At 38.3% G+C, this 140,722-nt stretch overlaps 14 protein-coding genes, 1 long non-coding RNA gene and 1 other non-coding gene across 21 annotated transcripts; 9 read left to right on the top strand and 7 right to left on the bottom strand.

The window, feature by feature from the left end:
* Positions 1 to 781: 781 nt before the first annotated feature.
* Positions 782 to 6,214, top strand: LOC103456194 (DEAD-box ATP-dependent RNA helicase 15). 6 transcript variants are annotated; one of them, XM_008395849.4, is made up of 13 exons: positions 782 to 863; positions 958 to 1,002; positions 1,108 to 1,223; positions 1,452 to 1,552; positions 1,955 to 2,127; positions 2,225 to 2,456; positions 2,557 to 2,675; positions 3,355 to 3,411; positions 3,532 to 3,716; positions 4,308 to 4,452; positions 4,993 to 5,076; positions 5,162 to 5,225; positions 5,825 to 6,214. In XM_008395849.4, exons 3-13 carry the CDS (start codon positions 1,114 to 1,116, stop codon positions 5,833 to 5,835), a joined length of 1,281 nt encoding a protein of 426 aa, XP_008394071.1. In that variant the 5' UTR covers positions 782 to 863; positions 958 to 1,002; positions 1,108 to 1,113; the 3' UTR covers positions 5,836 to 6,214. The 6 variants fall into 6 exon arrangements, with proteins under 6 accessions (XP_008394071.1, XP_070670975.1, XP_070670976.1 ...); XM_070814874.1 differs by having other exon boundaries at positions 833 to 863; positions 1,111 to 1,223; XM_070814875.1 differs by having other exon boundaries at positions 833 to 863; positions 1,820 to 2,127.
* A 32,484-nt stretch (positions 6,215 to 38,698) lies between these two features.
* Positions 38,699 to 42,539, top strand: LOC103400248 (probable polygalacturonase At3g15720). The gene is made up of 8 exons (XM_029093337.2): positions 38,699 to 38,833; positions 39,557 to 39,700; positions 40,139 to 40,281; positions 40,802 to 41,013; positions 41,109 to 41,190; positions 41,491 to 41,599; positions 41,872 to 41,997; positions 42,247 to 42,539. Exons 1-8 carry the CDS (start codon positions 38,699 to 38,701, stop codon positions 42,475 to 42,477), a joined length of 1,182 nt encoding a protein of 393 aa, XP_028949170.1. The 3' UTR covers positions 42,478 to 42,539.
* Positions 42,540 to 55,674: 13,135 nt separating this feature from the next.
* Positions 55,675 to 56,553, top strand: LOC103400251 (uncharacterized). The gene has a single exon (XM_008338905.2). The coding sequence runs from the start codon at positions 55,675 to 55,677 to the stop codon at positions 56,551 to 56,553; it is 879 nt and encodes a 292-aa protein (XP_008337127.2).
* Positions 56,554 to 59,642: 3,089 nt separating this feature from the next.
* On the top strand, positions 59,643 to 62,077 carry LOC103400252 (probable L-type lectin-domain containing receptor kinase S.5). Its single transcript, XM_017322803.2, has 3 exons — positions 59,643 to 59,937; positions 60,296 to 61,033; positions 61,266 to 62,077. The coding sequence occupies exons 1-3, from the start codon at positions 59,643 to 59,645 to the stop codon at positions 62,075 to 62,077; spliced, it is 1,845 nt and encodes a 614-aa protein (XP_017178292.2).
* A 1,789-nt stretch (positions 62,078 to 63,866) lies between these two features.
* Positions 63,867 to 63,938, bottom strand: TRNAG-UCC (transfer RNA glycine (anticodon UCC)). The gene has a single exon. It is a non-coding gene; the product is annotated as a tRNA-Gly (tRNA).
* Positions 63,939 to 66,718: 2,780 nt separating this feature from the next.
* LOC103425739 (uncharacterized) lies at positions 66,719 to 68,074 on the top strand. Its single transcript, XM_008363834.2, has 2 exons — positions 66,719 to 66,805; positions 67,220 to 68,074. Exons 1-2 carry the CDS (start codon positions 66,719 to 66,721, stop codon positions 68,072 to 68,074), a joined length of 942 nt encoding a protein of 313 aa, XP_008362056.2.
* A 9,127-nt stretch (positions 68,075 to 77,201) lies between these two features.
* Positions 77,202 to 78,990, top strand: LOC103456187 (probable sugar phosphate/phosphate translocator At4g32390). The gene has a single exon (XM_008395842.4). The coding sequence runs from the start codon at positions 77,553 to 77,555 to the stop codon at positions 78,600 to 78,602; it is 1,050 nt and encodes a 349-aa protein (XP_008394064.2). The 5' UTR covers positions 77,202 to 77,552; the 3' UTR covers positions 78,603 to 78,990.
* Positions 78,991 to 93,009: 14,019 nt separating this feature from the next.
* Positions 93,010 to 94,156, bottom strand: LOC139191663 (uncharacterized). The gene is made up of 3 exons (XM_070812653.1): positions 93,857 to 94,156; positions 93,277 to 93,769; positions 93,010 to 93,191 (listed from the first exon to the last, which is right to left on the bottom strand). Exons 1-3 carry the CDS (start codon positions 94,154 to 94,156, stop codon positions 93,010 to 93,012), a joined length of 975 nt encoding a protein of 324 aa, XP_070668754.1.
* A 2,165-nt stretch (positions 94,157 to 96,321) lies between these two features.
* On the top strand, positions 96,322 to 97,498 carry LOC103400247 (uncharacterized). The gene is made up of 2 exons (XM_008338902.2): positions 96,322 to 96,816; positions 97,433 to 97,498. The coding sequence occupies exons 1-2, from the start codon at positions 96,322 to 96,324 to the stop codon at positions 97,496 to 97,498; spliced, it is 561 nt and encodes a 186-aa protein (XP_008337124.2).
* A 701-nt stretch (positions 97,499 to 98,199) lies between these two features.
* LOC103456188 (uncharacterized) lies at positions 98,200 to 99,426 on the bottom strand. Its single transcript, XR_011575945.1, has 3 exons — positions 99,040 to 99,426; positions 98,513 to 98,795; positions 98,200 to 98,391 (listed from the first exon to the last, which is right to left on the bottom strand). It is a non-coding gene; the product is annotated as an uncharacterized lncRNA (long non-coding RNA).
* Positions 99,427 to 105,401: 5,975 nt separating this feature from the next.
* On the top strand, positions 105,402 to 108,616 carry LOC103456189 (adenine nucleotide transporter BT1, chloroplastic/mitochondrial-like). Its single transcript, XM_008395845.4, has 3 exons — positions 105,402 to 106,489; positions 107,348 to 107,509; positions 107,590 to 108,616. The coding sequence occupies exons 1-3, from the start codon at positions 105,941 to 105,943 to the stop codon at positions 108,058 to 108,060; spliced, it is 1,182 nt and encodes a 393-aa protein (XP_008394067.2). The 5' UTR covers positions 105,402 to 105,940; the 3' UTR covers positions 108,061 to 108,616.
* Positions 108,617 to 109,065: 449 nt separating this feature from the next.
* LOC103456190 (uncharacterized protein At2g34160-like) lies at positions 109,066 to 111,179 on the bottom strand. The gene is made up of 5 exons (XM_008395846.4): positions 110,743 to 111,179; positions 110,524 to 110,572; positions 110,186 to 110,248; positions 110,029 to 110,093; positions 109,066 to 109,401 (listed from the first exon to the last, which is right to left on the bottom strand). Exons 1-5 carry the CDS (start codon positions 110,869 to 110,871, stop codon positions 109,291 to 109,293), a joined length of 417 nt encoding a protein of 138 aa, XP_008394068.1. The 5' UTR covers positions 110,872 to 111,179; the 3' UTR covers positions 109,066 to 109,290.
* Positions 111,180 to 111,490: 311 nt separating this feature from the next.
* Positions 111,491 to 118,544, bottom strand: LOC103456192 (cellulose synthase A catalytic subunit 1 [UDP-forming]). Its single transcript, XM_008395847.4, has 14 exons — positions 118,149 to 118,544; positions 117,071 to 117,266; positions 116,793 to 116,974; positions 116,415 to 116,496; positions 116,142 to 116,328; positions 115,748 to 116,014; positions 115,298 to 115,643; positions 114,715 to 114,852; positions 114,503 to 114,628; positions 113,910 to 114,122; positions 113,543 to 113,807; positions 113,091 to 113,287; positions 112,635 to 112,985; positions 111,491 to 112,476 (listed from the first exon to the last, which is right to left on the bottom strand). Exons 1-14 carry the CDS (start codon positions 118,227 to 118,229, stop codon positions 111,889 to 111,891), a joined length of 3,219 nt encoding a protein of 1,072 aa, XP_008394069.3. The 5' UTR covers positions 118,230 to 118,544; the 3' UTR covers positions 111,491 to 111,888.
* Positions 118,545 to 121,275: 2,731 nt separating this feature from the next.
* On the bottom strand, positions 121,276 to 124,426 carry LOC139192118 (transcription factor HY5-like). The gene is made up of 4 exons (XM_070813484.1): positions 124,147 to 124,426; positions 123,495 to 123,675; positions 123,224 to 123,380; positions 121,276 to 121,628 (listed from the first exon to the last, which is right to left on the bottom strand). The coding sequence occupies exons 1-4, from the start codon at positions 124,241 to 124,243 to the stop codon at positions 121,569 to 121,571; spliced, it is 495 nt and encodes a 164-aa protein (XP_070669585.1). The 5' UTR covers positions 124,244 to 124,426; the 3' UTR covers positions 121,276 to 121,568.
* A 3,093-nt stretch (positions 124,427 to 127,519) lies between these two features.
* LOC139192116 (protein OVEREXPRESSOR OF CATIONIC PEROXIDASE 3-like) lies at positions 127,520 to 129,827 on the bottom strand. Its single transcript, XM_070813483.1, has 4 exons — positions 129,309 to 129,827; positions 128,790 to 129,218; positions 128,017 to 128,346; positions 127,520 to 127,896 (listed from the first exon to the last, which is right to left on the bottom strand). Exons 1-4 carry the CDS (start codon positions 129,501 to 129,503, stop codon positions 127,756 to 127,758), a joined length of 1,095 nt encoding a protein of 364 aa, XP_070669584.1. The 5' UTR covers positions 129,504 to 129,827; the 3' UTR covers positions 127,520 to 127,755.
* Positions 129,828 to 130,414: 587 nt separating this feature from the next.
* On the top strand, positions 130,415 to 133,182 carry LOC103415508 (uncharacterized). Its single transcript, XM_070813482.1, has 3 exons — positions 130,415 to 130,790; positions 131,916 to 132,147; positions 132,670 to 133,182. The coding sequence occupies exons 1-3, from the start codon at positions 130,663 to 130,665 to the stop codon at positions 132,970 to 132,972; spliced, it is 663 nt and encodes a 220-aa protein (XP_070669583.1). The 5' UTR covers positions 130,415 to 130,662; the 3' UTR covers positions 132,973 to 133,182.
* The last annotated feature ends 7,540 nt before the right edge of the window (positions 133,183 to 140,722 follow it).

Here is a 140,722-nt window from a genome sequence, read left to right as displayed (position 1 = left end):
TGGAAGTCCAAGAACAAACCCGTGAAGGCGTGGCCTAAAATGAATAATATCTTACTATGCATATAAGGTTGTGACAAGGGTTGTAATGCTCGAGAGACTGGATGTCATAAATAGATGCATTTTTGGAGGTTAGTTACAAGTCAAGCTCAATGGGGGTGAGAAAGTGGGTGGTACATGGTTAGGAGGATCAACTTCTTGCACAATGACATGGTTAGCCTTTATCCAAACTCCAAACTCCAAACTTTGGAGTTGTTTACTTGTTCGGATCGAAACAATCATAAATTACTAATAAGAAAAATAATAAGTATGAGAACAATTTATTTCGAATGAATCTATATCTTAAAATTTTCAATTATGTATTACGAATTGTAACACGAGCCTTGCATACTTTTTATTTTGCTATGTGCATTAAGATAGAAATCAAAATAATTTTAAGAAAGTAATATCTGTTTCATGTCAATGTTGTAGAGATTTATTTATTTTTTTTTGGTTTTTTGACAAATACTTTTTTCTCCTATGAATAGGACCAAAAATCAACTACAGGCAGGCAGCCAACCATTTTTTTCTTTTTTGGATCAAATGATAGATTTTGTTAAAGTAGATGTTAGCCACCGATGAGGTTTGAATTCACGCCGTCATGCAATGATTTAAAATATTTCTACTACTGTAGTAAATAGCCACTTGTTACCATGAAAATAATAAAATAAAAAAATGTTTTAAAAAAGAAAAAATCCTGAAAAATCTTGTTGCAATTGCGGTCAACCCCAAGGGCAATTCTGGGACGTGGCTACTTCTATATATATGCGGCTGCCAATTCCTGTAACCCTATCTCTCACTCTCTCTTACTCTCCTCTTTCGTCGAGGTCTCGTCCCTCTCTCTCTCTCTCTCTCTCTCTCTCTCTCTCTAACAACAAAAAATTTCAAATTCGCGTTTTCATCTAACTTTTTCAATTGCAGAATCCCCAAAACTCAATACCTTCACTCTTAATTCTTCCAACTCAGGTATAATTTTCTATCTCCAAAACCCTAATTTCTCCGATTCAAAGCTCAAAACCCTAATTGCGTCTCGAGCTTCGAAAAACCCTAATTGGAGTGTCCATTTCTCAGCAGAACATGGGCGAAACAAGGGACGACGTCTACGACGAGGAGCTTGTTGATTACGAAGAAGAGGAGGAGAAGGCCCCTGACTCTGCAGCTAAAGTCAACGGCGAAGCCCCCAAAAAGTGAGTTTTTGTTCTACATATTTGCTTACTTATTTTTTTTTTTCAGTTCGTTGTTTGGTCGCTCGGGGAATTAAAAATTCAACCTTTTCGTTATTCTAATTGCTTATTATCTGTTGCTTGCATATGATTGTTGTAATTCAAAATCCGATCGTAATGCAGAAGTATTCTGATTGCAATTGAATATTATTTAGGTCTAATTTGGTTATGTTTGTCATTGCTTTTTTGCAGGGGATATGTTGGAATTCACAGTTCAGGGTTCAGAGATTTCCTTTTGAAGCCTGAGCTTCTTCGGTCTATTGTCGACTCTGGATTTGAGCATCCTTCTGAAGGTAAACTCTTGAACTTAGACCTTTCGATTGCTATTTTGTAGCTGAAGTCAAACCATGTTGTCTTGATTTTTTTTCCTGTTTCATCGGTGAAGTTTATGATTATGTTTTTGGTCATATAAGCATATTTGAATCCCCATTATGTTATTTTTATCAATCTATTTCTTTGTCGGTTAAATATTTAACTTCTCGGGCCTCCTCTCATTTGTTTTCTTTTATGTGCTTAGAACATGTGCTTAGTTCTAATTCAGTTTAGTTTATGTTTTTCAGGTAATTTGTCCTACTATCATAATCTTGAATTCAGAGAACTATTAGAGTTTCGGTAAAGACTTTCATAAAAAGATTGGAGACGTAATGTTTTACTTACCAATGGTTCCTTCGATGCGGTTTTCTTTGGTTCATCAGTGCAACATGAATGTATCCCTCAAGCTATCCTCGGAATGGATGTTATTTGTCAAGCTAAATCTGGGATGGGAAAAACTGCTGTTTTTGTTCTATCATCTTTACAGCAGATCGACCCTGTCGCAGGCCAAGTCTCTGCCCTTGTCCTTTGCCATACTAGAGAATTAGCATACCAGGTACATTTGGGATCTGATTTAATAGTAATGTGCTACTGAATTTTTTCCATCTGTTCATGTTAATACAATACTAATTTGCCTTCGAACTCTTGTGTAGATTTGTCATGAATTTGAGAGGTTCAGTACATACTTGCCTGATCTCAAGGTTGCTGTCTTCTATGGTGGTGTTAATATCAAACTTCACAAAGATTTACTGAAAAATGAATGCCCGCACATTGTTGTTGGAACTCCTGGAAGAATACTAGCACTGGCAAGAGATAAAGACCTCTCCTTGAAGAATGTGAGGCATTTTATCCTTGATGAATGTGACAAGATGCTTGAATCACTCGGTATGGATTTTACCTATTTTGAATTACGGTTGTGCTCTGATTTTTATGTATGTCTCAGTTAGTGTCCCCACATCTTAATATTTGCTTCTTCTCAATGCAGACATGAGGAGAGATGTGCAGGAGATCTTCAAGATGACGCCTCACGATAAGCAAGTGATGATGTTTTCCGCAACACTCAGCAAAGACATCCGCCCAGTTTGCAAGAAATTTATGCAAGATGTAATGTCCCATGGCCGAATCTACTTCAATTTTGAAGTCTCTTTTTTCATAATCCCACATTCTCCGAGAGGTTTTGTAATTAAGTCGAATCTGGTGGTTACATAATGTGCTTACCGTTGGCATCATGTTAATTTGGAGACCACCATAGTCAGCCGTTTATTTGGAATTTGTGGCTTGACAAGGGTGTTCATTCGGAGTAAAAAGCGAGAGTAATACACAAAGGAGGCCATCTACTAGGAGTTCTCTCAGTTGTGGGATAAGTGCCTTGCAATCTGCATTAGTATTTCCTTAGGTTTATCTTCCTCGTTGGGTTTGGCTTTTTTGTTTTTAGTAAGTCATCTTGTGGGTTTAAATTTGTAGTCCAGTGTATTGGCATTATTTTCCAGTCAAGGGTGAGAGCGGTGGGTGGGTGGGTCGGCGGTGTTGGGGAGCGGGGGTACTCATGTTGGTGTCCCCACTGGGATCAGCCTTGGTCAGCAGTCAAATTTCTTAATAGATTGTATTGAGCGTCAATGGTGGTGGCTTAAAGTGATTTAGAAAAAGTTAACTTCAAGGAGACAAAACAGAGGGAGCAGAATCTTGATTCAGGAGATGTGCATCCGTCATTCATTTCGTTCTGGATTCTATTAGCTTGAGGAAGGCCCCTAATATGATTTACTGTGACATTTGTTCCTTTCAGCCTATGGAAATATATGTTGATGATGAAGCCAAGTTGACCTTGCATGGTCTAGTGCAGGTATTTAGTTTGCAAGTGGTCTTTTAGTTTATTACACTTATTTATTCATATAATTATTACCTTTCACTGTTCGTTCATAAAAATAAACAAGAATCTTACCTCAATAACCTAAAATTTCAGCACTACATCAAGTTAACTGAGGCAGAGAAGAACCGCAAGTTGAATGACCTCCTTGATGCATTGGACTTCAATCAAGTTGTTATATTCGTCAAAAGCGTTAGCAGAGCTGCTGAGCTGAACAAACTACTTTCAGAGTGTAACTTTCCCTCTATATGCATCCATTCTGGAATGAGCCAAGAAGAAAGGTTTGTTTCTAATTCCTATATATTATTATTCCATATTGTATTCCTCGTCAAGTTTTTAATTCTTGTTACTCTGACACCTTTTTGTCACAAATTTTGTTTTTATTGGATTTGGGATATTTCATTACCCCAACTTCTACTTTAGTTGATCTTAGTAGTTTATGTCATTTTCCATCTTTAAATCATAGTTTTCTTAACCGTTTTATAAAATTTGATCCAAACTATTAGCTAACCAGCTTTGTGTAGGTGTTTATTATACTGTGTGTTTATTTATAAAGTTAATGTTTAGGTGTCAAATTTTTTTTCTTCTCTCGGTATAGTTGTCTAGTGTTATATAAATGTTTTTTTTTTCTCTAGTTGCATGCCTGGTGATTCTTGTGCTTTAGAGTTTTTTCATACTTTTAAATTGATGTTATAGGCGATGAGTACTCTCTCTGGTTATCTTCTGCTGTTTGTGTCCCACTGCCCCTACTTCTCTCCCCTGATTGCCCTTATGTCGTTTAAAATGTCTTGTTGAACTGTCGTCATTTTTTGGCCTAGTTATTTCAATTTGGGAGGTTGACCATTTAATTTTAAATTGTCTCTCTTTTGTAGGTTGAAGCGGTACAAAGGATTCAAGGAGGGTCAGAACAGGATTCTCGTGGCAACTGATTTAGTCGGTAGAGGAATTGACATTGAGCGTGTTAACATTGTTATCAACTACGACATGCCAGATTCTGCTGACACTTATTTACACAGGGTAAGTTGATATTATGGTTTGGAATAAGTCTTGTCTAGCTGAATTTTAGCTTATGTATTGTCTTTTGATTAGCGTCTGTTTTTCTTTTCTTTTTGGGTATTGTGGTGCATAATTATATGCCTTTGGTACCTTTCCATAAAGGGAAGACTAAGAAAGAATTCTAGTTTTTCTTTTGGGGTTACTTGTAGCTGGAAGAGAAGCCTGATATTGAAAATGTATTTTGATGATCATAATGCATGATCATTTATGCAGTGTGGTTTACTGTTCAAATAAATATAGATGAAGATGCAATTCTATTACATCTTTTGCCTCTTATGCGAATGGCTGGCTACTAATTTATATTCATATGTAGTAGATCTGCTACGTTAAAGAGTATTATAGTTTTTGGGTATAGAATAAGATCATTTACATTGTGCCTGGTACAAAGATGGATGGTTGTAGGTAGTAGTATTCTGACGATTAACATGACGATGAACAGCTAACACATTCACGAATATATCTTGGATCTAACTTCTTGCTTTCACATCAAAATTCTGATAGGTTGGCAGAGCTGGTAGGTTTGGCACCAAAGGTCTTGCAATTACGTTTGTTTCATCCGCAGCAGACTCTGATGTTCTAAATGATGTACGAAATTAGTTTTCCACGTGTGTTCTCTTATGTTTATTGTAATTTTTCCGTTGTTTTAAACTTATTGGGTATGCAAATGCAGGTTCAGGAGAGGTTTGAGGTTGATATAAAGGAGCTTCCTGAACAGATCGATACTGCCACATACAGTATGTTTTCTTTGCTGGATATTTTTTTGTGGTGTTTTGCTTTATAGTCAACTTTTTATTTTTGGTCTAAAGGTCGGAAAATAACTGATTGGAATTAGGAAACAGAACCTGTATCACGTTTAACAATCTTCTCAGATTTGTTTTTATTTTAACCGTACAACACCGATAATTGCCTTTCTTCAGTAAAAATTACTTTTAACAATTAACATCCCCGGTTTTTTATTCTTGAACAGAAAAATGAGATAATAAAAAACAAAAGACCAGTCTTTTGGGGTTTCCCTAACTAACCAACCTCGCCACTTTAATGTTTTATGAATTTTTTTTTCTGTTTTATTTAGGAAAAGAATTAGGGTTTATTTTTGTAATGAAAACAGTTAGCAACTTAACCACATGGCAGTAGATGGTTGATATTTTCCTTCTCTTTCCATTAATGTCCTGCTATTTCTTCCTCGTTTAGCATACCAGATTGGATATGTCAATCGTTACTGCAAGTCAGACCATAATTCTAATTTACTACTCGCATCTAGCCCTTCCTGTGCTTCTTACAGGTGAATAACTGAATTTACGCGTTCCTAATGTACTATCTTCTTTGTATGCAGTGCCATCTTAATTGAAGTTTACATCTCAGTACGAAGGCGTCATTTGCACTGGTGGTGGAGGGTGTTGCAAACCGTTCTGTTTTTTTATCAGACTGATTTTGAACGATTTGTTTTATGCGGTAGAAGCTCGACGCAGATGTATAAGTGTTTTTAAATGTGGGTGTGTAGACATTTGCGGTCCTCCACAACCTGTTACCCGGCAGGGCTTGTTTTGAGATGTTAGCAGAGTTGGAAATTTCAGAATTCATTTGCAGTATTATGTATTAAGTACCAGCTATCTAGCAGTGTGGGTTAAAACAGAAAGGATGAGACACTAAGGAGGAGGGAGAACAAAGAAAATGTTATTCGCTTTAATATTATTTCGTGCCAGTATCGAGATTTTACCATGAAGATTTTGTTCCACGTTATTTCTGTTTTTATTTTTATATCGGTATCTGATGATGCAAGATTTCTGAATTCCGAATGCATTTCTATTTGGGAAATGATGTCGAAAAAACTTTTTGTAACGGTTCTGTTCGAGAAAGGATGAAAAGCATTTTTTACGTTCTTGTTTAATCATGTTTGTTGTTTTGTTTAATTTATTTAATTCAACGGTTAAAAATAAGAATGATCGTGTGATGAGAAGCTTAAAATGACCGAAGTGTCCCCGTTACTATTTTGGTAAATTACAAAGTCCAACACGCTAGTGAACTGGTTCTAGTGACTCTTTGTCATAATCACGTTCTCACCCATTTGCAATATTTGGGACATCTCCAATGTACCCGAAAGTTTTTTCAGACTCAAATCGGAAACTTAAAACCTATAAATGGTGGCTATTAAGTCGAACCAGAACTTATGTTTGGGGAATTGATTGACAAGCTACTCTCTTCTTCAATGCACTAGCACTAAAGATGCATTGACGAATACGATGTAACTCACAAGACGTGAGGGGTTTTTTGGTAGTACAGTTTCATACTGTTATAGTGTGTTTAAGTCACTTATGCTAAATACACAATATCTGTTTATCAATAGATTATAACTGTTATCCGCTTGTATTTAATACGTGAATTAATAAGAATACATAAAGGTGTAACCGTTGCAACCAAAAATGTTTTTCACAAATCATAATGTTCCCCTAATTGAGATCTTAATTTTGAGTCTGTATAGAGTATTTTCTCATAAATTAGAAACCATCGAACCGAGTCAAACGCCATGAGCTATGGCAATAAACACTTTCCTCATGCAATTCTTTGCTCCAATACTGTTCCTATTTATTGAAGTCGGGCAAAGTTGATGTAAACCACGCCTAAAACTTTTGACAATGCCATTTCTTCAGTGGATGTTATATTCAAAATGGTATCCATATACAAGAATTTCTACCTCCTTTTTCATCTTGCAATCCTATTATCCGTAAATTAGTTTTTACTAGCTAGTACTACGACTATATTTGGGAATATGTATTTATATACTTACATACATTCATAGAATAGAGAAATTTTTATTGGTATATGGCACACATGATACGTGGTATAAGATTTCAGGTGTCTGATGTCTCATTTCTAGTGTATATTAATAGAAAACAAATACACATGTTATAATTTGAGTAAAATAATAACGCCATATAACCGTATTTGGAGTACTCCGAAAATTTGCTCACACATATATTATTATTCTCTAAGTTAGTATAACTACTACATATATTATACTACATGCAGGAACTACTGCGCACCAGTTTGATGCTTTATATTGCTTTAACGAGTTTTGTGTTTGGCGCTGTGGATGAAACCCGAAGTAATATTTTTAACGTGCTTGACTATGGCGCCTTTGCAGATGGCCAGCACGATGATTCCGAAGTAATAAATATCTTCATGGCTTCAACTTTGTGTCTGCAGTTTTTTTTCTGTAATTAGTTAATTACGTTTTAATTCTTAAATCCTCAAAGTTGCCTTCTAAGATTGTTATATATATATATATATCTTGTGCAATGAAAGGCCTTTTTAAAAGCATGGAAGGAGTTGTGTGAAGCTGAAGGAAGTTATTATGGTCTGCCAATGCTTGAAATACCTTGCGGAAAGACATTTAAACTGAAACCCGTGCATTTCCAGGGCCCCTGCAAGTCGAGATCAGTTCAAATTAAGGTACTAATTAATTTATTGGAGCATTTTGAAAATGTCAAAGTAGTATTCAGATAGCAGAAAACGTTTTTGGTAGTTAGTTATGGTTGAAATAAATAAAAAATGCTTTTTTGGGAGCTTCTAACCAGTATACGTTGTTTCATATGAGTATACGTTGTTTCATATGTATTCCATATGGACTCAAATTCGAATCCTTCTTCTTGTAGTGTAGAATATCACTGGTATTAAAAAAAGTAACTGAAAAGTTGGATTATATTTTTGTAAAATAATCAATAATGCAAAGTCATGAGAGTTTTCAACTAAGGCTCTAATACCGCATATAAGAATAATCTGTTCTTTAAAATTCGAAGAAGATAAGTCATAGCTTGACTTCAAATGTAAGTTTCTCCTCTCTTGCACAACAATATGCTCGACTTACAATAGGTCTAAATCCATTAATGAGCTACCTATTTTGTGAGAGCGTTGACCACTATTTATATTGAAATAATCCTAGTGATTTTCTATTAAAATTGTGTAGGAAACTGACACATAATTCTAATTGAACTATGAGTGCTAAGTATCAAGATTCATTTAAAGCATTATGACCGGTTCTAACTCCCACTATCATGCTCACATTCTAACAACTTTTGGATCGATTATTTACAGTTTTATTCAGTATTCAAATTGATGAATTGAAACTTAATTTTGCTGGATGCAGTTTTTTGGAACTATCATTGCTCCTGCGTATATAAGTGGATGGACTGGTTGTGTTGGAAATAGCTGGCTACTATTTTCAAACGTGGACAACCTCATGATCAATGGATCGGGAAAGATCGACGGCCAGGGTGAAAATTGGTGGCATAAACCAAAGGAACACCAAAAACACAAAGTACACATTTCTCATTCTATATGCATATTAACCTTATCCAAATTACATCATGACACAGGTAACCAAACTTTAATTTATGTCCAGGAAATAATCAGATACCAATCTCTCGATTTTCAGGGTGAAGGAAACTGCTATAGTCCTGCAGTAAGACCACTCTTCTTAATATTGTCGAAACATATTAAGAAAATGATTTTTGAACACTCATTTTCATACTCTGCACTTTTGTTATATTTAACATTTGAATTGAATAAATTAAAAGAGAATCAAGAAACAGGGTTAAAAAAAAAAAAAGATATGTATAGAGGGATAAAAAAAACCACTTCTCACTTTTAATTCATAATAGAAATTTAGGTAAGAAGTGGCTAATTAGTTATAAGAGAAATCCTAAAAGAAATTTTAGCCCCTTCTTTTTAACTAAAAACAATCCTAATAAAAGAAGGGTCTAATTAGTTGCGTGTGATTGTTTTGCAGGCTTTACGCCTCAGCAACTGCTCTAATCTTCATCTTAGGGGACTTACTCATGTTAATAGCCCAAGAAGCCATATTTATATCAGTAACAGTGAAAATGTAACTCTTACTAATCTCAATATAACTGCACCTGAATCAAGCCCTAACACAGATGGAATTCATCTCTCAAGCTCAAAAAATGTGAGCATCCATGAAAGCACCATTGCAACTGGTAATCCCAATATCTGTTACTTAATTACGTGGTTCTGTTCGTATTAATAAAAATAATGATTTTACTTTTTATTGATTTTAGGGGATGACTGCATTGCTATCAAGCGAAATTGTTCCAAGATCAATATTAAAGGGATTATGTGTGGCCCAGGGCATGGTATAAGGTTTGTCAATGACCTAATTTCTCTTTTGTTGATATAGAACCTACATAAAAGAGACTTACATGAAACAGATACAATGTGTGCCTCTCACAAAAAAAAAAAAAAAAAGGGGGGCCTTGGAGCAAGTGTTTTCACACGAGTTTCTTTAGATTACCAAATTCAAATTCGATTTTGCTCTCTCTATCCACAAGACAAGAGATGGAGCAAAAAAATATATTATAAAATGAATTAGAACTCTGTATGATCTTGTAGCGTGGGAAGCCTTGGAGCACAAGGAGCGTATGAAACAGTTGAAGAAGTGTTCGTGGGAAATTGTACCTTCACAGAGTCCATGTATGGAGCAAGGATCAAGACCTGGCAGGTAGCGTTTAGGGACAACAACAATATTTTCAATTATATTTTGGGCCAAACTTTATAATTAACAAGTAGCGTTCGTTAGCTACAATAAATCTGGACCACACATTTAGACAGGAACTATCACTTACTTGATCAATAACCTTAATTTAAGCATCTCATAAACATTGTTGTTTATCAGGGAGGTTCAGGGTACGCCAGGAACATCCATTTCCAACACATCCATCTTAGGGAAGCTAAAAATCCGATCATCATTGACCAATTTTACTGCAATGGTCGACACGATTGCAAAAATTCGGTAAAGATATACATGATAACATATATTGACTGTTATAAAAAAAAGTATTAGTTAATTACACATGAAAAGTTTCTAATTATTTTGTGCAATTAATTAATTAATTAATTAATGTTGCAGACGGAGGCAGTGTCAGTGAGCAATGTTACATATTTTGGTGTGAGGGGAACTAGTGCTAGGAAGGATGCAATCACATTGAAGTGTGCAAGTACAAATTGCACCAACATTTCAATGAACAAGATTAACATTTCATCATGGGACTATGGAAGTGAGGTTTCTGCTTATTGTCTGAATGCAAAAGGAACATCAAGCTGCACCACACCTACTGTGCCTTGCCTGAACGGTGTTTGCGAGGGTGGAGGTGACTGTGGAAGTGAAGATTTTGTCTTTTATTAAAAATTCTAATGAAGGTGATAGTTATAGATCAATTAGAAGTGATGAATTACAGAACACCACCAATTCTGGTGTGTAGATTTTTGAAAGATAATTTTAGGAACGAGTGGTAAAGAATAATGGAATTAGAGAACACATTTCATATTGGTTGCAAGTGTCCCTTGGTCTTCTATGTACCTGAATTTGATTTCTCTCTTTGTCCCCTTGCTCCATTATTTTCCTTTCCAAATCCATTTTTTATTGATGAACGTTTATTCTAAAAAACTGAAATTGTTATTGACAGAATAATTCATGTGCATGCTATATGGATGAGATGTATATATATTGTTCTTCGGATAGCAAATTTAACTTTGGAAATAAAAACAACAAATTGCATCACCAAAAAACAAAAAAAAAAAACTTAGGAAATAACAAAAGATTTGAGAGATGAAAACCCAATAATTATGTAATATATGAGGTGGTAAAAGAATTTCAGTTTTAAGAAATCCAACTCCCACCAACGATACATTCTGAACTCCAATAATGACACCGTAACAAAACATCATTTCCAGACAAAAGGATTTCGCCGAGTCGTTAAAGGTTGTATGACAGGATTTTGTCGTTAAAGGTTTTGCTCGACAAGATTTCGTCGAGCAAGGTCGTAGCTAGAATGTTTGCCCGACTATGATTGATCATGAAATCAGTTTAGTTAATCTTATAAGTGCACTACGATTGTGATGTTGTGTCTAAATTTCACTATATAAAGTCATTATTAATCTGATCAATTATGATATAAAACATTCTACGTATTATATTGAGGTATATATGGACACGTTATAACACATAATTTTAGTTCTTATGGATTAGACGAATGTTTTAAATTTTTTAGAAATACTGCATGAATCACGAATTATTTTTTTTAACAAACGATATTATCTATACTAAGTAGGAGGGGGTGGGCTTAGCCTCACAATGAGCTAGCAATAATATGGTTCAAATTCACCTTTGTCGAAAATCGAATCTAAGACCTCTTACTTACAAGTGAAGAGGAATACTATTACATGAATATTTTAAATTTTGTAATTGTACAATTTCCATTTTTGGTACATAGCTTTAGTCGCTATGGATTCGATGAATGTTTTATAAAAATTCAAAATTTTAAAAATATGAAGAAAAAAAGAAGAGGAAAAAAAAATTGTGGCAGTGCACTTTGAAAGAAATAATATTAGGTAGTGACTGTATGCATGGACTTTATTTTATGAATAATGTTAGGGAGATCAAATTTTTTAAATTCAATTTGCAAACCAAATGATGTGGTTGTTGATAATTAGATTATTAATTAAACGTTGATTAACGTGTTTATTTCTTATTAGTGACACATCATCTAGTTTGTAAATTTGGTTTAAAATTTGTTCTCTCTAGCATTACCCTAATTTTATCCCAAAATATAAAAAAAACCCTGCTAACCGTCGACTTTATTTTACATACATAAAACAATTGCATACCCAAATGTACTGATTAATAGTCATTAATCGTTAATCCTAGTATAGTGATTGCATGCATGCACGGCCAACTCCCACACCATGTATAAGAAGAGGGAGGAGCGTAGGGTGATTATCGCTAAATTAAGTTAAGAAATTGAGTTTTAATTCATCTCGCATATACTTACGTACTGATAATGGTGAGGAACACTGCAATTTCTGGACTCGATTCTTGCTTGCTTAGTACTAACGTTACTTCTTTCTCTACTAAAATTAGCTTCTCTTTTTATTTATTTAAATTCTGTGTGCAGGACCTACATTTAGTCAGCTTTCCGTTTTTATTCATTGCTACATCTAGTTTTGGCATTGGATATGGGCAAAATGGTACTTATAATGTGTTTGATTTTGGTGCATCTGGAGATGGCGTCGCAGATGATTCACAAGTAATTTGATAAATCTTTTCCTCACTTTAATTATATGATTTTTTCCTCACTTGAAGACATGGCAAAGAGCATGTGGAACTCCAGGATCTTCACAAGCCCTAAGCATCCCACAAGGGAAAACCTACTTACTCAACCCTCTCAGATTTTTGGGTCCTTGCAAGTCCAACAATGTTCAAATTCAGGTATATCTGCATATATATGGTTTTCGTTGAATTCTTTACGTTAATCCTTGTACTTGATTAATCAACTAAGGTTTAGGGTTATGCATGCATTTCCTCTTTTAATTATAATGTGTTAATGATTAATTTAACTTCTCTTTGAATTTAATCAGGTTGACGGGAATATTGTGGGTCCTTCCGATCCTAATGTATGGACAACGGCGTGCGAATCTGGATGCTGGTTATGCTTCGAAGACGTGAAGGGTCTGATCATCAAGGGAAGCGGACATGTAAATGGGAAGGGTGCAATTTGGTGGAACCAAGTATGTAAATTAACTCACAATTATAATTAAAATACCGTTTTTCATGTTTTATTTATGAAATTTAAAAACTCATCAGGCTTTTTTTGTTAATATGTATGTTCAGCAGGATAAGTTTCATTGCAAAGCACCATCGGTAATATACCTTTTCACTATATTATTTGATTATAAAGGAAAAAAGATTACCTTATTTGAGCTAGGAAATTTTGGTTTTCGTATTTGATATATATACTTTGGGATTTTGAAATCTCATTTCGAGATTTTTGTGGTTAGGCTCTACACTTTCACAAATGTGACAACCTTCAACTTAGTGGATTTACTTCTCAAGACAGCCCAAGAAATCATATCATGATCCATCAATGCACTGGTGTACATATATCAAGTGTTCATCTAAATGCACCTGCAAATAGCCCCAACACTGATGGCATTGACATCAGTTTGTCAAGTCAAATAGATATACATGACTCTTCCGTTGGAACCAGTAATTCACGTTACTGTATATATATTTGAAGCTTAAGTATTCTTTGTATTCATAACTATGAGTTCACTAGTATTTCAACTTTAAGTTTTGCTAAGTTTGTGTAATTGTAACATTGCTTAACATTATTGACGTGATGTTGCCTATTAAGTTAAATTTTAACTTAGTGATCAATGATTTTATACTTGAAGACACGTCAACATGGCATATTGCGTTGTGGACACCCATGATATTTTTCGTCATTGTTTAGTTGCTTATGTTATTTACTTGCATATATTCTTTGTAACATATGATTAATTGTTTACAATACATAGGTGATGACTGCATTGCAATTAAGGGTGGCTCTTCTTTTGTAAACATAACAAATGTGGCATGTGGACCAGGTCACGGTATTAGGTATGTGAAAAAGTTGTCTTTTACATTTTCGTCACAAAATGAAACTTTACGAACAATAAAGGTCCCTAAACCCTAATCCTATGCCTTAGTTCGTTTCAAACAAACTAATCAATCTATTTTTCTAATTGACTTTTTAACTGTATGCGTGTGTGTTCTGTTTCTATGGTGTGGGAAGCTTAGGACAAGGTGAAGCTGATGATAGAGTTGAACAAGTGCATGTTCAACATTGTACCTTCACCAATACTCAAAATGGTGCAAGAATCAAGACTTGGAAGGTAAATATAATTTACGTTTTAAGGTGGATAAAATTTGCGCATGTGTTGATGATACCCTCTAATGTAAATTGGTCTCTTACAAGTTACAATAGTACTCTCTCTCTACCATATATCATTTCTTCTGGATGAAACAGTTTGTGATATAACATGTTTTTCAAATAATTAATTTAGATATTTAATATATAACACTATTCTTGTTTTGTTTGAAGGGAGGATATGGGTATGCTAAGTCGATTTTCTTTAGTCAAATCACACTTGTTCTAGCTCAAAATCCTATTATTATTGACCAGCATTACATCGATACAACTAAAAGCAAAGATTCCGTAATTTGAAGTTTTCTTTTTACTCCTACTATACTTTAATGTAGTTTATTTGTAAAGTTAACTATATTTTATAACAGTCATGTTTAGAGTGATTTATGGGTCATGAAGTTTTAATTTTATCATAAAACTAATGATGTGTTATTGAAACTGTATCAATTTGTACTTTCAATTGGAATAATTGTATTAATTCATAAAACTAATGATATGGTGAGCTTAAGACCCTTATACGGACTAATGTGCAAGTCATATTTGTACAATAATGACAAAATAACTTACCAATGTGTTGATGCACAAAATCAGTGAGGACTTTGGTACAACAGAAAGTGTCAGGTTTTGTGACCTTCGCTTGGTTGCTTCGGTCACTAGTGAGGATAAGTATGTAAATGAATAGAGACAGAGAAGCAAACACAAGATATACGTGGTTCACCCAGATTGGCTACGTCCACAGAGTAGAGGAGTTCTCATTAATTGTGAAGGGTTTACACAAATACATAGGTTCAAGCTCTCCTTTTGTGAGTTCTAGTGAATAGTTTAGTACAAAATGACATTAGAGATTATTGCGGGAGAATGATCCCTATTTATAGAAGAGAGTTTCTAGTTTTGTTCTGACATTGACACGTGTCGTGTTGTGATTGGCTTCTGATGTTGACACGTGTCACGCTGTGATTGGCCTCTTGGTTGAAGGGAAGTTTTTTTGGGTTCTTGACGGTATAACGTTGACTGGTGCTCAGTAGTTTCGGGATTGGTTAAGTATGGTACAAACAGTGCTCCCCTAAGTTCCCGAGTGAGGGAAGCTCCTCGGTTGGGGACTTGCAAGATCCAAGCCGCTGAGTAATCACGAAACTTCTAAGTACCGAGGTGTGGTATCGTCTTCACTTGCCTTATCTTTCTCATAGGTAGATGTGACATCTTCTCTGGAAGTACACTTCCTCCATTCAGGGGTGGTGTCTTCAACCGGTGGAGATGCACAAGGTAATGTATCATTTTCACTTGAAGCTTACTTGTAGTTATAGGCTTGGTCAAACGCGATACAAACCATGTAGTAGGAGTCCCCCAAGTCGCCGAGCTAGGAGATCTGCCGAAAGAGGTGACAGACAAGGTAAGCAATCAGAGCTCCAAGCAATCAGTCCTAGATCAGATATGTGATTTCGAGTTTCGGCTGATTGTTCTCATTCTCCCTATCTTGTAGGCATCATGAAGGATAAAGGGAAGAAAAATGAGAAGAGATGATATGAGATACTTTTGCTTTTGAAGAAGTAACTTTCCACATGTTTATTCTTGAACTGGATTTGATTAAGGGTGGTGGACACTTGATCTTGAATTGGGCTTGTGATATCTTTAAGGACTGTTGGTGGCTTGATCTTTAAGGATTTGATTCAAGAGTGGTGAATCGGCACGTGCAGTTCACGACGCCTTAGTGAGTCGACTCAAGAATTTGAGGGTCAAAACAAGTCCATCAAATCTAGAGTATGATCAACCCTGATGATATGGGATACTCTTGCTGTTGACAGAATAGTGAATGTGGTATGGAAAGGTGTCGTGCTGTAGTGATCTGTTTCAGCTCATCGTTGACCCTTCTGCTTCAATTTTTTGCATGGCAGAAGTGGTGTGCAACCTTTGCATTTAAATGGTCATTTAGAACATTCCTTCATAGTGACTCATCCACGCTTGGCAGCTTCAGTGTAAAGAGCCAATATCTGATCAACTGTCATGAGGTATTTGCCGGAGGAATTCATGACCTTGACAGCAGTTGAGGATGAGTACTCGAGAGCAATGCTAAGTAAACAACCACGCAAAGGTCCCAGGCTGTCAGTTCCAGATTGGAGGTTTGATTTCAGGTTTCGACTGACTGCTCTCTTTCTCCTTGTCCTGCAGGTGTGGACAAGGACAAAGACAAGGACAGGGAGAAAGCATGATATGGGATACTCTTGCTTTCGACCCTGATGATATGAGATACTCTTGTTCTTAATGTGGCTTATTTGCTGAGGTATTATTGGGGGGAAATAAAGCTGAGTATTTCGAGAGGTTATGTTGAGGGTGCCTTCTCGAATGCGAGAAAGGGTTAAGCATTTTTGCAGGTTTGCCTGTCCGTGGAGGAGGGAGGTCAACATATATAGGGATTTCCCAATAGCAAGTAGTAATGCTATTCCTTTACCCTTCTTGGTCACAGCAATGTAGTGGGAGCTGCCAGCTTCACGTGTACAGGTGAAGCTTTTGGTGTTAAAGCTTTATAGGTGAAGCTTTGAGGTTGAAGCTTTATAGGTGAAGCTTTTGTTGGCACCATAAATTGATTTTGCTTCACACTATCTTGATGAAGATAGTGCGAAGCTTTTGAGATTGATATTTGTCCTCCATTGATGAATCTTTTGTTGGCACCATAAATTGATTGTGCTTCGCACTATCTTGATGAAGATAGTGCGAAGTTTTTGAGATTGGTAGTTGAATCCCATTGATGAAGCTGCTGTGTTCCCCCTTCCTTTTTTTTTTTTGAAGGGGGAACTGAAACATTTGAAATTTGAAACTCCCTAGTGTTAGAAGTTTGAAGATTTTCCATGTGGGGCTTTCTTATGGTTTGAATTTGAATTTTGAATGTCAATAGCCATGTTGAACTATATATAAGAAGGATAAGTTTCCATTCTTTACCTTACCTTCATTTGCTCATTTTGTAGTGATTTTTGAAGACAGAGTGCTCTTTACTTGAGAGAGATTCTGGCATTGCTTTGCTGCACCATCTTCAGGTTGGTAGTCTTCTCCACTAGATCGGATGTTTTCATTCTTGTTGAATTGTTTGAGTGTTCATGTATTTTGTTAAGAACATAATGAACTGGTTGAGCTTTTCTTCACGCCCTATGAGCTTCCTTATGTTTTGATCCTTCATGTAGTGATAGAGTTTGTTTCTGTTTGTTGTAGATGTCGGAGTATGGAAGTCTTAGTGATGAGGGCTCCCTTAGCTCTAGCTCTAGGTTTGAGCCTGCAATGTCAGGGTCTTCATGGCCTTTGTTAGAGTCTTGTACGAAAGAAATGTTGGATGATCCTCACAATTGTCAAACCTTAGCCAATATTGGTTCTTCCTCCATGCTAGTGGGTGATGGGGTTGTTTGTGACGCCATACCCATATTTCGCTCTGAATTCACAGTGGACCATTTAGAAAATAACTTGTTAGATAGCGAAAAGCAGCTTGAGGCCCTAAGGTGATCATGTAGTATCCCCCGTAGTGTAGGAATACGTTTGGTGCGTTGTGAAGAATTGCCTTCTGAGCCGCCCAAAGGTCATGTTATGTTCTATACCCATACATTAGTGACCTTAGGGGTAAATTTACCTTTGCATCCGTGGTTGCAACAGATGCTGTCTTTTATTGGTTATGCACCTGGGCAACTCAACCCTGGTTTCTGGGATACCTTGATCGGGTTTTATATTATTTGAATGGAGTGTGGATTAGGTGAGCCTTCCTTCCATCAGTGGCGCTACTGTTATAAGATGCGCTCGGTGAAAGCATGTACTGGTTATGCCGAATGTGCATGTCGGAGTGAGAGAGAGCGTGTTGTCTTTGATAAGAGAAATGCGTACTGCACATGGAAGAAACGTTGGTGCTTTCTTTATAATGATTAGGAGCATGCTAAGGGTGTCACGCCTAAGCGACGTGTTCCTACTCACTTCCAGACTGTAGGTTGTAATGTATCCATTTTCTCATTATTTGTTATTGTTGTGATTTTCTCTGGCTTCTAAGATTTTTCTTCATGCAGTGACACGAGGCACCATCAAACTCTCCGGACAGGAGCTAGCTGATGTAGAGAAAGTGTTGAGGGTGCCCAAAGAAGATAGACACTTGGGTAAGCTACGACCCTTGTTTCGAAAGTACGGTTTCCAGCCCTTAGTTTCCGAGTGCCAGAGACGAGCGAGTAAGTTGTATCCTTCACTTGATCTTTGTTCTTCCCTCTTTTTTTTTTCTTTTTTTTATATAGATATATAATGTGGTATTCCTTACTTTGATTTTCCTTGTTCAGTGGAGAAGGTGGGCAAGAAAGTGGAGACTAGCACCAAGAAAAGGAGAGTGCCCATGTTAGTTCCTTTAGAAGACATCCTGTTTCACAAGGAAGCTCGCAAGCACCGAGTGAGACCAATCATTAAAACTAAGTCTCGAGAAGAAGTCCTCAAGGTTGCTGCCTCGAAGAAAGCTGAAGCTGAGGCCATTGGATGTGCTGCTGCCATAGTTGCCGGGGAAGATAGGCGATTGCTGCCTCATCTTCCTACTATCAATCCTATCTTTCCTCTAGTTAGGGAGCACATTGGGCAGAAAGGTGATCCTAGTTCTAGCAGCGAGGGTAAAGATAAGGAAGAGGTTGACAGTGTCCCTTGGAAGGATTTGAAGGTTGTCATGCGGCCAAAGGACTTTGGGTATATCAACAATTGCCTGGCAGGGCGTCGATTCACTTTCGATGAGCTCGGAGAGCCCTTAGCTAAAGATGAATCAGATTGCGACCGGATGTTGAAGCTGTCTTCATATGTGAGTGTTACTTTGTCATTTCCTTGTTTTCTCCTCTTTATTAGCATTATTTTGGTAGTGATGATCGTCTTATCATGCAGGTCATGGCTGAGTATCATGACAGACTGCGAGAGGCTGAGCGGTGCCAGGTGAAATTGAAAGAGAATAAGCAGCTTGTGAATGATGCCAGGAAAACGAGCAAAGCTTTGGCTGAGGCCATCCAAGTCAAGGATCAACATTTTGAGAGTTTGAAGAGGCGGAATGGTGAGAGCTTGAGACTCAAGGTACAGTTGGAGGCGACTAAGAAACAGTTGGAGACAACTATGCTCGAGGTTTCCAAGGTTAAAGGGGAGTTAGATAGTGCATTGGTTGAGGTTTCTGAGCTGAAGAGTAGTATCCCGACTGAGAAGGAAGCTGCTGTGAAGGAGTTCTTGGGTTCCCAGGCCTTTCTCCATGTCCTTAGACCTCGCTGTACCCGGGAAGTTCACTTTGAAAAAAAAGAAGTGGATGGCTGTCCTTGATCGTTATGATGATGGAAGCGTTCTTCGAAAATACCGTGAAGAAATAGATGAACATCATCGAAAAGGTGAAACCTTCGACCTTGTAATTTATTCTAGCAGTGCAGATGAGTCTGGCGATGAGGCTAGTGCTGATGAGCAGAGTTATCAGGGTGATGATGAGTTTGGAGATGCAGAAAATGGCGGTAGGACTCAGAGTGATATGATCAGAGGTTCAACCTTAGATGAGGATGACCAGAAGTGCTTTCACTTTCTGCATGTACTCTACCTACACTAGTTTGTTGTTTGTATGGCATGTGCCATGTTATAAGCCTGAGAGTTTTTTTTGTTTTGCATGTTTATGAGTGTTTGCATTATCAAGCAAGTGTTTGTATTATCAAGCTTCAAGTGTTTGCATTATCAAGCTTCAAGTGTTTGCCCTATCATTGATGAATGTTTGGCTATGTTTGCATAGATCATTTGTATAGTTTTGTTGACACATGCTTAGATTTTATTTTTTATTGGAAACATTTGCGTTGAAGCTTCAACACTTGAGTGTTTCATTGCTCAGAATGTAAAAGAGTTTAGGGCCGAGTTGGCTAAATCACCTCTTTATTGAATTCATACCAAATGGTCTTTGTTACATAGGATGCCGAACGGCCGTAGCTTAACACTTGTACAATGTGAGTCTATTTGTTAGTACTTCAAGTGGTCAGCATTTCATGGATGGCCAGGGGTCTTGCCGTCGGAGCTTCTGAGCTTGTAGGAGCCAGGGCGGCGAATGCCGACGACCTCGAACGGTCCGTCCCAGTTAGGATTGAGTGTTCCTTCACTCGGGACTCTATCACAGAGTAATATTTTCTTCAGTACCCAGTCTCCCATTTTGAAAGAGTGAGGTTTGACCCTTGAGTCGTAGTAGATGGAGATGCGCTGCTTATAGGCGACATTCCTCAGGTGAGCCTGATTTCTGTGTTCCTCGACTAGATCCAGGTTGAGGGTGAGTTGTTTGTCATTCTCACTCTGCAGGTAGTTCTGGATTCGGTATGTTGCTTACTCAAGATCAACCGGGACAACTGCTTCTGCACCAAAAGCAAGTGAGAATGGAGTTTCTCCTGTGGAAGTCCGATATGAAATGCGATATGACCAAAGAACTTAGGGTACGAATTCTGGCCAACAACCTTTAGCTTTGTCCAAGCTAGTTTTCAGAGTGCGCTTGATTATTTTGTTAATGGCCTCGACTTGTCCATAAGATTGGGGATGGGCTGGAGAGGCAAAACATAAGTTGATGTTGAACTTACAGCAGAACATCCTGAACTTCTTGTTGTTGAATTGCCGCCCATTGTCCGTGACTATCGCATTGGGAATGCCGAATCTGCAGAGGATGTTCTTCCATACGAAGTCTTCTATTTTTGCCTCAGTAATGGTTGCCAAGGGTTCTACTTCAGCCCACTTTGTGAAGTAGTCAACTGCAATGATTGCATATCGGACCTTGCCCTTCCCTGTAGGCATTGGGCCGATCAAATCAAGTCCTCATTGGGCGAAGGGCCAAAGGCTGATCATAGGAGTGAGCGGCTCTGGAGGGGAGTGAGGGATAGTTGCGTAGCGTTGACACTTATCACATGAGCGAGATATTTTGATGGCATCTTGGTGGAGTGTTGACCAATAGTATCCTTGGCGAAAAGTCTTGTGTGCTAGGGATTGAGACCCAGCATGATCTCCGCAGACTCCTTCATGTATTTCTCGAAGGATAATTTTCGCCTTCGCAGGTGTAAGGCATCTTAGGTATAGCAGGGTAAAACCGCGCTTGTAGAGTTGGTCATTAATGATCAGGTAGCGGGCAGACTTGTATTGAATCTGCTTAGCTTGGACTTTGTCATTTGGGATGGTGCCATGAGCAAGGAATTTATAAATTGGGGTGATCCAACTATCTTCTTGTTGTAAATTGCACACTTCCGCGACCATGGTGCTTGGTGCTGCTAACAATTCGACATGAATTTTTCTCCCAATCTTGTCTTCCACTGCCGAGGCGAGGCAAGCCAAAGCGTCTGCATGACTGTTTGCCGCTCGAGGAACTTGGGTGATCTGGTAGTGGAAGTGCTTGAGCAAAAGTCGTGTTTGCGCAAGATATGCTGCCATGGAGCTATCCTTAGCATCAAAGTTGTTTGTGACTTGGTTGACCACTAATTGGGACTCACTGAAGATATCAATTTGTTTAACCCCAAGGTGCTTAGCCAAACGTAAGCCTGCTAGAAGGGCTTCGTATTCGGCCTCGTTGTTCGATGCCTTGAATTTGAAACGAATAGCGTATTCTATCGCCACTTTGTCAGGGGTAGTGAGGACTAATCTTGCTCCGCAGCCATGTTGGTTGGATGAGCCATCAACATACAGACTCCATGCTGGGGTTGTTGATTCTATCTTCTGAGCTTCCGATGGTAATGAAGCTACTGCTTCAGGTGTAGAAGCAATGTCAACAGGATATGTGAAGTTGGCGATGAAATCTGCTACTGCTTGACCCTTTTTGGTTGGTAGGAGATGTCAAACTTACCCAATGCTATCGCCCATTTGATCATTCACCCAGACGTGTTAGGACTCTGAAGTATCTGTCGAAGAGGGTGATTGGTAAGCACGATGATGACGTGTGCTTGGAAATAAGGGCGAAGTTTTCGAGCAGACATGACCAATGCTAGAGCTAATTTCTCAATGTTGGAGTATTGTGTTTCCGCATCTTGTAGGGCCTTGCTAGCATAGTAGATGGGCCGTTCGACACCACTGTCATTTCGAATAAGAACAGATCTGACTGCTGAAGCCGAAACTGATAGATAGATAATGAGAATGTCACCAACTTTTGGTTTGGAGAGCAGATGGGCTTTACTCATGTACTCTTTGAGGTTCCTGAATGCCTTGACACATTCATCCGTCCATGTAATGTACTTCTTATTTCCCTTGAGTGCTTTGAAGAAAGAAGCACATCTGTCTGTGGCATTAGAGATGAATCTGGTTAAGGCTGCCACCTTGCCAGTAAGGCTTTGGATGTCTTTTGAAGTTACTGGCTCTTTCATGTCGAGGATTGCTTTGATCTTTTCGGGGTTAGCTTCAATGCCTCGTTGGCTAATCATGAAGCCTAAGAATTTGCCAGAGCCCACGCCGAAGGCATATTTGTTGGGGTTCAACCTCATTCGATATCTCTTCAGAATGGTGAAGGTTTCATATAGGTTGGTGATATGCTGGTCGGCATGTTTGCTCTTGACTAACATATCGTCAACATAAACTTCCATGCTCTTCCCGATTTGTTCGGTAAACATTGAATTAACTAGCCTCTGATAAGTTGCCCCTGCATTCTTTAGACCAAAGGGCATGACTTTGTAGCAATATAGTCCCCTGTCAGTAGTGAAGGCTGTGTGTTCTTGGTCTGAGGGGTTCATGAGGATTTGGTTGTATCCTGAATAAGCGTCAATGAAGCTCAAGAGCTCACACCCTGCCGTTGAGTCTATAAGTCTATCAATGAGAGGAAGGGGGAAACAATCCTTCGAGCATCCTTTGTTTAGGTCGGTGTAGTCGACACACATTCTCCACAAGACCTTTTGAAGCAGGAGACTTTCTTTGGTCAGATTTTTCTTAACAAGGACAACATTTGTTACCCATGTTAGGTAATTGACTTCACGGACGAAGCCTATGTCCTTGAGTTTTTCAACTTCTGCTTTCATCACCTCGTATCGTTCAACATCATAAGATTTTCGCTTCTGTTTTACTGGTTTGGTCTTAGGATCAATACTCAAGTGGTGACATATGATATTGGGAGAAATGCCCGGCATATCTTTATATGACCAAGCGAAGACCTCGGCGTTCTCTTGTAAAAAGGAGATCAGCGACAACCGAATGGGTGGTGACAAAGTGGTGCCAATCTTCACCATGCGATCTGGATGGTCTTTAGAGATAGAGACATTCTCTAACTCTTCAGCAGGTTGTGCTTGCTGGGTGAATGAGTCATCTCGAGGGTCGTCGGGTTGACTATTGCCATCATGAAGATCCGAGTTGGCTTCATCTGGACTGGTCTTTACTACTTGGTTATGTATAGATAGGGTCTCCTTGGGGACAGACAGGTGTTATTGCTTAACTGAAGTGTTGTAACATGATCGAGCACTAAGTTGATCTCCCTTAATGTATCCATTGCCGAAAGGGGTTGGAAACTTCATTAACAACATATGTATGGATACCATGGCCTTGTAATCATTGATGCTTGTGCGCCCAAAGATGACATTGTATGCCGTCATGCAATTGACCACTAGGAAGTTAGTGGTAATAGTAGCTGTGTAGGGGCTTGTACCAATGGTGAGGGGTAAGTGTATACTCCCTAAAGGTTGTACGATATCGCCAGAGAAGCTTATCAGAGGAGAAATCGAGCGATCAAGTAAGTGTTCAGCTACATTAAGTGCCTTGAAAACTTCAGCAAACATGATATTGACTGAATCACCTGTGTCTTTCACGATTCGTTTCACATCAAAATTTGCTATGTGAGCCTCCACGATCAGTGGGTCGTTGTGAAGGTAGATGATACCTCTTTCTTCCTCAGGGTAGAAACATATTGGATCCCAGTTAGGCTTTTGATTCTTGCCTCCCCTGATGTCTTCCACGTGAAACACTTGATGGCCAGGTCTCAAAGTTCGTTCACTGTTTTTCATGGCCCTATTGGAAGATTCAGACATGGGTGTGCCGCCGCTTATGGAATATATCACATTCACCTGGCGTTGGTTACGGTTATCCCTTGGAGGGTGAAGGAGGAACTGATCAATTTTTCCTTCACGTGCCAAAGCTTCAATATGATCACGGAGGATGATGCACTTCTCGCCATCATGGCCATTATACTCGTGGTAGCAACAAAACATGCCCGTGTTCTTCGTGGACTTGTAATCTGGCTGTCTTGGCTTTAGCTTTGGTATCTGGTGAGCTATACTGGGGTAGATGGCCGCGCATGTAGCGTTCAAAGGTGTGTATGTCTCATACCTCGGGGTAGGGCCTGTCTTGACACGTGATTGGCCCACTGCGTTGACTGCCTGGGGACGGGCGTTATTGTGACGATATCCTAAGTTATCGCGATAGTGCCCCTTATTCTTTTTATTAAAATGAGATTGGTGAGGATGAAAATCTTTCCTTTTGCCCTGGGATTGATATGTCTGTTGACTTGGCGAAGCATTAAATAAGGCAGGGGGTGTGCTGCTACCGTTTGGAAGGTTGAGGTCTTCTCATTCGGTTGGATCTGGCCTCCACTCCTTACTTGCTGATAAGGGGTGACTGTAGGGGGTTTCCCTTGATATGTCCTTACCTCAACGGAGGCATGGTTGTAAGCTTGTGCCATCACCTCAGAGTAAGTCTTCCAAGTGTTGGCATTGATCATGTACTTGAAGAAACAGTCACGTAAGCCTGCCATGAAGGTCTTGAGGGCTGTTTTGTCATCTGCCTCAGCGCAACGAGAATACTCATGGCTGAAACGGCCAGCATACTTTCGTAATGACTCGTTCGGCTTTTGATGAATAGTGTACAAGTCATCTGCAGAATGCAAGCGATCGGTCTGGAAGATGTGTTGAGAGACAAACAACTTCCTTAACTCTTCAAATGAGTCTACTGTCTCAGGTGGAAGACGGAAATACCAGTTTAAAGCTCCGCCAGAGAGGGTGGAGGGGAAGAGAAGGCACCGTTCTTCGTCGGTGTGTCTCCGGTATACCATGGTGGACTCAAAGAGGTTAAGGTGTTCAATCGGGTCTTCCCTTCCAGTATAGAGTTGTAAGTCAAGCTTCTGCTTTGTCTTCGCTTGAAGGGGGGTGTTGATGATCCTTCTTGTGAGGGGGCCAGGCCCGGGTTGGTTTCAGTCAGGTATCTCGGCTTGACGTTCAGCCTTTAACTTGTTTACTTCCTCCACGAGCTGTAGGACAAGGGGGTCCTGAGTGGAGTCGTGCACCACTGAAGTTTTCTTCTGTAAGTCCCCATCGCCTCTTGGAAGTAGGAAAGTTTGATCAAGATAGCGTGATTTTTCCTTGGACTCGCCACACTGACTCCTAGAGTGAGTATGTTGGAATATTTCCGAGTCCCATGTACCTTCATGTTCTTCTGGGACTTGTTGCCCATTCCCTAGATTGGCTGCTGGCCTAGGTCGTGGAAGAGGACCGAGTCTTTAAAAAACTCTTGGGTCATTGATCTTCGAGCTTATGTGGATGAGATTCTCTCGATATTGCTTTAGGAAGTCTCGACAATCGCGATAAACGACTTTTGATCCTTCCACTCCCTCTGTGAGGAAGTGCTTTCCTCTACTTCTTCTGCTTCGAGTTGAAGCAGCTGGGTTGAGAGAAGTCTCATGTTGATTATCACATTGATGTGTAACTCGATCCCTATCAGGGATGTCCATGTTGGATATCGGTGACCCTCCGTGTTGGGGGGCATTCAGATGATTGTTGACCTCAATAGGGGCGACGAGCTTGTGTGTTTGAGCATGCCTAGCCTCGTGAAGCATCTCGAAAAGTTTTTCATATTGTTCCTGAAGGACCTCATTCTTCATCGCTATCTTGTTGTTCTGAACCTCTAGCTCATCGACTTTAGCTTGAAGAGTAACTCTATTTCCTTTCTGCTTTCGTTGCTTCATACTAGGTCCAAGGGGGGTGTCATTCTGTGTGCTATGGCTTCTTTCGTTCCCCATGTCAGAGAGAGATGCTTGGCCAAAAGAAAGTGTACGAGCGGTGGAAACCAGCTTGACAAAGCTGAAGAGAGTGGGAATAAGTGTCATTCCCACAGACGGCGCCAAATGTTGATGCACAAAATCAGTGAGGACTTTGGTACAACAGAAAGTGTCAGGTTTTGTGACCTTCGCTTGGTTGCTTCGGTCACTAGTGAGGATAAGTATGTAAATGAATAGAGACAGAGAAGCAAACACAAGATATACGTGGTTCACCCATATGGGCTACGTCTACGGAGTAGAAGAGTTCTCATTAATTGTGAATGGTTTATACAAATACATAGGTTTAAGCTCTCATTTTGTGAGTTCTAGTGAATAGTTTAGTACAAAATGACATTAGAGATTATTGTGGGAGAATGACCCTTATTTATAGAAGAGAGTTTCTAGTTTTATTCTGACATTGACACGTGTCGTGTTGTGATTGGCTTCTGATGTTGACACATGTCGCACTGTGATTGGCTTCTGATGTCGACACGTGTCGCATTGTGATTGGCCTCCTGGTTGAAGGGAAGCTCTTCTGGGTCCTTGACGGTATAACGTTGACCGGTGCTCAGTAGTTTTGGGATTGGTCAAGTATGGTACAAACACAATGTAATTGAGGATTAAACATTCAAAGAAGCAAAAGTTGTAAATTGATACAATTCCAATACCTCATGGTGCAATTTTAGATGAATTGAAACCTTATGGCCTATTTTGAAAAACACCTCAAACTTGAAGGTGTAAAATCTAGTTATCCTTATTTTTAAAGGGGCTTTTAGATTCACTATATAAAGGTTTCCTTGGTTTAGGCTATAAAGATGAGTGATGTGACTTATACTGGCTTCCAAGGAACTTCAGCGAGTGAACAAGCTATAACACTGGATTGCGATAGCGTGGGTTGCACCAACATTGTAATGGATCATGTCAAACTAACTTCGGCTGTGCCTTGAAAGCCAGTACTCAAAGCTTTATGCAAGAATGCCTGTGGGAAATCAAGCTCTACTACACCTGTCGTTCCTTGCCTATCAGAGTGGTCGATCCGTCGATGCATATTGCAATTCAATTTTCAATTTTGTTGTTCATTAGATTTCTTTTTTCTTAAGGTAGAAGTTGCATTTTCTTTTTCGAGTTCATTTGGCCATTGCTGCCAATCAATAAATTGTGCCCCCTTCATTTTGTCTCTCTTTTCTTCATTCCTGCAATATTAAATTTGAAAAGGAACCTTTTGAAAATTGTAATTTTTATTTTTGGAAGAAAAGTCGATAGATTCTTTACCATAAACATATGAAGTTACAAAACCCAGTTACACCAAGGGTTCCTCATAAAGTAAATCTGATATGAGGTCTGGGGGTTCCTCAAACTAGTTACAATTAGAGCCTGAAAGTAAAGCAAATCGTGCAAGATGGTGGACGAAGCCATTAGCTTGTCGGCGAACATGAGTAAAAGAAACTTCAATGATTGAGGCCAAATGCTCATTCGAATCTTGAATAACGAGCCAAATCTCAAACAAGTCATTAGAAGAATCCTGGGGAGTCGCCATAATATGGAGCGAAACACTCTCAAGAATAAAATTTTGAATAGGGTAATGCTATAAGGAGACTCAATTTGTAAACTAAATTTGCAAACTAAATGATGTGTCACCAATAGAAATGAACACATTTATCAACACTTAAACAATAAACCAATCATCAACTTCCATGTCCTTTAGTTTTCAAAATTTAGTCTAGAAATTGAGTCTTTATAGCATTACCCAGTTGAATAACCCCTTTGCGTCGCCAAAAGCAAAGCCTCACGAGCGGCCACTGCCTCCACATGTAACGGAGAAGAAATATGGTTTATTTTCCTTGTTGCGGTAGCTACAAAACTTCCCTGATCCTTACATTAATTGATGTGATATTAAACTAGCACACAAATTAAACCCTTTTTTTTATAATTGTAGTATGGATAAGTAGGGATCGTTCTAGGCCGGGGATTAAGAGTGATGCTAATCTACTCAAATTTAACTCAAAAACACTAAACTAGGCTTGAAAACACTAAACTAGACTCTTATGACTCAAAACTGACTCAAACTACATAAAATAGCACAAAACAAGCAAACTAACTCCAAACTAACATTAAGGATGACTTTGGACGAATTCTAAACTAACAAGACTCAAAACAATGAAAAGACACCAATTGGACAGATTCTAACCTAGAAAACACGAAATAGAAAGGGGGGGCTGATTTTTGGACGAATTTAAACTTAAACTAAGTAGGTTTAAAGACTCTAAATACTTTGGACGAAATTTGTGATTTTAAGGGTGAATGGCTAGTTAGAGGGTCATTCTCCACACATGACACATATGCATACAAATCAATTTCCAGTTATTCTTTCGATAAACCATGAACGACAATGCCCCAAATTAATCGTGAGAAGCACAAATTAACTTTCAGATTTTCCTAAATTCATTGAATTGGACTCAACGACAGAATCAAATTATTCTCATCAAGTTCCCTACATGAACTGCATAATAGAGATACATATCAAAGATCATTAAGTTCTATGAAAATCATAAGCATTGACAAGGAATTCGTAACTATGAATTGCATGATACTCCTGCCAAGAATTCACTTAACACGATCGTGACTAGTAACCTCCACTACTTGTGAATATAAGTTCATAACTATTAGGTGAAATTCCTTTATATTCTAGCATCAAATCCCTGCATGCAAACTAAGTATGCATCCTTAATTAACACACAAGAATAAGTTATCAATCAAACAAATAAGTGAATTGCATTCATGATTTACGAAATCATAACTGGATGTAATCAATTCATATCACATATATGTTCATGGCTTTGAATTCTCCTCTAACTATAATGAAATTAGTTCCTCATGTTCACAATTAAACAAAGACAATTAAATTTAAACATTGAAAACAAAGATAGAATACACCTAGAAACGCTCCAACAATCCAATGTCTTGAATGGTAAGCACGACTCCAGGTGGCTTCTTCTTCTCATTCCTTGCACAGCTGCGGCACAATGGGGATTTTTTGGGTTTATGGCTCTTATGTGTGTGGTTTTGTGGTGAGAGATGGATGAATTATGAGGGCTGCAGCACAATATATTTATAGGGAGAGGGGAATGCTCGGCTGAAAATGAGGGGAATTAGGACTCCAAATTAGCAAGGAAAGAGGACACTTCATATCAGATTCCAGAGAGGAAAAGGATTAGGGAGTTTGGCACAAACCTTCCAAAAGAGAAGGGATTAAATTCGTCAGATTTCTAGGGGATAAAGGAATCAGGTTATTTGCATTGTTTCAGGGCTTCTAGAATCAGATATTAGGTATTCTAATGTGATAAGGAGTCCCCCTTGTAGCTGGAATTAAGGTAGGATAAGATAAGATAAGATAAAGTTAGTTTGGATAAGATAAGATTGGATAAGGTTTTGGATAATGTTCCTTCCTTTTAGCTGATTCCTTATCTTCTTTGTCTTTAATTTATTTTCTTCATCTCTTCAGCATATTCCTAACCTCTTGAACTTCAAAAACGTCCATCCACCTTACTCCATTCATATGCTATCCATTCTTGGCCCAAAACTGCTCCAAAATGCTCCAAATTGCACTTTCTTGTCAACTTTGTCATTTGGACCTACAAACACACGAAAATAACTTAAATCACAATTGTTGGTACCATATTATATTGGGTCTCGTTACTTGGGCTTCCAGACATTGAGCCCATGATTCATGTAAAAGGGGAGGAGCCCTTAGTCTATAAAAGGGTCTCCTCACCCTCACAATCCTCAAGTCTCATCCTCACATACAAAGTCACAAGGCTCACAAACAGAGAAGCTCTCTCAAACTCTCTCTTTCTCTGGGGGACTCCCCCTCACACTTATAATTCATACATTCATACAGAGAAATACAATCAATATCAGTGTGGATGTAGCCCAAACATTGGGGTGAACCACTATACATCTTGTGTTCTTTACTTTCTTGCAGATTCACAGTCGGATTTACGTTGTTCTAAGACCCCTCCGGTTTTGTGCATCAACAACTATAATAAACAGAAACTAACTATGAAAATACAAGAAAACAAGCTAACTAAGCCGCAAAAATATGCTCCTATTATTAATCATGCCAACTCCCCCTTGCTTAGAAGATTCGTTCCAAGCCCCATCAATGTTGATTTTCAGAAAATTTGTCCGAGGCCGAGACCATTTAACGTCCTGATGGAGGTGTGCACTTGCTGTCACAGTTGGGACAGCAGTTCGAATGAAAGCCTGCCACCAAGAGATGCATCTGGACGCGAGAATATCTGGGGCCTCCATTGTATATTCCACAGCCTATTGTTACGAGCACCCCAGATAGCCCAAAGAATCATCAAACAGATAGCAAAATTCTCGGGGTTCAGAACCGCCACCCAAGAAGCAATCCAATCCATCGAAGATGAGGAGCGATGAGGACATGGTGGAAAGCCAATTGGAGAAGCCATCCACACGCACCGAGCAAACGCACAGTCACGCATAAGGTGAAGAGTGGATTCACCAAATCCGCCACGCAGGTGATGTGTTTTCTTAAGATCGCTAATTTTGATGCTTATAATTTGACCTATCTTTGATTCTACTAAAACTCTTGATATCGGTTTCCTTTTTTAAAACACACATGTTCACTACCAGAAAACTTTGGTACAGATACTGTTTTCCACTACAACAAAAATGGTCCCAGACAACATGTGCCAATTATTTATTGTTTAGGGTTCTCCGCTCCAAGTTCAACTCACTCTTTCCCCTTAGTTTTGTTTCTGAAAATGATTTCAAATTTTTCTCTAAGTTCAACCAAAACTGAAGACTCAAATGGACGTAGCTAGAAATTTAAAGAGAAGATGAAAATTGGAGAGTGTGTAAGAAATTAATTAGGCGTGACAAAGTGAATTATGACTTTTTAAAAATAATAAAAAAACCTGAATGTTTTCGTCGAGCATGTATTTTGTATTTTTTTTCTTTAAATCCTTACTTGACGATTGTTTCATGGGGCAAAAAATTTAGAAATTTATTTATTTATGAAACATACAACTTTGCCAGATCAAATAGTGGAAAATTCGTCAGGCAAAATTGTACGATTTTCATCATTTAAGATACTATTTCAACTCAACAATGGGTTTTAGAGACCAAATGCTGTCGTCAAACAAGTTATAATCATAGGGTCAATTTGGTCAACGCACTTGACTCGATGAAATTGTCGGGTAATTTTGTCGGAGAACAATAGTTGCCCAACAAAGTTTTAATATTTGGCGGGTAAGCATATATAATCGACGACTTTTGCCCGACAAATTTTTGCTGGACAAACCATTAGGCGATGAAACCTTATTTGGCATGACGAAACGAAAATGGTGTTTTTTTTGCAGTTACATTTAGTGCCTTCAAACTTCAGCTAGCGAGCAAGTAATAGCACTGAACTGTTGTACCTTGCGTTGGACCATTGTAATGGATCATGTCAACTTAACCTTCATCGTGCCTGGAACGCCACTCACATCTTCATGCAAAAATGCCAATGGAAATCAATCTCTACTGTACCTGATGCTGATTGCCCTTCCAAATGAGATGTATTATGTGTTAATGTTCAATCTTGAAGTACTAGTGCTTCTATAATAAGATTATTTGTTGAAAGATTTTGGGCTCGTTGTGTATTAATTGTGTGAATTGGGAAAATAGTGATATGTTACCTTTATAATTATTTCCCTAAATCTTCTCTCAAGATCTTTCTTTCAAAGGAATTAGTAAATAAATCAAGTGATTCTTTATGCCTCATATGCAAGTGGTGGATTGCTTTGACGGATAAGACCTTCCGTTTCTAGTAAATAATGTTGTTTGTAATAAAATATTCACGCACCATACAATAGAGATTAGTAACCGAAGTGATCAGTACATCAAAATTATCACGCAGTGCATCATATACTTGTTTAAGATAATAAAGAAAGAGAAATGGTAAAGAGACTCTCAAAGTGGAATAAGAAAAGCTTCCACATGTTGACTTAAGGCCACATGCTCAAGAGAAAATTTGAATTCAAGATTAACGAAAATAAGGATGCTGTTAATTGATAGAATAGGGATATTGGTGTATAAGATGTTGCCACTTGTAATTAGATTAGAGAAGAAGTTAGTTAAGGAAGTTAGATGTGTAAGTGTAGGACTATAAATACCTCAACACTGTATTACTTGGTTGTTAAGAAAATATATCAGAGATATTCATCTTCTCTCTAAGTTCTTTCTCTCTCTCTCTCTCTCTCTAAGTCTGTTACATTCTTATTCTTCCTTACTGTATAAGATGGATCATAGTTAACATGGTATCAATCGCCATTGTTGCCTGCGCATAATCTTCGATCCTCTGCTTCCGCTCCGATTGAAGGTGTATTCGTTCTTCTTGATTTGTGTTTTTCTGATCTCTGATTCTCTTCATCTTCCTCTAATTTGGATTTCTAGGGTTTCTTGGGTGGTCGTGATCTTTCTTCGATCATCTTTTCTGCTTCCTTCCGTCTTGCATATCAACTGTTTGCTATTATTCCTCAGAGAGTTTTTCAGACGACATTTCAATGGTGACTGCAACGCAACTTCAAATTGTGCAATCTCCGATTACTGCTTTAATCTCCACAATCTCGACTTCGGTTAATGTCAAATTGGATGACTCCAATTATCTCAATTGGAATTTTCAGATACAACTTTTGTTGGAAAGCAATGGTATTATGGGGTTTGTTGATGGCTCGCACCTTTGTCCACTTCAATTTGCAGTTTCTCCTACTGACTCTGGCTCTTGTACTTCTGCTGAATCCGATGCATTTGTGGTGTGGAAAATGCATGATCGGGCTATAATGCAATTGATCATAGCCACTTTGTCTCCTGTTGCGTTGTCTTGTGCTATTGGTAGTAAGAGTTCTCAGGATCTTTGGATTCGTCTGAAAGAACAGTTCTCTACAGTGTCTAAGACTAGCATTTTTCAAATGAAGTCAAATCTTCAGACGATAAAGAAAGGGTCTGATTCGGTGTCTCAGTATCTTCACAGAATTAAAGAGGCTATAGATTACTTATCTGCTGCTGGGGTTTATTTTGCGGATGAGGACATAGTTATTCTTGCTCTCAATGGGTTACCCTCTGAATATAACACTTTTCGCTGTGTTATTCGGGGTTGTGAGAATGTGATCTCTCTTAAGGAGTTTCGATCTCAGTTGCTTGCTGAAGAGGTCATTGTCGAAACCTCCACAACTGCACCTTTTATCACTGCCATGGTTGCTAATACTGTCCCTCATTCTGGCAAGAATCACTCACCTAATCTTGCATCTGGGCAGTCTCAATTCTTTTCTGGAGGCTACAAGCAGTTTAATGGGAATAAAAACAAAGGGAAAGGCAAGTTTCATCAAGGGGCTCGGTTCTATTCACCCAAACAGTATACTCAAACCCATGTGCTCCCTACACCAAGTCCAGGCATACTTGGTCACTCCCCAGTACCATATTTTGGTCATCCAAGTGCACCATTGCTGCCTACTTGTCAAACGTGTAATGTTGAAGGACACACTGCTCCATATTGCCAGTCTAAACTTCTTGATAAAGCTCCATGTCAAATATGTGGCAAGCACAATCACAGCACATGGTACTGTTTTTTCAATGACAAGGGTCCTAATTTTGGTGGTCCTACCCGACAGTTCTATCCTTCTTAAATGCAGCCATCCACATATGGTGCTCCAAGCTATAATGCTCCATTTCAGCATTCATCAATGCAATCTCAACCTTTTCATCCTCATCCACAATCTCCACACGCACTACATACTGTGATGACTCAATCACCATCTTCACCGTCTACTTCTTATTCTAATCCTCAAGTGTGGATCATTGACTCTGGAGCCACTAATCACATGACTGCTGATCTCAGTAACCTATCTTTGGCATCGCCATATCCTACATCTGAGACCATTCAAACTGCCAATGGTGAAGGTTTACCTGTGTCTCATATTGGTAGCACAGTTCTCAATGTTTCCAAACTAAATTATGTGCATCCGATTAAGCTCAATTCTGTGCTTTATGTTCCGAAGTTGACACAAAACTTGTTATCTGTGCATCGCATCTGTTTAGATAATAACTGCTGGCTAATTTTTTATGCTTTCTGCTTCTGGATTCAGAACAAGGCCACAAGGAGGATCATTTACAAGGGAAAATGCAGTAATGGCCTCTATCCCATCCCTTGTCTTTCTGCCACATCTCATTCTACACATTCAGCTCCATTTCAAGCTACAGCATTCCTTGGTCAGCATGTTCATTCTACAACCTGGCATAACAGACTAGGTCACCCATCTAATAACATTGGTTCTTTGATGCTAAAGCAAGCTAATATCCCTTGTTCCAAGTCTTCATTACTTGTAATGTGCTCTAGCTGTTTGGAGGGCAAGTTTTGTAAACTTCCCTTTTCCCTAAGTACCAATAAGTCTGTAAAACCTTTTGCTGTTATTCATAGTGATATTTGGGGTCCAGCTTCTTCTATTTCCATTGATGGTTACAGATATTATGTGACCTTTATCGATGAATATACAAGACATTGTTGGTTGTTTCCATTGATCAACAAATCTGATGTCTTTGCTACTTTTGTTACATTCTATTCATTTGTTCTTACTCAGTTTGCAACTGCTATTCAAACCTTACAGAGTGATGGAGGGGGTGAGTATGTTAGTAAGGCATTTCAGTCCTTTCTTCTTGATAAGGGTATTACTCATCAACTTTCTTGCCCACATACACCCGAGCAAAATGGTCTAGCCGAGCGAAAGCATAGGCATGTTATTGAAACCACGGTGACCTTATTACAAACAGCTAGGTTACCTGCTAGTTTTTGGTCGTATGCTTGTCAAACAGCTGTCTACCTCATTAATCGAATGCCCTCTTCTGTGCTAGGACATAAATCTCCTTTTGAACTTTTGTTTGGTCATCTTCCTGTTATCTCTCATCTCCGAATTTTCGGTTGTGCATGCTATCCTTTGTTAAAGCCTTATAATGCTACTAAATTACAAGCCAAGACCACCAAGTGTATTTTTCTGGGTTATGCTACCAAATATAAAGGGTATATATGTTATGAGGTTTCTAAACAACGAGTTTATATTTCGAGACATGTTGTGTTTGATGAGGATCAATTTCCTTACACAACTTTGTTGGTTCACTCTAAAAATTCATATCAATCTTCTTCAGTTCCTACTTTCACACTTCCCGCACCTGTGATTTCTAATGACAATGTTGTGTTACCTATGTCTCATTCATCCTCTAGATCACCATCATCTCATACCAATCCTGCCTCCTCATCTTCACCTTCTCCTTCTCCCATATCCATCTCTCCTATTCCTTCTTCACCCCTATCTTTTCCATCCATTACTGGTTCTTCCACTTCTCATTCTCCAGTCCCTGTCCCTATGGCACTTGTCCCTGGTTCTGATTCTTCTCCAGCAGCGTCCTTTGGTCCTGATACTTTGCAAGTGGTGTTGGAGGTTCCACCCCTCAATTTGCATCCTATGAAAACTCGGAGCAAAAGTGGTATTATCAAGACGAAATCTTTATTAGCTACTATTCAGGAGTCTGACTGCACTGATTTGTCCCTTATTGAACCAACTTCTTATAAAACAGCAATGAAGGATCCTACTTGGTTGAAAGCTATGCAAGAGGAGATCAGTGCTTTACATAAACAAGGTACTTGGAGTTTGGTGGTATTACCTTCTACAAAGAACTTGGTCGGTTGCAAATGGATATTCAAGATCAAGAAACATTCTGATGGCACTATTGCTCGCCATAAAGCTCGGCTTGTTGCTAAAGGGTTTAGTCAAGAACCAGGTCTTGATTATGGGGAAACCTTCAGTCCTGTGGTTAAACCTACCACGGTTCGCCTAGTATTGGCTTTGGCAGCTCAATTTAATTGGCCCCTTAGGCAACTAGATGTCAAGAATGCCTTTTTACATGGCATTTTGGATGAAGAGGTGTATATGACCCAGCCTCCTGGTTTTGCTGATGTCACTACTTCTCACCTTGTTTGCAAGTTGCACAAGTCCCTATATGGACTTAAGCAAGCCCCTCGAGCTTGGAATGACAGATTTACCAAGTTCTTGCCTCTTTTGGGTTTTCAGCACACTTATTCTGACTCCTCCCTGTTTGTCAAGACAGTTGACTCTGGTATTGTCATCTTACTGCTTTATGTGGACGATATTATTATCACAGGGAATGCAGCTGCAGCTATGCAACAGGTTATTAGTGCTTTAACCAAGGAATTTGATATCAAGGATCTGGGGGATTTGCATTTCTTTCTGGGCATTCAAATCTCTCGCACTGCACATGGCTTATGTTTGTCTCAATCCAAATATATTTTGGATCTTCTTACTAAAACTGAGATGCTTGAGTCCAAGTCATGTGAGACTCCTTGTTTGCCCTATAACCGGCTTCTCAAAGATGATGGTGCTCCTTATAACAATCCAACGTTGTACAGGAGTGTAGTAGGTGCATTGCAGTACCTCACATTTACAAGGCCGGATATAGCATTTTCTGTCCATCAAGTATGTCAATTCATGCAACAGCCTATGATTGCTCATTTCACTGCTGTCAAACGCATTTTGAGGTACTTAAAGGGTACCATTCATCATGGCCTCTTTTATTCACAAGGACCACTCCAATTAAAAGCCTTTAGTGATGCTGATTGGGCAGGTGATCCTAATGATAGGCGTTCTACCACTGGCATGGCTGTGTTTTTAGGAAACAATCCTATATCCTGGTCATCAAAGAAACAATTGACAGTTTCTCGCTCATCCACAGAGGCTGAATATCGAGCCTTGTCCTCTACTTCCGCTGAATTAGACTGGATTCAACAACTGTTAGTCTTTCTGCATGTTCCTCTTACATCACCTTCGGTTTTATTTTGTGATAATTTGTCCACCATTGCTTTGGCTTTTAATCCGGTTCAACATCAACGCACTAAGCACATAGAGGTTGATGTTCATTTTGTGCGTGAACGCGTTGCCAAGAAACAACTTTCTGTTCAGTTTGTGTCATCTAAAGAGCAGTTTGCTGATATTTTGACTAAAGGGTTGAGTTCTCCTCTGTTTCGTACTCACTGTACCAACCTCATGCTTCGAGCTTCGAATCATGTGTTTGCGGGGGGATGATAGAATAGGGATATTGGTGTATAAGATGTTGCCACTTGTAATTAGATTAGAGAAGAAGTTAGTTAAGGAAGTTAGCTGTGTAAGTGTAGGACTATAAATACCTCAACACTGTATTACTTGGTTGTTAAGAAAATATATCAGAGATATTCATCTTCTCTCTAAGTTCTTTCTCTCTCTCTCTCTCTCTCTAAGTCTGTTACATTCTTATTCTTCCTTACTGTATAAGATTGATCATAGTTAACATTAATGTGTATCTATGTGACTAACAAACATTAACGTGTGACAATCGTTAATATGCGTGAACGTAGAATTGTGTGAAAGAAAGAAAAAAAAGAAAGAAAAAAGAAACCCTCAAACTAAATAAAACAAGCGTTTGCATATTCTCAGTCATATATATGTTCTTCTCAACAAACTAGAAAGAAAGCTTCACGAAGAAGGTGTTCTATGACTTCTTGTTTTTCCGCACAAAAATGATTTACCACCAACCTAGTTTAAAAATCTCCAGTCAGTTGGAAAATGCTTCCAAATTGGAAATGGTGGTTGAAAATATAGGGTTAAAGAAATTGAATAAAGTTCTTTTGCTTTACCTACTAAGCATTTGGTACACTGGTACGTATTTGTTTGACTCACATTGATTGTGAGAACGATATAGATTTGTGATGAGTGCGGTATCTAATTGTGTTCCTTTGTGATGGTTTGGCTTTGAGACTGCATTGTAAAAGTCACTGTATCTGTACTGTCCTTTTTGCTAATACTAATTTACGTTAATAAGGGGCACGATTTAAATAGTAACATAATAGGCAAACAGGTTTCTGGCTAGTAAGCTAATTATATATATGGAAACTAATGTAATTAATTGAAAAACATTTTCTAAAGATATATTCAGTTAAACTATAAGATGACTAGTAATTTACTGAAATCTTAATTTTACACAAATGTTCTATATACGTGGCCTACAGAGTTTCACTTCAACCTAGTCAACTATTTTTAGGAAACAATCTATTTTCTGAGTAATATATTTGCATCTGGATTCGTATATGTTTAACTTGGAAAAGGAAAATCGCAATAAGAAAATACAAGGAAATGAAGAAAACCAAGATCTCAATTTTATGATTTACTTTGATGAATATGAAAGATAAGCATTACCCGCTCTCAATTTGTTTTGCATCCCCTGCCTGCATGCGGCTACTATATATATGTATTGGTACATAACCTAGCTCTCAAACAATTCATATTCTTATCAAATTTATTGCTGGACTCCAGCATATTACTTTTGCTGCTTCAATTCTGGTTTAATTTTTCCCCCGTTTCGTAAAAAAATGCAGGACCGACTCGTTAGCCTTTTGATATTTAGCATTGTGCTGTCTGGGTTGATTGATATTGGGTACAGTGAAAGAACATTTGATGTTCTTAATTATAGAGCTGTTGGGGATGGAGAAGCTGACGATTCTGAAGTAACTTCTCTCTTTTCTTCTTTGTTTTCACATTCATATGTTTTGTACAGGTATATGCTTTGTGTATAGGTTCTCTATTGATTATACTTGAATTCTGGACCCCTGGTCACTCATGACGTTCTATCCCAAATACATGAATCAGTAGTAATGTAACACACATATTCTTTTTTAAGTCGTCATGGGTGGTTCAAAAACAATTAATTCGTCACATTATTAAATCAAAAGCATGCTTTACACCAAACAAATTATTTTCATGAAATAGGACATAAATGTGTTTTATTGGGGGCCAAATTTTCAATATTTTTTCATTTTTCATTATCTTACAAAGGAAAATACTAGTTTTTTTTTTGTTTTTTTTTTATTCTTTTATTTTAACAAATGAAAATATTTTAATCAGTTATTTTCTTGTTGAATAATAATTTTTTGACTATAGTGTTGTTATCCATACACCCATTTTTATCTTTTATACGCACGCACCTCTCAATTTTTGGGCGTTGGACCAAATTATTGAAAAGAACTAAAGCACATAAATTAACGGATTGTGTTTAGGAGCTTGGGACGTAAAAAAAAATGAGTGGATAACATCGTTCTTTCGAATACTACTTGAACAAGTTAAAAAGAATAAACTTAAATATGAATCATTGTGTTACTTAGCCGCACTTTCCACTCCCAGCATCGTTGTATAGAAAAAATTATGAACCGTTCTTAACTTTGCATGTATAGGCTTTTGTAAATGCATGGAAAGCCTTATGTGGAGCAGATGAAGTTGGTGACGTACCTACACTAGTTATACCTAAGGGAAAAACATTCTTACTGCAGCCTATCGAATTTGAAGGCCCTTGCAGGCCTAAGAGGGTCCATATTCAGGTAAATCTAATAAGGAATATTTATGGCAAGCAAATTTAATAAGGAATTTATAATCCTCTAATTATAGCTAAGATTTCCTTTCCTTCGTTGTCTTTATATTTCGCTCTGTTGTTTTTTCCTTTATTTTGTATCCTAATGTACTCGTTCGAGTTTGGATAAGAAAGATTTATATGGCACATGTATTAGGTCACTGTGGTATAAAACGCTGCGAGTGACAATGTATTCATGTCATATGTAAGTCATGTGTTCATGTCATATGTAAGTCTCTTATGCTTAATAATCTATAGTGATGTAAGATCTGTGGCTATTCTGGTAGTAGGCTCAGGTTCATCCATGGCTATTGTCCATTTATTGCTGCAAACTAAAATTATTCAGTAATATGACTTGAAATTTTGAAAAATGGTTAAATGTTCCTTTCATATTGGGTCCGGAGAGTAGGTCCTGGGGAATGTAGTGGCACCCAAAACGGTGGATGCATGGAAAGAGTGCCCATCATCAAATACCTGGCTCCAATTTACAAATGTGGCAAATCTCATACTGGATGGTTCAGGAACAATCAATGGCCAGGGTTCACCTTGGTGGAGCAATAGCATTGCCAACCAATATATCTCCTTTATAAATGTAATACTCTGTTCGTATCTATTGAAATTATAATATAATCACCATACATCTAAGATGCTTATCTCATCCAACATATTTACAGGTCAATGAGAAGAGCTGCGAAGGACCAAGGGTTAGTATGAATTTAATTATCAAACTATGAATCCAAACCATTAGTCAAACTGATTTTTCTTTTAGTAGTGTGTGGTGCAAATTTATTATTTGATCAACAAAATTATTTAGACACGCATAAGACACAATAATTAACTCACTCTCTAATATAGGTTGATCCGTCATTTCATTTGAAAGTGAAACTCACTTGTATTAAAGCATGTATAAACAAATGTATCGGTTTTGTGTGTTGATCCCAGTTTCCTCACTATTGTTTGTATTTAAAAAATAGCATTACTTCATCTGGTAGGATGGTACCATAGGAATTTGTTTGAACCAATATCATTTTAATCCATATTACTAAATTAAAGTTGGGTTTTACCAATTACTGCAGGCTCTACACTTTAACAGATGTGACAATCTTCGTTTAAGTGGACTTACTCATGTCAATAGCCCAAAAGCTCATATTGGTATAAACCACTGCATCAACGTCGATGTCTCCCATCTTACTATAATTGCACCTGCCGAAAGTCCGAATACTGATGGAATTGATATCTCAAACTCTATCAATGTCAATATTCATGACTCTTTTATTGGAACTGGTAATTAATTTAAATTCATTTTATGTAATTAATCATGATCATTATTTTGCAGGCCATGCAACCAATTAGTTTTTTTGTGCATTTTGTTACAACAGGTGATGACTGTATCGCTATCAATTCTGGGTCTTCCAACATCAACATTACTAACATTGCGTGTGGACCAGGCCATGGAATTAGGTTTATCCAAAATAACCACGCAAAAAATATTATATCAATTTATTGACAACATTAATTAGATGTTGAGCATATAATTAAGTTTAGAGTAATCCTAGGGAGACTAAAATTTTCAATTAAATTTTGTAGACCAAATGATGTGGTTTTTAATGATTGGATCATTACTTAAGTGTTGATTAACGTATTTACTTTATATTAGTAACACATCATTTGATTTACAAATTTGGTTTAAAAATTTGGTTTTCCTCTCATTATCCTTAAGTTTAACACTCGTTGTAACTTTATGTACTTTGTTGAATTCAGTGTGGGAAGCTTAGGAAAAAATGGAGCTCATGAAACAGTAGAAAATGTTTACGTGAGAGATTGTAGTTTCAATGGTACTCAAAATGGAGCAAGAATCAAAACATGGCAGGTATATATAATTATATGTACCATAAAAAATTTATGTATATGCACACCTTATCTTATCCAAGTTGGGTAGAGCAATGTGATATCTTCTCTACACCCAAATTGAAACTTTCATCCCCGTAGTTTGGATGAACTATACTATTGTTTGTCCAAAGGAGAAATTCCATTTATATAGTTAGTATTTTTTTATACGTTCAGTCTCCAAATTAAGATACAGTTGACCCATTTCCTGTGTTTGCATCGATTCTCTAAGATATTGTCCTTGTTAATTTTCAGGGTGGATCTGGCTATGCTAAGAATATAGTTTTTGAGAAGATCACACTTGTTGCAGCTGAAAACCCTATCATCATTGACCAATTTTATTGTGATGCTAAAGCTAAAGTAAGCTGCGATAATCATCAGGTATATTTACTTTCTCTTTTTTATTTGAAGTGTTTAACGGTTTATAGAGTAATGTTATTTTGCCATACTTATAATGTCAAACTATGAATTTGTATTTCACATGCAACAAAATTAGAATAATAAATGTGAGTTTAATTCACAAACGTAAACCATTTTGCATTACTAAAGATTCTGGCAAGAGAACAATTTTTCCATAGTATCGCATTTGTTGACATGGGGCTTGACTTGTTCCAAATATTTGATGATTAGACGTCAGCTGTGACCGTGAGCGAGGTGAGATACATTGCTTTTGAAGGAACTTCTGGTAGCGAGGAGGCGATCACATTAAACTGCAACCAGATTCATGGCTGTCAAAACATTGTTATGGAAGAAATTCATATCACCTCTGCTGTTCCTAGTAAGAAGATTTATGCAAGTTGCAGCCATGCCAAAGGAACCTGCAATGACAGTACTGTGCCCGTATCTTGCCTCGACAAGTGATCGCACTGTTCATGGCTTCTACTTGATCTAACTCTATGTTGCAGTTCCTTATGGCCTTGTAAGAGCCTTATTATATTCGCTCTTTTGTTGGAGAAAATTTCAATATTATATATAAGAAGTGTTTTTCAATATTCTAAGAGTTTTATTTGATCGAAATTGATAATTCTTCAGTTTTTTTCCGAGAAGCTTGGGTTTTCAAAGAGAACTAGGTTAGAGAATAGAGAGAGGAAATACAACTTTTCATTCAACTGAAGTTGAACATCTACAATTCAGAAACAGACCTATATACTTAAACTAAACAACAGAAAAACATAATTAATTAGCCATTACATGTGTCCTAACTGTCCAGGTCAGCATAAGACTAGCTAATACCCTCGCTTAATCTCAAGCTAGGACTAGCATGAGATTCTTTCTAAGATACAAAATCTGAGGACAATGTAACCCCTTGGTCATGATATCAGCCAATTGTTCGGAGCTAGGAATATGATGGACAAGTAAATCTTTCCGTTGAAAGCGTTCGCGAACAAAATGAAAATCAATTTCCATGTGTTTGGCCGACTATGAAATATTGGGTTATGAGCAAACCCATTGTGAGAAAAAAAAGGTAGTGCTATCCATACATTTTTATTTCTCACATAGCCTCTCAATTTCGACCATCAGATCGATGAATTGAAGAAGATCAATGATCAAAATTAACATGGTTGTGAGAAATAAAAATAAGTGCATGAATATCAATTTCTTATTTAATATCGTCAATATTGTCGTAGGTATCATATTTATTAATTCCCAATCAATGAATATCATACATTTCATAAAAAAATATTGTCCGAAATATTTATAATAAACGTTAAAAGAAAGAGTATGTGGGTTACTTTTCCGATTTTCCCTCTATTTTTTCAATATTTAAAACTATTATAAATTCTAATATGTTATAAATATGTAAGAGTTAGAGGGATAGCCTTTTTAGTGAATAGAACGAAGCAAGTGTAAAATGTCACACTGAAAACGATAGCACAAGAGAATAACATATAAAAGATGGAGGAAGAGATTTCTTTCTTTCTTTCTATTTTCTGTTGTCATTTGATTGCAGTCGAGTGCTTTATTTATAGAGCAACTCATATTACTACATTTGAAATTTACAACATCCTTTTTGGCAATATGATATCCTGCATTCCCAAAGTCAAGTTCAATTTGCATGGGTATTGAAAATCTCTGTGTGTGGCATTGAAAACTCTACCAAAGTACAGTGGGCATTCACTACCCACCAGTATTTTCAACACTCCCCCTTGGATGCCCACATATCAACATCAGTTGCCTCGTTAAAACCTTACTTGGAAAAACCCAGTGGGAAAAAACCATAGCGAAGGAAAAATAGTACAACTTTTCCTGGATTGTTGATATAGTGTTAAATATGCTTATGTTGCCTCGTTAAAACCTTGATAGGAAAAACCCAGTGGGAAAAATCCTAATCGAAGGAAAAAGAGTACAATATGCATGTATCATGGGTGCTCCCCCTGATATGTATCTCCTCTTGATTCCGCATTCTCCAAATTTAGTTGTTTGGTAAGTCGACGTAATCCGATACTTTGCACTAACTTCTGAAACGTGCATTTTGGTAGAGATTTGGTGAACAAATCTGCCAGATTTTCATTAGAACGTATTTGTCTGACTTCAATAACTTTAGCCTTTTGGAGCTCATGTGCACTGAAAAACTTTGGAGATATATGTTTAGTTTTATCGCCCTGATGAATCCGTCCTTCATTTAGGAAACACAGGCTGCATTATCTTCATGAACGACAGATGGAGTGTTTGTCTTTGAAAGTAGACCACATGAATTCCAAATATGATGAATCATTGATCTTAACCAAGAACATTCATGACTTGCTTCATGTAAAGCAAGTATTTCTGAATGATTTGAAGATGTGGCAACTAATGTTTGCTTTGTTGAGCGCCATGAGATTGTTGTATCTCCATTCTTGAACACATATACAGTTTGTGATCGAGCTTTATGCGGATCAGATAGGAAACCAGCATCTGCATATCCAACAAAGACTTGGTCATTTGTGGAGTTCTTTGAGTAGAAGAGACACATGTCTGTTGTCCCACGATGGTATCACAATACATCTTTGACACCCTTCCAATAACGAATTGTTGGAGCAGAGCTATACCTTGCTAACAAGTTGACTAAAAAAGCTATATCTAGTCTAGTACATTGTGCTACATACAACAAAGCACCTACTGCACTCAGATATGGTACTTCTGGACCAAGGACTATTTCATCATCTTCTTTTGGACGGAATTGATCTTTCTTAATGTCCAGAGAACGAATGACCATTGGCGTGCTGAGTGGATAAGCTTTGTCCATACCAAATCGCTTCAGAAATTTTTCAATGTAAGTTGATTGGTGAACCAAAATTCCACTAGCATAATGCTCGATCTGCAGGCCGAGACAAAATTTCGTTTTTCCAAGGTCTTTCATTTCAAATTCGCTTTTCAGATATTCAGCAATTTTATGTAACTCTTCAGGAGTTCCAACTAGGCTCATATCATTAACATATACTGCCACTATAGCAAATCCAGAATGAGATTTCTTAATGAACACACAAGGGTAAATGACATTGTTGATGTATCATTCTTTGATCAAATACTCACTGAGACGATTATACCACATTTATCCAGATTGTTTTAGCTCATACAATGATCGCCTTAATTTGATCGAGAGCATACCTCGTGATTTGTTAGATGTTTCAGGCGACTTAAGTCCTTCTGGGACTTTCATATATATGTCAGTATCTAATTCTCCATATAGATACGCGGTGATGACATCCATAAGTCGCATGTCAAGTTTTTCTGAAACCGTTAAACTTATTAAGTAACGGAATGTAATTGCGTCCATTACAGGAGAGTATGTCTCCTCATAATTAATTCCAGGTCTTTGTGAAAAACCTTGTGCAACGAGTCGTGCTTTATATCTTGCAATCTCGTTTTTCTCATTGCGTTTCCTTGTGAATACCCATTTGTAACTCATGGTGTTTACACCAGGTGGGGTTTGGACTACTGGTCCAAAAACATTTCGCCTTTCCAAGGAATTTAATTCTACCTGGATTGCATCTTTCCACTTAGGCCAATCTTGTCTCTGTTTACATTAATCAACAGAGCGGGGCTCAATATCATCACTTAATATGATTTCAGTGGCTACTACAAATGCAAACATATCGTCAATGATTATTTTATTTTGATCCCAAAATTCATTAGTACATGCATAATTTATGGAGATTTCTTTGCTTTCATGTACTTTTGTCTCTTCAGGGACATGTGTCTCATCAAGGACATTTTCTTTTTCTGGAAGTCCAGAATCATGAATTGTAGATTTGTCATTCGTTCTCTTTTCCTGAATGATTTCATTTGGATTAAAATGTGCCCTTGTCTTTCTCTTTCGAGGATCTGAATCTTTTGAACCTGGTGGTCTACCACGCTTCAGGCGTGCACCAGATTTTATTTTGTCCAATAGGGACATCAATTTTTGCAGATGCATTTGCAGCTGGTATATGCAATTTTGTCACTTTCATAGCATCATTAAATGCATATGGCATTTGATTGGCAATGCTTTGAAGATAAACGATCATTTTTACTTCATTTTCACATTGAATGCTTCGAGGATCAAAATGAAACAATGTGGGAACAACCCATGTCAGCTCTTTCCATTCTTCTGGAACAGTCTTTTCTCCCCCTAATAACGGGAAAATTGTCTCATCAAAGTGACAATCAGCCAAAACGAGCTGTAAACATATCACTTGTCAAGGGTTCCAAATATCTAATGATAGATGGTGAATCAAAACCCACATAAATTCACAGTCTACGCTGAGGTCCCATTTTAGTGTGTTACGGGGGTGCAACAGGCACATAAATAGCACAACCAAAAACTCGTAAATGTGAAATGTATGGCTGATGCCCAAACACTAGTTGTATTGATGAGTATTGGTGGTTGGCTATAGGTCTCAATCGAACCAATAATGCAGTATGTAGGATGGCATGTCCCCATGCAGAAACTGGCAATGTGGTTTTCATAAGCAGAGTGCGAGCTATTAACTGAAGCCGCTTAATCAATGCTTCTGCCAAACCATTTTAAGTATGGACATGAGGAACATGGTGTTCAACATCAATGCCCAATGGCATGAAATAATCATCAAAAGTTTGAGACGTAAATTCACCAGCGTTATCAAGTCGGATTGACTTAATGGGATAATCTGGGAACTGTGCTTGTAACTTAGTTATCTGAGTAAGAAGTCTCGCAAAAGCTCAATTTCGAGTAGATAAGAGACAAACATGTGACCATCTGGTAGATGCATCAACCAAAATCATAAAATATCGAAATGGTCCACAAGATGGTTGAATAGGTCCACAAATATCCCCTTGAATTCTTTGCAGAAATGATGGGGATTCAACATCAACCTTTAGTTGTGATGGTCTGATTACCAACTTCCCTTGAGAACAAGCCTTGCAAGGGTTATCATTTGAGATAGCAATATGTCTGCTCAATAATGGATGTCCATTAGAGTTGGTAATGATTCTACGCATCATGGTAGATCTTGGGTGACCCAGACAGTCATGCCAAAGCATGTAAACTTTTGAATCAATGAACTTCTGGTTCATGACAGTATGTGATTCAACTGTCTTTATGTATGTATAAAACAATCCACTCGACAAACAACGCAACTTCTCCAATATATGCTTCTGGGTATCATTGAAGGTAATGCATAGATACTCCACATTTTCTGCACTTTTCGTTTCAATGTGGTATCCATTTAAACGTATGTCTTTGAAACTCAACAAGTTTCGAGTAGATCGAGTAACATACAATGCATTCTATATGGACAATATTGTTCTATTTGGTAACATAATATGGGCTTTACCCGAGCCTTCAATTACATCTGATTTTCCTGATATTGTTGTACCCTTATTCTTGTAAGCATCAAGCTTAAGAAATACTTTCGATCACGAAGTATTGTATGCGTAGTTGCGTAGTCTGCAAGACAAATGTCTCCCCCATTTCTCATGTTTTGAGAATGACTATAATTTTTATCCATGCTTTCTGTTTAAGGAAATCAGAGTTAAAAGCAAGTTATAACAAGAAATTTACATGCCACTTTTATTGAATCTGAAATGCTAGTTTTAAACTATAAGTTCAGCATAATAAAAGTACATCAAACATAAACGATTCAGTCGGACCGGTATACTTCATTCCCCCTTTCCATAATGAAGTCTGAAACATGTGTTCAACTGTCCTGATAAGTCACACACTTGATCAGGTTATCCATTGGTTTAGCCTGGTCGAGAAAATTGGCCTCGACACCTTTTCTCTTTGAGGGAGGCTTGATACAGATCCACCAGATGTTTTGGGGTACGACAAGTACGCGCCCAATACCCATTGTGACCACACATATGGCAGGCTCATTCAGAGTTCCTAGGAGCATTGTTCATGTGAGCTTTGCCTTTGTGGCAATTTACATTTTTAAAGCTCGGGCCTGAATTATGCCTCGGAACCTGGTTGTGAAATTGACCACCATGGTTCTTGCCTTTCCTGTTTCACCGACTTCGCTTGTGGTCATGTCCTCGTTTATGATGATCGTCATCAGAGGATGTGGCGTTCACTTCAAGGGAAGCAGCATTCACTTATGGGAATGGTGCAGATATAGTAGGTCGGGAATTATGGTTTTTAATCAGTAGCTCATTGTTCTGTTCAGTTACCAGGAGCACATATATCAGCTGGTTGTATTCAGTGAAGCCTCGTGCTCTATACTGCTGCTGCAGGAACACGTTAGAGGCATGAAATGTGCTGAAAGTCTTTTCCAGCAAATTTTTCTCAGTAATAGTATCCCCACAGAGCTTCAGCTGAGAGGTAATTCTGAACAACGCAGAATTGTATTATGCCACTGACTTGAAATCCTGGATCCTTAGGTGAGTCCATTCATAGCGAGCTTTTGGAAGAATCACCGTTGTTTGGTGATTGTATCTACTTCTCAATGCATTCTAAAGAGTTAACGGATCTTCAACCGTTAAGTACTCGCTCTTTAATGCCTCATCAAGATGGCGATGAATAAAAATCTTAGTCTTCGCCCGCTCTTGAGAGGATGAGCTGCTCTCTTCCCTGATGGTATCTCCAAGATTCCCTGCTTCCAGATGGATCTTGGTATCCAGTACCCAGGCAAGGTAATTCTTCCCGGTAATGTCGAGGGCAGCATAATCAAGTTTTGCCAAGTTCACCATTTTCTTTTTTGAAAGAGAATGAGATGTGTAAGAACTTGTAATAATATGTAGTCATGGCGGAATATAATGTTAGAACTTCTGGTTCTTACAAATTTTTCATTTTGATCTTCAGGCCAAAATGATAAGCACTCGAAACTTCTGGCTCAAGATTTTCAGGGTGAATGAGGAGGGCGATTGTACCGCACCATTCTCATTGAAATAATGTAACATAGAATGGGCGATTATTCCGCACCACTCAAGTAGCAGGAAAATTTAAATATGCATAGTAGTGTGGGCGATTATACTGTATCACCTAAAATTGCAATGAAATTAAATGCAGGAAAATTAAATATGCAGGGTAGGGCGGGCGATTATACCGTTCCACCTAAAATTTGCAGTGAAATTAAATTTGCAGTCCAAGATAGGCGATGATACCGCTCCACCTAAAATTTGCAATAAGATTAAATTTGCAGTTCAAGATGGGCGATTGTACCGCACCATCTTGGATTGCAGTAAAAATAAATACTGGGTTAGTAATCAATATCTATACCAAACAAGAAATCAAATATGCATGTAACCGTTAGGTTGAGAACTAGAAGCAGGCATGGAGCAAACAGTTCGTCGCGAGGATATATCGCGCAGTTGAGGCAGAGGAAGAAGATGAACAGTAAAAACCTTAGAGGAAATATTTTTTCTTTCGGCGAAGAGGAATGAGGAATAGTTATATTTTAGAGACTCGCGCTGATAACGTGTTATAAATATGTAAGAGTTAGAGGGATAACCTTTTTAGTGAATGGAACGAAGCAGGTATAAAATGTCACACTGAAAACGATAGCACAAGAGAATACCAAATAAAAGATGGAGGAAGAGATTTCTTTCTTTCTTTCTATTTTCTGCTGTCATTTGATTGCAGTCGAGTGCTCTATTTATAGAGCAACTCGTATTACTACATTTGAAATTTACAACATCCTTTTTTACAATATGATATCTTGCATTCCCAAAGTCAAGTTCAATTTGCATGGGTATTGAAAATCTCTGTGTGTGGCATTGAAAACTCTTCCAAAGTACTGTGGGCATTCACTACCCACCAGTATTTTCAACATAATAAAATTAAGAAAAAGAGGAGAATGCAAATCCGGGGCATCTATTACAAAATCTTGCTTGTGAAAATTAGAGTATTGGCCCTAAACTATGGCCCAATTAGAGTTTTGATGCATAACCTAACAATCCGTAAATATTGATTTATGAATTTGGTATGGACTCACAAGTTAGAGCAAATGTCTTCTAGAGTAATTCTAACTCCATTATAAATTTTGTCTATAGGCAGTTTAAAGGAGCAACAAAACTGACAAAATTTCTAACGAAGTTATCCAAAACACCATTGCTACACATTGTAATAAGTTTTTATCTAAACTAACAGTTTTTTTTTCAAAGATCAAGGCTCTAATTAGACTAAAGTCCACAAACCATTACTCAAATTAGCTCATTTTCCTTTCTTTGCCAAACATTGGAAATAAAGTAATAAGAAATTTCCTAACCCAAACACAACCTAAAAGGAACCTGGCAAAAAAAAGTAATAAATACAAATTGGGCCTAAATTAAAAAGTCAAAATTCTAAAATTTAATCTAAAAATTGTTGCCTGAATGGTCTAATAGAAATGGGTGCATTTCTGCTCATTATTTAAGGTGGTTGTAATGCTCACTACTCTACGTATTATTATTAAATGAGTTTAGATTTTGAGATTTATATCTATCCATTACACAGATCTCGAAATTTAAACTAGTCAAATGGTGATAAATGAGGTGGTGAGCATCACCATCACTTGAGCGTGGTGAGCAAAAATATTCGCAGGGTCAAGTGTCGATTTAGTCCCTGAACTATCACCTTAGTGAAAATTAGGTCCCTAAATTAATTTTTTTAGTATAATAAGTCCCTAAATTCATTGAAAATTGCTAATTTCATCTCTACTATTATATTCAAAGCTATTTTATCCAATTTTTGTCAACTTAAGTCACTTGACACACTTTAGAGTGTAATACCGTCATTTTCTCGCCTATAAGCTCTTAACATTTCATGTAGGTTGTGAATCTAATGTCTAATTTACCCTTCAGAATTAACTCCATACACTATTTCTTTATGAAAAATTACCACTCTACTCTCCAATGTGTATCACTTGCAAGTAATGTGACTTAAATTGACGAAAAATTAAATATGGTAGCTTCGAATCTAATATTAGGGGATGTAATTTGCAAATTTTTATAATTCAATGACTCATTTTTCTGAAGAAAAAAAATAGTTTAAGGACCTAATTTTCACTCAGGTGATAATTCAATGACTAAATTGACAGTTCACACATATATAAAATTATTCGTTTGATTTATTCAACCAAATAATTTTTTACTTTCATATATATTAAATTTGAAAAAGAATCTAAACCCCAATCCCTAAACTCTAACCCTAAGCCACGTGTCCTCTATCACCCCCTTAAAGTTGTAAAGGGATCATCTCTGGATTACTTCCACCTAATTTGCCAAGTTCGGGGATCCGGGCCATTGAAATTTAATCAAACGGATAAAGTTTTTATAACTTTTAAAGTGGGTCCCTGAACTTGGTGAATTAGGAGGAAGGGATCTGGAGATGATCCATTTCCCTTAAAGTTAAAGGGTATAAGCAACTTTCTTCAAAGTGCAAGAACTTGTTGAGAGATAGTGACTTAGTAAATAAATATGCAATTTTATCTTTTGAGGAAACAAAACTAACTTGGATAAATTTGTTGGTTACTAAATCTCACACCATAAGGCAATCCACCTCAATGTAGTCAGCCCGACTGTGAAAGTAAGAGCAATTTTAGTGTTGCAAAGGCCCTCTAAGGCAACTCATTATTGAATAGCCTCCAGTGAACAGTAATTGCCTTTTGCATCTCCACACCTAAACTAAATAGCCATGGCAATATGCAATAAAATATTAGTATTTTTTATTTTATAAAATAAAACAAAATAATTTTATTTGTAATTTCGGATAGGATTTTTAATCGGTCTCGTTGTACCATGTGTAATTAAATAAGAAATTACAATCCAAAGTATTTGAGAAAATATAAAATTATGGTGTAAGTTGGAAGATGATGATAACATATTTATAGAAAAAATTAAATCAATTTTTTTTAATTTAATTTAATTTTTTCTGATTTTTTATTCAAAATCTTTCCCATGTCAGTCGGTTCCCACATCTCTCTAGCTCTCTCTCTCTCTCTCTCTCTCTCTCTTTCACTCTCTCTCTACCGACGCAACCCTTCCCCCTCATTTCTGAAATCTCTCTCTCTCGCTCTTTAATCTCTCAACATTCTCATTCTCTTTCTACAGCTTCGAGAGCTCTCATATTTCCTCTTCTTTGAAACTGAAGCAAATCAAACTAACAAACTCAGAAATATCAATCCCTTGGATGAGAGGAACTCGAATATATCCTTGCATGCATCACCAGAGCACCATTTGGGTGATCCACCATTGAAGCCAAAAGCTTCAAGCTTCCATTTCTCAAACCCAGGTGAGGTTATTGCCCTACTTCAATTGCTTGAGTTATTCTCTGGTTTTTTATGTGTTTCGAGTTGAAACCCTTGGGTTTAGTCTCTGCCATTTGTCTATGGGTGTATCATCAGCCTCGGCAACGAACTCCGGCGAGAGCCGTTGAGTTCGAAGCCTGCTAGGTTTTACATTTTTTCTAATTTTTTACTTTTTTTTATTAATTTTTTACATTTTTATTAATTTTATATTGTGGCTGACGTCGCCCTGACGTCAACCTGGCGTCACCTGGCCCTCGGGCTTTCGAGCCACCGATTTGTGCCGGGCCTCTCACTCGGGCCCCCTTCATCCACACGCCTGCATGGACAGGAGCTTGCAGGTTATTGGGTTGCAAAAATCGTCGGTCCATCGGACTAGGAGTTCCAATGGAGTTACTCTAAGAGAGAGCGCTTATTGGAGAGGTTTACTTTATGTCATAAGATTTCTAATTGAAGCATGATAGAAAAGCCAATTTGGATTTCTTTCTTTGTTGGCTTCCAATGGAGCTGCTCTTTAGTTGAACTTTTTATTTACTCATTTTTGTTTGCAAGTTATTTCTTGTTAAATATTTTTGTTTTACATCAACCCTCTTTTGTTGGGGTTTACTCAATGTTTCTATTCTTAAAAATATCCCTTGTCTATTGTTTTACCAGCATTGTGCTCAATGTGTCCAAAAGTTCAATCAGATGAATCCAAATTAAGAAAAGATAAGAAATCTTTGATTTTGTATTGTACACATAATTGTCGATCAATTATTTGATTTCGCTTCTGAATATACCTTTAACTAATCAAATCAGCATTGTGCTTAACGTGTCCAAAAATTCAATCACATGAATTCAAATTTTGAAAATATGAGAAATCTTTTGATTTTGTATCTTACACATACGTGTCAATTAATCATTTGATTACGCATCTGACCTTTAACTAATCAATCTTATTCAGGGTCCAAATTTGACTGTTCAATGGCAAAAGAACCATCCTTCTTATTCTGTACTTCAATAAGTTAAGATCAACAAATGTGAGCGATCTAGTACATACTTGTGGATTATTCAATCAACATTTAAGTAATAATTCAATCATATAGAATCACGTTATATAATTTACAAAATATAATTTTAATAATTCGATCAATCATTTTATTACGTATCACAGTATTATCTTTGTTAGGAATAAAAAAAAAGGGACATTTTAAATGCGGTCCCTAGCTATCAATATTCTTTGATTGAAACCTTATTTGTTTTTAGTTTTTTATCGAAGTCCCTGACATTAATGGAATAATGTAAGCTACTATAGTTTTTATATTAAAAATTAAAAATTGTATTTGTTTATATTAATGAGATTTTAAATAAAACCCATAATTTGTGGGATTAAAAATAATAAAATATAAATTATACTCAGTATTATAGTGTGTGCATACACACACACATATAGGTAGATTCATCAAATTAACAAAAAAAAAATTATTGTACCAAAACATGGGTACATTCTTCAAAACCAGAGGAAATAAAAAAGAAGATATTAGGCTTAATAACATTAGTAAATTTTTGTGATTAAACTTGACATGAATACATTCTCAAATCAACGAAAAAGAATGTACCCATATAATTTTAAAAATTGATTAAAAAATTGAATGGATTTTATATTGAAAAATTGGGTACATTTTGTATTAAAAAGGGTACATTTTACCTATAACAAATTGGTATATTTAAGAATGGTACATTTAAGATTTAAAAAATTGAAAATTATATGAATGGGTACATTTAAGATTAAAAAAATTGAGATTATTTTTATATAAAAAAAAAACTAATAGGTACAAACTTATTCTAATTTTTATTTTGGAAATGTTTGAATAAAAAATTAATTAGGAGTTTAATAGAGGTGTGAGTATTAAAACCCTAAATCAATTACTAATTTTTATTTTAAAAAATTATGTAATTAACATGTAAATTCATTATCACATTAATGCTAAGGACTTCAATCAAAATTTGAAAACTAATAAAATCTCAGTCAATGAACATTAGTAACTAAGGACTAGATACTATTTTTTCCAAAAAAAATTCATAACAAAATAAAACAAAACTCAATTGTTGATCGATATAGAATAAAATTTTGGTGTAGTAACTCACTTGGCCTCTAGCTATCCTTTTTTTTTTTTTTTACTGAATCAAAAGAGATAGGGGCCAAGTGAGTGACTGCACCAATTTTGTCCCCTAACAACAAATTATCTTTGTAAGTTCCAAGTGAAAGAACGTGTGGAGTATATGGATTTAAAAAGGATGGTGCTATCCACGCATTCTTTTTTATTTTTCACACATTCATCTCAAATTTCGGCCGTCAGATCGAATGAATGGAAGAAGATCAATAGACAAAAATCAATAAGGGTGTATGGGAGATAAAAAAAGAAAGTGTGAATAACAATACCCTTAAAAATAATCCTTATTAGCAGTATAGCTGTCATCATTTATTTACAAACCAAACTGTCATCCTTAAATAAGATTTTTCAGTAAAATTTGAATTTTAGATTGAATTTAGATGTACCTACAAATACAATTTGTACCTAAAATAAATAATGAAATAGAATAGTGATTAAAATCAAAATTATATAACACTTGGTTTGAATGTAAACTACAATTTTATCCAATGATGAAAATCCAAATACCCCAATTTTTAAGAAGATTATCTTCAAAAATGGAGTTGCAAAGCTTTTACTTTGAACGTGAATCATGCGCCATTCTGACAGCATCTTTGTCTCCATTTAAACTTGGTGAGTCAATGTAACTAGTTCTTGAATTCAACAAAGCCGCGGGTTTAAATTTAATTTTTTTCATAAAAAGAAGAAAAACAACTAATCTCGTACATGAATCTGTGTACATTGTTGTCATTTTCTGCATCCAACAACCGTAACGCTTCTCACTTTGCATGTTATCTCCAGAGAGGTAATTTAAATACATTAATTACACCGGATATGGATGTCGTGAACGAAATCCAATCAAAGTGATAGTTGTTGTGAATTTAAGAACGGATGCCAGGAAAAAAAAATAAAAATCATATACGGGAGGTTATAAAAACTTCTGCACTCGAAGAACAATTGTCATGCATCTATTTGTGCTTATAAACAACTTGCTATGCATTATCCTAATCTAAAATTTTGAATTTAGGAAATTTCCTAGTGTGCTTTGTGGTGCCATAAAACTTACCTAACGTGACTATCAATTTTAAACACATGTTATTTTTTAATTGAACTGTTTTGTGTATGTAACTATCACATGAATGAGAGTTGTCACGTGACATCAAGGACCCCACACTTTTTCACCTATTTAATGTAGCTTTGTACCAGTTATTTACCATACAACATTCTTAGTTCTTCTCTTACATACCTACCACCTCACAATCAAAATGTCCTCCTCCAGTGTAATTAGCCAAGTGACACTCCACACTCTCAACAACACTAATCGAGAAATTTTTTCTCGATTGGTGCTCACTCTCCACCGTGATGTAGCGGAGTCCTTGATGATTATGGCGTTGTGGCTCTTCCTTCAGGAGAAGGGCTACAACAAATTCGTGCACAGGATGGTGAGGCTTCCAAACGCTGTACTCAGTGCTTTAGCTGACGACGCTGTCCAATGTTTGAAGTACCTAGAGTCTACCGATTGCCCTAGAACCATTTCAAGAACTGCACCCAATGGTGGTAGCCTACGCATTACTAAAAGGCTCCTGGGGAAGGAAATTTCACTCCAAATCATCAGCGTAAACCGATACACATTAATCAGTGGGGTAAAAAATTTCGTTACCAATGTTTGTGCTAGAATTTTTACCGACATTTTGCAGAGGATTTTGTTTCCTCTGTCCCATGCACATTTTAGTCCGGAGGATACTTTTGTAATCCCGTTATTCCCAAACGGGCTGTTTGGTAACGTGAAAATAGTGAACCCCGATAGCTCCATCGACCATGGTGTTCCCACCGGAGGGTTATGGGGTTGGAGCCCCTTTCTTGAACTGTCCGTGGATGATCGGACTATGTTCCTAACATTTTCTAGAGGCTTCCCTGTGTCACAATATGAGGTCAAGGAGTTATTCATGGAACTTTTGGGATCTGAAACCTGTGTGGAAAATGTGCAAATGGAAAATGTTCCTCCTAACGAACAACCTTTGTTTGCTAAATTGGTGTTGAGTACCGTAGTTTATGTTGATCGTGTTCTGAAAGGTACTCGAGTTTCGAAGTTTAGGATCAATGGAAAACACATATGGGCTCGGAAGTATGAACGCAGGGATTAGACGTGATGATCTCAAAGAACAAAGCTCGACAGTTTCTGATGTTTAAGATTTCAGGTTCTTCTTGTATCTTTTTGTCATTAGAGCTGTGAAATTGTACTCAAATCCTATATGGATGAAAATAAAATGCTTTGTTTCAGATTTAGTCTTTGCAATTCCTTATTTTACTTCTCAAGTTCTATACTATTCTGAATTGTAGTATATTATTTTGAACCCTCGCGAACATCTAACTCATATGTTAATGATGTCGAGAAAAAAAGAAAACAAAAAATTACAAGCTAAAGACTTTAACTTCTAACTTCCATATTCATAGTCTCTTATTTGTTAGTGTGACATTTTTTTATTTGCTTAATCATGGATTAGAATTAACATTATTCATTGGAATGCCATAATTTAATAGTATGCATTTTCGCGCCCAAATTTCTATATGACGTAGCGTACATTTAACAATTCATGCATAGAAAATAAAACGGCATATTTTTCTTTGTCGTTTGGCACCGGTATCTAACAAATAGTTATTAATACGTGCGGAAAATCATTTGTCAGACCGTTATACTACATCATCGTACTGTAGAAGTATGATTTAACTAATCGTTCAAAAAAATATGGGGCTTTTAGATTTTAAGGCTTCAATAAGATTGTTTTTAGATTTTAACCCGAAAGGTTTTCAAAATCTAATATATATCCCTATTTTTAAAACTTATCATATTTAAGTAATTATAGCACATTTATTATTTGTAAACTTACCATTCGAAATTCTTTACCCATCCATAATTATGTTTTTTATTTTGTGCTCTAATCATATTAATAGATAAAAATTTATTCAAAATTCAAATTCTCATTATTAAAAAAATTCAACAACAAAACGAAATCAATTTATACACAACATTCGGTATCTTATTTTATTCATAGGTACGGAAGTATCGGTACATAACTTTCGGTACCTTATATTACTCATAGGTACAGAAGTATATGTTTGTAAGTTTCGGTAAGAATATATCGGTACATAACTTTCAGTAGAAATGTATTGGTACAAAAATGTCGGTACAAATGTATCGGTACGTAACTATAGTATCTAAACATACATATGTACATAATATGCATATAATTTATATGGAGAAATTCACGCACAATGAAAATTATATTATAGTATATGACTTTTCTTATTATGGGAACTTAATAATAACTATCAATGATAAATAACATTTTTATTATTTATGGGAGTCAATATATAACCTACAAACAAAAAACTCAATAATTATTAAAACCTATTTAATATTAAAAAGTTACAATTAAATGCCAAGGATTAGAATTAGTTTTTAATCTTAGATAAGGTTTTATTCAAAAAGTAATCTTAGACAAAGATTAGAATAGAATTTTCTGAAAAAAATATTATATGTTAAAACCGAAAAACAAATAAGTTTTTAGGCTTCAATCTACATCATATATCAAGTTCCTTCTATCTATCAATTCACAGGCAAAAGTTTAACTCCATTATTTGAAGGCCTTTCTTTTGACTGGTCAAACAAACTATGTGATACACTAATACCACTAAGTAATTTTCATCTATATGTGTTAATTTTAATCACTGTCCCTCCCTCCCCCTTGTGGCCCCGGGCTCTCTCGCAACATTGCAAGAACATACAAAGTCATGGTTGCATGTATACCAAGCGTGATTGATTATATGTGCTAAGTTGGATTTGCTTTTTTCACACTTTTTTGCATGTTAACCAAGTGTATTAATTTAAGAGCCATAATTATGTCGTTTTAACCTTTTTTGCATGTAAACCAGGTGTGCACAGTCGGACCAACTGCCAGACCCAAAATAAAAAAGAAAAAAAGAAAAGCACAATAAGGTCTTTATATTCTTACGTTTGTTTCCTATTACCAGCGGGGTCTTACCGTTTACTGCTTTTAATTTGGTGATAAGGTTTTTGGTGCTACCCTTGAACAAGCTTCTGTCTTTTTCTGGTAGTATTTATATTTTAAAGCTCCAAATCTGAAAAAACAAAAGTTTGTTCATTGGTCAAAATTTTACTCAATGTAACAGTCAAATCCTGTCGTATGTGCAGCCACTAAATCACATACAAATAGGATTAAAAAAATGAAATCGCTATCAATCTTCTCATTCTATTTAAAATTAGTCAGTGTTTACAGATTATTATTTCAAATATTAACTAAGTTTAAAATCGTTTAATCATCTAACAGTTATTCAATAAATTGATGAATAATATTTCTCACGTAAATACTGAAATTTTGAAAATATTAATTAAAAACTCGTTTGGAAGTGTTTTAAACATGACTTGAAGTGTTTTTGGTGAAAATATTTTTGAAACCAATTCTTATAAAAAATCCAATATTGGATCTTGGAAAAGCATTTGAAGTGTTTCTTTCAAAAATCACATATTTGGTACTTCTTTCAAAAAAAACACTTAACGTCTTTTGAAATTCAAAATCAATTTCACAAAAAGCAGTTTTAGTTATTTTAAAATCACTTTTAACGAGCCATAAAAAGTAAAACTATTTCTATTTAGTTGATTTTTAAAGAATAATTAGACAAGTAGACAATTATCATCATCAAGTAACGTTATAAGATGGACATGAGAGTTAAGTAGATAATCGGGAAGGTACAAATAAAAGGTTAACAATATCCGTTTGTAATAAAAACATTTAAAATAGGATTTGGAAAAACCATGTACAAATAGGATTAAATAAAACCATATACAAACAATGGAATATTTTAATGGGTTATTACCCAAAACTCCATTCAAAGTTCCCCTGTCACAAAACTACAAAGAAAAAAAAACATTAACTAAAAACAACATAAAATTCAGTAGCAGTAGGAATCCATATTAAAATAACAAAAACTTTATTTCCCTATATATAATATGCACATACGAACATCCACCCAATTTTAAGTCAAAACCTCTATGGCTCCCTCCAATTTACAGTTAACCATGTTTTTTCTTTTCTTCTCTACCTTTCTCATCAGCAGCCAAGCCTTTGTGTACTCCATGAACGATCAAACACATACAACTTTCTCCTTCCCCACCTTCACTCCTCAAAGCTGTAACAATGGTGACCTAATATGCATGGGCTCGGTGACCGCAAATAATGGATATTTGAACCTCATACCAGAGCCACAAGAAGCCAATTCTAGTTCATCCTCTTCCTTACAATTGTATAAGGTTGGAAGGGTTTTGTATCACCTCCCGGTGATTGCCTGGCCGGCGTTTATCTCCACCACCTTTACTGTTAGGATTTCTTCCTTTCCAAACACAACTGGATCTGGGGATGGAATGGCATTTGTTTTTGCACAGGACACTAGTCCTTCTCCACCTGATAGCTATGGCTCGTTGCTTGGACTCCTTGATAGATCAACTCAAGGTTAGTTATATTTCCTATTAAAGTTTTATTTCTAGATTTGGAAGGCAGCGTAATTTTTTTTTAACTAATGCTAGTCGGACCACATTTACTAGTTACACTAGTTTCACAGTAAACGTAAAATTTACTTGTTTTGTCTATTATCAAGACCAGTTATAATGAACTCTTGACACGTCATATAATGTGGTTTATTACAACTACGTTTCATGATTAGAAATATAGAATTTACCAAATTTAAAAACTCTGGTATTGTAGAATATATATATATATATATATGTGTGCGCGCGCGCGCGAGCGTACGTATTATGCATATGCATGTACATTTTTTTTACATACTTGATTGATGTTGTCTAAAAATTAGGTGGGGTGGTTAAACAAATGGCCATTGAGCTAGATACTTTCATGAACCAAGAATTTGATGATCCAGATGGGAACCACATTGCCATTGACACAACAAGCGTAATGAACCCAGTTGTGGCAAAGAGTCTCAACAGCACAGGAATTGACCTCAAGAGTGGAAGAGACATCAGATTCACAATTGGCTATGATGCTTGGAGTCAGATCCTCCAAGTTTCTGCTGGGTACACTGACATCCCAGCAACACTGATCAGCATCCTCAACCAATCAATTGACATGTCCAAAGTTGTCCCAAGATCAGTTTATGTTGGCTTCACCGCCTCCAGCGGGACCCTCCAAGAGACCCATCAAGTCCTTGATTGGGTTTTCACATCAGTGGAGTTACCAGGAATACCCTTAGGGCCTCCTGACAAAGATCATCACAGTAATATTAAGAACATATGGGCCGTTGATCTTCCTATTTTCTTGGGTGTGGCAATTTTGATAGCCTGCACTTACCCTTTGATTTTGAAAGTTGTGAAGAGAAATCATAGGGATGGAGAGGACATAGAAAGCCAGTCAAGAACAGCTGCAAATGCCCCGGAAATGTTCACTTACAAACAGCTTTTAATTGCCACTCAGAACTTCAGTAAGGAAAATCTGCTGGGTGCAGGTGCATTTGGAGTTGTTTACAAAGGCATCCTCTCATCACATCCTCCTAAAACTGTTGCTGTCAAGAAGATTTCAGCAACCTCCAAAAAAGGTTTGTTCTAGTTGCATTGTTTTCTAATTTACCGGAAAGAAAAGAATTACATGACAACCATTTAAACCACATTCTTGTACTACATTTCGTGTCACGCATATGTCACAAATATTACACACAATATGGTACAAAAATATAATCAATGCATCATTTTTTACTGCAATTATTTTCCTAATAGTTTCTTTTGATTTCTGTTTACTGAGACAATTTGTATGTTCAAAATCCAAAACAGGTGAAAGGGAGTACTTGGCAGAAATATGCACCATTGGGCGCTTAAGGCACAAGAACATAGTGCAACTCCAAGGCTGGTGCCACGAATACGACCATCGTTTCCTGGTCTACGAATACATGCCTAATGGAAGCCTCGAGCAATACATTGGAAAACCCTACCTTGATTGGAAAACAAGGTACAAGATCTTAACAGGATTGGCATCAGCATTACTATACCTCCACGAAGAGTGTGGCAACCCCGTGGTGCACAGAGACATTAAACCAAATAATGTGATGTTGGACTCCAATTTCAATGCTCATCTAGGCGATTTCGGGCTAGCTAGACTAATGTTCCAAGACTCATCAATTACAATCCCTTTGGCAGGAACTCCAGCGTACATAGCCCCGGAAGTACTAGGGTTATCCGCGAAAGCTACCCCAGAATCAGATGTCTATAGCTTTGGAATGGTGGTACTAGAAGTGGTATGTGGGAGAAGATCAAAAGGGTTCATGGACGATCACAGTTTAGTAGAACACGTTTGGAATTTGTACGCGAAAAATGCGTTGCTTGATTGCGTGGACCAAACGTTGGACGGAAAATATGAGGAGGAACAAGTAAAGAGGACCTTGATTGTAGGGCTTGCATGCTTGCACACATATTCCATACTAAGACCAAAGATAAGGAAGGTGGTGCAAATTTTTATGAACCCTAATGAGAAGCTATTCGAATTGCAGGATACGAGGCCGAGGCCGAGTGCAGTTTATTTATCAGTATCTTCTTCTGCTCCAACGACTGAATTTGGCTCTAGAAATGCTTCATACACTGCCTCATGAGATTGCAGTTCAATTTTCAGCAAAATTAGTTATTTTTTAAGCTATTCTTTCTAGTAAATTTTGTGAATTCTTTGGTGAAGTACATACTTTTTCTCCTCACGAAAATGTGATGTAATCTGCACTAACAAAATAATAATACCATATATTTTCATCTTTAAACTGATTGATTTCACCGCCATTTTAGAGGTAAGGACAAGTCTTCTTTCGAAACACGAGAGAATAACTACTCAAGCAAGATGAAAAAAGAAATTTCCGCTGCCGGGAGCCCAACTTGGTTTCAATCAAATAATCCAGTTTTAATTTGCTACAGCGGATTCTTGCTAGCTTTGAACAGTTAATTTGTTTACATATTTTGAGTTATTCGATCGGCTTATGTAATGGTGTGAGTGCTCTTCCTTCTCTCGACATCTCTCACTTTCGCACAACCCTATTTTGATCAGTTGGTCGCCTCTCCCGCCACCCTAAGGGGCGGCACCTCCTCCATCCTTCTTTGTGATGGCTCTTCCATCCTATTTTGTGGTGGCTGCCTATGTGATGGCTATTCCACCCTCTGTGGTGGTTTTTTTCGTTTTTTCTTCTCTCCCTCACTTTCATTTTCCTTTTTGTTCTCTCTTCTTGCGCAACTCGATCGGTCTCCCCTTCCCTCCATCTCCACCTCAGATTTCCTCTCTGCTCTTTCCATGTCAGGCATCCTAATTTAGCTTGTCCACCCACTATTTTCCCCACCACCACTTCCTCCCTTCCCGGCAGCGGAAAATTATTTTTTGTTTTATTTGTTTATCTTTTTGACAGGAAAAAAAAAAAAAAGTAGCTTACCTATGTAATAATATAAACAAAATAATGAAGCTATTAGAAAAACAATCCGTTGTAGCAAATTAAAATTGAAAAATATAGTCTAACCTGGGTTTGACTCTCAGCAGCAGAAAATTATTTTTTGTTCATCTTTTTGACAAAAAAAAATCTACTTTGCCTACGTAATAATATAAATGAAAAAATTGAAGATAATAGAACAACAATCCGTTGTAGCAAGTAAAAATTGGAAAATTTGTCCAATCTAGGTTCAACTCCTAGTGGTGGAAAATTATTTTTTGTTTTATTTGTTTATCTTTTTGACAAAACAAAGAAAATTATTTTGCCTATGCAATAATATAAATTAAATAATTTAAGATAGAAAAAAGAAAAATATTTTGCCTATGCAATACTATAAATTAAATAATTTATAATAAATAAACAATTATTTTGCCTACGTAATCATATAAATAAATTAATTGAAGATAATAAAACAACAATTCGTTGTAGAAAATGAAAATTGGAAAATTTGTCTAATTTGGGTTCAACTCCCAGCCGCAGAAATTATCTTTTGTACAGAAAAAATAAAATATTCGCTTATCTTTTTTACAAAAAAAAAAAAAAAAAAAAAAAAACCACTTGCCTACGTAATAATATAAATTAATTAATTGAAGATGCAACAATCCGTTATAGCAAATTAAAACTGAAAAATTTGTCTAATCTAGGTTTGATTCCCAACAGCGGGAAATTATTTTTGAACAGAAAAAGAAAACTACTTTGCCTACGTAATAATGTAGCAAATTAAAACTGGAAAATTTGTAAAATTGGTTCAACTTCCAGCCGTGGTAGATTATTTTTTGTTTTATTTGTTTCTCTTTTTGACAAGAAAAAGAGAATTATTTTGCCTAGGTAATAATATAAATTAAAAATTGAAGATAATAGAGCAACAATCGCTTATAGCTAATGAAAACTGGAAGATTTTGCCTACGTAATGCAAAAATGCGTTTGCCGGGAGTCGAACCCGGGTCTATTGCTTGGAAGGCAATTATCCTAACCGTTGGACTACAAACGCTTGTTGTTTATAAACATGTTTTTTTATAATATATTTACTTTCCCAAAAAGGATAGAGTCTATAAGAACTAATAATTTATTCCAACTTTTGACTTTCTTCAACTAACATCTAAATAATAATTTGGCAACTAGTTTAAATGATGAAAAGCTAAATCTTGATTGTGAAACAGAATTGACACTCTTATAAACCCATCACATCACTCGGATTTCATCTTTATTGACTCACCATTTTTTAAAATTGATTAGTTCAACACTTGAATATTGTAAAATCATTAGAAACCCCAATTTTACTAAACCTACCCTAAAATCAGTAATTCCATGCTTTCAAAACCAGAAATGAAATAAACTAGGAGTAATAAATAATATGATTCACATTCATTCTGCTACTCTCGAGTTCTTTGACTCCCTACATATTTATTTCATAATAAGTAAATATGTTACAATTATAGACATACGCACATAAGAAATTGAACAATTTTTTTTTCCCAACATTACATGAAACTTTGTGACAATATTAAGTAAAGTTTATACTTTGGTTTGTGTTTTTAAGTTCCTTGTCCATCCAACTGGACCCTCCTCATAAGCTTCTTTTCAAAAAAGTTACCAAATCTAAGGAAAAAAAAAACAACGAGTACATGGAAAATGATTGTGGTGACAAAAGCAAAGGCCAAAAAAACTGAAACATCTTTCGAAAAAGGTGAACGACCACTTAAACACAACTTTACGGGTTTTGTGGTCAAAGAAACATGGAAATGATTTTTGTTGTTCTGCATTAATTTTGTTTCTTGATTTTTTAATATTTAATTTAAATCTCAAAAAATAAAAAATAAATAAACTGGGAGGTCGCATCGCAATTGCAGGGAAGAGGGAGGCCACTTTGTCTGTGGAGGGGCCCTAACATTATCTCTCGTCCACGTAGCTAACTTTTTAACTTCTATTCTTCTACACCCAAAAAATTATTTACTATTATAAAGTCATATTACTTGATGACCTCCGGAGGAAAGTTATTGGCATCAACGATCTCGTGTTCAATGGCTGCGTGAGGGTGATGCAAATACTAAATTCTTCCATCAATCTACACTTCAACGTCGCAGGCGGAACACGATCTTCACTTTGATGGATGGGGATGGGCAATGGGTTGAGCATCCCCGCAGGGTCCGGGAGTTAGTTGAGGATCATTTTATCTCCTTATTCCAGTCGGGGGGTCCTAGGAATTGGGGTTCTATCTTGGATTGTCTTCACCAGGATGTTTCTGAGGCTATGAATCAGGCGTTAATTGCGCCGGTGTCCGAGCAGGAAGTTCAGGAGGCTGCGTTACATATGGGCAGCCTCAAAGCTCCCGGGCCGGATGGTTTCCAAGGGATTTTTTATCAATCCTTTTGGGAGCAGCTGAAGGATGATGTTAACAGCTTGATCAAATCTTTGATGCATGAATCTGCCAACCCGTGTACGCTCAATGCTACCCACGTGGTTCTAATTCCTAAGGTTTCACATCCGGAGTCGGTTTCGCAATTTCGTCCCATTAGTCTTTGCAATTACTCTTATAAGGTGCTGGCTAAGGTTCTTGCGAATCGGTTAAAGGGTGTTCTGTCGCGTATTATTTCTCCCTCGCATAATGCCTTTGTGGCTGGTCGGATGATCCATGATAATGTTGGCATAGCTCATGAGCTTTTTCAGTTCTTAAAAGGGCGAAAAGCTAGAAATAAGTTTAAGATGGGTATTAAACTGGATATGCAGAAAGCCTATGATCGTGTGGAATGGGACTTCCTTGATGCTATTATGGCTAGGATGGGATTTTGCAGTGAATGGCGGCATTTAATTATGAGGTGTGTGTCTTCGGTGCAGTTTGCGGTCCTCATTAATGGTCAACCCGGACAGCAGTTCACTCCTTCTCGGGGTCTCAGGCAGGGGGATCCTCTCTCCCCTTATATGTTCCTGATGGTTGGAGAGGTCATTTCTTCTCTACTTCAAGAGGCAGTGGATTCGCATCTGTTGGACGGAGTGAAGATTGGAGTATCGGGGCCCGTCATTTCTCATATGTTTTTCGCGGATGATACTCTTCTTTTTCTAAAGGCTGATACTAAAAATTGTCGGAATCTGGTGGACATTCTGGGGTGGTACTGTGAGGCTTCTGGTCAGCAAGTTAATTTGCAAAAATCGAGTGTTTACTTTGGGGCGAATGTTTCTATGCAAGTTTCCAATGAGTTGGTTAATGTTCTTGGCATTCCAGCGGTTGCTAATCCTGGAACTTATTAAGGTGTTCCAACTATTTGGGGGCGATCTAAAAAACGTGGTCTTGCCTATATTAAAGGAAAAATTCTGGGTAAGTTGCAAGGTTGGAAACAGTGTACTTTATCCCGAGCTGGGAAAGAAGTCTTGATCAAGGCTGTGGTTCAAGCAATCCCTGTATACTCGATGCACATTTTTAAATTTCCCGCTATTGTCTGTCAGGAGTTGGATGCTTTGGTGGCTGGGTTCTGGTGGGGCAGTCTTGGGGATCGGAGGAAGACACATTGGGTTTCTAAGGCTGTTCTTGGTCTTCCAAAGATGATGGGCGGTTTGGGTTTTCGGAATTTCGGTGAATTTAATGACGCTTTGTTGGCTAAGCAGTGTTGGCGGTTGATCACTGATCCGAATTCCCTCTGGGCTCGAGTTCTTAAGGCTCGTTATTTTCCGCACTGTTCTTTTTGGGATGCCAAAAAAGGTGGGAGGGCTTCCTGGGCTTGAAGTAGTATTCTGATTGGTAGAGAGGTTTTACGGAATGGTTCTCACTGGCAAATCATGAGTGGAGCGGATGTACGTGTTTGGGTGGACCGCTGGCTTCCATCATTACCTGTGGGACATCCTGTTCCGATTGGGGAGGTTGCGGTTACTCCTAGCTTAAGGGTTTAGTCTCTTATTCGGCCGGAGTCTCATACGTGGGATATTAGTTTTTTGCAAGAGTTTATATCGGAGGTGGAGCAAAATGCTATCTGTCTTACCCCTATTGGTGATCTTTGTCGGCAAGATCGTCTAGTTTGGGATGTGAGTAAGAATGGGAAGTATTCAGTTCGATCGGGCTACCACTGGCTGCAATCTCGGTCTGTCGGGCTACGGGATCAACGCCAGCATGGTGCTCGCTTGGTTCCAAGGCAGTTATGGCGCATGGTCTGGCTTTTGCGAGGGCCTCATAAACTCCGTCATTTCTTTTGGTTATCCTTGCATAAGGCCCTGCCCACTAGAGAGGTGCTCTTCCGTCGGCGTTCTTCCCCTTCCCCAGTGTGTCCCATTTGTCTTTGCCAGGATGAATCTGTGGAGCATCTATTCCTCATGTGTCCGTGCGTTGCAGCCATTTGGTTTGGTGGTGCTCTTAATTATCGGTTGGATAGGGAGGGTATCACTTCGTGGGCGAATTGGTTGCAGGCTGTGTTCAATCTTTCTCTAGGGTATTCGGCTGAGGTAACGTGGGTTCAATCTTATGTTGCTTTTACTTGTTGGAGTATTTGGAAAGCTCGTTGCAACTTTGTTTTTAATCAGGTCCCCGTTCATCCTATGTCCGTCTTGAGGGAGGTTGCCTTTGCTGTCGGGTCTTACTGGGAGGCCGAGGGTTTGTCGCAGATTGAAAATTTGGTGGGTCCTGCTCGGCAGTGTTTAGTTCCTCGGTGGATCCCTCCAACCTCTCCTTTCTTTAAAATCAATGTTGATGCTAGCTGGTCTCAGGGGTCTAAATCGGGTTTTGTTGGGGTGGTTATGCGGGCGGAGGGGGGGAGTTTTGTGGCGGCTGCGAGGTATGCTATCTTGTCCCCCAGTGTTGCTGCGGCTGAGGCTTGTGCGTTATTGCGTGGCTGTGAATTGGGTTCCGCTTTGGGCTGTAGCTCTGTCATTTTGGAGTCGGATTCTCGTGAATCCATTTCTTGTCTTTCTGGCAATTTGGATTCTGGCAGTTGGGAGGCTTTTCCTATCTTGGCTCGGGTCAAGCAGTTGAGTGAAGCTTTCCAGTTCTGTCGCTGGTCTTGGGTTCCAAGATTAGCGAATTCTTTGGCGGACTTTCTTGCGTCGGTTGGCTGCCCGGAGATGTGTGATCGGGTTTGGGTTGACAGACCCCCATCTTCGTTGGTGCACGTTCTGAATAAGGATGGTCTTCCTTGTCCGCCTTGAGTTGTAGTTGCGGTGGTTGGGGTGACACTCAACCTGGTTGTAGTGTCTGCTTGTTTGTATCCCCTTCCATCGTCTTTTCTCTTTGTGCCTGTTTGGTGTTCGCCATTCGTTGGCTCTCTTGCTGTTTCGGCTTCGGCCTTGGTTCTGTTTCAAAAAAAAAAAAAAAAAAACAAATTTGTCACTATGATAGGACGAAACGTTCTGCTCTCTCATGATCCCTTAGGGGGCGTTTGTTGCGCCGGACTATCTCGGACTGGACTAGCTTCAAGGACTAAGTTGGACTGGTTTAGACTAGACTAAGCTAGACTAACTTAGTGAAGCGTTTGGTGCAGTGTTAGACTAAGAAGCTGGATAATAACAAATTCTAATATTATATTATTTAATATATAAATTATTAATATTTTATTATGATCTAGGTGACCGGAGATGATTAGGAGTCTATCGGGAGTGGTTGTTGAGCATGACGAGGACGAGAGATGATAGTCTTAGTTAGTCCCATGGTTATTGGGGGGTCTCGCTAAGACCTCTTAGTGAAGGGTTTTGTCCATGGTAGTCCCCTTTAGTCTCATTAATGTTAGTCCCAGCATCGAACAAACACAGTATTGGACTAACAGCTAGTCCAGTCCAGTCCAGTCCCACTTAGTGAGGGCAAACAAACGCCCCCTTAGAGTCTTAATTTAATATTTAATAAGACTATTAATTTAATAAAACTTAGTAAATTTTTTATATGTGGAGCAAAATTGTGATAAAAAAAATTTAATTTTCAAATTGTCATGTGGGTTAACAAATTATCTGTTGGAGATGCTTTTTTTTTTTTTTTTTTTTTTTATAACTGGGAATATTTCATTGTCAGGGTCAAAGCCAATAGAACGAGAAAGCCACTAAAGGCAAGCAAATGCATAGGAAAATAATTGGAAGTAAGGTCGTCTCCAACTGAGCCGCCAAATGACCATAGGCCAAAACATAGTCCGTTTTGACACAAAAGCAGTCTCCAACCGAGGGTTGGGCCAAAAGGCTTGCGGGATCCATTAGGCCATAAATCAGCCACAAGGCTTGCAGGGTAGCCAAAGAAAGTTAACCAGCTAGCCCGATTTGGGTAAACCCAATCCAGTCCAACGATAACATGACGTCATCCTGACGCCAACTAGCAACGACTAGCTGATGTCATGTAGCCGTTGGAATTTGAATTTTTTTTTTCAGATGAAATTTAAAAAAAAAATATTCTAATTTTTTTTTTCTATAGATACCTAAGTCATTTCTCACATTCTTTTCACAATTCCATACTATCTTACCTTATTTTAATATGTTAGTTTAATTCAATTAACTAATAAATTAAAGAACAAGTTTAAAATAATAAATTATTGAGGGGGCTAAAAAATAGCCATCTTCAGTTGGAAATGGGTTTTGTGTCAAAACGAATTATGTTTTGGCCTATGACCATTTGGCCCGCTTGGTTGGATATGATATATAAATATGGCTTGGCACTGTTCATAAAAAAATAATTTCTTGAAGGGCCTCTGTCCAGATTATAGCCTTGCAAGAAATTATTTTTTAATGAACAATGTCAGACCATATCTATATACAATCCCCAACCGAAGGGGGCTATTTTTTTAGCCCCCTCAATAATTTATTATTTTAAGTTTGGTCTGTAATTTTGTCGGTTTATTGAATTAAACTTCCATATTAAAATAAGGTTTCCGGACATATTTTGAGGGCTACTTATCGCTAAATGTCGTTTTAAGTTTCATGTTATTAAATATTTTAATTTTACTTGCATGTGAACAACTTAGACATTAAAATGAGGTAAAATAGTATGGAAGGGTGAAAATGATGTGAGAAATGGTGTGGAAATGACTTAGGTATTTATTGGAAAAAGTTAGAATTTTTTATTTTGTCTTAAAAAAAGGCTATATGACGTCAAGTAGCATCACAACTAGCCCCAACTTTCAGGGTTGGCTGACTGTCTAAGTTTGCCCAGCCCTCTGGCCATTTGGTTATATTTTGGCATGGTGGGTCCTAAATTTTTTTAGCCCAACCTTAATTGGAGATAGGTTTTGTGTCAAAACAAACTATGTTTTGGCCTATAACCCTTTGGTCGGCTCGGTTGGAGATGGCTTAAGGGAGATTGAAGGGCATGAAACAAAACCATGCCATCCCTTACAACCAACAAAAGAACTAACTAGGTGGGCAAGGTAGTCTGTCCTTGTTCAGCACCCGCACAAACAAAGATGGGGGCCGAATGACCCAAACCAAGTCGCACATGTTGGAGATGCTCTTAATGTTTACTTACCATTAAAAGGAATGGGATAGTCACTATATGCATTATTTTTATCATTCTTTTGGTGTTAGTAAACAGATAAATGAGAATCACTCATTTATTTCTAATCATTGATTGTTAGTAAACACAAGAATGAGAATAGAGAACAACAAAGTACGGTAATTTGATCAGCTTTAAGCTATTTTATAAAAACCAATTAAGCAATTATAATATTATTTTTTTAACTTTCTAATGTAAGACATTTCTTTACATCTTTATAATTATTATTAATACTCTAAAAATTTAATCATATAAAGTGTAATTTCTCCTCACATATTCACATCTTCCCAATCGTTATGATTCTAAGCTAACAACTCCCCATACGTTACCATATTTAACTTGTAACCCAAAATTCTAACCCAAGGATACTACCATTTCTTTTCTAAATATGAACGGAATAAACATTTTTCTTCTAACATAATTGACACTTCATGAAGTTACATTCTTTGCAAAGGATTCTTGTCTCCTAACACACATTTCCAAAGCAATAATTAATTAAGCTCTGCAACTTTCTTAGCGTAGCCTTCACTTTCATTTGTCCAAACGTAGACTTCACTTTCATTTGTCCAAAATTTTGGACTTGTTTGACAGTTTGAGTGCTGGCTGACCGGTCAATTTCATATTAATCTCGAGAAGGCACTAATTTCTATATTAGAAACTTGACAACTTATCATTTGTTGGGTTATGCAAGTGGTTAAATTAAACAATATTAGTGTAAATAACAGTATCGACTCCAAAATCTTGATAATTAAGTCTTTAATTCATAATTAAGATTCTTAATTAGAAAGGGCCTTGCTAGTAATTCACATTGTTTGTATGAAAATCTCTACCCTAAGAGCACCTCCAGCGGGGGAGGTTGCTCGGGGGCCAGGCCTCCAAACAGTAGCAAATTGCTGAGGGGATGACCTCCAGCGTTGGGAAGCTCGAGCGACAGGCGAGGCCCGAGGAGCAGGCCCGTCGAGGATTGCCAGCCTGAGAGCCCGAGGGCTGCGTCAGGCGCGTGCGTTTCACACCCGCGTGGGCGCGAGTCTTCCGACAAAAAAACAGGGCTGGGGCCCGCAACGTTAGTTGTGAAAAGTTACCGTTGGGGAAGCTACATGGCTTCCCCATGTCCGTTCGATTGAAACGGTCCTATTTTATGGACCGTTGGATTTCCAACGGTAAAAAACATTTAAAAATCTCATTTAATTTCATCCGTTTAATCTAAGATCAACGGTCCACATTATTAGGCTTTGTAAATTAAAAAAAAAAGAAAAAACAATTTAAAAATATAAAATGTTACCGTTGTGACACGTGGCACAATCTGGAGTGCTGAAATTAAAATTTTTTAAAATCCAATGGCAGAGATTAATTAGGTGAATAAAAATTTTTAAAAAAATGTAAAAAGTTCTTAAAAATTCAAAAAAAAAATTATGAAAAATTATAAAAAAAATTTGATTTTACTTTTCTATAAATACCTTCTCATTATCTTCTACCATACACCACAATTTCATATTTTATCAACTACTTTCAACCACATTCCTATCTTTCTCTCAAAGTTTCAATCCAATTTTTTTCCAACAAAATGACTACTCAAGCAGGTATGAATTGGACGCTTCTTGAAGATGTTGCGTTGTGTACTAGTTGGGTTCAAGTTACTCATGATTCGATTACGGGTAATGAAATGCAGTTGCGAGAAATGTGGAGTCTTATTCATACGAATTATCTTGAGAAAATGGGTGGGCAAAGAACTAAAGAATCGATGTCCAGTCGTTGGAAATTACTTAGTCAATCGTTTAGTACGTGGAGAGACGCCTTGGCACAAGCTAGTGGTAATCTTCGAAGTGGGGAAAATTTAGCGGATCAGGTAACAATATATTATTTATTTGTTTGTATTATTTGTTAGCTACTTTCATTATATTTATTTGTTTGTATTATTTATTTGTTACCTACTTTCATTATAATTATTTGTTAGCTAGTTTCATTATATTTATTTGTATGTATTATTTATTTGTTACCTACTTTCATTATAATTATTTGTTAGCTACTTTCATTATAATTATTTGTTTGTATTATTTATTTGTTACCTACTTTCATTATAATTATTTGTTTGTATTATTTATTTGTTACCTACTTTCATTATAATTATTTGTTAGCTACTTTCATTATATTTATTTGTTTGTATTATTTGTTACCTACTTTCATTATAATTATTTGTTTGTATTATTTATTTGTTACCTACTTTCATTATAATTATTTGTTTGTATTATTTATTTGTTACCTATTCTCATTATAATTATTTATTCTCCCGCATTGTGTAGGAACTTCAAGCACAAGCTTGGTATGGTGCCAAAACCAAAAGCAAAAACAAAACATTCACCCGGTTTGAATGTTGGAATATTGTCAAAGATTGTCCTAAATTTAAAGTTGTGCATGTCAGTCCATAAGTTTTCATGAACAGCACCCCTCTACACTCTACACCCGAGCATGCCTCACATGATCATGATGAAGATGATTATGAAGAAGTGCCTGAAACGCCCCCCGTTGAACAAGCGTCGGGGTTGACCCGTTTTCCAATTAGGCCTCAAGGTAAGAAGGCTTCAAAGAGAAAAGGTAATGCTTCCAAGAATGATTATGCAAAGTATATGGAAGAACTTGTCCGCCAAGGTGAATTGAATTTGGCCTGGGAAATGGCTAAATTTGAGGCTGATAAGGCTAAAGAGGATGCAAAAGCTGCAGCTTTTGAGAAAAAAATTTGAAGCTGATGAAAGAGAAAGAGAACTACTTCGGCAAGAAAGGGAACATAGAAGAGAAGAAAGAATGGCTGAACGAGATCGTGACATTATGAATGAGCCTTTAGAAGGGAAGTCTCTAGACTCTAAATATTTTTGGAAGTCGGAGAAAGCGGACGTGGTGCGAAGGAGGCGTGCAAGAGAAGCGAGAGCAAGAGGAGATGGTCCTAGCACGACAAGAGAAGGTCATCCTAGCACCACAAATTGGTTAGGTGATGGTTATCCATTCACGAACCCATAATTTTCCAATCAATTTGGGTTGTAATTTCTTATTCATTGAATATAGTACTTTATGTTGTTTCCAATTTATTGAATTTAGTACTTTATTTAAACTAAAAGTATATTTATTTCATTTGGTAATTTATTGAATTTAGTATTTTATGTTGTTTCCAATTTATTGAATTTAGTACTTTATCCAAAACACATTTAAACACACCAAATAAAATAACATCAACACACCAAAAAAAAAACAAACACCAAATAAAATTACATTTCAACTCACTAAATGAACTAAAAAAACATACCACATAAAATAAAATAAACACACCAAATAAAATTACATTTCAACTCACTAAATGAACTAAAAAAACACACCACATAAAATAAAATAAACACACCAAATAAAAACAAACACTAATGAACTTAAGTATCTTCAGCACCCCTCAATTCCCACTGGTGCTTTATCAAGTCAAATTGGCGGGCATTGTGCATATATGGCCTTTAAAGTGCAGTATATCGTTGAATGATCCTTTCATTGTAACGTCCATCCCTTTCTAATGGCTCATGTTGCACGGGCTCATCGGTGGTGTCATGAGCACAATATATATGTGTTCTTGAATTGTTCATCATGTCTAGCTCATATTCATCAACGGCTTCATAATCGTACTCATCTTCTACAATCATGTTGTGAAGAATGATGCACATTATCATGATGGATCGAAGCGACTCTACATCAAACAATCTGGCAGCACCCCTGATGATCGCCTAGCGAGCTTGGAGGATACCGAAACAACGCTTCACATCCATCACCAATAATTGTGTTTGCGGATAATGACACATGACGCAACGAGAAAGATTAAAAATCTTATCCGAAATAACAAATAAAATTCTTTTGAATTATTTTATAAATACAAAAATACAAAATTTTTATTGCTATTGGCTTTTCGGATAATGAGACGTGACGCAACGAGAACGATTAAAAATCTTATCCGAAATTACAAATAAAATTATTGTATTATTTTATAAATAAAAAAAATAATAATATTTTATTACCAATTGCTAGGGCTATTCAGTGTAGGGGTGGAGATGCAAAAGGCAATTGCCAGGGGAATGCACTATTCATTAAGGGCAGTGACTGTTCACTGGGTGGATTAAATAGTGAATAGCTTGGGGGGAGGGCTCCTACACTGGAGTTGCTCTAAAAACTTATTAAAAAGCAATAGTTATAAGCTAATTGGCAATATAGAATGTAACTTAACCTCTTATAAACTCTTACAAGGCTTCTCATTTCATTAATGTTGGACTCTTTTTACCTTCACTTCTAACACATCCCCTCACACGTGTGTTCTAACAAAAAACGTGGACAACACGAATTGAGTGACGTGAAGCACGTGCGGCCGTTGAGCTTCACACGTGGACTAACACGCTATGATATTATGAAAAAAATTAAGGTTCCACCATAAAACTTATTAGCTATATAAAGAGTAATTTAACCTTTTATAAGCCTTTACAAGTAATTTATTCATCGATGCATAGTGCACTAGGTTTATATAACTTTATAGTAAGTGATATAACACGTTCAGCAGCCTAGCAGCTCAGCATTTTAAAAAGTTCTTCTGCATTAAGCTCTTTTATTCAATAGTTATTTTATTAGAATTAATGAATTATATCAGAAAAAAATGCTCAGAGAAAAAACACAAATAAATCACACATATTTGCCTGACTATTAATCCTAATTTGAGAAGAACTTAACAACCAAGAAGCACTTGGGATCGTTCCGCATCACAAATTGGTTACCTGTCAAAATCCAGGTCGAGTTTTCAAATGAAATAATTGGGGAAAGAACAAGGGTTTTGGTGGGCAACTAGCCATTAGGGAAATTAGTAATTCAGGCAATTCAACATCAAATTCGAATACCAAGGAGAATCAAGACTATTTAAGAAGACATGTGAGATCTTCTTTATCAAATTCCTCATTTTCTATTAATCATATATACATAGAGACAAATATTACCGTTGATCTATTAGTAAATTTAGAACATATTTACAATCATTTTTGTATTTGGTTTAACAATAATCCTTTTAGTACTATTCTCATGCTAAAATTTGATATATATGGTTTTAGGATCTGGACGGGTCTCGTTGTAATATTTTTTTTTTGGTGATACACGATACTATTTACATTAAAAGGTGTATGAATGGGGTAGGCTTTACAATATATCAGATATCAATCATATAATAATATAGTTTAAATCCGCCTGTTATCAATTTTATTCTCTTGCCAAAATAATGTGATTTCATTTCCCAATCAAACCGCATATATATAGCAAAAAAATGCAATGATTATTTTTATTTTGGAAGAACAATGCAATGATTATTTTATGTGGACCAGGTAGAAGAAGAAATGCAATAAACCCTCCCAATAAGGCACATCCCCTCCCCTTATTTGGAATTTTCTCACCGACAACAACCCTGATGAAGAGTTAAAAAGAAAGAAATGAAAAAGAAGGCCCGTACCCGAAGGCCCGTACCCGAAAGCCCACAGACCCAAAAATAGAGAAAAAGGGTTGCGGTTTTGTATTGAATTGAATAGGAATACCGAATACTGAGGTCACGTGGCGCAGATCGTCAACGTGGCGCAGCCCACGTGAGGATTCAAACGACTTACAATATACAAGGTCGCGTAAAGCAACTTGTGATCTGCTTCCTTAAATCCGAATCTATGCTCCCTTTCGTTCGGATTTGAAACTCACATTTCAATTCACTTCATCATTCATTCCACACGCTCGCCGCTGTTTGGATTTTCATTTTTGGGAAGGCATTTAATTGTGTGCACTAGAAATTTTGATCGTGACGTTTTTATATTTTCTGTTGATTTTTTCTTTCAAATTTATATATTTACATCAAGAGATAGCGTGGATAAATTAGTACCAAACTCTGATTTACAAGATTCAATCATAAGACTTCTCTATAAATGCACAATAATATTACTAAATTGTAGTAATATGTGATTGTAATCTGTTTTTTATTTTATTTTATTCTATTCTATATAACGATATATTTACACTAAAATGTGAAAGAAATTTGTATCGAATACGCTATTTATGGAATTCCAGTTTGAGACATCTTATTTACAAGTGAAGAAAAATGTCATCATATTGAAGTATTAAATGTGTATATTTTTAAGGGAACTATTATTGACACGGTAAATGTATATTTTCTTGTTTCATTTTGTATTTATCATAAGATTCATCACTAAAAACAAATATAATATCTTATGTTAGTTTTTGTTTGTTTTTTTTATGGCAATATCTAATGTTTAGTTGGAGTATCTCCAACAATGCTAGTTAAATTTTTGTTATTGTAGCTAACAAATGACCCAAATATTAATTTGGCTAGTCATCACATCCAACAATACTAACTATTTTAGCTTAAGTTAAAATATTTTAATATGATTTTCCTAAACTTAACAACCCAAACCTTTTTTTTTCTTCTCAAGCCTACAAACAATACAATCTTATAGTCTAATGTTTAGCAAAAATTTAACTGTCTCCTCCTAACTAAATTTAGCTAATTATTATTCACATAGTTAAGATTGGTAGTCAATTAGCTAGCCTGTCAGAGTTTATTTTTCTGCATTTTTTGTTAAAATAATGAAAACCTCGCATTTAACTAGACTGTTAGACATGCTTTTAATGAATACGTGACAATAATATATGAACAGAAAATCTCATAAGCATTAGCACTATAATCTTTTAAGTTAATGCAAGCCTGACAGTAATATATATGTTTCAAAGTTGTCACCCCCACCCTCCCATCCCACGATTAAAGTACAAATTAAATCCAAATCCAAAAAAATCGTGACTACCTCAAAATCAAATGCAAAATTGCACAAAAATGCAGACTCTTCCCGCAAAAGCCTAAATAAATAGCACCTCCCCTCCCACACCAAATAAAAAATGAAACTTCCACACCAGATGCACTCCCAAAGTTAATATTTTTTAATTATTATATTACCCCCGTTTCTCTCACTAAAATCCAGCTCTCACTCCCTTCTTCTATCACTTTGAATCTGACTTCTTCCTCCTGCTCCTCCTCCTCCTCACTTCTCTCCCTTTCTCCCCCACCACGGCCATCGCCACCGTCACCACCGGCGAAAACCCACCTCCAAAATGGGCAAAGGTGGCTCCCTGAGCGAGGGGGTGATAAAAAAGATCCTCCTCTCCTACACCTACGTCGCCATCTGGATCTTCCTCTCCTTCACCGTCATCGTCTACAACAAATACATCCTCGACAAGAAGATGTACAACTGGCCCTTCCCCATCTCCCTCACCATGATCCACATGTCCTTCTGCGCCTCCCTGGCCTTCCTCCTCGTCCGCGTCTTCCGCCTCGTCGAGCCCGTCACCATGTCCCGCGACCTCTACCTCTCCTCCGTCGTCCCCATCGGCGCTCTCTACTCCCTCTCCCTCTGGCTCTCCAACTCCGCCTACATCTACCTCTCCGTCTCCTTCATCCAGATGCTCAAGGCCCTCATGCCCGTCGCGGTCTACTCCATTGGCGTCTCCTTCAAAAAGGAGTCCTTCAAGACTGACACCATGGTCAACATGATCTCCATTTCCATCGGCGTCGCCATCGCCGCCTACGGAGAGGCCCGATTCGACACCTGGGGCGTCATGCTCCAGCTCGGCGCAGTCGCATTCGAGGCCACCCGCCTTGTCTTGATCCAGATCCTCCTCACATCCAAAGGCATTACCCTCAACCCCATAACATCTCTCTACTACGTCGCACCTTGCTGTCTGGCTTTCCTCTTCGTCCCCTGGATCTTCGTCGAGTACCCGATTCTGCGCGATTCCTCGAGCTTCCATTTCGATTTCGTGATTTTTGGGACCAATTCTGTCTGCGCATTTGCTCTGAATCTCGCCGTGTTCTTGCTCGTCGGAAAGACCTCGGCGCTGACGATGAATGTTGCCGGAGTGGTGAAAGATTGGCTCCTGATCGCCTTTTCGTGGTCCGTTATCAAGGACACCGTGACCCCGATCAATCTGTTCGGCTACGGCCTCGCGTTTTTGGGGGTTGCCTACTACAACCACTCTAAATTGCAGGCTCTGAAGGCCAAGGATGCGCAGAAGAAGGTCGCGCAGCCCGACGAGGAGTCCAGCAGGCTCTTGGAGGAGAGGGAAGGGGAAGGAATCGGGAAGAGGAATGAATCCCAGAAATGATTTTTTCCGAGCCATAATTTGATTCAGTGACTTCTCTGATTTGAGCTGGATTATGATAATAAAAAAAAATGGGAATGTAGGTGGTGGAAGAGCGTAAAATGGGTTCAATTCGGAGGCGGAGGAAATTCGGCCTTCTTCTGCTTCTTGAGGATGAGGAATTCGGGTTTGCGGTATGTTGTTCTGGATTTCGGTTTTATTATGATTAGCAATATATAGTATCGTTTAAGGGATTTGAGATTCTGCAAGTGTTGCTTATACTGCCAAATCATGTATGTTAGCAGAGGAAGAATCTCAGTTGCCTTGTCTTTTGTTTCTGAATTTTTCCTTTTTTATTTGTATTTGTGTAGGAACTCCTTATTTATTCATATTCGTTATCTTTCTGTCTCAATGGGATTGCTGTGGATGAAAATTATATTGTAACTTTGATCACATTTTGGTTTCTCTGAGTTGCACTCATGTTTGAGTAGAGACTTCTTCCTGAAATGGTTAGACAAAAAGACTCACCTCTGTGAGTGTATAGCGTGCACCGGGATTTTGGCCGCTAGATCTTGCACCGCACATCCAACCATACTTTGCTCGGTGTACGCCGTGCACTGGAGCATCGTAGAATTTTCACGGCGACACACAACAGTTTGTCAATGGATTTTGAAGATGTCATCTTATCTTCTCACCATAGTTATGACAATTGGGGTGTTATTTGACTAAGACCAATTCCTTGTGGGCATATAAGTTAGTGAGTTAGGTTAAAGCTAGAAATTTGCCCCAAGCTGCCATCTCACATTTCCACAGTAATTAAACTTTGTCATCTTAAACCTTATTAATACTTACAAGACTGACCAGTTCTGTGCTCTCAATGCGATCCGATCCACCAACCCTTAATAGACCAGGACGGGTTAAATTTGCCGGTCTAGGTATGTTAGTCTTATGCCGTATAAGTTTTCGGTATTTCCTGCAAGAAAATTGTTTGCATGGGTGTAATCCTCCAGGTGGTAGTTAGATTGCTTTCTTGTACACCGGCTGGGTTTGCTCGGTTCCTTACCTTAAGCTTAAAGCTGTTATGTGGAACCTGAGGTGCTCCAAGTCATTTGAGTCGTACCAAACCATGTTAGTTCATCAGTTTACCCGAAAGGGAACGAAGGATTTGAGATCGTCTTACCGACCTGTTTTCGGAAAATGCCGGATGACGTAAGTTACTGAGTTTATTTGGGCAGTTTCTGTTGGTTGGAACGTCTGTTTTGGATTTGGAACTCCATTTGAACTACAATTATTGACCTTGAGTTTTGGAAACTTTTAGCTGACAAAAACTGAACGTGCATTTCTGTTTTAGACGTTTGAGTACAAGACTCTTTCTGCTACATTGTCGTCTATTGGAGTCCAAAACTTCTCTCTCTTTGGATAAAGTTAGAACCTGTTAAAATGTTCATTTGGTGGTAAATTAACGTGTAAAAATGTTGTTACTGAGGTAAATCTAGGACATTATTGAGCAACTTATGCGGCACGAGATATCACAACAGCAATGTACTTATATCATATAACCCCGAGGTAAATGTAGGACATTATCAAGAGAGCAATTAAACACGGCGTGAAACATCACACTAACAGTGTATTTGTAGTACTATGCAAGTCCTGCTCCGTTAGCAATCACAGCCTCCTACTACCTCGATGAGTCGATGACTACAAATCACGAGCTTCTGACACGAGGCGAGGTTGTGCAAAGTTGTTATGGTTAAATCATTGTTAATTAATTGGGGTTAGTTTAGTAGAAGTTTCGGTCTTTTGTCGCATTTAAAGAGTTGACTCCCTTGCTTATTACGAAAATCATAAGAGTTTTTCGATGTCAACATATTTTAACAAACAATACGCACAGCAGCACATGGGAGGCTGTCCCGTCTTACTCTGCCAACTGGGGGACAAAAGACAAATTATAATACGTGTGGTTCTAGTGGCATTGGGACAATGCTCATTTTTTCCTTGCCCTGCATTCGCTGCAATTTCAGCGTGAATACGTGCATTGTTTGTGCTATTCTAGCGTTTGGGAGATCAATTCTGCTTATAAACACTTTTGGAAAAAACGCTTTGTTCGAAACACATCAATTTTGTTTTTTTTTCTTCTTCCAAATGCGAGTTTTTTTTCTTCTCAAAGAATCACATGTTGTGTGCTTGTCTAAGAGGCGCTCAAATTGTGATTTTATAATTTAAAATTATTTTTAATCTTTTATGCCCAACTCAATCATAAACGTTTATTGTTATCCTAAGGTAACTTTCCAATCTAAATACACCGCCAAACGATCCTTTATATTGACAAGAAATGAGAGTGCAAGGTATGGGTATCATTTTCATTTCCGTTTTCCTGTCACACAAGCAATAAATAAATGAATCATATGTGTTGAAAATGTGTTTCAACCCTAATTTTAACAAGGTATCGAGCCGAAAATTTTAACAACGAGCCAGTGGCCTAGTGGTAAAAGGCAATTGCGAGGCTTCTTTTAAATTAAAAACTGGAGGTCTTGGGTTTGAAACCCGTTGCTGGTATGGAAGTCAAACTTGTGACCAGGAAGAAGCTGAAATGACTTAAGAATCACATCCCCGATTATTCCATATCAGTCATAATCCCAAAAAAGCATATACTACTTAAAAATTTGACTAAAATTGGGGAAGATTGGATGATAAAAAGAATCCACAAGTGCGTTTGTTGATAAATTGAGTTAGATGCTCACAGGTGACAACAATACAAATGAGATAAGGTGTCACGTCTTGACCAATATTTTAATTTTTAGAATGCCACCTTAATTTGGCCTGTTATTTGAACGTTGTATCAATGTAACAAGGATTCCTGATTGGAAATTGTAAGGGTCAAATGGGTAATTTCAACTTTTTCATCAAACAAGGGATCATCCATTTCTTATTAATTTGTATTTAAGTTTTAAAAACCCCACATTAAGCTCTTTACTTTTTGGTAAACACCCCACATTAAACTCGGTTGTGTGGAAAATTGAGAAACATGTCTATTGCTTGTCCTCTTCGCCTTTGTAGCCCTAGGGGCCCACCTTGGTTATAGGCCCAAGAAGGCCCTTCTCTATCAAGGCCCATAATCAAATTCGCACGGCTCAATGTTAGGTAGAGGCACTTGGAAACAAAAACGAAACACGAATCAAATCGGATCGTATCAAATGGTTTGATTTGTCAATTTTGACACAATTTCGGTTTTGTAACCAAACCGCAGTCTAGGAGACTGTTTGATTTCGATTTTAACTTTTGAAAACGCACCGATACCGAACTACACCGCAAATATTAATAAACGTTTGATTAAATATTCATTCTTGGACCCCAAGATACTTTCTAAAATATATATATATATAATAACACATGTCGATCGTTCATCCTATTCACTAAAGCCTTTTGGCGACTTGTCTGAGTTGGAAGATTCCTGTGACTCTGCACGAAACTTTTCCTTTCTCTTTCTCAAATGGATTCTTAGGTTTGCAGTACCTTGGAAAGGAGCTTCTTGCGACAAAATGGCTTGCATATGTTGTCGAGATTGATGTTCAGGCTCTGAGTTGTTGGCAACGACCGGCATCATATGAGCAGCATATGCACCGAAGATTCATCTAGTTTGATTATATCATCGTTCAGTATCTCCGCATAGAAGTCTTCATCATAAGAACCCTGCAATTACTTATTAACAAAGGATCACGATTCATTAGCTGGACATACAATCAATTACATAGAAATAGAGTTCAAAACCACCATCAGTTATGCATTGATTCTTGGACCCATGATAATTTCTCAAAGAATAAGAATAATACATATTAAGATGAATGAAATGAGACCGTCTTATGCATAATGCATACATAGGTGTAAATTTTAAATTGTATTTTTTCTTAAAAATTGAACGGAAAACGTCCGAATCGAAGCAAATAGTTTGGTTTCATTCTGGTTTTGGCTTCAAAACCTCACCGAACTGAACTATGCCCACCCCTAATGTTAAGTAGCATTTTGTTACTAGTAATATCGGGGTGAGAGGCTGGGAGCAATCAAATAGAGGACCTCGAGTGCATCTTCAATAAGTTTTACCTCGCTTTCGGTCCCAAGCCACCATGCGCCCGGAGGTCAAAAGCAATGACCGGCTTCACCTCCCTTCCCTTCTCATAATCTTCTTGCTAGAACCATATCCTGATGTCCATGTGAAAGATTTTAGGGTCTGTTTGGTATCTCAAATTCAGCTTTTTAAACAAAAATCATGAAGAATTCTTGTTTGGTATATTTTTGTCAAGAAGACAACTAAAAACTAACTGAAGAAATTTTTTTACTTGTTGAAAACAGAAAATGTGAGAATTTATAGTTTTTAGATGAGAACCATTTGTCTGCTTTTTCTCTCTCCCTGTCCTATCTCTTTTCTCTCCTTCTCTCTCCCTCACTTCTCTCACTGGTTACTCAAACAAATTTCAGAGGACGATATCCGCCACGAGCGCCGTTCAACCTGAGATTAGTTCAACTTCGCTGCTATTCGACTCCGTCGTTGCTGCTATAGTCATGATATGGTGGTGCGCATAGTGGGCACTTGAACTGTTTGGCAATCTGAGTTTTTTTTTTTCTTTCTCAAGCTTTGAAGATTCACGGTTGCCTCCCAGCCTGCATTTTTTGTCTTAGAATATTTGATACAACAACAACAACAACAAAGCCTTTTCCCACTAAGTGGGGTCGGCTATATGAATCCTAGAACGCCATTGCGCTCGGTTTTGTGTCATGTCCTCCGTTAGATCCAAGTACTCAAGTCTTTTCTTAGGGTCTCTTCCAAAGTTTTCCTAAGTCTTCCTCTACCCTTTCGGCCCTGAACCTCTGTCCCGTAGTCACATTTTCGAACCGGAGCGTCAGTAGACCTTCTTTGCACATGTCCAAACCACCGGAACCGATTTTCTCTCATATTTCCTTCAATTTTGGCTACTCCTACTTTACCTCGGATATCCTCATTTCCAATCTTATCCTTTCTCGTGTGCCCATACATCCCACGAAGCATCCTCATCTCCGCTACACCCATTTTGTGTACGTGTTGATGCTTCACCGCCCAACATTCTGTGCCATACAACATCGCTGGCCTTATTGCCGTCCTATAAAATTTTCCCTTGAGCTTCAGTGGCCTACGACGGTCACACAACACGCCGGATGCACTCTTACACTTCATCCATCCAGCTTGTATTCTATGGTTGAGATCTCCATCTAATTCTCCGTTCTCTTGCAAGATAGATCCTAGGTAGCGAAAACGGTCACTTTTTGTGATCTTCGCTAGATTGCTCCGGTCATTAGTGTGGATAAGTATATAAATGGATAGAGATAGGAAAGCAAACACAAGATGTACGTGGTTCACCCAGATTGGCTACGTCCACGGAATAGAGGAGTTCTCATTAATTGTGAAGGGTTTACACAAGTACATAGGTTCAAGCTCTCCTTTAGTGAGTACAAGTGAATGATTTAGTACATATGACATTAGGAAATATTGTGGGAGAATGATCTCGTAACCACGAAACTTCTAAGTACCGGAGTGTGGTATCGTCTTGACTTGCCTTATCTGTCTCATAGGTAGATGTGGCATCTTCTCTGGAAGTACTTTTCCTCCATCCAGGGGTGGTATCTGTAACTGGTGGAGATGCACAAGGTAATGTATCAATTTCATTTGAAGCTTACTTGTAGTTTCAGGCTTGGTCAAGCGCGATACAAACCATGTAGTAGGAGTTCCCCAAGTCGCCGGGCTAGGGGATCTGCTGAAAGAGGTGACAGACAAGGTAAGCAATCAGAGCTCCGGCTGATTGTTCACATTCTCCCTATCTTGCAGGCAGCATGAAGGATAAAGAGAAGAAAAATGAGAAGAGATGATATGGGATACTTTTGCTTTTGAAGAAGTAACTTTCCACAGGCTTATTCTTGAACCGGGCTGGAGGGTTTTCTGGTTTCCTCCAGAGTATAAGGCCGACTGAAGAATTTGAGGGTCAAAACAAGTCCATCAAATCTAGAGTACTTTCGACCCTGCTGATATGGGATACTTTTGCTTTTGACAGAGTAGTGGATGTATCGGCACGTGTGCTGTTACGCTTGTCTCCACATGCTTCCTTGTATCCTTCTCACTTGCCCTATCTGTTCCTCAGGCAGATGCGGTATCTTCCCTGGGAGCATAAGATGTTAAAGATGAGTACTTGAGAGCAATGCCAGGTAAGTAATCAGGTAAGGGGTTCCAGGCAGTCAGTTCCTGGCTGGAAGCTTGATTCCAAGTGCTGACTGATTGCTCTCTTTCTCCTTGTCTTGCAGGTAAGAACAAGGCCAAAGGAAAAGACAGGGAAAAAGCATGATATGGGATACTCTTGCTTTTAACCCTGATGATATGAGATATTCTTGCTCTAGTATAGCTTGTTTACAGAGGTATTATCGGGGGGAAAGAAACCTGAATATTTCGAAAGGCTTCGTTGGGAGTGCCCTCTCAGATAAGAGAAAGGGTTGAGCATTTTTGCAGGTCTGCCTGTCCGTTAGGGATGGAGGTCGACATATATAGGAGTCTCCCTAACATCAAGTAATAATGCTATTCCTTTACCCTGCTTGGTCATAGCACGGTAGTGGGAGCTGCCAGCTTCACATGTTTTAACTCTGTCAGAGCACTTTGAAAAAGTGGTCTGTGGTATCTGGAAAGCTGATGTTGCGTGTGAAGATTATAGACAAGCTTTATCCAAGGAGATCCAACTCTTGAAGTTGGGAAAGTGGTGCCTCTTCGGTTTTCGAACAAGCAATCCTGTCGGGGATCTGGCTCTCGAGATTCGGAGAACGATGCCTCTTCGATTTTTGAGAAAGCAATCCTGCTGGGAGTCTGGCTCTCGAGATTCGGAGAGCGGTGCCTTTTCGATTTTTGAGAAAGTAATCATGTTGGGAGTCTGGCTCTCGAGATTCGGAGGGCGGTGCCTCTTCGATTTTGGAGCAAGCAATCTTGTTGGGAGTGTTTTCTCGAATGTGAGTAAAGGTTGGGCATGTTTGCTAGTCTACCTTGCCACGAAGCACAGAGGTTGACACACAGGGACTTTCCAATTATCCAGCAGTGGTACTGTTCCTTTACCCTCTCTTCGATTTTTGAGAAAGTAATCATGTTGGGAGTCTGGCTCTCGAGATTCGGAGGGCGGTGCCTCTTCGATTTTGGAGCAAGCAATCTTGTTGGGAGTGTTTTCTCGAATGTGAGTAAAGGTTGGGCATGTTTGCTAGTCTACCTTGCCACGAAGCACAAAGGTTGACACACAGGGACTTTCCAATTATCCAGCAGTGGTACTGTTCCTTTACCCTCTCTTCGATTTTTGAGAAAGTAATCATGTTGGGAGTCTGGCTCTCGAGATTCGGAGGGCGGTGCCTCTTCGATTTTGGAGCAAGCAATCCTGTTGGGCGTGTTTTCTCGAATGTGAGTAAAGGTTGGGCATGTTTGCTAGTCTACCTTGCCACGAAGCACAGAGGTTGACACACCGGGACTTTCCAATTATCCAGCAGTGGTACTGTTCCTTTACCCTTGTGGGTAATAATATGGTAGCTAGACCTTCAAAATTTATGTGTCTAAACTTTGTTAGTGTTGTTTCTTTGCAATTCTTTTACCCTTCTTGGTCAGAGCGATGTAGCGGGAGCTGCAAGCTTCACGTGTCTCAACTTTGTCAGAGAACTTTAGCAAAGTTATATGTGGTACCCATGAGTTACTGTTGCGTGTGGGAAGTGGGTGATTGAACAGTACGATTCATGTGCTTTCTATTTCGCCAGAAATCTTCGACAGAATGCCCATAATTTCCGCAAAGCTGAGTGTGCGTGTGACAGGTGCTGACAAGGCTGGAAAAGTAGGTGCCTCTTCGAATTCTGAGATTGGCCCTCGTGGTCTCTGAGCAGCCCAGCTTTTGAGAAAGCAAGCCTCTTCGATTTCTGAGATCGGCCTTCGTGGTCTTTGAGCAGCCCAGCTTTTGAGAAAGCAAACGCCTCTTCGATTTCTGAGATCAACCCTCGTGGTCTCTGAGCAGCCCAGCTTTTGAGAAAGCAAACGCCTCTTCGATTTCTGAAGCTTCGTCGAGTGCAGATTTTTATAGGGGCTGACATTAAGTTCCAAAGCATACTTGAATATCCATTAGTAGAAGCTCCATTCTTGCACTTCTAAGATCTTGATTTGTCCGACCTCTTCTCTCTTTAACACCTTTGAAAATGTCTGGCCCCTCCGACCGTCGTTTTGACTTGAACCTTGTTGAAGAGGCAGCCCCGCCTTCTCCAGACAACATATGGCGCCCATCATTCGTCTCCCCTACTGGTCCTCTTACCGTTGGGGATTCCGTGATGAAGAATGATATGACTGCTGCGGTAGTGGCCAGGAACCTTCTCACTCCCAAAGATACCAGACTACTTTCCAAACGGTCTGATGAGTTGGCTGTTAAGGATTCTCTGGCTCTCAGTGTTCAGTGTGCAGGTTCTGTGTCTAATATGGCCCAACGCCTATTTGCTCGAACCCGCCAAGTTGAATCATTGGCGGCTGAAGTGATGAGTCTCAAACAGGAGATTAGAGGGCTCAAGCATGAGAATAAACAGTTGCACCGACTCGCACATGACTATGCTACAAACATGAAGAGGAAGCTTGACCAGATGAAGGAATCTGATGGTCAGGTTTTACTTGATCATCAGAGATTTGTGGGTTTGTTCCAAAGGCATTTATTGCCTTCGTCTTCTGAGGCTGTACCGCGTAATGAAGCTCTAAATGATCAACCTCTGATGCCTCCTCCTTCTAGGGTTTTGTCCAGTACTGAGGCTCCAAATGATCCCCCTCTGGTGCCTTCTCTTTCTGGGGCTCTACCGACTGCTGAGACTTCTCCTAAGCCACCTTTGTGAAGGCTCCCTCTTGTTTGTTTATTTTGACTCAAGTATATGTACATATTTGTAACTTATCGGGGATATCAATAAATAAGCTTTCCTTCATTTCAACGTATTGTGTTAAATACACCAAAGCCTTCTTCGCTAAGTTCTTTGAATTTTCTTTTGTTGAAGCTTTGTGAGTGGAGCATGTAGGTTGAGGTAGTGTTCCCTTAATTTCCCGAGTGAGGAAAACTTCTCGGTTGGAGACTTGGAAAATCCACGTCACTGAGTGGGATCGGCTATATGAATCTTAGAACGCCATTGTGTTCTGTCCTGTGTCATGTCCTCCGTTAGATCCAAGTACTCTAAGTCTTTTCTTAGGGTCTCTTCCAAAGTTTTCCTAGGTCTTCCTCTACCCCTTCGACCCTGAACCTCTGTCCCATAGTCGCATCTTCTAATCGGAGCGTCAGTAGGCCTTCTTTGCACATGTCCAAACCACGTAACCGATTTTCTCTCATCTTTCCTTCAATTTCGGCTACTCCTACTTTACCCCGGATATCCTCATTCCTAATCTTATCCTTTCTCGTGTGCCCACACATCCAACGAAGCATCCTCATCTCCGCTACACCCATTTTGTGTACGTGTTGATGCTTCACCGCCCAACATTCTGTGCCATACAGCATCGCCGGCCTTATTGCCGTCCTATAAAATTTTCCCTTGAGCTTCAGTGGCATACGACGGTCACACAACACGCCGGATGCACTCTTCCACTTCATCCATCCAGCTTGTATTCTATGGTTGAGATCTCCATCTAATTCTCCGTTCTTTTGCAAGATAGATCCTAGGTAACGAAAACGGTCGCTCTTTGGTATTTCTTGATCTCCGATCCTCACCCCTAACTCGTTTTGGCCTCCATTTGCACTGAACTTGCACTCCATATATTCTGTCTTTGATCGGCTTAGGCGAAGACCTTTAGATTCCAACACTTCTCTCCAAAGGTTAAGCTTTGCATTTACCCCTTCCTGAGTTTCATCTATCAACACTATATCGTCTGCGAAAAGCATACACCAAGGAATATCATCTTGAATATGTCCTGTTAACTCATCCATTACCAACGCAAAAAGCTAAGGACTTAAGGATGAGCCTTGATGTAATCCTACAGTTATGGGAAAGCTTTCGGTTTGTCCTTCATGAGTTCTTACGGCAGTCTTTGCTCCTTCGTACATATCCTGTATAGCTTGGATATATGCTACTCGTACTCCTTTCTTCTCTAAAATCCTCCAAAGAATGTCTCTTGGGACCCTATCGTACGCTTTTTCCAAATCTATAAAGACCATGTGTAAATCCTTTTTCCCATCTCTATATCTTTCCATCAATCTTCGTAAGAGATAGATTGCCTCCATGGTGAGCGACCTGGCATGAACCCGAATTGGTTGTCCGAAACCCGTGTTTCTTGCCTCAATATATGCTCAATGACTATCTCCCAGAGCTTCATTGTATGACTCATTAGCTTAATACCCCTATAGTTCATGCAATTTTGTACATCGCCCTTATTCTTGTAGATAGGCACCAAAGTGCTCATTCGCCACTCATTTGGCATCTTCTTCGTTTTCAAAATCCTATTAAAAAGGTCAGTGAGCCATGTTATACATGTCTCTCCCAAAACTTTCCACACTTCGATTGGTATATCGTCTGGGCCTACTGCTTTTCTATGCTTCATCTTCTTCAAAGCTACAACCACTTCTTCCTTCCGGATTCTACGATAAAAAGAGTAGTTTCTACACTCTTCTGAGTTACTCAACTCCCCTAAAGAAGCACTCCTTTCATGTCCTTCATTGAAAAGATTATGAAAATAACCTTTCCATCTATCTTTAACCGCGTTCTCTGTAGCAAGAACATTTCCATCCTCATCCTTGATGCACCTCACTTGGTTTAGGTCTCTTGTCTTCTTTTCCCTTGCTCTAGCTAGTTTATAGATATCCAACTCTCCTTCTTTGGTATCTAGTCGCTTATACATATCGTCATAAGCCGCTAACTTAGCTTCTCTCACAGCTTTCTTCGCCTCTTGCTTCGCTTTTCTATACCTTTCACCATTTTCATCGATCCTATCCTTGTATAAGGCTTTACAACATTCCTTCTTAGCCTTCACCTTTGTTTGTACCTCCTCATTCCACCACCAAGATTCCTTTTGGTGTGGGGCAAAGCCCTTGGACTCTCCTAATACCTCTTTTGCTACTTTTCGGATACAACTAGCCATGGAATCCCACAGTTGGTTAGCTTCCCCCTCTCTATCCCACACACAGTGGGTGATTACTTTCTCTTTGAAAATGGCTTGTTTTTCTTCTTTTAGATTCCACCATCTAGTCCTTGGGCACTTCCAAGTCTTGTTCTTTTTTCTCACTCTTTTGATATGTATATCCATCACCAACAAGCGATGTTGATTAGCCACGCTCTCTCCTGGTATAACTTTGCAATCCTTACAAGTTATACGATCCCCTTTCCTCATTAGAAGAAAATCTATTTGTGTTTTTTACGACCCACTCTTGTAGGTGATCACATGTTCTTCTCTCTTCTTAAAAAAGGTGTTGGCTAAGAAGAGATCATATGCCATTGCAAAATCCAAGATAGCTTCCCCATCCTCGTTTCTCTCCCCAAAACCATGGCCACCATGAAAACCTCCATAGTTGCCTGTCTCCCTGCCCACGTGTCCATTTAAATCTCCTCCTATAAATAACTTCTCCGTCTGAGCAATTCCTTGCACCAAGTCTCCAAGGTTTTCCCAAAATTTCTCCTTCGAACTCGTATCCAACCCTACTTGAGGTGCGTACGCACTAATCACATTGATAAGTTCTTGTCCTATTACAATCTTGATTGCTATGATTCTATCTCCTACCCTCTTGACATCTACAACATCTTGTGTCAAGGTCTTGTCCACGATGATGCCAACACCGTTTCTCGTTCTATTTGTGCCCGAATACCATAGTTTAAACCCCTGAGTTTTCTAGATCCTTTGCCTTACGACCAACCCACTTAGTTTCTTGTAGGCACATAATATTTATCCTTCTCCTCACCATAACTTCTACTACTTCCATAGATTTTCCCGTCAAGGTTCCTATATTCTACGTTCCTAAACGCATTTTGCTCTCTTGAACTCTACCCTTCTGTCCTAGCTTCTTCACCCTTCCCCGTCTAATAGGATCAAAGTACTTCTTTTGTGTGTCCCGTGTAAAGTTGATAGGAGCATATGCTCCCAAACAACTTTGAGTGGAGTCGTTCGAAAAGAAGTTTCTATAGCCCCCTTACTCATTTAACACTGCATCCGGGTGCTGATGGAGATACAGCGACCCTTGCTCACTTATCACTGTGCTCGGGCCACACAGCGCGCCACTTACGGGTGACGCCCTAGCTTTAGCGCGATTTCGTTCTGGATTCATTTTCATAAGGATTCGACGTGATCATGGAGTGCCGGCTGTCGACTACCTGACGCCCTCCCCCTCCTCCTTTATCCGGGCTTGGGACCGGCAATGTAAGATAAACTTACATGGCGGAGTTGTCTTAGAATATTTGATAGTGATCTAAAAATAAGTTTCAAGTTCTCATACCAAATGAATTTTTGAGTCTTATGAATTGTAGTTAGAACTATGTTCTTTGAACAAATCAAAATTTTCAAGTCCAAGTTTCTAAATAGAATACCAAACATGCTCTTAGAAACGGAGATGAAGTTCCTTAAGACTCAAGATATTCAGGAAGAACAGGTTGTTCCAGCTCAGTGCCGTTGATAGTTCCTGACTATTGAAAGGAAATAAGTTCATCTTCAAAGTTCTGTCTGTTTGTGCTTCGTTGATTTCTTTTATCGACCTCGATGATGAGAATCGGGCTTTAATGAGTTCTACTATGCAACGTCAAGAATTCCTCGTTGAAACACACACAAGGTTAGGGATAGGGAGTATGAGATAATCAAGTACAAAAAATAGGAAACCAACAGAAGAAGCACTCAATTCACTACTTCAATGTTCAATCACTCTTACAATGCACACATCACAGCACACTTTCATGGAAAAATTACAGGGATCTTACTCATCATCGCACGTACGCATGTACATACAAACATTACTCAGTCTCTCAATACAGATTGCTCTTTGAAAGACTATACAGAGAGAGTTGATCAAAAAGATAAACGACTAGACGGAGAGGAGACATTTACTGCTGATTGATCAAGTAATAGAGATAATGGAGCAGACCGTTCGAATGATAGTGAGTAGGAGGAGAAACACAGCTGCATTGTCGTCTATTTTTTTCGGCAGCATCTTCTATTGATGAATTATTTCAAGGAACTGAAGAGGGTGCTCCTTTTGATTTGGAGAGGTGAGTGTTCACTTCTGTTAAAGGTTATTTTTTAGTAATGTTATGGCTGGTAACATTTCGGTCTAATTCTTAAACAAATGATATTGAGAGCATGTGCAATTGTTGCTTTTAGTTTCCAGCTTGTCTTAAAAATAGAATGACAGTATGAATAATCTTCTGTATTGATTCATTGAAATATACAAGCTAGGCTAGAGTTCTTATACAAACTGTAAAGATACAATCACATCCTGTAATTCCTACAAATCAGCTAAGTAAATATTTTTACAAAAGGAAAGAATAAAACGTTGATAGTCAACGATCACCATGCTACCAAATGGGAAGGAAATCATTCATATCATAACACTCCCCCTCAAGTTGGCGAGTGAATGTCAAAAATCGCTAACTTGCTCAACAAAAAACGGAACTGTTCTTTTCCTAAAGGCTACGTGAATATGTCTGCAACTTGCCTTGAAGATGGAACAAATTTGGTGACTACCTTTCCTTCTTGAATTTTATCTCGAACAAAATGACAGTCAATCTCTATATGGCGTGTCCGCTCATGAAAAACAGGATTAGCGGCAATGTGAAGAGCCGCTTGGTTATCACAGTGTAAAATAGCTGGGCCTATATCTTTAATACGTAAATCACATAAAAGACTTTGTAACCAAGTGAGCTCACAACAGGTAGCAGCCATTGAACGGTACTCTGCTTCTGCAGAAGATAATGAGACAGTCTTCTGCTTTTTGCTTTTCCATGAAATTAAAGAATCTCCAAGGAAAACACAATATCTGGTAGTAGAATGTCAAGTCACCGGACACCCTGCCCAATCGGCATCACAAAAAGCCTTCAATCGTAACAAACTTTGTGAGGAAAACAAAATAACTTGACTTGGAGTGTTATTCAAATATCTCAAAACACGTAAAGCTGCATCATAGTGAGGCTTGTAAGGATGTTGCATGAAACGACTCAACGTGTTCACTACAAAAGTAATATCGGGTCTAGTAATAGTTAAATATATCAAACGTCCTATCAATCTTCGATACATGGATGGATCGTGAAGCAAATCTCCATCATTAGGAAGTAGCTTCAAATTTTGTTCCATAGGGAAGCTAGCTGATCGTGCTCCCAAAAGACCCACATATTTCAAAATGTCCAATAAATATTTTCTTTGAGAAATAAAGATCCCCTTTTTTGAACGGGCAATCTCTATTCCTAAAAAATGTTAAAGGGCTCCTAAATCTTTGATGCGGAAGCGTTTATTCAAAAAAGATTTAAGAGAACCAATAGCCGTCATGTCATTACCAGTGATCAAGATATCATCAACATAAATAAGGAGAGCTGTGAATGGTTTGCCAACTTTTCTTGTAAAAAGGGAATAATCGGCTTTGGACTGTGTATACCCAGCTGCACAAATAGCCTCAGAAAACTTAAAAAACCACTGCCGAAAGGCCTGCTTTAATCCATACAAAGACTTGTGAAGGCGACATACCAAATGCTCCCCCTGTTTTATAGAGACGATGGTCCTCGGGATATCCATGAAGCTGGTAGCAAGTCTCCCTGGTGTGATGGTCCATGTCACAATAATCACAATGTAGCGGCTTGCGATTCCCTTGGCTACCACGACTGTGTTGATTACCTCGACCACCTTGAACTGCCATGGCTGCTCCTTCCACACTTGGTTGTGGGATGGCTGCAATTCCACGTTGCTTCTCCTCTTGGTTAACCATTGAAAAAACTTTGAGCACTAAAGGTAATGGCTTTACAAGCAGAATCTGACCTCTCATTGTTGCATATGAATCATCAAGCCCCATTAAAAATTGCATAACCTTATTCTGCTCCTCTTTCTCGTTACGGTCTTCCATGGCACCACATGAGCAGTTTTTATGGCTGCCGTAAGAAGATAATTCATTCCATAAACCCTTCAATTGGGAATAATAGTCAGACATAGACATCTGATTTTGAGTGAGGCGTGCAATGTCACGCTGAATCTCAAAAATTTGCGGGACGTTGTCTTGCGAAAAACGAGTCTTGAGGTCCTCCTAAACAGCATGTGCAGTTTCTGCACAAACCACACTGTTTGATAACCCAGAACTCACAGAATTTAAAATCCACATGAGACCCATGTCATTACAGCACTGCCAAAGAGCAGCTTCAGTTGCTTTGTTGTCTGACAGCTTCTTCACAGACCCATCAACAAAACCAAATTTGTTCTTTGCGCTAAGGGCAATACGCATTGAACGAGACCATGTGCTATAATTGTTTCCAGTAAGTGGAGTGGAAACAAGATGCATCCCTGGATTATCAGAGTGATGAATATAGAAAGGGCTTGAGGGATCGTTCAACACCTCAACCGACTTGGAGTCTCCCATGGCAAAAAAAGACAACTTTGCTCACAAGAAAAACCGAAGAAAAAGGAACTAAGAGAAACCAAGGAAACAAAAAAAATCCTAGGATCTTGGACTCTCTGGTACCATCTTAAAAATAGAATGTATTGATTCATTGAAATATACAAGCTAGGCTAGAGTTCTTATACAAACTGTAAGGATACAATCACATCCCGTAATTCCTACAAATCAGCTAAGTAAATATTTTTACAAAAGGAAAGAATAAAACGTTGATAGTCAACGATCACCATGCTACCAAATGGGAAGGAAATCATTCATATCATAACAGTTTGAAACAGAGACGGAAGGTTCAAAACTTCGCCGCGATGTTTTAGCAGAAGGTAATGTGAGTTCTGGAGGTGCCCCAACCGGTATAATATCCCAGCTATCTGGTCAAGAAGAGATGTTTGCTTTCCGTCCAGCAGTAAGTGGTGTCCTGTTTCTCTAGTACACTTGTTTCCGATTGCTTTCTCTTTTCCACTCGTAAGGGTTTGGTCTTCCTGTGCACTGAGGATGAATTATCTGTGTAGGTGTCATGCTTGATTGAAATGCAGATACCGGTATGTCTAGAGGGAGTCCATAGTCTTCATCCTTATTTCCAGAAACAACGCCGAGGATTTGAAAATATATCTTCACGGAACATACAGCGGCAGTCGTCGTACTAAGCCGTAGAATTGTTGTACCAATGTTGCTCCTTCCTGTACATTTTATGATTTTTCATTCATTATCTGCAATTTCAAGCACGGCGATGGATTTCTACGTGAATGGTGCAATGTAAATGACATTTTTGGAATAACAATAACAAAAAATAGCTACAAATCTTCAACAAAACAAACAAACTAGCGAAACAAGGACATAGCTTCTGAAAATAATTCATTGCAACAAAGTTTTTTTTTATTTTTTTTATTTTTTTATAACAAATTCATTGCAACTAAGTTTGAATTCTCTTTTTTATAAATTAGTGTCAAAATATATATTGTTTTTGTAAAAATTACGTTGTTACTAATTATAAAATATTTGTTAGTCTCTAACAAGCACGCTATTTTGTGAATACAAATTCCTTGAAAACTCTAGCACAAGAAACCAAAGCAGAAGGGAAATTGATCAGAATCACATGGTTTTGCTTGCATAAGGAATGAGGTGTACGTAAAGTAGATGCGAAAAAGAAATTTTGGTTGCTACTCTTTCAGTTGGTATCATCTTTGACTCTTTGACCTCGCAGTCTATAAGAAAATAATAAAATAAATAAATTATTGTTTTGGATAGCATGAGATTATTGATCCTCGCGAGATAACCACCATGCCACTTACTTTTGAAGTCGATAAACACATTTTCTATCTTTTAAATTGGTGAAATCATGATTCTCTGAATCTGATGACTTGAAGTTAATCTCAAGCCTTTAATCGTGATTTGCCTCCATTATTTAATTGTTTGGCGGCTAAATAAGGAATAGATACTATTAAATAGTACTACAATCTAACGGTATTTTTTTTTTACTAGTAAAGAAAAGTTTCATATTTGACTCACACAAATGACGATAAAGTATTATATGTGTTGAGTTCAATACTTAGTAGTTGACCTATTGTGCGGTCTAGCTCAATCCTCCCACCTCTTTTAATAGAATAATTCATCTTCCTTTAGACCATCTCCAATGGTTGGGCTAAAAGTCAAATATTTTAACCCGAAAAATTTAGCTTGTAGCCCAGAAATAGTTTTTCTACTCCAACCGTTATAGCCTAAACTTTTAGTTCGGAATTATTAAAGAATGAAATTAGACTATTTTTTTTCTTAAATTAAATTTTTTAAAAAATAAATAAATATGTAGACTATTGTAAATTAATTTTATGAACATTTTAATCTAAAAAAATTTAAATTCAGATAAATATTGAAAAATCACTAAATTTTCCACAAGCAAGACTTCAACTTTCACCAATCTTTCAACCTTGGGCTAACTTTCAATTCACCAACCGTTCAACACCAAACTTTCAACTTTCACCAACCGTTCAACTTTCATCAATCATCCTTTATATAAACATATGTCCAATGTTTGTTGATCACACAACCTTTCAACCCTCAAACATCCTCTATATTCACCAATCTTTCAACTTTCAAAGAGTTTTTGTTTCCTAAAAATCCTCAATGTCTCATCAATGGGTGATAGAAGAAGGCATAGCATGGCAATGCAGATGGCACAATACCAAGCAAGGATCGAGATTGAGGATGCAGAATTGTTCAACGCCGAAGTTGAACTTGTCAACTCGTTTATGCAATCTGAGCACCATGGCGAATCTAGCCATTGTGGTTCTGTCACGGGGCATTCATATGTGCAGCGTGACAGAGAAGAGTGTCATGACATAATGATGAAAGATTATTTCATCGAGTGTCCGAGATTTCCTGCTCATGATTTTCGGAGGCGGTTTCGGATAAGGAGAGAGCTTTTTGAAAGCATCTTGAACGCAGTTGTCAATCATGACCATTACTTTGCAAGGAGGCTAGATGCCGTAAGCCGACAAGGTCTATCACCTCATCAGAAGCTCACATCTGCTTTTTGCGTGCTAGCTAATGGGTGCTCTGCATACTCAATTGACGAGTATTGCCGACTTGCAGAAAGTACTGCTATTGAGAACCTGAAGCGCTTCTGTAAGGTAATTAAATGTATATATGGAGCCACTTATATGGTTAGAACTGCTTATTTAAATTAAAGGCAATTAAGTATTGCCGACTTGCAGAAAATGCTGTTTATTTAAATTATGGTTAGAACTGCTTGATTCTTGTAGTGAATAGGGGTTCTTTCCTTGGATGATATTGGAAACAAAGTTTACTACTTTCTATCTTAAGTACAACCATTTGAGCTGGCCCGACTCAACACAAGCATGATGAGGAATATTTGGAAGTTGGGATCGTGTGAGAAAATTTTGTGTATTATCGAATACATTTAGTAAGAGGACCGAGTCTTGTGAAATTACATAATTAATTCAAGCATTCGTGAAAATGTAGCATGCATCCAAAAGTTGATTAATTAGTGGCCATATACCAGAAGCAGAGATGTAAAAAACTATGTGTAAAATTGATCAGATAGTTCTTAGTTGCAGTAGTGGACATGATAATACACCACACATCATCCCACTCATCAATTATGATACAGTTGTTTGAGTCCTAAATTCCTAATAAGACGCCTAGCTTGTTGAAAAAGGGCTACAAGCCTACAAAACCATGCACATTCCGTTTTGTTTAGGACCACTGTTTTGTCTTTTGACTCAGTGGAGGTTCCATTTCGATAAGGTGCATGTGGCTAAAATAGATACATTCCACTCGTGGCTAAAATAGATACATTCCGCTCATGGCTCAAAGTGGAGAAAACAAATCAATCCAGAAACAACGAACTGTTTACACAGATACGACAGGGGATGCAATAGAGGACCGGGTTGCCCCTTTCCAAGTAAAGCCTTTAGCTACTAGCCAAACCTTTTCCTTCTTTCTTCCAATGGATGTTACTTTGGATGTATCTTAAGTAATCATACACTGTTTATATAAAAAAGTTATAACACATAATAATGCATAATTGACTTGAAATATTATTACCGTGACATCTACCTTGTATGTAAGAAAGGAAGTCAATACTGCATAGTGACTGTCATGGGCAAGATGGATAAGTACGGTTGATTAGGTGCTAAATGAAACACGTTTAAGGGCTACAAAATAATTGAGTAGAACAGAACTAGATCATCCAATTCAAAATTAATTGGATGATCTAGAGAGCAATCTCCATTAATTATGTGGTGTATTACTAGTATCCGTGGCTATGTCGTGTATTAGATTTTGCATCTTCAAGTATAGTCTAGTCTCATCCCCAAGAAAAAAAAAGGATATGTACGAAAAGTGTTGTTATCATTTTCCTATTTATAAGCATAGTACAAAAACTAATCGGGAGCGTGGTTTCCATTATGATTAGTAAACGTGACATAAGTAATGTTATTTTTGTTTTAATTGGGATGTGGATGTATGATAAAAAATAATAATAAAAATAATAATAATAACTCTGCATATCATTTTATTGAAGACTAATGGACAAACTAAGAAAAGGTAGTATCAAATTAATATTACAATGTTTCTCTTATCATTATAAACTTGAGTTCAAGATGAACTACAAAGCCAGTATAATTGATAATATCCTCAGCTGTACGTGGTCATCATATATCTGGTTCAGGTGATTTCATATCCTGAAGATCAAACCATCGACATAAATATTAGTGTATGTGTGTGTGTATATATATGTATGTATATATAAGGAAAATGAATAGTAGAACTATAAGAGAGTGTAAAGTTTGTAGAGATATTTACTGGACATATTCGACGTTGATTCGTGTAGAAGGAGAGTGTGAGATCGCTGCAAAAGCATCAGTTGACATTGCTACTGTAGAAGGGCAAGGTGATTTTTTGCAAAGATCAACCACCTTCACGTCCACCGTAGCACCACCCTTGCAGGGTTTATTACGTCCACTCAGGCACCTCAGTCTATATCGCCTTCCACACGCAGCACCATTGTCCCACAATCCTTCACTCACCGCCACAAACAGGTTCCCCGGAGGGAATTGGTCTTGCCTACTCCCAAAGCACTTTGTAGCTGCACAACAATTACAATGGCATTAAGAAAAATGAATTGTCATTCATAATAGACCAGTTAAGAAATAGAGCATATATAACCTAAACTATATGTTTTTAGCAAAGTATCAGACATGTTACGTTGTCAAATTGTTAATCAAAATCATAAATAAATGTGTATGTAGTTCTAATTCACAATCTTTGATGACATAACATATTGGATATCTTTATCTTCATTGCGTTGAATTAATATGTTGTTTGCTCACGTATGTAAGGAGGACCGTAGGAAGTTGCAGTGCCGATATCACCAGAGACTAGCCTTACGTCTCTGCAGAATAAGCTTAACACTATTGACATGACTAAGAGCCTCATGTTCACAACTAAGTTAGAAAACATATACATTCGTTTTGGGCATGGCTATATATAAAGGCATTGGAGCTCCTCGCTCTCTCTCTCTCTCTCTCTCTCTCTCTCTCTCTCTCTCTAGATTTAAAAATGTTCAACTGCTAAAAAACTGTTCTGCGATGGAGTAAGAATCATTCGCAGGTTGAAAAATCAAGTCAAACAGTTCAACATCTTCTAGAGTAAGGATACTTGCATGCATCTCTCAGGATGTCAAAAGTGTCATTGGCATGCCCAGGGGTTGCATATGAGTCCTTATTCCTCTCAGCCTTTTAAAGCTGTCATGGGGTTCTTTCAGAAAAGGGTATTAACTACCTCGGAAAATATGAGCTAATTACGAAGTCTCATGACATAAAGTAAAAAACATCACATGAAAGTAAAGTTTTTTTTGGACGAAACACGAAAGTAATGTGAATGCTGCTTTTTAGAACAAGACTTGGCTGCTCAACAATTAGCAGCTATTCTTGCTTATACCTAATTTTATGTGAACACGTGTTCAAATTTTAATTAAAAAAATCAAAACTTAAATACGTGTTTACATGAAATTGAGTATAAGCTGGCTGTTGAATTGTTCAGCAGCCAAGTTAACAATTTAGCAGCCAAGTTAATTCCTGCTTTTTAAAAGAAAGAAAAAAAACATGTCAGAAGCACTTTACTAATTTAAATTTGCTTTTGCAAATGCCGACGTTAGAAGGTGATAGTGACTCTGAAATGTACCAACAATCAGTCTTGTGAACGCAAATTTTTTTATAAATCATTTAATTGTGAACTATTTTTGGTACCCTTTTTTCATCAATGGAAGCATGGAAAATTTGAACCTGAGACTTCAACGTTTAGAAGGGATCAATGTACCTTAGGCTAAGAACTAGTTGATTTTTTTTACTTCATGTATATAGAAGAGAAAATCCAAGCCAAACTAGGCACTGTGTATGAACATGATAGAAGTGACCAAACCCGCTAATTACAGCATACTGTCAAACTTTCTTTTTTAATTAACATAATGATATTTTAAACAACTCTAATTTATGAGAAAAAGAAATCGAACTTGAGTGCAGTGAGCACACTGGCTTAACTAACCGATCTAATTCGAACTTGAGTGCCACTGGCTTAACTAACTGATCTAACCAACATCTGTCATCTAGTCTCGACAATTGATGACAGCTTAGATAGGTTGGAATTCAACAAATTTAAAAGTAGTAGTTATACAACTTTTGACCATTTGATTAAAATCTATCCTTTAGTGATTTCCGGAGCTACCGATACAATTATGCTTTGGAGATCCTCATCCTCATATGAAAGATTGCAGCAATCTCTTTTGGTTTCCAGATCAAGTTTGCGTTTCCAATCCTACTGTTTTCTCCAGGCCTCCCTTCCTCATTGTGCACACAAAAGCAAGGGATTTCAATGTCCAAAGTTTGGAACAACTTGGGATAGACATTATCATATATGACCCAGTACACTGACCTAATTCCTCCATAGATTAGAGTAGTTTAAATTACCGTTTTGTCAAAATATAGAATGTACTCTATAAATTCGTATTCATCTACATTTTCGTCAAATAGTTGATGCACGAAAGATTGAATTCGAGTCCGCAAGCCAACACAAGACAATATGTTTTAAGTTTTTCCGTCAAACAAAAATAAGATAAATGGTAATCTTTGATACAAATTCCGCGCCACCATTGGACGAAGTTGAAATTGTGCCAAGCCACTTAAGCCGGAACAAAGTCTCTAAGGATATTCTTAATCCCTTTTTTGCGTGTAAGTTACAAAGTTTAAAATTAAATTTTCTTATTTTTAACCACATATGTATACCACTATGCACTCAAAGTTTGAAATCATTCATTTGGGAAAGAAAAAAAAAAACATTGTCACTTAGTACTACAATCTAATGATATGTCTTCACTTGTAAGTGAGATCTCTTATATTCGATTATCATCATAGACGAATTTTAACCAAGTTATTGCAAGATCATTGTGAGGCTTAACACAACCTCTTTAGTGTAGATAATATCATTTGTTATAAAAAAAATAAAAAGAAGAAAAACCCATTATAAGATATTGGCCATGGCACCCGGAGGCCCTTAATTAAAAATAACGAAAAGTTGAAATAGCATAAAAAAAACGTGTTGGTTCAATCGGGACTGCCTAGCGGGCCATGATGGATCCAAGTGGCACCGACCTGTTATCCTTCCACCGCCGAGAGCGGGAAATGATCGTTGCTCTGTGAAGCCAGCCTTACGCGGTGCTCTCCACTCTAGGAACCAGGGAGCCCAGGCCTTCGCCCAAGCTCCACGGCCCAACTCCCAGCTTGGAATGGGCGGGCCAGAAAAGAGCCACATCGGACCCGGCCGGCTTAAGACAGAACCAGCGTCCCAACACCTTAATGTCCCCACTCGGGTTACAAGCTTGCGTTGCTAAGCTCGACGGGATGTGCGGCTTGTGCACAACATATAAAGCGTTGTTTATAGCTGCTGATTGTCGATGTGAGACAAGTTGTAGTTGTTGTGGTTCTCTCTTAACTTGTACTTTGGCAACTCAAAATTTTGGCCACATTTAATCAAATTGTATTTCTCAATCGCAACTTCGGGAGTTTGAGATTTACGTTGTTGTGGACAAACATTAAAAAAGGGATGAATCGACAATTAAAACTCCCAAAAGAAAAAAACTCAAAACGACAAGTGGTGTTCCTAAAGTTTAGATTCTGCATACTCTCACACAATTATCTTCCCATTTCTTTTTATTTAAGGGTAAAATTTCAAGTGATCATGTATATGGATTAAAGTTCCTGCAAGAAATTAAAAATAATAAGATTACTCAGTGTTGAGAAAAGGAAGCACCATTAGAACTACCTGGTGTGGGAGCGAGTGGGGTGATGCGGCTGTAGGTTGGGTAAGGACACTAAAACACTTGGATTTTGCTTCTGGAGGAGATGAGACTAACGCCGATCAACTAATTGGATCGATACAATCAAATCAATCTCATTTAAATGTTGATAATTATCAATTTAAGTTTTGACATTCACCATGCAACTCAACTCACTTATATTTCACTTGTGATTCATCAAATTTAGCAAAGATGATGAAAGGAGGAGTGCTTGCTGTGTTTTTCCTTCTCTTTTGTTTAAGCACTGACACAACGCTTGGCTGCTTCCGATTCCAGCTCTCCTGCTCCACCCAAAACACCGGCTCTCTCCCCCCATCCTAAGCTTGAAAAGTTCCTTGGAGCTTACCACACTGCTTCTGCTACTTGTTACGATGAGATTTGTGTATCTTATCGGACTCGATAACCGGCCATTCAACAAGATTGCTGTAATGCCATTGTCGAAAAGGAAGACGATTGCATTTGCGCCAACTATGTTTTCAGCGAAGTCAACATTTTTTCCGAGTTTTGTTGCACCACCACTGCTCCGGCAATGCGTCGCCGGCACCACCAAAATCAGCACCACAGATGTTTAAATGAGTCAGATGATTTGGGATTTTGGTATACGCCACAAAAGCATTCGAATTAAAACAGAGATTTACGGTAAAGAAAGCAAAAAAATACAAAAAGCGTTGGTTCAATTGGAACGGTCCAGCGGGGCATGATGGATCCGGGTGGCACCGACCCGTTATCCTTCCACTGCCAAGGGCGGGAGGTGATCGTTGCTCTGTGAAGCCAGCCTTACGCGGTGCCCTCCGCTCTAGGAACCGTGAAGCCTGAGCCTTCGCCCAATCCACACGGCTCAACTCCCGGCTTGGAGCGGGCGGGCCAGAATAGAGCCACGACAGACCCGACCAGCTGAGACCAGACCAGCGTTCCAACACTTTGATGCCCCCACTTGGGTTATAAGCTTGCGTTAATTAGCTCGGCGATTGGTGCTCTTTGCTCAAGGTATATAAAGCTTTGTGTTTAGCTGTTTATAGCCGATGTGGGACAAATTGTAGTCCTGGTTCTCTCTTCACTTGCTCCTCTATTTGGCAGCTCTAAACTATGGCCATATTTAAATCAAATTGCAGTTTTAAATATAAATTTATGGAGTTAAGATATACATTGTTGTGGAGAAACATTAAAAAGGGTTAAATCGAGAGTTTGAAGCTCTTTCCCACCATCAAACTCCCCATGTAAACAACTCAAAACGACCTTGTTTTGATTGTTTCATTCTTTTCTCATCATATCCTCACACAAATACAATTTTTATTTCTAATTTAGGTTTTGGAAAGTTTCAAGTGACGAGTGATATATGCTGAAAGAAATTAGATTTCTCAAAAAGTGTAGCAAAAATCACCATTAAAGCTAGCTTGTCAATATTCCCATTTTGCATCCAACCTTGTGCAGGTTTTCGAAAGACAATTGCTATTAGCACTCCAAAAATTTCATTTGGCACTCCAAACTTTTTATAATTATAAATAAAAGTACACTTGTGAGAAGTGTAGAATGAGATTTTTGGAATGCTAATAACAATTCGCTTTTGAAAAAACCAGATACAGCAATTAGTATAATTCATAATTATCGTAAAAAAAATTATTACTTAATTCTCTTAACTTGTGTCTCACATTTTTCCTTCAATTAATTATGTCAAAAACAAAAATCAATCCGTCATCTAAACGGATCACTATCAAATAGTTCGATTCAAATTGGGTGATCACATATTCTGGTAAACAAGCTGATGAGAACCAAACAATTCAATGTCGGGTTAGTTCAACTTGTTCATTGGACATCAAGAAGTAGGTTTATGACATGTTGGTTTGGCAACGAAAAGGGGAGATTCGGATTCAAAATTTTATATATGAGAAAATATTTATTCAAGTACATCTGAAATCAATTCACAACACTCATAATCAAGTGCGGTTAAGTGTGTGAGTGAGGAAGATCATACATCAAACTAAGACGTTACAGTGACAATATTACAAACCAATCATGTTACGCTATGTTTAAAATTTAAAAACATGTGGTGATGTGTTATTGATTTGGAATGCCATGACGTCATCTGGAGGATGCAAGTCCTTCTCATGTGGAGTGAATTGGGGGTGGTAGAATTGTGAGGTAGGGATAGGACACTAAAATCACTTGGGATTTGCTTTTGGTAAGGATGAAATTGCTTTCTAACCATCAAAATACATTTTGACTGTGTATGCTAGACAAACTTAGACATTTTCGTCTATTTACTCCATAAACTTGTAAGTCATGTTCATTTCCACCCTAGACTTTTATTTTAGCCAATCATCCCGTTAAACTCTTACAAATATCCAATTGCCATACCATCATCAGATTTTTCATAATTTTCACTCATTTTCCCCTCCACATCACTTGGACAACAAATAAACCACTTAATAGGATAAAAACGTCATCCATATCACTTGGACCATACGTGAACCACTTAATAGGGTAAAAACGTGATTATTCTGCAATTAGATGAGTTGCTATAATAAAACACTGATAGAATTCGTCAACAAAAAAAAAATATTGAGTAATAGAACAGTGAGAAGGTAATTGATGAAGGAATTGGATCCCTTCTGGATCTCCTCTCTGGGGATCCTAAGATCAAAGCACACAAACCGTTAATAAAAAATCGTGCGGCTACAATTTAATGTTTTTATATTTTTTAAAAGTAAAATAATCTTATTTTGCGTGAAAAATATAAAAAAGAAAAAAACTATGGTCGCACGTTTTTTGATCAACAGCCTGTATGCGTTGATCTTTAGTATCCCCAGGGAGGGATCTGACGAGGATCCAAATAAGGTGTATATAGAGGTATTTGACTGAAATAAAAGGTCATGGTGAATTTTGAAAAAGTGAAACAATTTTAGGTGTAAATCTACGAAAACTTCAAAAATCAGAAATGGTTTTATTGTTATAGTTATAGTACCCGATTTTCGAAGAAGCACGTGCTAGAAGCTTTTTCAACTAGCACTTAGTACTCTTTTAGAAAACAGGTTTTCTAATAAAATTTCATAACTATTTTAATGAAAACGATTTTAGTAAAAAAATGATTATGAGCAAAAGTATTTTATAATTATAAAAAATCTACAAATCATGCCTATTTATAAAAGATAAATGTTAAGTAGACTTTTCAAAAAGTAGAACACTATATGAATATGAACTCTCTAACACTTCATATATTTTTTTATGCATCTTATAATATTTATAAATAAAATGACGTTAAATTGTAAAGTAATAGAATTTTAGTCTCACTGAATCTGCTTAGTATTTATCATTTTAATAAACCAAAAAGGAAAAATGTGAGTCAATCCTCGAGCAACCCAAACGCGACCTTTGCTTGCACAAGTGAGAGAATTAGCCTTAGGAACCTGGACGCAAAACCTAACTCCCTTTTCCGTTTCCCCTTCCCCATCCATCACCCACCTCAAGAGCCACCACCCCACCAAACCATTCCTATTCCCCACAAAGAAATAGAGAGAGGGGGCAGCGACTGTGTGTGAGAGAAGCAGAGAGAGAATCCAATTCCCACCTACCTCTCCTCTCTCTCTCTCTCTCTCTCTCTCTCTCTCCCTCTCCCCTTATTTTTCTCATCCTCTCTCACTCCTCCTCCCCCTTTCGTTTTTATCGCCTCCTTTTCCGAATCAGAACAAAACCCAAATTCTGTATCCCCATCTTCTGTTTGTTCCTCTCACTCATCTAATAAAAATGGATTCTTCGATTACCCATTTGCTAAAAGTCGAATCTTTGCCTCTCAAGCACTGTGAATCCGCTTGAAACCGTGGCAGATAATGCGAGTGTCTGTCACTAAGCCATAGAAGAAAGCGTTTTACATTAGGTTTTGATCAATGGGTAGGAAGCAAATCCAAGTTTTCGATGATAGGAGTGATGGGTTTCTATCTGTTTGCAATTTGGGAAATTTGGGATTTCAATGGAGTCCCGAAGAGGGGGGTTGCCATCCCGGAGGCTTATTTGCAAGCGTTAGCCAAGTGGGGATGGGCTTCGGGGTCTCGCCGGACCCTCCCAATCCACGACGTGATGGCGGGGCCGTGAAGCTTCCGTATGCCGAGCAGTACATGAAGTATGTGGAGGGGATTAAGAGTTTTGGGGTTGGGGAAGAGAAAGAGGTGGTGAAGAATAAGAAGGGCGGACTTAAATTGAAGATTAAGATTGCTAACCCTTCACTGAGGAGGCTAATAAGTGGTGCAGTAGCCGGGGCAATTTCACGGACGGCTGTGGCGCCATTGGAGACGATAAGGACTCATTTGATGGTTGGGAATTGTGGGAAATCTACTACTGAGGTCTTCAATGATATAATGAAAATTGATGGGTGGAAGGGGTTGTTTAGGGGAAATCTAGTCAATGTGATTCGGGTTGCACCGAGCAAGGCGATAGAGGTAGGAAGATTTCTTTCGTATTAACTTGTTTTAGGTGAATGACATGTCTGGTATCTTCAACTTGTTTCATATTTACTTTTGTGTGCTTATCTTGTCAGTGATTTGATTTGTTCTGTTTTAGGTGTAACTAATGCATTAGTGTCAAGTTCTTTTTGATGTAATATGGGTTCTGCTGGTTTCCCTTTGTTTGTTGAAACTAGGAGCAAGTCAAGTTTCATACTTATTCATGTGGCATTTAGTTTCTCTGAACATATCAAGGGCGTCCCATAAGCATTGAGCAGTCGGTGAAATTAATAATTGAGAACATTTCTGATTTAATCCGAAAAGCTTGGCCTTTGGGTTCCACAAGGTATCATGATGTTTTTTCTATGGGATCACTGGTCTTTTTTCAGAGTTGTTTTCTCACTGTCAATCATGTAGTATGATGTAGCTTTTAGTTGCACGTGTTTGTGCTTTTCATTCTAGTCAAATGATCTGCATTCTGCAAGGTATGTTAAACTACTTTATGCAGAACTTCAAGGAGGAACCTTGTGTGAATTGGAGGAATTGAATTCGTTGCATGGTGCTCTTCAGTAGTTATAGAATGGGAAATGCTGGGGCAATTTGTTGATCTAACGTGCTAATCAGTTCTCCATTTGATCATTGAGGAAAAGCACTATAATATTTAAGGCACCCTGTTCAATGTACTATAGCTGTTGTATTGTGTGTACATGTTATGTTAACGCAAATTTGGCGAGAAAATCAGTTGGAACTTCCCTGCATGAATATGATTTTCATTACAAAGATTTAAAGATTTCAATTCTGCATGTTTAATTGGTTTTGTATTTGAATTTCTGCTACCTTTTTCTTTTTTGGCAGCTGTTTGCTTATGATACGGTTAACAAGCAACTGTCACCAAAACCTGGAGAGGAGCCCATACTTCCAATTCCTGCCTCGTTAATTGCAGGTGCTTGTGCTGGAGTGAGCTCAACAATTTGCACATACCCTCTTGAGTTAATTAAGACGCGGCTAACCATTCAGGTACGTAACGATTAGCAGAAGTGTGTGCCTATCTCAAGTATGGCTGTAGCAATCACATAACTATGTCATTATATTTGCAGAGAGACGCTTATGACGGTCTTCTGGATGCATTCTTAAAAATAGTGCGAGAAGAGGGACCGGCAGAACTCTACAGAGGTCTTGCCCCTAGTCTTATTGGAGTAATTCCATATGCTGCCACCAATTACTATGCTTATGATACATTACGGAAAGCCTATCGCAAGTTTCTCAAGCAGGAGAAGATCGGCAACATTGAAACCCTTTTAATTGGATCAGCAGCCGGTGCTATTTCAAGTACTGCGACATTCCCACTTGAGGTGGCACGCAAGCACATGCAGGCGGGAGCCGTGAATGGAACACAACATAGAAATATGCTTCACGCCCTCACCAGTATACTTGAGAAGCAGGGGGTTGAGGGTTTATACAAAGGGCTAGGCCCGAGCTGCATGAAGTTGGTGCCTGCGGCAGGGATTTCTTTTATGTGCTACGAAGCGTGCAAGCGGATACTGGTAGAGGAAAAAGAGGAAGAGTAGAATATTTTCCTGAGAAATAAATTAATATTACATATCGGTCCTAGCAGGGGTAAGGACACGGGATAACTTATCTCCGACACAGGTTTACTCGCCCATTTTCTTCTTTTGATTGCTGGATATTTATTTTCGTTCCTTCACATTTTGCAACTGAGTTGAGGGGAGCCTTGTTTTTCAAGAGGTTAGACTTGATGCTTTTGAGGATTAATTTGAATGGCATTTGGCTTTTTTCGTCATTAACTGAGTGAGCAGATTACTGTTGACTTGATATGTTACATGCGGCTCCAAGGGTGGACACATTGTACGCATGCATTTCTTTGTGGGGTGCTCTTTATTTATTGCTTTGGAGGATTTGCCAGCAATTCCCTTTGCTATCCTTGTCCTTGCGTGTCAGCTCGTGTCGCCATTGGGGACGTACACTGCCGAAAGGCCACTACTGATTGGGTTGTATGTGACAAGAAATTATTGCATGGTACGGGAATGATCTTAAGCATAAGCTCCTTATTTGTATTATAACACGTGAATAAATTATATCATGTGACATAATTCCGGACAATAATCTTTTGCTGCGGACACTGCTTAGCTAATGCACACCTTCAACTATTGAGCCTTTTGATTTCTCTCTGTTTCTCTCTGTTTCTCTGAAGGCTGGCTGCTCACAACTACTTAATAAGGAAGGGTACACGATTGCACATCCAACACATCCAACACATCCAATTCCAATAGGCCTGTACTTGTTCTCTGTCTAACTCACCTTTCTAATTTGTTGAACATGCAAAGGGGACCCCACAATGGGGGAAATCTCAGCTATCACAGTTGTATGTTATCTTCCGTACGTCTCTCGTCACGTGACTCATTTTAGAAATAGACACAAGGGAGAAAACAACCGGCTTAAACAATGAGACAATGAGAGCGGTGCGGGGTGACCAGTAATTTCACTTTAGGGTTCACTTGCCAACAACCAGCAGAAAGAAGCAATAAAAACACCAGCTTCACACGCATTCTAGATGTCGAGCAGAAGGAAAGTCATTGGTCTACTAGAAGAGCATTTCAAATTCACAACATTCTAACACAAATGCCGGCTTAAACAATGAACCTAGGAACAATTTGAATCTTTTGGTAGCAGAAATAACGGTATTCTACAACAATTCCTAGAAGAAATTTTATCACAGCTAAATAAACACCACTAGAGAGACGAATCTAAGAACAAAAGTCGGACATCAGATGTATGTTTCAACTCTGCTCATACTCAATGCCTTCCTCGGCGGCGGCAGCAGCCGCAGCAGCAGCATCAGCAGCCATTATCTCGTCGAACTTCTCTGACTTTCCGAGCAGTATTTCAATCTAAATAACAAGGAATCACATGATACCATCAGCCTCCAAGACAAAATTAGAGAAGTAAATGAATAAATCCAAGTAATGTAATGCATTGTAAGGTCAAATTAGAAACTGAGAAAATCAAAGAGAAGAATGATTAAACCAACTCTGAAACTCATAAATTACTCGCAAACAACTTAAAGAACAAACCCTGGTTAAACAAGCACTTCACATGTAAAAGGAGGAGCAGAGAATATATTTTTACAATCAGAAAGAACTAAGCCAACACTTTGCCTTGAAGGTCTGACAATTCAATTAATGAGATCAATTATCTAGAGAGTCGGATAGCTAAGGAGCTGACACCTAAGTCCTCACCTCTTACGCATAAGCATCTAATATATTCCAATACCATGTCCATGCCCCGAAGAATGGACAGACCATCGCGCAGGGGCCAGTGGTTGATTGAATTCAGAAACAAGCAAACTATGAAAACTACGATGCCCCATTTACGAGAACAAGCACTACTTTATTAATATGAAGCTCCTTTTCTTTCAAACCATTAAAACTATATTTGCCCATCTTAACGTTCACATATAAGGTTAGTTGCTAGCATCTAACAATGTTTCTAGAATCCCCTACTTTGGTGCATATTACCTTTGCCTTTTGAATTGGCCGCCCTCCTGCATCCTCCCTCATGTTAATTGTCGAAGTCATGATTCCTGTATGTGTTGCATACAACAGCAAGTTGAAATATACACGAGGAACAATTACTACACAAGAAAAGGACTTCAGAAAGGCACAAGAACAGTACTCTTCTCAACGGCCAATCCATTATTCTTCAGAATCTCGGCAATGGTAACCACTGTGGCAATAGCTGCAGATATACAAGCAAATTGTGAATCCTTAGTACACAAAAGATACAAAGCTTCCACTTCAAAAATAACAAATATAATGAACGATTTGACACGGTCGAGAAATGATTATGGAAAAGCCAATGCCTAGGCAGCATTACAGTTCTGATCCATAAGCGCACTCATGACAAGAGAGACGATAATCAAAATGAAGACATAAAAGCATCGACAACCCAATAATAACCTAACTGAATTACCGAAAAGAAAAAAAGGAAGGGCTAAGGTAATGAAACAGTACCCATTCCGAGAGCGGAGAGCTCCACCTCGTTGTTCTGCTGCATGTACCTCTGCAAATACCAAATTGAAAACCACTGAGTCACTCAAAACACACACACTACTGTAAGTAAGAATAAACATGAATACAAGATGAAATCAACAAAAGTCTGCAGCCACCAAAAAATCGACAGCGAAACAGATGAACAAGGAGAAAAGGGTTTTTGGATTTGGTTTTTGTTACCTTGGCGAGATTGACATAGAAGAAGACGGGCTTTTTGGTGTTGGAGACTTGGATGCGATTCTTATTGTTCTTGTTGTACGATGCGTCTGTAATTTGCAAGTTGTTCACTTCTTCTGCCAGACCCTCCATTGCTTCTTCTTCTTCTTCTTCGGCTCTGCAGAGAGGGAGAAGAAAAACCCTAATTCCTCTTGTTGGACTACCGAAGGTTCCGAGGGGGTTTGAAGAAGTGCTCCAGTCCAGTCCTATTGGCTCTACAAGTCAACAAGCCGTTTTACAACTCATCTTGCCGAAATGACATATTTGCCCTCCCAATTTATTTTTTTTACTTTCACAGGTGGTGTTCAATTTAGTGTACTAATCTAAACTACGTAAAGGAAGATTCAAATTTGATACATAAGGGAGCACATTAGCTCTCACAAATGCGGCCTTGTTTTAGCATGATGTACTTTGCTACTTTAGTGGTGGTAATATGGTATGATCGAGAAAAATTTGAATAAGACAACCTAATCAACCAGCTAATCAAATCACTCTCACAAACGATGAGTCCACGCGCATTAAAAGTTGGTACCCAAGTGCAGTTGGATCCGTTTGCCGGAGGAGTGCTAGTCATCTAGCTTGTCAAGCTGTACTACTCAAGTTTTTCTCCATGCTTCATCAGAGCATCAGTCATGCGATTGTGAATATGTTTGCAACAAAAAGTGGCTGCATAGTTATTGTGTTCAACCTATATGAACTTAGGAACATAGGCTTGTTCAATGAAAGAATCAGTATTTCAATTGTAATGCTTACATCGACCAAAACAAAGCTTGTCCTTTAAAAACAGACCAATTACTGAAATAAATAGCTTTCTACATCCTCCCCTCGAGTCCTTTGACAACAACCATTACAACAATACTGCACAACAAACAATGGCTAAGATCATCAAAGTTCAAGAAAACATACTTCAGTAGCGAACAATAAATACTAGACAAGGGGACAATAAGAACGATACACAAGGCGTTCTCTCGTTTCTCTTCCACCTGACTCCCTTTTGGATGAGGAGACCCTGTGTACAAGTTCAGTCGACGATTTACTTGATTTCTTGTATATACACACTGATGGTGTGGAGAGATGCCGGTTCCACAAAATTATTGTATTTCAAATGAACTAACAGTTGATGCCACATTGACCGTTTGATGCAGCTTTTGTCTTGTCCGAAGTGAATGGGTCGATGCGCACCCACAACAAGGAAAATATTGATGCAAGAAGAATAGACCACACGATGACGATTGTAGGGGTGCGATTTTGCCGACCCAACAGACCCTTCAAGAATGGATACAGATGTGCTACGACCCATAGGGCGAAAAACAGTTTGCCGAAGAGTGGACCCCAAGATTGGTAACCGCTATTTATGGCATATGAAACACCGGCCACAATACCTACCATGTTCACAAGAAGAACCGTGGTTGGAGGGATGAGAAGTGATGTCCATTTGAACACGTACAGCTCAGCAAAATCCCCATCCTCATCAGATGCCTTTGACGTCACAGTGAAGTTGGTATCAATCCCAGCAAGAACTTTCAGGAGACCTTGGAAGACAGCGAAGAGATGAGCTGATGTTCCACCAATGATCCAGAACTGTTCGTTTCTCCACCAGTCTTCAATACTAACTCCACTCCACCTTAGCTCAAGGATACCGGTTGCAATAATAGAAACAAAGAGCAGAATGAACCACATGCTAGCGAAATTACTTATCTGCATAAACATTCAACAAATTTAGTGGCTGCCCAAAATGATGATCTGGAGTGTGAAAAGCCTAAAGAATCATCTTAAAGAATTCTTCCAAAAGTTGCAGAATTAGTATTTTATTTTTTTTATGTTTCAAGTAAGATCGACACAGAACCAGTACTTACCTCAGGAATGATAAACTTTTCTGTGAGAAGGCAAAAGGCAGGAAGTAAACAGTATGCAATCAGTGGTATAGATGTGAGGGGGTAAACGATGGTATTGATGTATGCAAGTCTCTCCAAAAGTTTCAACTTGCCATTGTAGCCATACCATATGGGACAATGCCTGCTGAGCAAAATTTCAATGGAACCCAAGGCCCATCGAAGCACTTGGTTCAAACGATCAGAAAGATTGATGGGAGCAGAGCCCTTAAATGCTGGGCGGGGAGGCATGCAATAGACTGATATCCAACCACGAGCATGCATCTTAAACCCAGTTAAAATATCTTCAGTCACAGAGCCATAGATCCATCCAATCTGGTGACAAAACAAAATGTCAATTATTGTGGATCTAAAATCACAAGTTCATTCATTAAGTATTTTTGGAACAAGGGCTACTAGGACCTATATCGCTATACTGACCTCTTTTCCCCATTCACTCTTGTCTTCATATCCACAGCTAATAACATGTATGGCTTCCTTCAAAAGAGTTGCAGGATTGGTTGTAGGCGGAATGCCTCCTTGTTCCATGAATGTGGCTGCAATAAAAACTGGTGATTGACCAAAACGCTTCTCTAAGCTCTTCTGGGACATAAGAAGAGTCCTCTCATCATCATAACCTGCAGAATATGAAGTTATCTCCGTCAAATTTGCAAAGCATGGATCCATCAAAGATCATTTTGTTTCTGCTAATTCTATCAAACTCCGAATAATTTTATTTCTTTTTAAGTATTGTCAAATGAGCAAAATTGTTAAAATTTTCCTTGTTATATGTGATGCAATGGACACAATTTCATGAATAACTCACAACATTACTGTACGCGGTAAGATATTTGGAGAAAATAATTTCAATAAAAAAGATAATAAGAAGCGACCTTCAACACCCTCTTCAATGTCTTCCATATTAAAAATGGGAATGGTGGATTCCGTTCTTTTAACCGCCCTTTTCTTGTCAATATACTTCTTATTGCTAGTCTTATTCTTCTTTCTTGAACCACAACAACTCTTGACAATAATGTTTGGTTGCAAATCTTCCTCAGTCAAAACCGGATCGTACCCATATAGAGCTTGTCTGTTGAAACAACAACCAGTTCCCACATAGACTGGGCCCTGGATGCCATCCAGCCCTTTCAAGTTGATCTGCAAGTAAGATGAAATACGAATGTATTTTAACAGAGTGTATCCATACTAACTTTCAGAGTGATATTAGTAACTGGTAGTTATAAATCAAGTAGCACATACATCAAAGAAGACAATGTTCCGATTGGCATATCTATCGTGCAAATCAATGCCATCAAATCGCTGAGGGAACTGGACATAGCAGGTCTTCTTCCCATAAGCTGGGTCCATCATGAAACACATGGCTTCCTTAAGAGCTTTACTATTATTGAAGTAGTGATCACAATCGACATTCAAGAGATATGCACCATTTGTCAGGACGGCTGAAACTCGAATCTATATGGCACATGGTGAACCAAGTTAGAAAATCACAATGGTTTTGGTACTGACTTCAATTCATCAGGGAACAATCTTATCTTACTAAACCTGTTTAAGAGACTGACATTTTGTACCATAAAATGTGTCATGGTGTAATTGATCAAGGAAATATTGAGGGTTCTAACTGGTAAAGGAAATTTTGAAGATCCTAATTGGAAAAGAAATTATTGAGGATCCTACTTGGCCAAAGAAATATTGAGGGTTCTAACTGGTCAATTTGGAATTTGTCCAGCTTTAGCATAAATGTTGACAAAGTATAGTTCCAAACAAGTCAAACCACTGGCATTACCACCGAGAAAAGAAATATTATATCATAATCAATTTGAGGGGAAACAAACCAATGCATTCATTGCTCCAGCTTTTTTGTGATGCTGGAATCCAGGTCGCTTCTCACGAGAAACATAAACAAGTCGAGGCAGCTCATTGCCATCAGTATCAAGGCCCCCACTGTGGCCTAAGAAAACCTGTTCTTCCACACAATGGAAAACTAAATTAGTATGAAAGCAAGAGGAGGCAGAAACCCAAATGCACTGGATAAAAATCCAAGTACCTGGATCATTCCTGGATGGTCCCTAGAGTTGTTCCCAGGCCATGGAGTCCCATCCTGCATTGTCCAACCTTCTTCAGGCATTTTCTGTGCCTTGGCAACTAAGGCATTGATCCGAACCTTGAATTCTTCATACTCTCTCTGTGGGAAAAACAAAATGCATTGAGACTCCATTCATAGTGCTAAAAATGAATGTAAGTTTACCACAATCTGCTCTCTAAACATCCGTTAACTCTCTTAGGTATAATTAACTCACGATTTCAAATTTAAAACTATTTGAACGGATTGCAGCAATAATCTACCAAAGCATAACACTGTGTTTCATTTTCCTTTTGTGCACTAGCGTCAAACTTCAAATTATAAGCAGGATCAATCAGGATCAATCAATGTTTTAAAGCTGAAAATCAGATGGGAACTGATATTGCTTTAAAAGTAATGCACCACTACAAGGATGATTATGTTATTTTAAGCAGGCAAGATATGCAAAGAATTGCAATAATAATCCTGTTTGAAATAGCACAAAAGAAAGAATCATGTACTAACTAATTTTGAGAAACTATGCAATATTGAACCTGCGTGCACTCACCTTCATTGCTCTACGCTCTTTTACAAAAGAAGGCTGTATCTTGTCCTTTAAGTAATCAATCTTTTGGGCAAAATAAAACTCAGGGGCTCTAGGTTCAATGTTGTGTTTCTTGCAAAAAGGTACCCACTTCCTAGCAAACTCCGCAGTTTCAGAAAGAGATTCAAATGTAAGCATTGCTGACCCATCATCTGAAACATAGCAAGAGACTTTGTCCACTGGGTAATCCACAGCAAGTATGGACAAAACAGTGTTAGCCGTAATCAGAGGAGGCTCTTTCATGGGATCCACTGTACTGACAAACACATCTATGGGAGCTAACTGGGATGGCTCTCCATCACGATCATACCTGCATGGCGAAAACTATGTTTAGGTAAATAAAAACAATAATGAAACTAATTTTTTAAACCTCAACAACTATAGATTGTCACAAATATTGCAAAGTTGGCCAACCTCAGTGCGAGCCTATCAAGATAGGTCTCACGGTTAATGGGAAACCATTTTGGAAACTGATCCAGAAGCCAGGATAAAGCAAACCAAATCTCACAGATGACTGATGTTAACCATAATGGGTATGCATCTTTCACTGGGTGAGTTGCACGGTATTGCAAGAAGAATCCCAGAATAATAAGCCGGAGTATGATCACAACACGATAAGGTGTCAGATGAGATGAAGAAATAGGCACGATGCGACTCAAAGGTTGTCTAGCATCATCAGCCCTGAGAGGAAGCCAAAAGAAAACAAAAACATCATTATCTTGCATCATATGAAACACTTTTCATTCCGGTTATCTATAATGTGAAGGCAAAATGCTTGCTAAGTATAGCTTTTACGCAGGAAGCTCACATTTGGAGTTCTTCACCATTTGAACCAGTGCCTTCCATGTCCCCCTTTCCTTCAGCGTATTTATTAGTCATATGCATCATATTTTTGTCCTGTTTGAGTTTCCAGCCTTCAACCCTTTCTTTCCAGTCAACATTTCCTAGCCCATAAGAATTCAAGTCCTTTGATGGGTCCACTATTCTTACTGGAACTGCAATAATAAATAATATTATCAGATAACTATTTGAACAAACCAATTATCAGAGGACTTTTTGTGGGAATGTAATTAATTTGTACCTGGCTGTCGCGGATCCAAAGGACCTGATGTAGTTCGCACAGATTGGTTATCAGGTGTGGCACAGGGAATCTCACCAGACACCTGAAGGAATTAAAGCATAAGTTAAAAAGCAAGATTGAAAAGAAATGCAAATCATAAAAGACTTGTACTGTAGTTAGAAACAGTAATTTCACCTAAGAGTACAAATACTCCAATTTACACACAAGAGGAGCTAGAAACACTTCCGTTCACACGTGTTACTTGTAGTATCAAATTAAAAGAAGCGCCAGAGAATCAACCAGCTCATCTCCAAGAACTTGAGAGGTTTTTATTTTTATTTTTACAATATTTCAGAGATAGATGAGCGATATGAAGAAGTTTCATTGCTAATCGCTTACCGACTGCCCATTCGTGAGAAGGGGGATCGGCTGTTGAGATTCATGTCTCGAGGAAGATGAGAGATCAGCATCTTCTCCTTGCCATTGGCGTCTGGCATTGCTAGTTCCTTGCGCATAATTGAACTCATTCTCCAGATCATCAATGTCATCCTCATCATCATCTCCATCCACTCGAGGACTCCCTAAAGGACATCAGTTTTATTAAATTCATTTCAAGAATCATATCTAAAAGTCAAAACAGTAGGAATTTATTGAGATAATGAAAAAAACAAGCGAACCTTTGTGCCTTTTATATCTAGTCTTGCACTGTGGGCAAGCCTGGTTCCCATCTTTCCGCTCATACTCATAACAAGGTCGACAGACTGGAAAGGCACACTCATTGCAGGCAACAAAGACATCACCGGTGGCTGTAACTCCAACGGTATCACCACAGATCTGACATATCTGCCCATTCAGATTCTTTACGGGTTTGGGCTGCATCACAGATGTTCAAATTCATTACAGGGAAATTCATTGAAAGTAGCAAGGAATTTGATATGCTTCGGCAGATATTCTGGGCCTTTAGCAAACAAAAAGGTTCTGTTCTAATAGCAAATGTTGCAATAAAGAAACTCAAAGAATGCACGCAGTTACCATTATCAAAGTCTTAAGCAATCAATCACTTCAGAATTTCACATCAAGTAACGTTAAATTAACATATGTAAATTGACATTGTCAGTCGCATATAACGTAAACCACCATGCACAACAAGCAGTTCAGCTCAAAGCTCAGCTGAGTTAAGAAAACAGATCTCGGGGATGTGTTAAATGTTATAAAGCTGGAAATTACATTGCGGTAGTTTCGTTAAGTGGACATGAGCTTAATTCAATTGCGATTTTGCGATCACCGAGAATAGAGGATTAAATATCAATATCTTAGATTGATTGTCGAAAATTAAGATAACCTCAAACTACAAAACTAATAGTAATTAGATTGGGTTGTCAACAAGTATCGGCAAATCCAGCTATAAACACCAAAGATTAAACATTTCTAGGATCTGATTAAAATTACATTTACTATTCCCAAACTGTTCAGAAAGCACACAAATTTCCACAAAAGATCAGAGCTTCAACTAATCCAAACTCAAATCTCCAACTTTGACTGCAACATCCCCTCCCCTAGTCTCAATCAACACTCAAAATCCAATCCAAAGCCTACCCACTTCCGATTCAGTAAAAAAAAAAAAACCCCACAAAAATTCACTGAAAACTCAGTCCCACCAGATCCACACACTCCACAAAAACCCACATCCAAAACAACACAAATCATTAAAAAAAAAAAACAAACAAAATGGGTAGCTCCAAAAATACAATTTACCGCGCTATCTGAATCGTGGCGAATCCGAACGAGCTCGTTCCTCTTGTAAGAGCCGGCCACCAGTCCCGCATTGGCTTCCATGGCTGCTGGCCCCCTCAATTCTCAAGCTTTTCTGAGATTTCGATTCAGTGGTTTGGGATATCAGAAAGGAGAGAGATCTGTCGGCAGAAGAAGCTGTCAAATTCGTCGCCCGTTCACTACGACATCTCCACACTCTCTCTCTCTCTCTCTCTCTCTCTACTAATGACAGCTTGCTTTCTCTTTGCTTGTCCTTTTATCGCTATATTTTCTGTATTTTTTTATTTTATTTATCATTACCGGATCAACCGACATCTCGCTTTTAAGTCCTTGTATAAATGTACAGTGAATCAGTGATGCAGTCTTTTTGTCTTGTTATCACGTTTTTTAATTTTATTTTTATTTTTTGGGTGGAATTTTTTCTTATTTTCTTTTTCTTTATTTTTTAGGAGATTTTTTTAGTGCATGCATATATATATATATATTTTTTTTTTAATATTTTTTTTGTACGTTTTTTTATTGATTGTGGCAGGCAAAGCAAAATTGCTCATAATTTCTTTAGGTTCAAAAAGGTAGATAATCGTGACTTGTTACTAGTTCTCTTATTTTTTTTGGAAAATAAAATAAAATCAAACATTTTATACATATGTTATACACATACGTATGTATTTTTCATGCTTGAAAGTTTCAGTTCTCATGTCTTGGGCGGGAGCATTTTTGCTTACCACCATAAACTATGGTGTATATTCACCATACACTTAATCAATTGACACATGTCATTTCACTTAATTCTAGTTAACTTTCACATTAAATGTTAGTTTTTTCAATTTTGAAAAAAAATTAACCAAGATTAAATGAAATGACACGTGTCAATTGATTAGATGTATGGTGAGCATACACCATAGTTTATGGTGGTGAGCAAAAATGATCCCTGTCTTGGGCATAGCTTGAACATAAGAAATTATATATGTTTCTTGTAGGTTCCACACTTCTGTTGGCATTCAAAATTCAATGCTTTAGTTAGAGGGTCATTACCATGAATTGAATTCTATTATCCTCATAACAACTTTGATTTCAGTGGTTACGAAAACCTCCTCTTTATTTAGACAGTGGTTTAAGCCATATCCACATCAAGAAATGTGATTAATGATAACACCATTCCTAATTATTTTTACTTATTTTTTTATAAACGATGACATCGTAATTAAATAAAATTGCAACATAACAGCAAGCATGTATTTGGTGTACTCAAAACATGGTGTTACAGTAGGTGTAATAATATAATTAGTTCAACATTGAAAAAGAAATTTTTTAATTAATTGTATTACGACACATAGTGTACCAAACTATGAACCGGCATATTGAAATGGACAAGGATTGTTTGTCCTCCCACTTTCCGTGCCCTCCTGTTTGTGTGATCACGGTTAAACCATGTCAACATTTTATATTACTATTCATTTTTGTCTTATTATCTTTATAAAAAAAATAATATAAAATGTTAACATAGTTTAACCGTGACTACACAAAACAGAAAAGCACGAGAAGTGGGAGGGCAGACAATCCTTGTCCGTTTGAAATTTTCTCCCCATTGAGTTGCTTTGTTGACTTCAGACAGTTCCGTCCAATTGCGCACGGACACGTGTATGTAACGGGTTGGGTGGTCTCCATCAAGGAGGAGAGAGAGGAAACAATCAACAATTGTTGTGTATTCTTAATTTTTGTAATTTATTGTTTGCTGGTACCAGGCCGTAGTGGGAGGTGTCGGTGGCTTATTTCCTCCCCCATTTTACAGCGGCTTATTTCCTCCCCCATTTTACAGCGGCTTGTTTGGCTCCGCCGTCCGGATTTTTTTGCAATTTTACCACCCGTAGTAAAAGTAAATCTTCTTCAACGAGAACTGAAAAGCCCCTACATCCAGCGATTAAGAATAAAGAGAAGTTCATCCACAAAATACTTACCTCTGCAAAAGAAAATCAATAAATAACGAGTTCGTTTTGTCGTCCAATTGTATAACAATATATCATTGTTATGATCGCATCTGTTTGTTAAAGTTGATTAACTAAACAACTTTAGTTTTAATTGATTTTTTGCAAATATAATTTTTATAGTCATATATAATATGAATAGTTATGATCATAGACACGAAGTTTTATGAATCAATCGCTAAATGTTTTGAGGAACTCTTCTTCATCCATGAGCGGTTAAACATTGTTTCGGATCACAACTTAACTAATGAGTAACTTATCGATGTGGAATTCATATGTACTTCAACATACTCATTCATATGGGACCACCACATAGTGTTCTAGTGGGGCCACATGTACAAATTCATCATCAACCATTTAAGCGTGAAAGCAAGGCAAAGTAATAGATCGATAATTCGGGCAAGACAAGATAAAAACTCAAAACCAATCAACTCGCTCAAATATGGTAAGATTTTGAGTGCCACAACAACGATCTATTACTAACCACATTGATATTGCCTCAAACTCATCAACTTAACACGTTAAAGTTCTATCACAAAATGACTCGAGGTCCTAAGATTGAAAACATTCATCATACATTGTATTTTATTTTGTCACTCTTCTGATTTGAGATTCGTGTATTCTTCCGCAAATGTAATTACCAAGTGGATTCTCAAATTTTGACAATACAATTCCTATTTTAAGAGATACTAAACTTTGCGCAAAACTTGTAACTCAAATGTGTTAAAAGCGTTTATCCATGCCCCCAGGTTCTCTTTCCAATCTCTTCCCTTCAATATTGCTTGTGTAAAATATATATTATATTTTAGTTCTTGGATGGAATTTAAATTTAGATTTACCCATGGTATGACATCAGAACTTCAATTTTATGGGCAATTTAGTTGGTTGATGATACTAGAAAAATTACTGTTAAAACATTATTTCCATCATTCCATGCAGATAAATTGTGGAGACTAAAACACAATCAACTCTTCTTCAACCACAGGTTTAAAGCTCCGACAAGGTTTTAACGAGGCCACACAACGCACCATATCCTCTTATAGCCACCTCTACTATTTCCATTTGCTCTTTCTCTGAGCTATTATCACTCTAATGAATCAGCGTTCCTCCTGGACTTGGCACTCTTTGCACACAATTCTACTAGTGTTTTCATTTTTGAGTCATATCTACACTCGGTTGCTGTCGCCGCAGTCGGAGCAAAGCCTGCGCCATATCGACGACAGCAGAGTACAAGAAATGGGAAGCAAACGAGGTACTAGTGAAGATAACTAATACGAAAGCTAATCTAAGATTCAGCAGCCTAAGTCCTTTTGCGTGTGATGTTTCAATGGACGCTTGGAACACTAAAGTTGTATCGCCTCCACTTTGCACTCGCAACTTCTTATGGACACTCGGATCCCAAACAGTCCTACATGGATCAATCCGCATTTGCACTACCACCTGCTCCTCTCCGGCTTGCTGTTGTGTTCTTCAATATCTGCCACAAAAAATTAAAATGACAAATGTTACCAATGAGTAAATGCCGCGTTACATCAAACTCGCCATGAATTACATAAAAATGGAATATAACAATATTAGCATATACAACCCCTGTCTAGTGAACAATTAAGACTTTCAGTAAAAGCTCAGTCAGGGTTTCTGATCGACCAACACTTTCGAATCATGCTAAGAACTTGGACGCTACTCAATATTTTCCAATTCGAACAATGACAAGGTGTAGAATTTGGGACTCATATTGATGTTCCAAGCCGTCTAAACTTTTGCAAAATGGCTTGTGCATAGCTTGTGAATTGGATAGCAAAAAGAGTACTATTTGGCTCTAAGCACCGGAACATTTCTGCGCCGTCCCAACATGGTATAATGTGTGAAAAAATCTTTTACTGTAAGTAAAATCACATATTACTATGAATTACCATTGTAAACTACATGAAACATGTTAACTGGGATAAATTTGAAGCAACTAGTCAGTGGACCAAAGGGAGTTTGGCACCATTATAATTCTATTCCATAAACTCCCCATACCTCTGCAGCTTTCTTTCTTATCAAGCAAAGCAAAGTAATGGATTTGGTGGGGTAGACCCCACAGCCCCTACCCCATTCATTACACTTTCCATTTTTGATAACAAGTGATAAGGCCCTCCCCAACAGAACTGTAAATTTATCCCATCAAATTTCCTTTCCCACAGTACCCCATATCCAATTGTTTTGTCACATATAAACACATTCCAACTAGTGACTCTATGTTGATTGAAAACATATATTTGTATGCACATAGCATCACTAACTTTAAGAAATGGGCATCAAATTTTAAGGAGTTGGATTTCGATTTCGGATTACTAACCATGCGGACGCAACATATTTGACTATAATACGTAGAAGTACTTAATATTATCATCATTTGACGGCTAGATCGGTTGTAACCATAGTCTAAAATATCTATAATATCCCGATATTTCTATCGAAATTTCCGTGTTTTTGAACTACCTATATTTTTTTGGACTACCGATATTTCCAATATCATCGATATTTTAGACTTTGCTAAGTCACTCATGTATCTTACCATGCAATGTATAAAGTGTAAAATATTGTACTAATTCATTATATATAAATGATTATGGTGTGTTTAAACTTCTTTCATTAATTACTACATATTTTCTACACTCACAACTCGCTATATAATCAACTTAAATCAGTTATATCTATCATGCAATGCATTTCCTTCCAATTTTTTGTGATAAACTAATAGATAATTGACTAAATAAACATCCTACAAAGTTTCAATAAAAATTTCCAAATTTTTCTTACAATTTCCGTGGCTTTTATTCAATTTTTATCGATATCGATAATATTCCTATATTTTCATCGAAATTTCCGTATTTTTAGATTACGGATATTTCTGATATTATCGATATTTAATAATTGTAACCATCTGTGCTTACGTCTAAAGAACATATCTGACCGTCAGATGGTGATATTACTAATTGGACTCCTTGTAGTTGTCACCCTCTTACGGATTAGTAACGTGCCGTGAAAGACTGAAACATAAAGATAATGGGGTAATGATACACTTACTTGTCTAAGCATCTGATTCTCATTCTGCAGAGTGGAAAGCCTCTCATCAAGCTCAGAATTCTTCTGCTCCAATTCTTTGACTCTCACTTCCAAATCATTCAAATACGCCTTCTTCCTCTCCCTTGCTTGCTGTGCTGAAACTCTATTCCTCAACAACCTATTAATTTTGCACCCACATATTTAGACAATTCACCAAAATATCAACGACCCCATCGCACAATAAAAGGGCAGAACGGTAAAATCATCCAGAAAGAGGTGCATCTGAACCCACCTCTTCAGCCGCTTGCTTTCCTTGTCTGCTGGATTTCTTGCTCTCTTTCTTTGACTCTCACCAGCCGCTTGGACCCGGTCTGGGCCGGCCAACGAGCCGTTTTCCAGGCCGGAAGCCGACGCTCCCGCCGATTCTCCGCCGATCTCCGGCACTCTTCTGATCTCCTCATCACTTTCCATGCCTGAATTTAGGCAAATAAATTTTTATTTTTTTTGGATCCAATAAACGAAAACAAAAAACATAAGAAATGTAGAAAGTCAACTGCTTTTCATCTGAACAATGTAACAGGGCAGAGTTTTCCCGGGAAACAAACAACCAGCCAGTTGAGGAAATCGTCGATTCTACATGAACCAGATGGGAAATTTCCAAGTTCTTTGGATTTATAAAGATATACTTGTTGAACTCAAGCTTTCAACTTATTATCTGGAACAATGTAAGAGCAAAGATTTTCCATCCGAAAAAGCATTTTCCCGGGAAAATAACAACTACCCAGCTCAGAAAATCCTGGATATAACAAAACCCAGATGCGAAATCTCGAAATTCTTCGGATTAGCAAATAAAGTAGACAAATTGAAACAAACCAAAGATATACTTTCTGGAAAGAAAAAAAAAAACCCTTCAAAAAACTACTAAACGAAATGAAAAATCAAACCTTCTTTAACTTCAAGATGAAATGCGGAGCTGGAGGACCTTTCGCTGCTGGAAGGCAGAGAGCTCGCAGCGAGGGAGCTCGTCGCCTGCTCTTGCATTTTTCTCAGCTAAATCCAATCCAACAGGGATAGAAATAAAATCGAACTTTCTGCGGCTTCTTTCTGCCGAAACAAAATTAAAAGAGCGGGACAACAATGTTTGAGCGAGTAAATAACAGAGAGAGGTGGATTTGCAGCCGTCAAAGACTGTGCAGATCTGAGGGTTGTGGGAGTGTGAGCGTGGAGAGTTGTGAGCCATGAGGTGTGGCAGTAATCAAAGGTTTGGAGGGAGGGAGCGTGGAGGTTTGGTGACCGTTGGATTGGGGTTTGATCGAACGGACGATGTGGGGGGTTGGATAGTGTGGAACCACAGGTTCACATGGTGGAGAAATTTTTAGTTATGACGGGAATACGGATGATACATCATGTGTTTTTATGCAAGTGATGAAAATTTTTAATTTTTAAGTTATTAACCTTTTAACACACATAACCCATAATTTATATAAGAACACGTGGTGTACTATCTTGTGTGATGGTGATACTAAAATATCTCTCCACATTGTGTGCTAGATGTAAAGTGCATGTGTTTCTTCATTTTGGGGAAGCATCCAGAGTTAGGTTTGCCATGGAATTTTGGATACTCCATACCTTTGAGGTAACGTGTGCGAGATGTCCATAACTTGATAATCTTTATTGACCGCTAACATGACTATTAACTAACTGCATAAATTCTGGATATGGACAGCCAACTATTAGTCTAATAGTAAATCATTGCTACTAAAGTTTAATTACACCACGTAATTGAGTGTTTCTCTTACACATCAGTTTAAAATGACGTATTATATCTATGAGATCGAGCAATATATATGCTGATTAATATGATCGTTATAACGTACGTACATATTATCTAGTCGTTGAATACATATAGAAGAGTGAAGCTGCCCCAAAGGAAAGCAAGGGAGATCATTAGACCAATGCTTATAAAGTGAGCTAACTATAACAAGGACGTTGGGTACAGAAGCATGGTCAAATGTTAACCAATTCGAAAAGATAACATATCTTGAAGTTGTTTAGGTGTTCCTTACAAGCCAGTTTTCAGAGATAGATTATGCATGTAGTCTATTAACAAAAAAAAGGTTATAAAAAACCCATTTAGAAAAATCCTAGATATGTGATTCACGTTTGCGCTACATTACATTTGAGGTAACAATGTAACGGCTGAATACATATTAATCATGTTCGCATATATGAGGAGATTCAAACTTAAAATCTCTAACGAGTCTGCTAAATTAACGTATCTGATGATTCGATTTTTACCTGATAAGGGTGATAGTCTTTCACTCTTGATCTACCTTCCCTTGGGTGAATGGTAGATTGCCTAATGAAGCTCTTTTCAGAGTTGTGGAGGTAAAGAACTCGAAGACGACCCAATACCAGTTAGGTTTGACAACTTCATAGATTCGTGATTTCTGAAACATGAGTCTCTCTTTTGATTTTAGAACATATAAATCTACCGTCACATAAAAGACATTAGATATCTCTAGATATCCCCTTTGAAGATACCAACTTGAGATGTTAAGTGCGAAGTTGCCTTCCAAATTTACAACAATGTAACTTCATTTTTGGTGTCTTAGATGCAACATGCAAGTGCTGGACCACAACTATAAGGAACCAAAAAAAAAAAAAGGGCGCTTTTTAGTTATTTTGCTTATTTACTTGTGAGAGATTTTAAATTCGATTATCGTGAATGATGAGTTTAATATTAATTATAGAATATGATAGAAAACATCTAACTACACACTTTCTTTTTTATTTCTTTTCCTGGCTTCAGTGTTTGGGTCGAGAGTTTTTGTTTCTCTATCCTTAATAATAAAGAAAGTTAACTATAAATATTTGTTTGCTAAAAAAAATGCTGTCAAAAGATTTCTATTCCATCTTCCACCAAATTATTATGTCAAATTCATTTTGTAGTTTAGCTCAAATATCCTATCCATCGTTGTATTAAAAAACAGAAAGAAAAAAACCATACATAATTAACTTAATTATGATGCTTTACTGCAGTGACAAAAATCAATCATACCTATTTACTATGGTGCATGTTTGATCCTCACCAGTCTCCCTGCCTTCTAACAACTAACAACTTAAACACTATCGTTTGTCAAACAAAATAAAATAAAAACTTAACCCATGGTTTACACTAACAATAGTACAAATGCTAGAATCTGTAAATGACATACATTGCTAAACCTAACCGATTAAATATGCGTTGAAGAATCCAATTAAAATAAACGGATGGATCTAATACGTAAATATACTTTACCAAACCTTGTAAAAGCTTTGTCTATTTCTTCTAAATCAGAAGCAAATGGAGATGGGCTTCTCCCACCATTTCCTCACTACAACGTTGGGCATCAAACTAATCCGTCGGCATACCACTTTGTCGGTACCCTCGATTGATGTGAAATGCCAAAATAATTACAAGAGGTGATATGTTGGAACACCATTTCTTAAGTTACAAGAATTTCATCGAACATGTTGAATATAATATCCATACGGCATAAGAATTCATACAAACGATATTGGAGAAGGGAAGACTCGGAGATTGCTTGTTCTATTATACAGCAGCTTATATACGCACAAAAGTAATGACTAGGAATGAATGAAAGCCTAAAATCACACATCATAAAATGCACTACAAACTAAGGCATCTGGGTTCATGCATCGGATTTTCGGAAAAGAGCATGAAACATTTTCAAGAATTTGCTTTTGAAAGAATTAGGGTTCTTGGTTGGGACAGAACGGCTACGGGGGCATGCAGCGAGTGATGCATTTGAATGGCTATAGGCCTCGAGTCCACCGGGTTTGGCACTTTGGCAGGGCCTCAGCTCTCTTGAGTCGGCCCTGCCTCCCTCTCTTTGCAACACTAACTTATCGTCCCATATCAACCCCGACGATCCTTGCCTCCTAAATGTGGATGCAGACCTTGCTAACGTTGCCATGGCCTTCTCTTGGACAGTCGTGAACTTGTGATGGTATTTGGTTTGTGCAGGAATTGTGGTAATACCAATCTAGATGATTAGGCTATTATATATAAGAGAGGAAGAGAGAAGATTCCAAGGGGAGAAGAAACCGAAAGAGGTCAGGGGATGGCATCTAAACGAATAACACGCTTTCGATCGGTCTAATCTTATGCTTGAAGTTGTTGCTTCTATTAAACTAATGTTGTAAACATATTCTGTTTATGTCTTTTAGTGTAAGATCAAAGCTCTCTCTAGGCAAACGAAGAAGATTAGAGGTCAAATATTTTTCATTACCAACGTTTTCTGATACCAAATATTATTTCGAACTAAGGGAAGACTTCATTCAGCTAATCTTTTTCTTTTGGGTACATTGGATGTGAATGAAACCATAATCCGAGCTAACATTCCCTAATCCAAATTTTGTCCCCACCCCGTCATCATCGAGCTAGCCCGAGGCCAACACAGATGTTACAAAAACAAAAATAAGGTGAGACCTAAACCCTATCAGATGTCATTATAAACATTTAAGTACCTGATTTATACATCGGTTCACTAGACAGTATTAGGGGCAGGCCGTTGATAGGGAACCCGAGAATCTGGAACGCCTTCCTCAGAACGTTTGTCTTCAAACCATTTCACAACTCTTTTGCGGGGAAGGTTTGTCACATGCACTATGCTGCTGACCATTGCATTCTGTATCACATATCAAACATACAGAGCATGAGGAAATCGCGAACAAGTTCCTTTAACTCAAATATCAAATGAAAGTGCATTATATCGTTCAAAATCAATCAGCATAAAACATTCACTTACAGTGGGCCGCTTTGTTTTTCTATAAACGCTTTCAAGGGTTTCAACTTGCGCTTTCTTCAGTCTCTTTTGAGCAGAAAACTTTTGTTGCCTGACATGAACAGGCACCTTCACTGCAGGTTCAAGCTTTACAGAATCTGTAGCCGTTTCCACCACGGTTTCTCGAGTTGTTTCCACAACAGTTTCTACAGACTTTGTTTGGGACACAGATATCACTGTAGCAGGTTCATCAGGTAAAGCAGCACACATCATCAAAAGACTTGGAGGGGGTTCACGAAGCAATTCGAGAACAACAGCCCTGTCAAGGCAAAGCTCAGCTGCAAGAGTTTTTATCTGCAACAAAAAGGAAAAGCGAAAATTGAAATTGATTACAGTATCACACTTGCCAGCATAACGAAAAACCCCCAAATATCGGGAAGCAAATTTCCACGAATACTAAACCAGAGTTTACATAACTTGGTTATCTATTTTTGACTACCAAGTAATAGAAAAATATGTTTTTCCTATCTATTTCTCATTCATCCACACTTCGATTACGAACTTGGGTTTGTAATTTTGAGCACTCACGCCTATAATCGCCATGTTTCCTCGGCCTCCTTAGAACTCGAAAACTTATTTTCGAATCAAAGAATCAATATCTAGCAGGATATGAAGCATCCTTTATCTTCAATTTCGTCTCCAGTACAGTAAATGTTTGAAAATTATGAACAATTACACAACTTTTCACATATTCATCATACAAAATCTCATATTCAAAGACAAACGGAAACACTTACGCTGGTTTTGCGCCGACCAACTTTCAAAGCCGCCGCCAATCTCCGCAGCTGCCAAGTCTTCAACTTCACCGGACTTTCCTCTTCCTCCTCCTCCTCATCTTCATCATCATCATCATCATCATCTTCTTCTTCTTCTTCTTCGGCATAGCTCTCAACAACAACGTCGTCGTCGTCATCATCCTCCTCTTCATCATCGTCATCGTCGTCATCAACATCATCGTCGTCACCGTCAATTCCCAGTGCCTCTGCAACTTCCTGTTCGAGCTTCGCCAGCTCTTCTTCCGTTAAATCCTCGTCGTCAAACGATGCGTCGTCGTTTTTGAGATCCTCCTCCAGCAGCCTAAATAGCGCATCTATCGCATCCTCATTCACATCCTCCTCCTCCACCTCCACCTCCGCCTCCTTTACCTCCTTCTTCCCCAAAATTTTCTACATTTAACCACAATTCAAAAGCAGAATTTCAGCTTTTTTCAAAACAGAGAAAGCACTTTACAAAAAAGCTCATTTCTGAGTTCTTACCTTCCTTATCTTCGTTTTGGAGGGCGCGACTTCGGCGCGGTGGTTCCGGCGGCGAGCCAAGGCGAGCGTGGAAGAAAACCGAGTCGGAAAATGACGTGGTAGTACTAGATTGGTGGGTGGCCGTTCTCTGAGGGAAGACGGCAACGGTAGAAAGTGAAGCCCCTTGGGTGTGTTGAGCGCCGAAGCGAAAGCCATTTTGCTGTAAGTACAAAGAATACGGGATGGGTATGTTTTTGCCGCCAAACGGTACCGTTTTAAAGGTCGCAGAACCACACCGCTTCCTGCCCGAACGCCGATGAAATAACCAGCGCCGCCTTTCTGCCTCTGGGTTCAGGATTTATCTACTTATTTCCCAGTGTCCGTGTAAACTGTATAGCGTATTCAAAACGACCGTACTTTCGCGCGTTTCGTGCTAAAGCTTCAGTATGCTGTAGGCTAGGCTTTAGCCTATAGCGCTAATTACCTTCTACTCCTCTTGGGGAAAATAACGCAATTCTCATATTGCATTTTTACAAAATCGCATCATTTTATGTTTTTCGTCAATGGTCTTTCTATTCTTGGGTTAAATTAATAAACCAACATGATCCTCTTCGGATCTTTTTGGTGAGAATCTGGAGATTTATAAAACATGTCCGTTCATCATATATCGTACGGTCAGTTTATGTCAAGTACTGTTTGTATGATTTTTGACCATACGATATACAGTGGACATATATGATTCACGGATCTCGAGAATCCTCACAAAAGAACCCGAATTCATTAATAAATACTAGATTTCTAACTTTTTTATGGTCACCACATTATTTATGTCAAATTATGTGATTAATTGTTATTTTGAGACTCATTACAAATTAAGAAAGCAGTAAAAATTTATATAAAAATCAATTTAACACCTACCCCATCGTACGTAGTGAAAGATGAGACGATCACGTTGTAAAAAATACAGGTATGATTTACAAATGTTGTATCTCACTTAATAATTCAAGTTACATACAACATTCAACTGTCGATTTTTTAAATCACTTTGTAATAAGGGCTGTAAAATAAAAATGTATGAAAACACACAAATTTATGCTATTTTAATTTTTAACTTAAAAGTGTAATATGAGAAAATAAAAATCCGCCGGTATAGTTTAAAAATCAACACAAACTTGAGTTGGTAAAATGTTAGTTTAGCCGGCCCCAAAGGCCCCGAAACCGCTTCTTCAAAGACAAACGACGCTGCGTTGGAGCAGAACTCCGTCGTTTTGGTTTTGCCGTCCACAGAAACGAGCACCAATAATAATTCTACCATACCAAAGTGAGTCTCATAACTCGTTTCTGTCATAGTTTTTGTCTGAAGTAAACCGAAAATATGGCAACGGCTCCATCTCCATCGTCATCCGCATCATCAAAATCGTCAAAGGGATGGATAAACAGCATCTCAGCGATCGCCTCTCGCGTCTACTTCTTCCTCATCATTCTTCAGATCCCGCTTTTCAGGTACTCCAGTTCTCACTCCATTAATCCCCACACTCTCTGTATCCAAATCTGTGTAATTTTCTTCTAATTTTGATATAATCCCTAGTTGTTCAACTTGCTTGGCTATCTGGGTTTGCTTTATTTTGCTAATTTCCATGTTTTTGCATCTGGGTAATTGGTAGTTTTTCGGTTTATCGAATCTCGGTTGGTTAAAGTTTGAAACCCTCTGTGGGTTTATCTGGAATTTGGATGCACATTTTGAAGCTATTGGGACCGTATTGTTGATTTGGACTTAGATTTTTCTGAAGGATTAAGTATATTATTTGTTTTAGATTGGTCGATTGAAATTTGTGATACCCGGAGTTTGGCTTTTGGATCTGCAAAAAGGGATTTAGTTTAGCAGTTGAATTGATACACCTCTCACTTAAAACCATTCGGAATCTGGATCAGACAATTTACAGCAGTGGATGAACTGAGATAGGCGTAGTGAGAGTTGACTTGTGCTCAGAGGAAGTGTATATTTACTGAAAGTACTTCTTTAGGGAACTTATTTCTGAGAAGCGGGTAGGATTGCGTTGATTTTCAAGCATCCATATTTATAGGTTCATGTGGAACCTGTATTGATCTGGAAATGGAGGTTGATTCCCGTGGTAGAAAACTTATTTGGGAATTTTAGGTGTTCCGCAGTGTATTTATTTGAACTGATATATTGTATTGGTATTGAGCTGTTAAGTTTTAGTATTCATGTAATACGATATCTATTTTGTTCTTTGAACCTCCATTATTTACTGAAGGATTATGCATCCTTTTTGGCTTTCTTGTTTAGTACATACTTCATACACATGCTCATAACTTGTTTTTACTCTGTTCTGAATTTATCTCCTCCACGCATCTATTCTCTCATTGCATCTGCATGGGTGGTGACCGTTAAGTACCTTTTCGTATCATAATTGAGCACCATTTTCATCTTAGTTCAAAAGACACTTTGTTCCTCTGGATAGTCTTGATCAGAAGAAGAAAATCAAAATCATTTAAAATCTTTGTTCATTTAATGCCTGTGCAGATGCATTTAGAAGAAAAAGGAAAATTATAACTCTCTGTGTTCGTCTTGATAATTTTCTGTCTCTTCCTTTTCTATTGTTACAGAGTTCCATGCAGATCTGGCATGTGTACCACACCGTTGCATGTCACATCTTCCCAGCTGATTGCAAGTGAAATCTTTCCTGCTGCTGCAGTTAAGGCCCTCCTCTACCCCGGAGCTGTTGCAAATGGACTTGCAAAAAACATGACTGTCCCAAGTTGGAATAACCTATTGGAAGTCTATAACTTGACTAGTGCAAAGGAAGCCTCTCCGGTTACTGATCTCCAGCGCTTAGAGGTTCTATTTCTCAACTGACACTTTCCCCTTTCCGTTGTTTAAATGGATATTCAAATTCTATATCGAGGAAGCCTCCAATTTCTTGTTTATTCAGTGTTGCTGTCTTACGAATTATTACTTTTTGGTTCTATTTGTATTCTTTTCCACTCAATTTTCCAACTATGACTGGGAGTCGTGTCTACTTTAGGAAGGTTAATTTTCTTATCCAGTTGGATTGATAATGATTAATGAGTATGATAGGAACCTGAGTTAACTTAGGAAAATCAGATGATTGAGTAATTGTTTTATACTTTGTTCTATGCTGTCAAGGGATTCTTTTACGCAGATGGTTTGCATCTAGGATCCATATTCATACTAAAGTACCTGGCTGAAATTTCCTCTCCCGCGATTTTCCTTGGACGGGCATTAGATATGCCCTAGAGTTCACATAGAGTTCAATATCAGCACTAGCAAACCAATAGGATTTCATGTTTGACAATCTGAAGTAGTAATCTAATATCTGTTTTTCGATAAATTCACCAGGTTCTAGCTGGAAGTTACTTCGCTGTGGCTGGAGCTCTTGTGGGAATTCTAAAACGAGGGAGGATGAGCATGTTCGGGATGCTTCTAGTTCTCTGGGGCCTCATCAAAGAAGGGATTCTCGGAAAGCCCGTGAACACAGACCCTACAAAAGCTGTGTTTGTCTACCCAACCATGCTCATTGCTGTAATCGCTGCTTTCTCGTCTGTAAAGTATAATATGAAGAAGGCTGCTGCAAGAAGTGCACCTGCAGCAAGGCCCATTGCAAAGCCTCTTCAAAGGTCTTCAAAATCTAAGCTGAAATGAGTTCAAGTATGTAATCCATCAAATTTTTGTTCAACCTTTCGGGGTTCGTGAGGAAACTGTACGTTTTGGTTCCAATATGTTGTGTTTCTGAAAAAAAATTATCGTCAGTATTGAAAATTACAGTTGTTTCTCCAATCTTTCATGTAAAAATTACAGTTGATTCTATGCTTCCTGTTAAAATACATCTACAAAGATTCAATTCCGTACCTATATTTTCAATTGCATGGAATTTGGTCCCGATAATTTGCCCAATGTTCCAATCCGAGGGCATCTGTCAACTTCTTGTTAATTTCTTGTGCAAAATCTTCATGCACATTCTCGTATTGGATATTATTTCCGACTTGTATCAACAACAACAACAACAACAACAAAGCCTTTTCCCACTAAGTGGGGTCGGCTATATGAATCCTAGAACGCCATTGCGCTCGGTTTTGTGTCATGTCATCCGTTAGATCCAAGTACTCTAAGTCTTTTCTTAGAGTCTCTTCCAAAGTTGTCCTAGGTCTTCCTCTACCCCTTCGGCCCTGAACCTCTGTCCCGTAGTCACATCTTCGAACCGGAGCGTCAGTCGGCCTTCTTTGCACATGTTCAAAATCACCGGAGCCGATTTTCTCTCATATTTCCTACAATTTCGGCTACTCCTACTTTACCTCGGATATCCTCATTCCCAATCTTATCCTTTCTCGTGTGCCCACACATCCCACGAAGCATCCTCATCTCCGCTACACCCATTTTGTGTACGTGTTGATGCTTCACCACCCAACATTCTGTGCCATACAACATCGCTAGCCTTATTGCCGTCCTATAAAATTTTCCCTTGAGCTTCAGTGGCCTACGACGGTCACACAACACGCCGGATGCACTCTTTCCATCCAGCTCGTATTCTATGGTTGAGATCTCCATCTAATTCTCCGTTCTCTTGCAAGATAGATCCTAGGTAGCGAAAACGATCGCTTTTTGTGATCTTCGCTAGATTGCTCCGGTCATTAGTGTGGATAAGTATATAAATGGATAGAGATAGGAAAGCAAACACAAGATGTACGTGGTTCACCCAGATTGGCTACGTCCACGGAATAGAAGAGTTCTCATTAATTGTGAAGGGTTTACACAAGTACATAGGTTCAAGCTCTCATTTAGTGAGTACAAGTGAATGATTTAGTACAAATGACATTAGGAAATATTGTGGGAGAATGATCTCGTAGTCACGAAACTTCTAAGTATCGGAGTGTGGTGTCGTCTTGACTTGCCTTATCTGTCTCATAGGTAGATGTGGCATCTTCTCTGGAAGTACTCTTCCTCCATCCAGGGGTGGTATCTTTAACTGGTGGAGATGCACAAGGTAATGTATCAATTTCACTTGAAGCTTACTTGTAGTTTCAGGCTTGGTCAAGCGCGATACAAACCATGTAGTAGGAGTCCCCCAAGTCGCCGAGCTAGGGGGTCTGCTGAAAGAGGTGACAGACAAGGTAAGCAATCAGAGCTCCGACTGATTGTTCACCTTCTCCCCATCTTGCAGCAGCATGAAGGATAAAGAGAAGAAAAATGAGAAGAGATGATATGAGATACTTTTGCTTTTGAAGAAGTAACTTTCCACAGGCTTATTCTTGAACTGAGCTGGAGGGTTTTCTGGTTTCCTCCAGAGTATAAGGCCGACTGAAGAATTTGAGGGTCAAAACAAGTCCATCAAATCTAGAGTACGTTCCACCCTGCTGATATGGGATACTTTTGCTTTTGACAGAGTAATGAATGTATCGGCACGTGTGCTGTTACGCTTGTCTCCACATGCTTCCTTGTATCCTTCGCACTTGCCCTATCTGTTCCTCAAGCAGATGCGGAATCTTCCCTGGAAACATAAGATGTTGAAGATGAGTACTCGAGAGCAATGCCAGGTAAGTAATCAGGTAAGGGGTTCCAGGCAGTCAGTTCCTGGCTGGGAGCTTGATTCCAAGTGCTGACTGATTGCTCTCTTTCTCCTTGTCTTGCAGGTAAAAACAAGGCCAAAAGAAAAGACAGGGAAAAAGCATGATATGGGATACTCTTGCTTTTAACCCTGATGATATGAGATATTCTTGCTCTAGTATAGCTTGTTTGCAGAGGTATTATCGGGGGGAAAGAAAGCTGAATATTTCGAAAGGCTTCGTTGGGAGTGCCCTCTCAGATATGATGAAGGGTTGAGCATTTTTGCAGGTCTGCCTGTCCGTTGGGGATGAAGGTCGACATATATAGGAGTCTCCCTAACAATAAGTAGTAATGCTATTCCTTTACCCTGCTTGGTCATAGCACGGTAGTGGGAGCTGCCAGTTTCACATGTTTTAACTCTGTCAGAGCACTTTGAAAAAGTGGTCTGTGGTATCTGGCTCTCGAGATTCGGAGAACGATGCCTCTTCGATTTTTGAGAAAGCAATCATGCTGGGGGTATGACTCTCGAGATTCGGAGAGCAGTGTCTCTTCGATTTTTGAGGAAGTAATCATGTTGGGAGTCTGGCTCTCGAGATTCGGAGGGCGGTGCCTCTTCGATTTTGGAGCAAGCAATCTTGTTGGGAGTGTTGTCTCGAATGTGAGTAAAGGTTGGGCATGTTTGCTAGTCTACCTTGCCACGAAGCACAAAGGTTGACACACAGGGACTTTCCAATTATCCAGCAATGGTACTGTTCCTTTACCCTCTCTTCGATTTTGAGAAAGTAGTCATGTTGGGAGTCTGGCTCTCGAGATTCGGAGGACGGTGCCTCTTCGATTTTGGAGCAAGCAATCTTATTGGGAGTGTTTTCTCGAATGTGAGTAAAGGTTGGGCATGTTTGCTAGTCTACCTTGCCACGAAGCACAGAGGTTGACACACAGGGACTTTCCAATTATCCAGCAGTGGTACTGTTCCTTTACAGTTGTGGGTAATAATATGGTAGCTAGACCTTCAAAATTTATGTGTCTAAACTTTTGTTAGTGCTGTTTCTTTGCTATTCTTTTACCTTTCTTGGTCAGAGCGATGTAGTGGGAGCTGCAAGCTTCACGTGCTCAACTTTGGCAGAGAACTTTGGCAAAGTTATTTGTGGTACCCATGAGCTATTGTTGCGTGTGGGAAGTGGGTGATTGAACAGTAAGATTCATGTGCTTTCTACTTCACCAGAAGTCTTCGACAGAATGCCCATAATTTCTGCAAAGCTGAGTGTGCGTGTGACAGGTGCTGACAAGGCTAGAAAAGTAGGTGCCTCTTCGATTTCTGAGATCGGCCCTCGTGGTCTCTGAGCAGCCCAGCTTTTGAGAAAGCGAGCGCCTCTTCGATTGATTCGGAGAACGATGCCTCATCGATTTTTGAGAAAGCAATCATGCTGGGGGTCTGGCTCTCGAGATTCGGGGAGCAGTGTCTCTTCGATTTTTGAGAAAGTAATCATGTTGGGAGTCTGGCTCTCGAGATTCGGAGGGCGGTGCCTCTTCGATTTTGGAGCAAGCAATCTTGTTGGGAGTGTTTTCTCGAATGTGAGTAAAGGTTGGGCATGTTTGCTAGTCTACCTTGCCACGAAGCACAGAGGTTGACACACAGGGACTTTCCAATTATCCAGCAATGGTACTGTTCCTTTACCCTCTCTTCGATTTTTAAGAAAGTAGTCATGTTGGGAGTCTGGCTCTCGAGATTCGGAGGACGGTGCCTCTTCGATTTTGGAGCAAGCAATCTTATTGGGAGTGTTTTCTCGAATGTGAGTAAAGGTTGGGCATGTTTGCTAGTCTACCTTGCCACGAAGCACAGAGGTTGACACACAGGGACTTTCCAATTATCCAGCAGTGGTACTGTTCCTTTACCCTTGTGGGTAATAATATGGTAGCTAGACCTTCAAAATTTATGGGTCTAAACTTTGTTAGTGCTGTTTCTTTGCTATTCTTTTACCCTTCTTGGTCAGAGCGATGTAGTGGGAGCTGCAAGCTTCACGTGCTCAACTTTGGCAGAGAACTTTGGCAAAGTTATCTGTGGTACCCATGAGCTATTGTTGCGTGTGGGAAGTGGGTGATTGAACAGTAAGATTCATGTGTTTTCTACTTCCCCAGAAGTCTTTGACAGAATGCCCATAATTTCCGCAAAACTGAGTGTGCGTGTGACAGGTGCTGACAAGGCTGGAAAAGGCTGGAAAAGTAGGTGCCTCTTCGATTTCTGAGATCGGCCCTCGTGGTCTCTGAGGAGCCCAGCTTTTGAGAAAGCGAGCGCCTCTTCGATTTTTGAGATCGGCCTTCGTGGTCTTTGAGCAGCCCAACTTTTGAGAAAGCAAACGCCTCTTCGATTTCTGAGATCAACCCTCGTGATCTCTAAGCAGCCCAGCTTTTGAGAAAGCAAACGCCTCTTCGATTTCTGAAGCTTCGTCGAGTGCAGATTTTTATAGGGGCTGGCATTAAGTTCCAAAGCACACTTGAATCTCCACCAGTAGAAGCTTCATTCTTGCACTTCTAAGATCTTGATTTGTCCGACCTCTTCTCTCTTCAACACCTTTGAAAATGTCTGGCCCCTCCGACCGTCGTTTTGACTTGAACCTTGTTGAAGAGGCAGCCCCGCCTTCTCCAGACAACATATGGCGCCCATCCTTCGTCTCCCCTACTGGTCCTCTTACCGTTGGGGATTCCGTGATGAAGAATGATATGACCGCTGCGGTGGTGGCCAGGAACCTTCTCACTCCCAAAGATAACAGACTACTTTCCAAACGGTCTGATGAGTTAGCTGTTAAGGATTCGCTGGCTCTCAGTGTTCAGTGTGCAGGTTCTGTGTCTAATATGGCCCAACGCCTATTTGCTCGAACCCGCCAAGTTGAATCATTGGCGGCTGAAGTGATGAGTCTCAAACAGGAGATTAGAGGGCTCAAGCATGAGAATAAACAGTTGCACCGGCTCGCACATGACTATGCTACAAACATGAAGAGGAAGCTTGACCAGATGAAGGAAACTGATGGTCAGGTTTTACTTGATCATCAGAGATTTGTGGGTTTGTTCTAAAGGCATTTATTGCCTTCGTCTTCTGGGGCTGTACCGCGTAATGAAGCTCCAAATGATCAACCTCTGATGCCTCCTCCTTCTAGGGTTCTGTCCAGTACTGAGGCTCCAAATGATCCCCCTCCGGTGCCTTCTCTTTCTGGGGCTCTACCGACTGCTGAGACTTCTCCTAAGCAACCTTTGTGAAGGCTCCCTCTTGTGTGCTTATTTTGACTCATGTATATGTACATATTTGTAGCTTATCGGGGATATCAATAAATAAGCTTTCCTTCATTTCAACGTATTGTGTTAAATACACCAAAGCCTTCTTCGCTATGTTCTTTGAATTTTCTTTTGTTAAAGCTTGTATGTTGAAGCTTTCTGAGTGGAGCATGTAGGTTGGGGTAGTGTTCCCTTAATTTCCCGAGTGAGGAAAACTTCTCAGTTGGAGACTTGGAAAATCCAAGTCACTGAGTGGGATCGGCTATATGAATCTTAGAACGCCATTGTGCTCGATCCTGTGTCATGTCCTTCGTTAGATCTAAGTACTCTAAGTCTTTTCTTAGAGTCTCTTCCAAAGTTTTCCTAGGTCTTCCTCTACCCCTTCGGCCCTGAACCTCTGTCCCATAGTCGCATCTTCTAATCGGAACGTCAGTAGGCCTTCTTTGCACATGTCCAAACCACCGTAACCGATTTTCTATCATCTTTCCTTCAATTTCGGCTACTCCTACTTTACCCCGGATATCCTCATTCCTAATCTTATCCTTTCTCGTGTGCCCACACATCCAACGAAGCATCCTCATCTCCGCTACACCCATTTTGTGTACGTGTTGATGTTTCACCGCCCAACATTCTGTGCCATACAGCATCGCCGGCCTTATTGCCGTCCTATAAAATTTTCCCTTGAGCTTCAGTGGCATACGGCGGTCACACAACACGCCGGATGCACTCTTCCACTTCATCCATCCAGCTTGTATTCTATGGTTGAGATCTCCATCTAATTCTCCGTTCTTTTGCAAGATAGATCCTAGGTAACGAAAACGGTCGCTCTTTGGTATTTCTTGATCTCCGATCCTCACCCCTAACTCGTTTTGACCTCCATTTGCACTGAACTTGCACTCCATATATTCTGTCTTTGATCGGCTTAGGCGAAGACCTTTAGATTCCAACACTTCTCTCCAAAGGTTAAGCTTTGCATTTACCCCTTCCTGAGTTTCATCTATCAACACTATATCGTCTGCGAAAAGCATACACCAAGGAATATCATCTTGAATATGTCGTGTTAACTCATCCATTACCAACGCAAAAAGGTAAGGACTTAAGGATGAGCCTTGATGTAATCCTACAGTTATGGGAAAGCTTTCGGTTTGTCCTTCATGAGTTCTTACGGCAGTCTTTGCTCCTTCATACATATCCTTTATAGCTTGGATATATGCTACTCGTACTCCTTTCTTCTCTAAAATCCTCCAAAGAATGTCTCTTGGGACCCTATCATACGCTTTTTCCAAATCTATAAAGACCATGTGTAAATCCTTTTTCCCATCTCTATATCTTTCCATCAATCTTCGTAAGAGATAGATTGCCTCCATGGTTGAGCGCCCTGGCATGAACCCGAATTGGTTGTCCGAAACCCGTGTCTCTTGCCTCAATCTATGCTCAATGACTCTCTCCCAGAGCTTCATTGTATGACTCATTAGCTTAATACCCCTATAGTTCATGCAATTTTGTACGTCGCCCTTATTCTTGTAGATAGGCACCAAAGTGCTCATTCGCCACTCATTTGGCATCTTCTTCGTTTTCAAAATCCTATTGAAAAGGTCAGTGAGCCATGTTATACCTGTCTCTCCCAAAAGTTTCCACACTTCGATTGGTATATCGTCTGGGCCTATTGCTTTTTTATGCTTCATCTTCTTCAAAGCTACAACCACTTCTTCCTTCCGGATTCGACGATAAAAAGAGTAGTTTCTACACTCTTCTGAGTTACTCAACTCCCCTAAAGAAGCACTCATTTCATGTCCTTCATTGAAAAGATTATGAAAATAACCTCTCCATCTGTCTTTAACCGCGTTCTCTGTAGCAAGAACCTTTCCATCCTCATCCTTGATGCACCTCACTTGGTTTAGGTCCCTTGTCTTCTTTTCCCTTGCTCTAGATAGTTTATAGATATCTCCTTTATAGCTTGGATATATGCTACTCGTACTCCTTTCTTCTCTAAAATCCTCCAAAGAATGTCTCTTGGGACCCTATCATACGCTTTTTCCAAATCTATAAAGACCATGTGTAAATCCTTTTTCCCATCTCTATATCTTTCCATCAATCTTCGTAAGAGATAGATTGCCTCCATGGTTGAGCGCCCTGGCATGAACCCGAATTGGTTGTCCGAAACCCGTGTCTCTTGCCTCAATCTATGCTCAATGACTCTCTCCCAGAGCTTCATTGTATGACTCATTAGCTTAATACCCCTATAGTTCATGCAATTTTGTACGTCGCCCTTATTCTTGTAGATAGGCACCAAAGTGCTCATTCGCCACTCATTTGGCATCTTCTTCGTTTTCAAAATCCTATTGAAAAGGTCAGTGAGCCATGTTATACCTGTCTCTCCCAAAAGTTTCCACACTTCGATTGGTATATCGTCTGGGCCTATTGCTTTTTTATGCTTCATCTTCTTCAAAGCTACAACCACTTCTTCCTTCCGGATTCGACGATAAAAAGAGTAGTTTCTACACTCTTCTGAGTTACTCAACTCCCCTAAAGAAGCACTCATTTCATGTCCTTCATTGAAAAGATTATGAAAATAACCTCTCCA

The sequence above is a fragment of the Malus domestica genome, chromosome 15 (assembly GCF_042453785.1).
Source record: "Malus domestica chromosome 15, GDT2T_hap1".
NCBI lineage: Eukaryota > Viridiplantae > Streptophyta > Magnoliopsida > Rosales > Rosaceae > Malus > Malus domestica.
This window is presented reverse-complemented; position numbering and strand designations above follow the sequence as displayed.

Bases quoted from the DNA above. Each gene is read 5' to 3' on its own strand.
- LOC103400248 (XM_029093337.2), top strand. From the start codon at position 38,699: ATGCAGGACCGACTCGTTAGCCTTTTGATATTTAGCATTGTGCTGTCT. The intron at 38,834-39,556 runs GTAACTTCTCTC...TTGCATGTATAG, and splicing joins GAGAAGCTGACGATTCTGAA to GCTTTTGTAAATGCATGGAA. The intron at 41,191-41,490 runs GTTTATCCAAAA...TGTTGAATTCAG, and splicing joins GGACCAGGCCATGGAATTAG to TGTGGGAAGCTTAGGAAAAA.
- LOC103400247 (XM_008338902.2), top strand. From the start codon at position 96,322: ATGGGTGATAGAAGAAGGCATAGCATGGCAATGCAGATGGCACAATAC. The intron at 96,817-97,432 runs GTAATTAAATGT...CTTTTGACTCAG, and splicing joins ACCTGAAGCGCTTCTGTAAG to TGGAGGTTCCATTTCGATAA.
- LOC103400252 (XM_017322803.2), top strand. From the start codon at position 59,643: ATGGGCTCGGTGACCGCAAATAATGGATATTTGAACCTCATACCAGAG. The intron at 59,938-60,295 runs GTTAGTTATATT...TCTAAAAATTAG, and splicing joins CCTTGATAGATCAACTCAAG to GTGGGGTGGTTAAACAAATG. The intron at 61,034-61,265 runs GTTTGTTCTAGT...AATCCAAAACAG, and splicing joins TTCAGCAACCTCCAAAAAAG to GTGAAAGGGAGTACTTGGCA.
- LOC103400251 (XM_008338905.2), top strand. From the start codon at position 55,675: ATGTCCTCCTCCAGTGTAATTAGCCAAGTGACACTCCACACTCTCAAC.
- LOC139191663 (XM_070812653.1), bottom strand. From the start codon at position 94,156: ATGGGAGACTCCAAGTCGGTTGAGGTGTTGAACGATCCCTCAAGCCCT. The intron at 93,770-93,856 runs GTTTGTGCAGAA...TTTGAGATTCAG, and splicing joins CTGGGTTATCAAACAGTGTG to CGTGACATTGCACGCCTCAC. The intron at 93,192-93,276 runs GTATGTCGCCTT...CTATTTGTGCAG, and splicing joins TAAAACAGGGGGAGCATTTG to CTGGGTATACACAGTCCAAA.
- LOC103456189 (XM_008395845.4), top strand. From the start codon at position 105,941: ATGGGTAGGAAGCAAATCCAAGTTTTCGATGATAGGAGTGATGGGTTT. The intron at 106,490-107,347 runs GTAGGAAGATTT...CTTTTTTGGCAG, and splicing joins CACCGAGCAAGGCGATAGAG to CTGTTTGCTTATGATACGGT. The intron at 107,510-107,589 runs GTACGTAACGAT...TTATATTTGCAG, and splicing joins AGACGCGGCTAACCATTCAG to AGAGACGCTTATGACGGTCT.
- LOC103425739 (XM_008363834.2), top strand. From the start codon at position 66,719: ATGAGTGGAGCGGATGTACGTGTTTGGGTGGACCGCTGGCTTCCATCA. The intron at 66,806-67,219 runs GTTACTCCTAGC...TGTCTTTGCCAG, and splicing joins TTCCGATTGGGGAGGTTGCG to GATGAATCTGTGGAGCATCT.
- LOC103415508 (XM_070813482.1), top strand. From the start codon at position 130,663: ATGGCAACGGCTCCATCTCCATCGTCATCCGCATCATCAAAATCGTCA. The intron at 130,791-131,915 runs GTACTCCAGTTC...CTATTGTTACAG, and splicing joins CTTCAGATCCCGCTTTTCAG to AGTTCCATGCAGATCTGGCA. The intron at 132,148-132,669 runs GTTCTATTTCTC...TAAATTCACCAG, and splicing joins CTGATCTCCAGCGCTTAGAG to GTTCTAGCTGGAAGTTACTT.
- LOC103456190 (XM_008395846.4), bottom strand. From the start codon at position 110,871: ATGGAGGGTCTGGCAGAAGAAGTGAACAACTTGCAAATTACAGACGCA. The intron at 110,573-110,742 runs GTAACAAAAACC...TGGTATTTGCAG, and splicing joins TCTATGTCAATCTCGCCAAG to AGGTACATGCAGCAGAACAA. The intron at 110,094-110,185 runs GTACTGTTCTTG...CAACACATACAG, and splicing joins TGGATTGGCCGTTGAGAAGA to GAATCATGACTTCGACAATT.
- LOC103456194 (XM_008395849.4), top strand. From the start codon at position 1,114: ATGGGCGAAACAAGGGACGACGTCTACGACGAGGAGCTTGTTGATTAC. The intron at 4,453-4,992 runs GTAAGTTGATAT...AAATTCTGATAG, and splicing joins CTGACACTTATTTACACAGG to GTTGGCAGAGCTGGTAGGTT. The intron at 5,077-5,161 runs GTACGAAATTAG...ATGCAAATGCAG, and splicing joins ACTCTGATGTTCTAAATGAT to GTTCAGGAGAGGTTTGAGGT.
- LOC103456187 (XM_008395842.4), top strand. From the start codon at position 77,553: ATGGGCAAAGGTGGCTCCCTGAGCGAGGGGGTGATAAAAAAGATCCTC.
- LOC103456192 (XM_008395847.4), bottom strand. From the start codon at position 118,229: ATGGAAGCCAATGCGGGACTGGTGGCCGGCTCTTACAAGAGGAACGAG. The intron at 116,497-116,792 runs GTAAGCGATTAG...TAATTCCTTCAG, and splicing joins TTCTCACGAATGGGCAGTCG to GTGTCTGGTGAGATTCCCTG. The intron at 112,477-112,634 runs GTAAGTACTGGT...ATGTTTATGCAG, and splicing joins AAAAGTTTATCATTCCTGAG to ATAAGTAATTTCGCTAGCAT.
- LOC139192118 (XM_070813484.1), bottom strand. From the start codon at position 124,243: ATGCAAGAGCAGGCGACGAGCTCCCTCGCTGCGAGCTCTCTGCCTTCC. The intron at 123,676-124,146 runs GTTTGATTTTTC...GCCTAAATTCAG, and splicing joins TCATCTTGAAGTTAAAGAAG to GCATGGAAAGTGATGAGGAG. The intron at 123,381-123,494 runs GTGGGTTCAGAT...CAAAATTAATAG, and splicing joins GAAAGCAAGCGGCTGAAGAG to GTTGTTGAGGAATAGAGTTT.
- LOC139192116 (XM_070813483.1), bottom strand. From the start codon at position 129,503: ATGGCTTTCGCTTCGGCGCTCAACACACCCAAGGGGCTTCACTTTCTA. The intron at 128,347-128,789 runs GTAAGTGTTTCC...TTTTTGTTGCAG, and splicing joins TTGGTCGGCGCAAAACCAGC to ATAAAAACTCTTGCAGCTGA. The intron at 127,897-128,016 runs GTAAGTGAATGT...TATGTGATACAG, and splicing joins GAAAAACAAAGCGGCCCACT to AATGCAATGGTCAGCAGCAT.